Source organism: Aristolochia californica, unplaced genomic scaffold (assembly GCF_029961685.1).
Source record: "Aristolochia californica isolate CCGP_79_NKW_82.1479 unplaced genomic scaffold, dmAriCali1.0.hap1 SCAF_15, whole genome shotgun sequence".
Lineage (NCBI taxonomy): Eukaryota > Viridiplantae > Streptophyta > Magnoliopsida > Piperales > Aristolochiaceae > Aristolochia > Aristolochia californica.
In genome coordinates, this window is record NW_027181826.1 from 2,325,925 (window position 1) to 2,453,993 (window position 128,069).

At 36.5% G+C, this 128,069-nt stretch overlaps 13 protein-coding genes and 1 pseudogene across 17 annotated transcripts in view; 9 read left to right on the top strand and 5 right to left on the bottom strand.

Moving 5' to 3' along the window:
- Positions 1–1,817: 1,817 nt before the first annotated feature.
- On the bottom strand, positions 1,818–4,874 carry LOC137951908 (protein PHLOEM PROTEIN 2-LIKE A10-like). The gene is made up of 2 exons (XM_068798889.1): positions 3,335–4,874; positions 1,818–2,368 (listed from the first exon to the last, which is right to left on the bottom strand). Exon 1 carries the CDS (start codon positions 4,640–4,642, stop codon positions 3,362–3,364), a length of 1,281 nt encoding a protein of 426 aa, XP_068654990.1. The 5' UTR covers positions 4,643–4,874; the 3' UTR covers positions 1,818–2,368; positions 3,335–3,361.
- A 317-nt stretch (positions 4,875–5,191) lies between these two features.
- On the top strand, positions 5,192–9,723 carry LOC137951947 (uncharacterized). 3 transcript variants are annotated; one of them, XR_011112176.1, is made up of 10 exons: positions 5,192–5,368; positions 5,537–5,610; positions 6,788–6,927; positions 7,063–7,109; positions 7,217–7,325; positions 7,444–7,505; positions 7,900–8,014; positions 8,237–8,398; positions 9,322–9,437; positions 9,557–9,723. XR_011112176.1 is itself a non-coding variant. In XM_068798949.1 (9 exons), exons 1-8 carry the CDS (start codon positions 5,201–5,203, stop codon positions 8,368–8,370), a joined length of 849 nt encoding a protein of 282 aa, XP_068655050.1. In that variant the 5' UTR covers positions 5,192–5,200; the 3' UTR covers positions 8,371–8,398; positions 9,322–9,723. The 3 variants fall into 3 exon arrangements, 2 of the variants coding, with proteins under 2 accessions (XP_068655050.1, XP_068655051.1); XM_068798949.1 differs by having other exon boundaries at positions 9,322–9,723; XM_068798950.1 differs by having other exon boundaries at positions 5,285–5,368; positions 6,793–6,927; positions 9,322–9,723.
- Positions 9,724–19,666: 9,943 nt separating this feature from the next.
- Positions 19,667–21,968, top strand: LOC137951818 (anthocyanidin-3-O-glucoside rhamnosyltransferase-like; annotated as a pseudogene).
- A 4,281-nt stretch (positions 21,969–26,249) lies between these two features.
- Positions 26,250–27,893, top strand: LOC137952138 (secreted RxLR effector protein 161-like). The gene is made up of 3 exons (XM_068799206.1): positions 26,250–26,399; positions 26,716–27,116; positions 27,746–27,893. The coding sequence occupies exons 1-3, from the start codon at positions 26,250–26,252 to the stop codon at positions 27,891–27,893; spliced, it is 699 nt and encodes a 232-aa protein (XP_068655307.1).
- A 2,978-nt stretch (positions 27,894–30,871) lies between these two features.
- LOC137952174 (anthocyanidin-3-O-glucoside rhamnosyltransferase-like) lies at positions 30,872–32,566 on the top strand. The gene has a single exon (XM_068799244.1). The coding sequence runs from the start codon at positions 30,971–30,973 to the stop codon at positions 32,417–32,419; it is 1,449 nt and encodes a 482-aa protein (XP_068655345.1). The 5' UTR covers positions 30,872–30,970; the 3' UTR covers positions 32,420–32,566.
- A 24,119-nt stretch (positions 32,567–56,685) lies between these two features.
- LOC137952043 (anthocyanidin-3-O-glucoside rhamnosyltransferase-like) lies at positions 56,686–58,383 on the top strand. The gene has a single exon (XM_068799111.1). It carries the CDS (start codon positions 56,709–56,711, stop codon positions 58,236–58,238), a length of 1,530 nt encoding a protein of 509 aa, XP_068655212.1. The 5' UTR covers positions 56,686–56,708; the 3' UTR covers positions 58,239–58,383.
- An 8,148-nt stretch (positions 58,384–66,531) lies between these two features.
- LOC137951607 (large ribosomal subunit protein uL3m-like) lies at positions 66,532–70,324 on the bottom strand. Its single transcript, XM_068798386.1, has 5 exons — positions 69,834–70,324; positions 69,280–69,489; positions 67,511–67,615; positions 67,229–67,342; positions 66,532–67,097 (listed from the first exon to the last, which is right to left on the bottom strand). The coding sequence occupies exons 1-5, from the start codon at positions 70,143–70,145 to the stop codon at positions 66,849–66,851; spliced, it is 990 nt and encodes a 329-aa protein (XP_068654487.1). The 5' UTR covers positions 70,146–70,324; the 3' UTR covers positions 66,532–66,848.
- A 7,099-nt stretch (positions 70,325–77,423) lies between these two features.
- Positions 77,424–79,037, top strand: LOC137951963 (anthocyanidin-3-O-glucoside rhamnosyltransferase-like). The gene has a single exon (XM_068798965.1). The coding sequence runs from the start codon at positions 77,499–77,501 to the stop codon at positions 78,900–78,902; it is 1,404 nt and encodes a 467-aa protein (XP_068655066.1). The 5' UTR covers positions 77,424–77,498; the 3' UTR covers positions 78,903–79,037.
- An 8,438-nt stretch (positions 79,038–87,475) lies between these two features.
- On the top strand, positions 87,476–88,544 carry LOC137952307 (uncharacterized). Its single transcript, XM_068799436.1, has 2 exons — positions 87,476–87,854; positions 88,378–88,544. The coding sequence occupies exon 1, from the start codon at positions 87,643–87,645 to the stop codon at positions 87,835–87,837; it is 195 nt and encodes a 64-aa protein (XP_068655537.1). The 5' UTR covers positions 87,476–87,642; the 3' UTR covers positions 87,838–87,854; positions 88,378–88,544.
- A 4,834-nt stretch (positions 88,545–93,378) lies between these two features.
- Positions 93,379–96,621, top strand: LOC137951443 (ACT domain-containing protein ACR3-like). Its single transcript, XM_068798103.1, has 8 exons — positions 93,379–93,455; positions 94,222–94,293; positions 94,408–94,453; positions 94,765–94,879; positions 94,983–95,050; positions 95,150–95,800; positions 95,888–95,992; positions 96,066–96,621. The coding sequence occupies exons 2-8, from the start codon at positions 94,223–94,225 to the stop codon at positions 96,432–96,434; spliced, it is 1,425 nt and encodes a 474-aa protein (XP_068654204.1). The 5' UTR covers positions 93,379–93,455; position 94,222; the 3' UTR covers positions 96,435–96,621.
- Positions 96,595–104,941, bottom strand: LOC137951442 (uncharacterized). Its single transcript, XM_068798102.1, has 3 exons — positions 104,276–104,941; positions 101,897–102,084; positions 96,595–97,474 (listed from the first exon to the last, which is right to left on the bottom strand). Exons 1-3 carry the CDS (start codon positions 104,910–104,912, stop codon positions 96,866–96,868), a joined length of 1,434 nt encoding a protein of 477 aa, XP_068654203.1. The 5' UTR covers positions 104,913–104,941; the 3' UTR covers positions 96,595–96,865.
- A 1,255-nt stretch (positions 104,942–106,196) lies between these two features.
- On the bottom strand, positions 106,197–106,670 carry LOC137952140 (uncharacterized). The gene has a single exon (XM_068799209.1). The coding sequence runs from the start codon at positions 106,668–106,670 to the stop codon at positions 106,197–106,199; it is 474 nt and encodes a 157-aa protein (XP_068655310.1).
- A 14,077-nt stretch (positions 106,671–120,747) lies between these two features.
- LOC137952141 (uncharacterized) lies at positions 120,748–121,194 on the top strand. Its single transcript, XM_068799210.1, has one exon. It carries the CDS (start codon positions 120,748–120,750, stop codon positions 121,192–121,194), a length of 447 nt encoding a protein of 148 aa, XP_068655311.1.
- Positions 121,195–127,602: 6,408 nt separating this feature from the next.
- Positions 127,603–128,069, bottom strand: part of LOC137952028 (serine carboxypeptidase-like 18) — a 5,065-nt gene continuing 4,598 nt past the window's right edge. For all 3 annotated transcript variants that reach the window (XM_068799085.1, XM_068799086.1, XM_068799087.1), the window contains exon 13: positions 127,603–127,937. In XM_068799085.1, the coding sequence (XP_068655186.1) occupies positions 127,854–127,937 (84 nt within the window). In that variant the 3' untranslated portion in view covers positions 127,603–127,853. The remainder of the gene's footprint in view (positions 127,938–128,069) is intronic.

Consider the following 128,069-nt stretch of genomic DNA (forward strand, 5'->3'; position numbering starts at 1 on the left):
ACTAATGCCTCAACAATGCGGAAAAATTAGTGAAAGGAAAACAAAACTTTTCTCTGATTAAAATCCTAATTGACAACTAGATCAGGAAATAACCTGCAGACTAGCAAAAAGTGAAGCTACAGAACCCTACTATCAGTTAAGCGAGATTGAAGATGATGAAGCCATAGAACTAAATGCGACTCACCAACAATGGAATCCAGAATACTTAATAGAAGGCCAGATCAAGAGCCCCAGCATAAACGAGAACACACAAAAGTACAACTTCAGATTCGGAAAGGATAATCAAAATGAAGACGAGAAGGGTCTAAGAAAATTCTTATGCAAACAAAAAGTAGAAAATGATTGCCGTTAAAGAAACTTGATCACAGCAATTAGTAGGAGCAGAAAATGACATCGATTCGATCTTAAATGTCTCTTGAATTTTATACAACCAAGAAACCAAGTAAACGCTTAAAGAGGTCTTCCCAAGAGATAGGAAGGCTTCTGTGAGTACCAACAACCTCTGGCACAGGAAAGAAAGAAAGAAACACAAATATCGCTACTTTCAACAAAATACAAGCAGTCGAGCGAATCACTAGATACATTTACTACAACCCTTCACTTGTTAAGCAGCAACTGAACTAGAGAAAAAAAAATTAGAACACCTAAAATTGGGCACATTAGGTATCAACTTCAACTAACTTTCGTTTGACTAATTTTTGGTACTAAAATTGTTTTAATCCTCAAAACCATATTCGAGCAATATGGTCTAGTTCTTACAGAACTTTTCAAAACCCAAGCTTCGAACGAGTTGCTGAAATAAACTCCTGCAACCAAAGAAGTCGTTGTGAAGATCTAAACATGACGAAGAAGAATAAGATTAAAACCAAAGCCAATAATTCTTTTGAAATAGAAAACCAAAGCCAATAATTTTTTTGAAATAGAAAACCAAAGCCAATAATTTTTTTGAAATAGAAAACCAAAGCCAATAATGTTAACTTCATCCAAGAAAAATGCAGCAAAAGCATATTTTCATCTCGAAAGCAACAAATATGCAGAACATGAGGTTTAAGATAAGGGTATTTTCTACTTGAAAGCAACAATTAAACAGACAAGAAGTTTATGATAAATTCTGCTCTTAATTTCATCCATGGATTTTGGGAAACATGAACCAAAAAAAAACTGCGATAGAGAAACCAACAGGTTATCACACAAAATACAAAGAGACATTGAAATAAAAAAAAAAAAGTAAATCTAACTTCAATTTCAGGGTTTTATAAAGAAATTTGAGAGTTCAGTAATTCAAGGTCTAAGTTCAATAGATATGGGTAGAATGTCTAATTTAAATAGAGTTGAATTACACAAGAACTGTTCAAAATAAAGATAGAACAACATCCACTTTAATAAGTTGTGGTTTAAGTAATGACAAAAACAGCTTGAGGCTTCATTTCTTGAGATAGGGAATTCATCTAGACAGAAGGATCATGGGAAAAATTAAATTCAACATAAGAAAACAACATTCAGTTCCACATAAAGCACAAACATAACACATATACTAAACCTGATCTCACAATATGTTATTTTCGGCGCATCCAATCAAGTATCCTTTTTTCTAAAATCAGTAAGACCTACCTGATCTCCCTGTAAACATGATTGTCATGGTCCTTGATGGTTCCTCTTACTCTTAGAACCATAATAACTCAAAATTACAGCAACAATAGAAAAGTAGAAAGGTTAGCAGTGAATAACAAAAATGGTGCATAAACTTAAATGCCAAAAGGAAAGCTATACTCCAGGAAAAGCCAGAAAGGAGTTTCCAGATTTTGGATTTTCAGGAAAGGTATAAACTAGAAAGGCAGAAATGCATACTTAGAGAATAGCTGATTTTCAAGGCAGGGCTTTCCAGGTAAACAAGAAACGCTAGGACACTATATATAATCAACAGTGCATACAACAAGTATGTTGAAGAATTAATGTACATTTTAAATGTGTGCAAACTGTACATTTGATAAAAATAAGATAACAAAAAGTCTGGTTAAGATATTAATAACAGAATGAACATGAGATAAACATTGAGAACATTGTACCATCCTGCCAATCAATTAATATGGATATAACTATAAGAGATTTGATCAACTTTTACAAGGATCATCTGATTTTGAGCCAGACATAAACCCTTTCTGACATGGTACTAACAAGAACTGATTTTGCTCCTCTCCAGCAGCTTTGTATATGATCCCTGCTTCACATGATGGTCCAGAAGGGAGACTTTTTGAGAAATTTTAAATTGAGTACACTTTGGAGAACCAAAGGAACAGATTGTCGGACTTCAGTAAATAACACCACCGCACGCTGAAATCGCTGATTTGACCAGTCTACAGTTCCCCATCTGCCAGATCAAAGTTCCCAATATTAAAAATCTATTACCATTATTATTTGGTGCATTACCACTTGGATAGAAGTCTGCAATGAAACTTAAAACATCACTACCCACAATTGCTGGGTGCATTTCCAGTTGAAAAGAAGTCCATAACAAAACCTAATGAATCACAGAAACAATGATAGTTTAAAACAAAAGATCTACAATGAAACAAACATATTAAATTCCAGAGGACTTCATAACTTCAAATATGATATCAAAACAAACCAAAGTAAAATGAGAGAACCGATTTTCATGTATATCAGATAACTATGCTTTGTAGAAGACAAGAAAAAAAAAAAAAAAAAGACAAAGATGAGACAACTAAATAAATGTCCCTTCATAGGAAGATCTAACAAAAGGATGTATATTAATATCCAACCAAGATAAAATTATCTGTCACACAGTACCCTGATCTTAGAAGTACAAATTGCTTAGTTGATTCCTTGGTTAGAAGCAAACCTTCTACCGACAACCTTTGTGATAGTCTACTGGCCACCACCTGATCTGTCTTTTTTTCGTCAATTTGGTTAAATTTTTTCCTTTGTGGACCCTCCTCCTGGAGATCTTTTCTTAACAAAATCTTCCCATTCTTTTCTCAAAAAAATGAAAAAGGTAAAGTATCTTTCAGTAGGTTCATCATACAAGTAATAAATTCAGAAGAAACTCCTCTCCAATCAAACTTCAGAAACTATGCCAGTATACTGCTAGGCTCAAAAGAATCGTCTGTCATGCAATACAACCACTATTTTTAACCCCTACTTAACTCGCTTAACCAGAAGATCACAATAGTGGACCAGGTCAACCCATACCAACAAAAGTCAATCCGCTCATCTCAAAGTGATTATGTCCTTCTGACCAACTCTATTCAGATATAGAAAATCAGAAATCAAATGCATAGCTATTAAGCAAAAAGGATAAGATAAAGTTGCTTACAGATTTTAAACAACAGCTTCCCACAGCTTAAACTGGTACAAGAACCCGTGCACCCATCAATACATGCAAACACATTGCGAAGCAAATCGTTGCTATCACAACAGACTTTTCACTAATATATGTCAGAAGCTCCAGCGCTTTCTCTATTGCCTCCCTATGGACAAAATCCAAACTTTTCCAAAAACCGTCCGTAATTTTCCACAACATAAAATTGAGAAAGGATCGGATCGTTTCAAATGTAACTCTCCCTGTTAAATCAAGTACAAGTTTCCTATTGCTAGGAACTGCAAAAGTAGAAGAAACCTTGCTAACCCACCCAGTCTCTCTGATTTCATCCAAAGATCGTCTCCGAGGGACTAAAGTTAGACAACGTTCCAATGCCTCACTCCTACTTGGGCTTGTGTGACATGGTTTGGAACTAGATGAAGCAGGGCTTGGTTTGGAACTAGAAGAGGCAGGGCTTGAAGCAGTCAAGACTTGGTGGGAGGTCTTTACTAGAGTTTCTACAGCACCATTACAGACAGAAACTAAGACATCTGCAACTTTCTTTTCATGCTTTGGATTAGTCAAACCCGAGAACAGCTCGTCATATGTGTTGATTTCCATAGTTTTGTCAAGGTAAACAGCAACAGCTGTACTAACGAACAGCTGAATACAATCAGCAATGAGCTCCCGACACCTGCTGTCACAAAGGACGTTCACCCAAGTCGGCCCCTCCGGCGAGTCAAATCGTCGTGATATGCCTGATTGATTGCTAGAACTTGAATTTTCAGAAGTTGGATTGTCCGAGTAGAAAGCCAATACCAAATTTCTGGCAAAGCTACCAACCACTACGGAAGCAAAACCTGAACCGGCTGTGGAGAAAAACCTTTCCAGGACCTGATCAGTAAAGCTAGAACTGCCGCGGGATTCTTGAACCCCACTCGTTGCTGAAATACGATAACCCCTCAATATCCCAACAGTGAAAGCTTCAGTAACCCTAACCACAGACTCCGAAAACTCATTCGATCTCGCAATCTTAGAAATCTGCCTCAAACTATTGGGGATTTCGTCAGAATCCGATTGCAGAAACTGTTTCAAGTCTCTGGAGACAACACCAGCCGTCTCGGCAGAATCTGCAACAAGCTCGGCGACAGAAACCAAAGCTCCAACCAGGTTAAACAACCGTTGTCGCTTTCTTGCGACGGATGGGATGTGATATACCTTGTAAGCACCGTAGCCGGAGAGACCCGCTGCCGCGAGCAAAAGAAGCAACTTCTTCCGCTTCCTGGAGAAATTCAACAAGGGCTCGAAGAGTTGCAGGTCCATCGGATGAAAAGGCACCCTAGGCGACGGCGAATCGATAGCCTAGGGCTTCGTTTTTGTCATTCCACGTCGAAGCCTATGCTCCCCCGCATCGGGCCAACCGAAGGTTCTAAAGGTAGGGCTTCCTTATCCGATTTCAGAACAAACCCAGCTTCCCGCTCCTCGAGGCCTCGCGGAGGGATTAAAAAGAGAAGAAAACGGGAGAAGTCGAAGAAGACGAGGATTTGTGGAAGGAATGACGTTAAAGCGGTTGCAGGGAAAAATCTTGTGTTTTGACTGATTTAAAAGTGCACCGTGTGTTGAGAAATGCGCACCCGTGTTAATTTTAGACTCATCCGTTCTGGGCGCTCCCTACACGCGTCTGCTCCTCTCTCTGGCCATTAATTTTATCTTATTAACTGATTTTCTGTCCGTTATTTATGAATAAAAATAGAATAAAACAAAATTTTATTCATATATATAATTAGGTAATTTCATGTAGAGAAAAAATAGCCCTTATATTTCATTTATAGCAAAGGCAAGACGCTCTCCAGCTTCGTTGGTGCAGGCAAGTCGGCCGAAATGCGGAACCTGACTGTCCCGCCTTGTCTCCCAAAATCTTATTTTCTTCTATGTCACAAAAGAGCCAATATTCGGGTTTTCTCTTCGGCATCAGAAGCGTCAGCTGCACCAAATCAGTCACGCGGTGGTGTTCCTCGTTTCTATTCGCCTGTTCTACCCCCATCCAAAGTACGTGATAGTGTCATTTCTTTTTCCGTTTCTCTTCAACATTCATGCTGAAAATAATTTTTATTTTTATGATATGCTCTTGGTGATCATTTTCTTGCTTTGTAGGTGGGGCTACGTTTGCTCCAATTGTGTTTAATGCTCTATTAATTATGCTGTTCCATTTAATAGGGTAATATTGTCCGCGTACTAGGAGATGAGTTTTGGCACATGACAAAGGTCTTGCGCTTGAATGTGGATGACAGGTATTTCAATATCCGTTTTCATTGGACAACCTGGATTTGTTAGGGCTCTGTATCCCGTGTATGAGATTCGATCTGCCTTATGAAACTTATTAAGCAAGTGAAGAGTCAATCTTATAATTCTGTGAGCATTATGAACTGATGCTGCGATGTGAGTCTTTTAAAGAAGTTCTTGCGAAAATAGTTTTGCTCCATGAAATTTAACATTTCAGGGAAGAGAGGACGTACTTTAGAATATAGCACTAGCCTTTCATACTTAATGAACTTAGTCCTTACTGTGAGCTTTATTGCTTAATTTTGTTGTTCAGGCTTGTTTGAGAGAGACACCATGAATGGTGCATCAATCATTTTATCTCTAGGTTTGGTATTTTTCATGCATATACCTTATTGTAGGTTATTTTTTAGCCAATATGGAGAGTTAGGCGTTAAAATTGGCAGAATGGGAAACAGAACTTGGAAGCAGTCAACATATACATGTGTGCAAGGTGCAAGGAAAGTGATGGCAGCCTTAAGGAAACTACATGTCTTGTCGAGGGGAAGAAATAGGAAATCAATTATAAAATTGTCAAAAGCATCAAATAAAAAGAATGGTAAACATATAATAAACAAAAAAAAGGATAAGAAAACATTGACAACCTTCTATGAATCATCTAGAAAACTGTATCAAAACTTTCAGTAGAAAAATCCTTGATAGAAATTAATAATGACTGCATTATTAGTCAAGCTATCAACATTTTTCTCCAGTTGTGGTCCTTTGGAGTATCAGTTTGGGTATCTGTGGCTAAAGGTCAGTCCACCAATAGCTTAAATTAGGCCCAAAATAAACTTGAAAATGTCTAGGTTAAAGCGGTGACGGACTTCTGAATAAACAATGAATCTCAAATTTGCTCTAGTACCCAGGGAGTTGTGCTTAACTTAGTGTTTGAGTGGTTATGCTGCCATGGTTGATATGGTTTTTCTATTTTGTCTTATATATGTGGAATTCTAGTGGATTATGAGTCTGATTTGACATTTGTAAATTGAAGATATAATGTGGTTGTGGATTATGTTTTTTGTGCTTGAATTATTCTGTCTTCATGTGTGATTTTATTTTGCTTTGGCATCTCTAATATTATTATAAAAAATCAGATTTCTTTCATGATTTTATTGCATATCTGATGATTTTACATGATCATGTAAGAATAGAGCTCTTCAATGGGAGAGGAGGAGTAATAGAAGGCTGCATACAAAAGATAAATCACACTGGGCTAGATTTCATTGCTCTGGAAGATCCAAGAACATTTGTTCCAAAAAATAAATGGAATGTGTTTGCTGCATTTGGTCGGGTTCTCTCTCTCTCTCTCTCTCTCTCTCTCTCTCTCTCATGGTTACTGAACTGATTTCATTTTCATTTTCTGTGACTCATTTTTTGTTATATGTATTATTTAAAGAAATTTTCAAGTATTTTTTATTCAGGTACTCTAAAGGGGGGAAGGGCAGATTGGCTTATTGAGAAATGCACGGTACATTTTTTTCCTGCATTTGTTTCTGCATTACAGTATATGATTATTTGAGACAATGCTTTGAGTAAAGTAATAAACTTGTTTTCCTTTATGTTTTATAAATGTAGGAGCTGGGAGCTAGTAGTGTAACACCTCTACTTACTGATCGCTCTCCTATTATCACCGAAAATCGTGTAGAAAGATTGCGACGGGTTATTATAGCTGCAGCCAAACAATGTACGATACCTATGAGAAACTGGTTCTTGCAAGTTTTACAATGCAAATGCAATACCCTAATCCAATTCCTTGCTTACTAATTAAATTGTTTCCATTTAATTATTCTGTACTCCTGCAGGTCAACGGTTGGATGAAATGACCTTGAATCCTCCAATAAAGATTGCCAAGCTTTTACCTACTGTAAGTGAGCTTTCCGACCTAGATATTGTGAGGATGATAAGATATAACTTTGTTTGAAATAGATTGGATATATTGGCTCTAGTCTCTTGCTTGGAAATATCATATCTTTTGATCCATCCAACATTGAGCTTCAATTATCTTGGGGGCTTTTTGGCTATCAGTTTGGCATCTTTTATAATGTCAACACTCAACGTAGTTTTAGGTGATTGACATGTCCCAGCCTGCACATTTATTATGGAAGAGAAATTTTATCTTTACAAGAACCTGTATGAGAGTGATAAAAAAAAGAAAAAAAAAGAAAAAAAGGAAGTAATAGACAATGAAAGCAAATAATGCTCAAATAAGAGAATAGTCGTATCAAGTTGAATAAAGTGTTGCTTATATTTTTACACAGGTATCCCAGACAAAGTTATCATTGCTTGCAGCAGCGGAAGCGACTCCTCTTATTAGTACTTTGACAACCCTGGAGAAAAAGGATAGTGGGCTATTAATAATTGGTCCAGAAGGGGGTCAGAGTTCCTTTACTGTCCTTAGTTGTGAATCATTTAGTTCTGCTAAATCACCTCAACGGACTCTTGTATCTTCCTTTCTAAAATAAAATTTTGCTGTCGCTGTTGGTCTGTCTTCTCTAGTCATCTCTCTCTCTTTCTCTTTTTGCGTATCCACATGCATGGCATGTGTATAACAACTGCTGCAGTAATATTACTAATGACTTGATCTCGATGTTTCAGATTTCACGGAGAAGGAGCTGATTCTGATGATGGAAGCTGGAGCCATTCCCGTTGGTCTTGGGCCCTACCGACTAAGGGTTGAGACAGCAACAGTTGCTCTTCTGGCAACTCTTATGTTGTGGTCTGATTCTTGATCACCAGATACTTTGAAATACCCATCAGGTAAAGAGTAACTTCTGATAAACAATAGATTTATCTTTCGTAGCTCTATAAACAATCATTCAAAAGAAAAATGGAAAAAAAGAAAATTGTGGATTATTCCTGTGGCTCAATGGCCAGATGGGGGTTTTTAAGAGTGAGATCTGGGGTTCGATTCTCTCTTGGGCCTTGGTTGTAGAGTGTGTTTGTGTGCATTCAACATTTGAAAAAAAAACCTTGTACATAACAAAGACAAGTTGAAAATAAAACTGTCCAAATGGTAGGCGTCTTTCATTTTCTTTTGTTACATAATTACTGCATGAAAATGACTAAAAGCAATTGTTTATACTTTGTATCCTGCACTTTTCTTATAACAAAATTTCTCATTTCCCATACAAAATATTGAATGAAAAGAATTAACGGATCAGGATGCGGCTTTGTCTCTCACAAGCTACAAGAGATTATGGAAGTGGGTTTTACAAGTTACTTTGAAATTAAAGCACACAACGTACCTATAGAAAGCAAAATATGGCACAAACAGTTTTTTTTAATCTATTTTCAATCATCTATATTATTTCTATTATATGCTCTAGAAAACAATGCATTTTCTATTATACTTAAAAAACTCTGGGTGCCTTTCCTAGACTTGGGATGGGGTTCAGTGGTCTCAGGGAGATTTAATAGTATGTGGGCTTGCTTTCAAGCCTGCATTTGTCTGGGGGATATGGTATAAACCTTTTGTATTAAAAAAAAAAAAAAATTCACTCGGGGTGCTTCTTTGAGGTCTTGGTTTAAGGTCTAACTAGAGTAAGGGGGTGTCTCTGTGTAGTCAAAATTGGAGAAATTTCCATTTCCCAAGCTTATTATATACATGGTATCTTTTTAAGTTAGATTAAATATGGATTTTCACATGGATTTATGCCTTTCCACATTTGTTTCCTTGATAGGATCCCGGATGCCATTAAATTGTTACAAGATGGTTCATCCTTTGCTGACTTCTTTTTTACACTTCGCCAAAGGTTCCTTCCTGACTTCTGGACAACGGAAAAATTGATTTTGAAGGGTGGGTTCAACTATCGATAAAATTTTCTTTGTGAGGCATGTTTGGAAATGATAGGGTGAGTTCTAACCTAAACCCTTGATTCGTGCTGGTTCTGTAAATTTCTATAATGGCCTAAGCAGCTTTCAAATGTTGACGGGGATGTCGTCTAACTGATTTGACCAATTTTAAGTTGGATTTGGTTGGATAATGAGCAGCAGAATTGGATCAAAGGATCTGGGAAGACCTTACACTTCAAAATACTTCAGTCACCGATATATCAGGTAATTCCAGGTTTTGTTATGTTTTCTTGGCAGGATCAAATTTATCCATATATTAAGTATCTGTTTGGAACCCCTAGAAAAGAAAATAAAATGAAAATTTGACCATTATTTATTTTCTGTTTATAATAGATTTACACTTTATAATTATTTGAATCAATTATAGGTTATTGAATGGTTGCTATTAAATTAGTTATATGAATCATTTAAAAGTTATAATTTTTACTTTCTATTTATTAAGGGTTTATAATATTTTTAGTTAAAAATAAAATTATTAATTTTTTATTAATAAATTATTAAATAGCATATAATTTTTAATTAGGTTATCAATAGGTATTTAAAATTAATAGGTTACTAAGAGATAGTTCGAACTATATTTTTAAATTATAGTTGTTTACTTTCTGTTTATTTATGAGGATATTCCTATCTAGTTTGGAAAGATTGTATAATTTAATAAAATATTAATAAAATTAACATAAAAACGATTAATTATCTATGGGTTATGAAATAAGTATATAAAAGTTTTTTCTATTTATAGGTTAAGCTTATAAAAAATTTATTATTATTTAACAAATTTAATATTAACTATATATACTAATTTAATGAGTATACATAAAATAAGTATAAAATATTATTTTAATAAATAAAATAAACTAAAAATTATAAAAATTAAAAACTAATACATTTAAATAATTTAATATAATATTTATTTTATAGTATCATCTAAATTATTATAATTATGTAAATATTAAGTTATTTTTATTTCAAAAAGAGGACGGTTGCTCCTTTCTCGTTCCACCTCCTTGGTTGGTTACTTTTATAATTAATAATTTAATATAATATTAAAATTTATTAACATAACAAATAATAAAGTAGGCTATTTTATTAATAAATTAATATAGATTGTAGTTTAATCTAAATTAGTACAATAATTATGAGTTAAATTAAATTATTAATTTAATTAATAATAAAATATAGACTATTTGAACAAAATTATTTATTTTTATAATGTCTTAATATTCTATCAAATTCTTAGTTTAACAATATCTTAATTATCACTCTTTAATTAGTAATTTAATATAATATTTTAATATATTAACATAATAAATAAATATGTAGAATATTTTATTAATAAATTTAGATAGATTGTAGTTTAGTCTAAATTAGTACAATAATTATGAGTTAAAATTAAATTATTAAGTTATTAATTATAAAATATAGAATACTCAAACAAAAATGTTTACTTTTATAATGTCTAGATACTTGTATTAATAAAATGTTTAATTAATTATAAAATATAGAATACATACAAAAATATTTACTTTTATAATGTCTAGATATTTTATCAAATTCTTAGTTTAACAATATCTTAATTATCACTCTTAAATTAGTAATTTAATATAGTATTAATAGTAATGAATATAACAAATAAATAAATATGATATTTTATTACTAAGATATATTTTAGTGTAGTATAAATTAATAATATAATTACGAAGTAAAATAAAATTAACAGTTAAATTAATCATAACAAATAAAAAATAAAAAGACTTTCACACAAAAATTGATAACAAATAATGGATGGATTTTCAAGTTTAGTAAGATGTTTAGTGTTTTAATTGTAGAGTCCTAATCACCTACATTCTTTGTGTAATTTCATAAATAGTTTACACTTGATCAATAATAATTAAGGTAATATTATTCTTCATTCCTATATTCTACATGGTATCAGAGCTCTGATCGATTAATTAGAACACCTCCTCCCTCCCCTCTGATTAGACTTTCCTCTCGGAGTTCCATCTTGCAGGAGCATGATAAAGATAAAGATAATGATGAAGATAAAAATAATTAGTAATTGAATTAAAGATAAATTCAAATTGTAGAATTCTAATCATCTACCGTCTCTGTGTAATTCTATAATAGTTTATACTTAATCAATAATAATTACGATAATATTATTCTTCATTCCTATATTCTATATTTTTAAATATCTGTTATTTATAAAGGGTTTATGGATTAATCTAATATATAATAATAAAAAATCCTTGAGGATCCCATCATTCTTTCACAAAAGCATTTGGACGGCGAGAGGGGGAAGAAAGGGTTCAGTAGTGAGAGGAGGAAGAAAGAGAAGAGTTGAGACGGCAAGAGGGTTTGGCGATGACAAGATGGGGAAGAAAGAGACTAGCTGAGATGGCAAGAAGGTTTGGACAGTGAGAGGAGGTAGTACAACTAGGGGTGGCATTGAGCTGAGTCGAACTCGAACCTGCTTATGTTTGAGTTGAGTTTGATTTAAATATTTTGAGCCGAGGTTCGAGCTGAGCTTCATCTCGAACCTAAAATTGTTATCGAGCTTGAGCCCAATGAGTTCAAGCTGAGCTTCGAGTCTCAACATACATTTAAAACTTTTCAAAAAATATATATCGAATAAAATGTATATAAAATTATGCATACATTTTACATAAAATTGGGCATGACCTTACATAAAATTGGGCATAACCTCTACTTAAAATTGAACATAATATATATATATATATATATATATATATATATAATACCTGTATAAAATTTGGCATTTGGGCATAATCAATATACATAATAACTGCATAAACACTCCATAAAATTGTCTATATATTCCATAACATTCCATGAAATTGTTTATACACTCCATAAAATAGTTTAAACACTCCATACACTGCATAGCATTATAAATAAACTCCATACAATAATCAAACACAACAAAATTAAATGAAATATCATTATCAATTTATAATCACCGAAATAAAAACTATAAATCCTTTAAATAAAATCCTATTACTATTAGAGACTTACTAGAAAATTACAAGAAATATTTTAAATTTTTCTTAGGAAAGTTAAATGGACCTCTTATTGCCTTTTCTAAGGAAATAAATAAAAATTAATAATTAATCCAATATAGTAGTATACTTATCGATAAATTTTTAATCACATAAAATGTTAAACACAAAATAGCTATGAAAATTGCCTCATGTTCAAAGTATTATATTATCAACTATTAAATACTTATTCAAAATTTTTCTATACGGTTTTTTAACCCATCTTGGCAAGAAAATCTTACTTAGAAAATTATATGATTTTTTAAAAAGAATTTATAATTAGAAAAATATTTAGAAAAAAAATATGAGGCACTAATGGTCCCTATACTTCTACTAAAAATGTCTTTTTAACATTTATTGAAAAAACCACTAATAGTCTTTAGAAACGTATTTCTACTAAAATATTTTTTCAATTTTTTAAAGAGCCATGAGGAAGGGACAAAGAGTTTTTTTTCTCTTTGTTTATGATTTCGTACGTAGGGGTGGCTTTGAATAAATTATATATAAAATTATGCATATATTTTAAAAAAATATAATGATAGGGGAGGTTCAGGATTGAATTTCAATAATGGATTAAAATGTACCAATATTAATCTTTTTTACTCCAATTGTTGTCTAGTTTGTTTTGTAATTTTTGAATTTGGCCATAAATTTACTATGACCTCCTTAGTGCCCCTAGAGGGAATGTCAAGCAATGGGCGTAGAGAGCATGGAACAAATGAGTGAAAATGAATGAACTAAGATTTGAGTCGGAATTCATTTCCACTCAGTTTACGAGATAGTAAAAGTGTATCCAAAATATAAATTTATTATGGCCTCTTTATTGCCCCTGGAGGGTCAAGCAATGGGCGTAGAGAGCATGAACAAATGAGTGAACGAATGAACTAAGGGGGGGTTAGTCAACAAAATGAAAATTTAATCTTCATCTTCATCTTCATCTTATGTATCTACATGATATTCATCTTCGAAATGGGTGTTAGTCAAGACAACTTCATCTTCGAAATCTTTGAAATAGGGTGTTAGTCAAGACAACTTCATCTTCATCTTCATCTTATAGAAATTTAAAATTATTGATTTTAATAATTATAAAAATGAACTAATTAAACCAAAGTGTCTGAGTTAACAATATTTTAATTACCACTATTAAATCACTAATACAATAGAGTGAATAAAAAAATTCTGATTAATGAATAAAAAATATTATATTAATAACATAAGATAGATTTGTATTGTATTAATTAATAATATATTTTGACATAATTAATGATGATATATTAATCAAATGCATACTTTAATTATATTTTATTTACCAGAGACTTAAATATGAAGTTTAATATAGTAATAAAATAAAATAAAATAATAAATAAATACATATACAACTTTTAAAATAACCTAAAAAAAATTATTCAAATAATGAGTTTGTGCCTTTAATATTACAATCAACGAGTTACAAGTTTAGTACATATAAATTACGCATGTTCAAAAGTAATAAGAGTAAACTATCATTTATCGTTCCACATGGATGTCGATATGACATCTCGAAATTGTGCGGCTCTTGTGGATTCTAATGCACTCTGCCTCCGAATGCTTGTTACTTGGCTACCTACATCCTCAAGATCATCGCAATCGTCACTGTCTGTATCATCCATTGCACCTAATTGGACCGCATCACCTCCTCCACCGAGCTCGCCAAATCATCATCTTCATCTTCAAATATATCATCATAATCTTCTGCACGTATATAATTGTGCAATATGCAACAAGCATGTACAATTTTCACCTGGATCTTAAAAGAAAATGGAGGAGTGCCTTTTAATATTTGAAATCGAGCTTTTAAAGCACCAAAAGTTCGCTCAATAATATTCCGTAAAGATGAATGTCTTCGGTTGAATAATTCTTTTTCATTTCTAGGAATATTATCTCCAAATTCTTGCAGATGATATCGGGTTCCTCGATATGGAGCCAAAAATCCCGGAAGATTTGCATAACCAGCATCTGACTAGATAATATTTTCCTATAATAAAAATTATATACCACATAAAATAATTGAAGATAAAATAGATAAAAAAGTACTGCATAAAAATATATTACTTACCTTCAGGTACAAAGATTTTATCTTGACGAGTCAATGCATCCTTTAATACACGGGAATCGGCTGCTGACCCCTCCCATCCAGCAAGTACATAAGTGAATTGCATATCAAATGAACATGCAGCCATCACATTTTGTGAGAGATAACCTTTTCTATTCCAAAACCTTGGTTGAGCTTCAAGTGGAATGTTGGCTTTGATATGAGTTCCATCAATAGCTCCAATACAATCCTAATTATACATTTTCAATTAATATTTACTAACTTTGTATATTAATGCAAAATTATTTAGTTATAGGAAGTGATGTTACCTTGAAGTAGGGATAAAACATTGAATTTGTTAAAATCTTCGAGTGTGTGCGTTCCGAAGGCCGTTTGACGTAATCAGAATGAAGTTTGAGGATTGCATCCAACACCTTGTTGAAATACTTACTTATCGTCTAGTTTGATCTATCAAACATCTCTGCCACTATACACTTGTCCTTGACCAACAGTTAGGAGAAAATATGCAAGTTGTTCTTCAACTAAGATGGTCTTTGTGGCTGATAAAAACCCTTTACTAGAAAGTATATCTGCGAATTTGTGAAATACCAGTTGGTTCATCCTGTACACTTTACGAAATTTAACTGGAGATTTGTCTAGTGCCTTTTGCAAATACAATGGACCATTCATCCCACAAGAATGTGGTACACGTTTGTTGCAATGGTACATATAGTATCTTTCCATGGCGATCATCAAAGTTGTGAATGTAACCATAATTGCAACCTTTTCATCGTCTGTCATAGTATCCATGGAAATCCACAAATTCAATCGCCTAAAATTCATAAACACGAGTAAACATCAATCTTCAATCATAACCTATTTGCAATCACACCTATAAACAACCATATTCATCCACATTCCCACATCCTACATTCATCCACATTCACACATCCTACATTCAATCACATCCTACATTCATCCCCATTCCCACATCCTACATTCAATCACATCCTACATTCATCGACATTCCCACATCCTACATTCATCCACATCCCACATCCTACATTCAATCACATCATACATTCATCCCCATTCCCACATCTTACATTCATCCACATTCACACATCCTACATTCAATCACATCCTACATTCATCCACATTCCACATCCTACATTCAATCACATCATACATTCATCCACATCCTACATTCAATCACATCCACATCCTACATTCAATCACATTCCACATCAATACTCAAAACACCATATTTATCTATGCAATATATAAACACAACAACATATCAAATTTAAATACAACCATACTAATAAGTTTTGCAACGTCATAATTCAAATATCATGTCTACTACATAATAATATTCCAAAAAAATAGTGTATTTATAACGCATTACAATTAGTTTTCAAAACAAAATTTAAGCCACTCAACCCGCTCTTCCACTGTCATTTCCATAAACATGACTTTCTTAGTTGGTGTATCCAACCATGAAGGAGCACGATACTTCAATTCTGTAGGCAAGTCCGGGATTTCCCTGAGGGCGTTGACGCAACCTCTTACAATATCGTCTTTCATCATAAAATTCTGAAATGTCTGAGCAATTCGATCTATTGCATCAAAAATTCTGCTACTAGTGTCGTTATCGGGCATTTCGGTTCTCTTTCTACGACGAATTGAAAATGACCGTTTACTTCTTTCAGATTGATTACCTAGAGACTCATCCATGCTTAATAATGGTGATGGAGTATCCCTAACTATATCAACATCCGCTGGCTCATCCATCGGGACATGTTCCGATTCACGGATCACCTCATCGCCTTGATCTACAAAGGTTGCAACTCCTGACCCTACCGCTATTGTGTTTCCCACCACCACAGCTAATTTTTCGTATAGGGGGCAGCCTTCACGTCGGTACTTCTCAGCATCTTTATGCTCCTACAAGAATAAAACATCATTTAGACGTCTTGGAATAGAGTTATACTAACACGAAAAACATAAAAAATATTTTATAGTACATCATATAGTCGAGCCATACAGATTTACTGACCTTTATGTAAGCAAGCCATACAGAATTACATGCAGTAACTCGTTGTGTGGTTGCATCCCAACCAAACCCACTAGTGTTGATACAGCTTGTTACCGTTTGGTATGTTTTCTTCCATGCTCTTGTTCGATTCTTCACCTGCTCAACAGTTTTTTTCATGACTGTGTCTTCATTGAACTTATTTACACAGTCCATGTATACCTCATGCTTCCACACCCCGTTAGGCAACTTGTTCCCTAGATTGACCTGCTCGACCAAGAGATCGAGCATTTTGCTATCATCATCGAATGTCCAAATATCATATGTTCGACCACTTGGTTGTCTTCTTGCAGCCATATATAATCTAAATCCGATACGGTCCTTACGGAAAAAACTTTATCAGACAACCTTTACTCATCACGGAAACACAAACCATAAAAAAAAAATACCATGTGGTGGATATGTATAATACCCGACTCTCCTCACCACATGGCAAAAATATTTCATAGCACTTCAAAAATTCTCAACAACATTCTCACACATTTCAAAATTAATTAAATTATTTTCACTAATGCATATGCACTAAACAATGAAAACACACACATATCAAATCCAAATTCACCGAAGACCCCTGGTAGAGCCCCATATAACTTCGCAGTCACTATGAACTGTACCTCGTCAGTGATGGGGGTCGGGTTTCGTTGGCTAATGGACGCCCGTATAGGCGACTCAACCTTGTTTGAATTGGACTAAAAACCCCTAAACACTAATTCCAGAACTTAATACCTTAAAAGCCCAAAACACAAACCATAAAAAAAATACCATGTGGTGGATATGTATAATACCCGAATCTCCTTACCACATGGCAAAAATATTTCATAGTACTTCAAAAATTCTCAACAACATTCTCACACATTTCAAAATTAATTAAATTATTTTCACTAATGCATATGCTCTAAACAATGAAAACACACACACATCAAATCCAAATTCACCGAAGACCCCTGGTAGAGCCCCATATAACTTCGCAGTCACTATGAACTGTACCTCGTCAGTGATGGGGGTCGGGTTTCGTTGGCTAATGGACGCCCGTGTAGGCAACTCAACCTTGTTTGAATTGGACTAAAAATCCCTAAACACTAATTCCAGAACTTAATACCTTAAAAGCCCAAAACCCCAAACCCCAAACCCCCCCCCCCCCGAAAAAAAAAACCTAAAAAACCCTAGAGCTTAAAAACAATAAACCCCCTAAACCTTAAAAACCATAAACCCCCCTAAACCTTAAAAACCATAAACCCCCCTAAACCTTAAAAATTATAATCCCTAAAATACCATAAACCCCTAGCCTAAACCTTACCCGAAACACAAACCATAAAAAAAAAAAACTAAACCATCAAACCCTAAACCCTATCACCTACTAAACTCTAAACCCTAAACATTAATTCCAGGACTTAATACATTAAAAGCCCTAAACCCTACACCCTAATTCCAAACCCTAAACCCAAAAAACCTTATAGCTTAAAAACCCTAAACCCCCTAAACCTTTAAAACCCTAATCCCTAAAATACCCTTAACCATAAACCCTAATTACGCACTAAACCCTAAACCCTAATCCCTAAAATACCATAAACCCTAAACCGTAACCCTAAATCCCAAAATAATGCACAAATAACCCCCAATTACGCACTGAAAATAAATTTAAATCAAATAAAACACTAATTTAATGAAAAAAATTCGGGTTTAGGCATACCTTCTGAAATTTGGGGAAATCCGAAGCCGAAGGGTGAAATCGAAGGGGAAAATCCGAAGCCGAAGGGTGAAATCGATGCCTAATCGATGCCTAATCGAGACTAGCCAGAGAGATAAGAGAGTCGGAGGCTGAAAGGGAGAAGAGAGGGAGAAGACAGAGAAGAAAGGGAGGTCGGGAGGGGATAGAGAGAGAGAAGCGAGAGAGAGCTTGTCCGAGAGAAGACAGGGAGTCACGGAGACGAGAGAGGGGGTTCGACAGAGAGGGCGAGGCCGAGAGAAGACCGAGAGTTGAAGCCGGAGACGAGAGGGAACTAAGATAGTGGCCGAGATCAACGTCGGGGACGCAGGGAGACGAAGGCCGAGAACAATGTCGGGGGCACAGGGAGACGAGAGAGGGAAGGGAGTGCGGGAGAGAGGAAGAAAAAAGAAAAAACGACGCGCGATGGGGGGGGTGTGAGGAGAGAGAGCGAGGCCGAGGGCGTCGCCAGTCCTTCAATTCGAAGAAGATCAAAACGGGCTTTCTTCCACATGATTGAAATTAAATCGTGGAGATGAAGGGCCCCTTCATCCCCTGCATCGAGATGAAGCTTCATCTGCGCTCCACTAATGACTTCAAGTGGAGAAGGACGTTATGTAGTTGAAGATCATCTTGTCCTTCAAGTTGACTAACGCCCCCTAAGATTTGAGTCAAAATTCATTTCAACTCAGTTTACGAGCTAGTAAAAGTGTATAATCTCGATCAGTCACTTTCCTTTTAAATTTTGGATAAGCGAGAGGGTAATTAATTTCACTTCGATCGTTAGTGGAATGTCACATCGTTATGAAGTTGACGAATGTGATGTCACATCGTTATGATGTGACGAATGAGTGATGCCGATTCATCTACTATCCGACTATCTTGATGAAGGCTATGAGAGTGAAATGTTATCCTCGAAATTAATGTTAACCTCAACCTCAACCTCTTGTTCAGATCTCGGCAACTACCACATACGACAGCATTAACTGCATCTGGGGCCGATGTCTGTCGTGCATTGACCTTCTTTACTCACAGCCATGAAGGAGAATTGCATCCCTGTCGAGCAAGGATCAAATGGTACTCCAACCCCTGGTCTGACTTCAACAAGATTCACAAATGAGCATCTATGAGCAGGTCGTGTTTTATAATTTGGGTATCCAGAATCTAATACGAAGTAAAAAAATTTCAATGGATATCCTGGTGGAAGACAAGGCTCAGCATAGAAAGCTATAGGAGTCCAGAAAGAAAGACGGAGGCTGTCATTTTTTAGCTGTAAACCAAATGAGGTCTGAACGCCTGGTGATCGATACACTGTAAATTTTGTCCCATTGAGCGGCAATAAGGTCCTACGTTCGCGATAAGGAGACGGACCAGACGGCCATCTCAAGTCACGAGCGGCAAGCGACACGACTCCAGGTGATTCGTTGCAACGGAGAAGAAGAATGGCCTCGCAAGCGAACGGATCGCCGTTGCCGGAGACGACCATCCACGTTGCCATGTTCCCATGGTTCGCCTTCGGTCATATCAACCCCTTCGTACAACTCGCCAACAAGATCGCTGCCCATGGTGTTAGAGTCTCCATCTTTTCCGCTCCAGGTAACATCCCCCGTATCACCTCTGCTCTCAAGAGCGGACCTGGTTACAGCACCGCATTGGTCCCCGTCCATATTCCGCCCGTCGACGGCCTCCCCCCCGGCGTCGAGAGCACAGCCGAGATGACTCCGGCCATGGCTGAGCTCCTCAAGCTCGCCGTCGATCAGATGGGACCACAGATTGAAGCGCTCTTTGCCCAACTTCGTCCCGACATCATTGTCTTTGATTTCGCCATGCAGTGGCTCCCCCCTATCGCCCATAAACATGGCATCAAATCAGTTTTCTTTTCTATTTTTAAAGCGATCGCGATTGCTTACCTGGTGGTTCCTAGCCGGCTGAAAGACGGCCAGCCTCCTACTATCGAGGACCTCAAGAGACCCCCGGCGGGCCTTGAAATTGAGACTCTGCCGACCTTCAAAGAGTACGAATGCCGCGAGTTCCACTACGCGTACGAGAGATTCGGCGGGCCCTGTGCGTTCGATAGGTTTTTGGCCTGCGTGCAGGGCTGCGATGCCTTCCTGATGAAGACGTGTTTGGAGATGGAAGGTCCTTACGTCAAATACATTGAGAGCCAGTACAAGAAGCCTGTCTTATTAACCGGTCCAATCGTTCCAGATCCGCCGTCCGGCGAGTTGGAGGATAGGTGGGCCGACTGGCTCTCTCGCTTCCCGGAAAAAGCAGTCATTCTCTGTGCTTTCGGTAGCGAAGTGTTTCTTAAAGACGATCAGATCAAGGAACTTGCTTGGGGACTAGAGATGACGGGTGAGCCCTTCATTCTGGTCCTAAGGTTCACCGAAAATGAAGAGTGCAGGCTCAAGGAGGCTCTGCCGGAAGGGTTCCAGGAAAAGGTGAAGGAGAGGGGACGGTGCACACCGGTTGGATACCGCAGCAGCTGCTCCTGGCTCACCCTAATGTCGGATACTTCATCACCCACGCCGGGTCATGCTCCATCATCGAAGGCCGGATCAACGACTTGCAACTAATTTTCCTCCCGCAGAGACTTGACCAATTCTTAAACACGAAGCTCGTGGTTTGTAATCTCAAGTCCGGAGTGGAAGTGAAGAGGAACGAAGAGGACGGGTTTTTCACGAAAGATGATTTGTGCGAGGCCGTGAAGGTGGCAATGGCTTCCGAGAGAGGAGATGAATGGATAGATTTCCTTCGTCATAGAGAGAAACAGGAGGGATTTACCTGGGATTTAGTGGGAAAAATGAAGGAGATGGTGATTAAAGGGTCCGAATCCCGCGACTCTGTCTCTGCTGCAGTATGCGAAAGTCGGGATGGCGTCTCGGCGGCTGACTCCGGAGAGACAGGTATAAACTAGGGAATTTTACTAAAATACCTATTTAAAATAAATTATTTTTAAAAATACTGATGGTCATCGAAATATTTCTAAAACTACCTAACTTTAACCGGTCAAATGCCTATGTGTGCAGTCATAAGTGACACATAAGCTTTGATTGCTTATGTGTTGTCATGTCATCAGTACAGTAACATAGGTCGACATGTCGTCTGCCATGTCATTATTTTACCGTGTCATCTACCACATAATCTGCCACATCATTAAATAAAAAATTATTTTAAAAAAAAATTAAAAAATCTTATACATATCGTTCCATGTAAGCCCTCACTTGTATGTTTTTTTCTCAAAAATCTCTCTTCCTCAATCTTTCTCCTCGCGTCTCCTCTCGCCCCCTCTCCTCTCACCGCTGCCGCCGCTCTGCCTCAATCGCTCGCTCTCCTACTGCCGCCGCTCGCTCCCCTGCTACCGCCGCTTGGCCTTAGTCGCTCGCTCTCCTACTACTGCCGCCGCTCGGCCTCGGTCGCTCGCTCCTCTGCTGTCGTTTGCTCTCTTGTTGTCGCCGCTCAACCTGGCCCTCTCCTACTGCTGCTGCCGCTCGGCCTCGGTCGCTCGCTCCTCTGCTGTCGCTTGCTCTCTTGTTGTCGCCGCTCAATCTGGCCCTCGACGCGCACCCCACCCCCCCCCCCCCCCCCCCCCCCCCCCTGTTTTCTGATTCAACTAACCCAACTAGCCTAACTTGCAAATGTGATGAGATCAGTCATGGCAGTTCAAATGGATGAATAATATTTTATTGCATCGACGTTTTCCGATCCTTAAAAACGACGGAATCCGGTTTGTTGTTCTGTTCAATTTTTTAACCTTCATAGACTTTGCTAAACCTTTATCAATCTGCAGGCTCGATTCGCTAAGGGTGGTAATTATAACTAATTATTTATTTTACAATTTTATTCTGTTATAAAAAAGTAACATAAATAAAAATATTAATAATTTGTAAATATTTATTAATTTACCCTTTTATTATTTATCCAATAAATTTCGTTTTATAAATATTTTTTTCTCCGTATGCAAGTAAAAAAAGCCTCTCTTTATAAATAGTGATGATTTAGTTTAAAAATACTTGCTTGAAAATAATTTAATAATATATTAATTAATATGTTAACATGATTAATCATATTATTTTCATTTCAATAGGTTTTTATTAGATTTATCATGATTTTAAGTAGAATTTTAAAATTTTATCTGTCAATAGTTAATTTACAAACCAAATTACTTTTAAGTAATCAAAATTATTAATAATTTTGGTTTTTTCTATTTTTGGCTTCGAGACTTAAAATTTATTACTTTCCCCAAAGATAAATGTCCAATATTGTAGATATTAGGTAATAAAACATGTATCTTATTTTTTGAATTTTTTAAAAAAAATTATTCAATTTTTTTTTTTATTTAATGACGTGGCAGCTTATGTGGCAGATGACGTGGTAAAATAATGACGTGTCAGACGATGTGTCGATTTATGTTATTGCACTGATGATGTGTCGACACATAAGTAGTCAAAGCTTATGTGTCGCTTTTGACTGCGCACATAGGCATTTGACCGGTCAAAGTTGGGTAGTTTTAGAAATATTTTGATGACATCGGTGTTTCTGAAAATAATTGATTTTAAATGGGTATTTTAGTGAAATTCCTATATAAACTATCTGGGATCTCTTTTTAACGGGTTCCTGGTGTTGAAGATACTGTCTTAAGAGATTGATCCTCAATCAATTAAGGATCATTGCCCTGTTTAGGGTCTTCCATTACAGGAGCTAATTAAGCTCAATCATTCCTTGTCTGTACAAATCAAATATCTTTTAATCAATTATAAATCCCTATAATTGGGATATAACTCCTATAAATTAATGAAAGCATGACACCTCATTAGTGTGGTGAATTTTAAATCATTCTCATGGTATCAGAGCTATTCTGGATTAACATTCTGTGATCCTCTATAGCCTTTGAATCTTCTTCTGATATTCTCTCTTTTAACACCATGATTCACATGGTTGCCATCAAACTTTCATCTTCCCATTATATTCTATGGAAGAGTCAGTTCCTTCCGCTCCTCGATAGTCAAGGCTTGCTGGGTCATGTGGATGGTACCCTTGTGCCACTACCTCTTTTTGACCCTCCCACGTCTCAGACACCAAACCTCAAGCACTCATCGTGGAAAGCTACTGACCAGCGCCTTCTCAGTCTTCTTCTCTCTTCTCTGTCCGAAGAAGCTATGGCTGAAGTCGTCGGCTTCTCCACCTCTCGTGAAATATGGCTTGCTCTGAAAATTCCTTCAATCACAGGTCTAAAACCCATGAAATTCGTCTCAAAGACGACCTTCAATTGATGAAAAGAGGAGCTTGATCGGTGATGGTATACACCCGCGCATTCAAGGTCCTGTGCGACCAACTTCACGCCATCGGTCGTCCCGTTGATGACACCGACAAGGCTCACTGGTTCCTCCGTGGTCTTGGCCTGGAATTCTCTGAGTTTTCCTCCGCCCAAATGGCCCAAACCCCCTTACCCTATTTTTTCGACACTGCATCTCGCGCAGAAGGCTTCGAGATTTTTCAGAAATCTCTCGAGCCCACGACTCCCTCCACCGTGGCCTTCACTGCCAAGTGCGTCCCTTCTCGCCATTGACAGGGTCGCGGAAACAGCCACGACGGCCACTTCAGTTCCGAAAACAGAGGAGCCCCCATCTCCGGCCACGGTCACAGCCCGCACGGTGATTCCGGTCACAACCCAGGCCATCCCATCGCCACCAACGGTTGTCGTCCCCCACGGTGCCAGATCTGCCGCCAGGAAGGGCACTATGCCGATCGATGTCGGCAACGGTATTCACGAGAGGAATACTCTTTGGCGCATCTCGCCGAATCATTTAATCAAACCTGTTCTATGTCCGAAAATCAAAATTCGGACTGGTTCGTGGATACGGGGGCCTCGGCCCACATGACTCTGGCCCACTCCTTGTTGGATCAATCGGTTATCTACACAGGTAAGGATCGTGTAATTGTGGGGAATGACGCGTCCCTACCTATTACCCATACCGGTTACTTTTCTCCCTCCCCAGATATTCAATTATTAGATGTTTTGGTTGTTCCCCATCTTACTAAAAATCTTTTGTTTATTAGTAAATTAACAAATGATTTTCCTTTCTCCGTTACGTTTACTAATAATTTTTTCACTATTCAGATTCGCCAAATGGGAAAGGTGGTGGCAACCAGTCGGCGTGATGGAGGCCTATATGTGCTAGAGTGTGGAAATTTCACATTTATTTCCGTTTTGAAAAATAAATCTCTTCATGCCTCCTATGATTTATGACATGCACGATTAGGCCATGTGCATCATTATGTTATTTCCTTATTAAATAAAAATGGACATCTTCATCTTACTTCCTTATTGCCCTCTCCGCATTTATGTGTTACATGTCAACTTTCCAAAAGTCATCGTTTGCCTTATCTTCGCAATGCAAAAAGGTCGTCTAATTTGTTAGATTTAATTCATTGCAATATATGGGGTCCTTCACCAGTACCATCGAATTTGGGTTTTATTTACTATGTTTTATTTATTGATGATTATTCTCGCTTTACTTGGCTTTATCCATTGAAATTGAAGTATGATTTCTATGATACCTTTCTTCAATTTCAAAAATTTGTTGAAAACCAACATTCTGCTTGTTTCAAAAAATTTCAAAGCGATGGTGGTGCAGAATTTACTAGCACTCGTTTTAAACACCATCTCCGCTCTTCGGGAATTCATCATCAATTGTCTTGTCCCTACACTCCTGACCAAAATGGCCGCGCAGAACGAAAACACTGTCATTTGACTGAAACTGGTTTGGCCCTACTCTTCCATTCCCACATTTCTCCTCGCTACTGGGTTGACGCTTTTAGCACTGTTGCCCACACCACTTCTCAGAGGTAAGTCCCCCTTTGAAATTATTTATGGTATTTCTCCAAATTATGACAATTTTCATCCCTTTGGTTGTCGTGTCTACCCATGTTTACGTGATTATATGCCCAATAAATTCTCGCTGCGTAGTATTCCTTGCATCTTTATGGGCTATAGCTTATCGTACAAAGGGTTTTGCTATCTTAATCCTGTCACCTCTAGACTTTATATCACTCATCATGCTCAATTTGATGAGACTTATTTCCCATCCCAAGACTCTTCCCAGGCTCAACCTTTATCCTCTCTCCATTTCTCCAACTCTCTGGAACCCAGTTTCTCTTCTACTGTCATGCCCCTATCCCTTCCGGCGCCCCATTCCCGACATATTACTCAATCTGACTCTCGTCCTTGTGTTATTTGCACTAATCCCGTGGATGAGTCTTTGCAGGCCCCTCATTCTCTTACAGGACCTACCATGCCACACACTGATTCCACTGCTCCTGTTGCTACTATTCCGGTGGGTTCTCATCCTATGGTCACACGCGCCAAAGCTGGCATTTTCAAACCCCGTCACTCGGCTGATCTGGCGTACTCTGGCTCCTTTGGTCTATTTTATGCTCTCCTAACATCCACTGAGCCTAAAGGGTTCAAATCTGCTGCCAAGAATCCTGCCTGGCTTGCCGCTATGGATGAATAAATTCAAGCTCTTCAAAATAATCATACCTGGATTTTGGTACCTCGACCAGCTCATACCAATATTGTGGGTTCTAAATGGGTCTTTTGAACCAAATATTTGCTTGATGGTTCTATTGAGCGGTTCAAAGCTCGTCTCGTCGCAAAGGGGTTTACACAAGTACCAGGTCTCGACTACACCGACACCTTCAGTCCTGTCATCAAAGCTACCACTATTCGGGTTGTGTTCTCTATTGCTATTACTCATCGTTGGTCTCTCCGCTAATTGGATGTCAAGAATGTTTTCCTCAATGGTCATCTCAATGAACGCGTCTATATGGAACAACCGCCTGGGTATATTGATCCTCGCTTTTCTGATCATGTTTGCAAGCTTCAGAAAGATCTCTATGGTTTCAAGCAAGCCCCTCGAGCTTGGTTCCAGCGGTTCAGCTCTTTCCTTACACATCTTGGCTTCCACTGCAGTCGGGTTGATCCTTCGCTCTTCGTCTTTCATCTGCACTCTAACATCCTTTATCGGCTCTTATATGTTAATGATATTATTATTACGGGAACAACCCTTCTATGCTTGATAGCTTTGCCAGCAAGCTTCATTCTGAGTTCGCTACAAATGACATGGTTCTCTCAGCTACTTCCTTGGTCTTGAAGTCACACCCATCGCTGATGGGCTATTTCTTAGTCGGCTGAAATATGCGCGCAACATTCTTGCCCGGGCTCAATTACTTGACAGCAAGCCTGTGCACACTCCTATGGTGGTTTCTTAATATCTATCCTCTGTTGGTCAGTTATTTTTGGATCCCACTCTTTACCGATCTCTTGTTGGTGCTCTTCAATATTTGACCATCACGCGTCCCGACATTGCTCATATTGTCAACTCGGTCAGTCAGTTTCTGCACTCTCCCATTGCTAACCACTTCCTTGCTGTTAAGTGTATTCTTCGGTATGTCAAAGGCACTCTTCATTATGGTCTATCATTTCACCCGTCTGCTTCTCCTGGCTCTTTAGTTGCTTATTCTAATGCTGACTGGGCCGGCTGTCCTGACACTCGCTACTCCACCTCGGGTTACTCTATTTACCTTGGTGACAACGTAGTCTCCTGGAGTGCCAAGAAGCAACCTACAGTTTCTCGTTCCAACTGTGAGTTTGAATATCGTGCTCTTGCTCTCACGACCGCCGAACTTCTCTGGTTAACCCATCTTCTTCATAACGACAAAGTATCCATTCCCAAGCGGCCACTTCTCTTATACGATAACAAAAGAGGCTCTTTTCTTGAGCTATAACCCTGTTATTCACAAGCGGGCCAAAAAATGTTGAGCTAGACATTCACTTTCTGTGAGAACTTGTTGTTGCTGGAAAGATTCGCACTCAATATGTGCCCCCTCACTTACAGGTTGCGGATATCTTCACCAAAAGCGTCTCTCGCCCTCTATTTTAGTTTTTTCGGTTCAAGCTACACGTCTGTCCTAATCCGACGCTGCTTGTGGGGGGCTGTTGAAGATACTGCCTTAAGAGATTGATCCTCAATCAATTAAGGATCATAGAATTGATTCTCAATAAATTAAGGATCATTGCCCTGTTTAGGACCTTCCGTTACATGAGTTAATTAAGCTCAATCATTCCTTGTCTGTACAAATCAAATATCTTGTAATCAATTGTAAATCCATGTAATTGGGATATCACTCCTATAAATTAATGAAAACATAACACCCCATTAGTGTGGTGAATTTTAAATCATTCTCATATGGAAAAACATGTAGCTCTAATAGATTAACAACAGGTGAGCTCTCAAGCTACTGTTTTTTATTCCTCTGATAGGTGTGGAGATTCATTGAAACCAAATAGTTTCTTGACTCTTAAACAAGAAGCAACCTTGGATCTTTCGAATAAGGTTCAGCCGGGTGGGGATTCCCTGAGCGCAGATAATTGTGGTTGTTCATGGTTTTCCGTAGTTGATCACCCGTGAAAATGGGATACGGGGTAGAAGCCTGATTTTCACACCTCCACTTCTTTGCTAGTTTGATGCGTCTGTTTGCACCGGATCTCGCCTCACCGAACCCATCGGTACTAAGAAAAACAACAAGTACCCCTTGGGGTTGGTATTAGCTGAAATGGTCCGACCGGTTTATGGGTTTGTTTTGAACTCCATGAAAAAAAATACGAATTTAACTATTATTAATTCAGAAAATAGTTAAAAAATAATAATTTGAGCATTATCTCATTTCACTAATTATTTGTGGAAATAATAATGGTCAAATTCTTGTTTTTTTTTGTTTTCTAGAAGTTCCAAACAAACCCTAAAGGTATCTAATTGGTTTTTAAACCTATACCAACCTAGGATATAATGCAACATTGTAACAATCAAATAGGAGATATCACATAAAAAAAAACTATAAGCAATTCTTTTAGGCGATGACTTTTTCCATAAACACTGCAAATATATTTTTAGTAGAAATATATTTCTAGGGACCATTAGTGTCTCATGTTCTTTATAAACACTTTTCTAGTTGGAAATTCTTACTAGGATAATCATATAATTGTTTAGATAAAAAAAATTTAATCAAGATGGCCAAAAAATCAGATAAAATTTTTTTGAATAAATATTTGATAATTGATGTTGTAATACTTTCATCACAAGTTAATTTTTCATACAATTTTGTTTTTGATATTTTATTTTACTAAAAATTGTTTGGATAAGTATGGTAATATTTGAGATTGATTATTAATTTTTATTTATTTCCATGGAAAAAGGCACTAACAGATCCTTTTAATTTTCCTTGAAAATTTCTAAATTTTTCATGTAATTTCCTTGTAAGTCACTAATAGGATCTTATCGGAAGGTTTCTTGGAATATCCTAAGAAAAATATTTCTAGCTTTTCCTAGGATATAAACTTCCATCCACGAACATTAACAGGGCCTTAGTATCAGAAGGTTTCTTGAAATATCCTAACTGAAAATGAATATGACGAAGGTAAAATTGAAATTTGGTGTTTGACATAGTTAAATTGAATTTGGATGTAAGTACCGTAGTTTCAAAAAATATCACAATTTTAATAGAAAATACCATAGTTGGAAATATAGACCTCAATTTTAAACTAGAGGTATGTATTAAATTTATAGTGATGCTGAAATTTTTTATTACTTTTTTGTATCTAATAAAATACATGATCCTTTGCAGCATTCAAATGTTGACAATGATGTCGTCCAATTGCTTTGACCAATTTTAAGTTGGATTTGGTTGGATAATGAGCAGCAGAATTTGATCAAAGGATCTGGGAAGACCTTACACTTCAAAATACTTTTGTCACAAGTATATCAAGTAATTCCAGGTTTTGTTATGTTTTCATGGTAGGATCAAATATATCCATATATTAAGTATTTGTTTGGAACCCCTAGAAAAGAAAAGAAAATGAGAATTTGATCCTTATTATTTTTAAAAATAGTTAGTGAAAATGAGACAATGAACAAAAAAAAAATTTACTAACTATTTTTAAGATTAATAATTATCAAATTATTTTTTTTTTCTTTTGCATGGGGTTTCAAACAGATCCAAACGGAATGGTATCTTTGCAGATTCAAATTGGAGATTACGACCTTTGGAGTAATTAGCTTGGAAATAAAAAATAATAGAAAAAGGGTGAGGAGAAATTAGACAAATTGAAAGAGAGAAAACAAATAGTTTCTTCCTATCAGCAAAGAGAATATCCAAATTGAAATATCAAAGAAAATAAGGAGGGAGAGGGTCGTCTTTGCTTTCAGTCTTCCTTGCCCACCTTTTTTTTTGGCTGGGGAGGCTCATGGGGAGACTCATTATAGGCATTAAATGAATTATGATATCACAATTTTATTGGTAATAATTTTTAATTATGGGTTATTATATAAATAACAAAATTATTTATTTCCTTTTATAATAGATTTACACTTTATAATTTTCTGACTCAATTATAGGTTATTGAATGGATGCTATTAAATTACTTATATGAACCATTTAAAAGTCATAATTTTTAATTTCTATTTATTAAGGGTAAATAATATCTTTAGTTAAAAATAAAATTATTAATTTTTATTATTAGATTATTAAATAGCATATAATTTTTAATTAGGTTATCAATTGGTATTTAAAATTAATAGGTTACTAAGAGATACTTAGAACTATATTTTTAAATTATAGTTGTTTACTTTCTATTTATTTATGAGGATATTCCAATCTAGTTTGGAAAGATTGTATAATTTAATAAAATTAACATAAAAACGATTAATTATCTATGGGTTATGAAATAAGTATATAAAACTTTTTCTATTTATGGGTTAAACTTATAAAAAAATTATTATTTAACAAATTTAATATTAACTATATATACTAATTTAATGAGTGTACATAAAATAAGTATAAAATATTATTTTAACATTATAATTATAATTACTAGATACTATTAATTTAAATGAGTGTGCATTAATAAATAAAATAAATTATTTTTTTAAAAATTTATAAACTAATACATTTAAATAATTTAATATAATATTTATTTTATATTATTAGTTAAAAGAGCGTCGAGATGAAGTTCCAATAGTCGACAGAGAGCGAGTGGAAAGAGGGGAAATAGAGAGGGCTAAGAGAGAAAGGTTTAGTGAGGGAAGGTTGAGGATGGAGAAGGAAGGTCAAACAATGGGACAGAGACCGTCGAACAAAACAAAAATTTGAGTCCGAATTCACTTCCCACTCATTTTACCCAGCAGCTAGTTACAGTGAATGATCTTTATCATTCACTTTCCCTTTCAGTTTACTTTTACTGTCCTCCTCCGAGTGCGCAAATTAAGATCAGTGAAAGTGTCATTACTTTGATGGTGAGATGTCACATCGTTATGAAGTGAGGAATAGTGTCGAGTCTGTCGTGTTTTTTGCTGTAAACCAAATGATACACTCTAAATTGTGTCCCCCTCAGCGGCAATAAAGTCCATAAGGAGACGGACCAGACGGGCATTTCAAGTCACGAGCAGCACGCGACCCGACTCCAGGTGATTCGTTGCAAAGGAGAAGAAGAATGGCCTCGCAAGCAAACGGATCGCCGGTGCCGGAGACGACCATCCACGTTGCCATGTTCCCATGGTTCGCCTTCGGTCATATCAACCCCTTCGTACAACTCGCCAACAAGATCGCTGCCCATGGTGTTAGAGTCTCCATCTTTTCCGCACCAGGTAACATCCCCCGTATCACCTCTGCTCTCAAGAGCGGACCTGGTTACAGCACCGCGTTGGTCCCCGTCCATATTCCGCCCGTTGACGGCCTCCCCCCCGGTGTCGAGAGCACAGCCGAGATGACTCCGGCCATGGGTGAGCTCCTCAAGCTCGCCGTCGATCAGATGGGACCACAGATTGAAGCCCTCTTTGCCCAACTTCGTCCCGACATCATTGTCTTTGATTTCGTCATGCAGTGGCTCCCCCCTATCGCCCATAAACATGGCATCAAATCAGTTTTCTTTTCTATTTTTAACGCGATCGGGATTGCTTACCTGGTGGTTCCTAGCCGGCTGAAAGACGGCCAGCATCCTACTATCGAGGACCTCAAGAGACCCCCGGCGGGCCTTGAAATTGAGACTCTGCCGACCTTCAAAGAGTACGAATGCCGCGAGTTCCACTACGCATACGAGAGCTTCGGTGGGCCCCGTGCGTTCGATAGGTTTTTGGCCTGCGTGCAGGGCTGCGATGCCTTCCTGATGAAAACGTGTTTGGAGATGGAGGGTCCTTACGTCAAATACATCGAGAGCCAGTACAAAAGGCCTGTCTTATTAACCGGTCCAATCGTTCCGGATCCGCCGTCCGGCGAGTTGGAGGAGAGGTGGGCTGACTGGCTCTCTCGCTTCCCGGAAAAATCAGTCATTCTCTGCGTTTTCGGTAGCGAAGTGTTTCTCAAAGACGATCAGATCAAGGAGCTTGCTTGGGGACTAGAGATGACGGGTGCGCCCTTCATTCTGGTCCTAAGGTTCACCGAAAATGAAGAGTCCAGGCTCAAGGAGGCTTTGCCGGAAGGGTTCCAGGAGAAGGTGAAGGAGAGGGGGACGGTGCACACCGGTTGGATACCGCAGCAGCTGCTCCTGGCTCACCCTAACGTCGGATACTTCATCACCCACGCCGGGTCAAGCTCCATAATCGAAGGCCCGATCAACGACTCGCAACTAATTTTCCTCCCGCAGAGACTTGACCAATTCTTAATCACGAAGCTCGTGGTTTGTAATCTGAAGGCCGGAGTGGAAGTGAAGAGGAACGAGGAGGACGGGGTTTTCACGAAAGATGATTTGTGCGAGGCCGTGAAGGCGGCAATGGCTTCCGAGAAGGGAGGTGAATGGAGAGATTTCCTTCGTCATAGAGAGAAACAGGAGGGATTTATCGTGGATTTAGTGGGAAAAATGAAGGAGATGGTGATTGAAGGGTCCGAATCCCGCGACTCTGTTTCTGCTGCAGTACATAATCCCGTGGAAGCACTTGAAACATAATCCTGGAGAGACAGGTATAAACTATCTGGGATCTCCTTTTCATGGCGCCATTTATGAATGTAAGAAGCGCGTAAAGGGTTCCTGGAAGAACATGTAGCTCTAATAGATTAACAGCAGGTGAGCTCTAAAGCTACTGTTTTTTATTCATCTGATAGGTATGGAGATTCACTGAAACCAAATAGTTTCATGACTCTTAAACAAGAAGCAAGCATGGATCTTTCGACTATGGTTCAGCAGGGTCGGGATTCCCTGTGCGCAGATAATTGTGGCAGTTCAAGGTTTTCCGTAGTTGATCACGCGTGAAAATGGGATACAGGGAAGAAGCCTGATTTTCAAACCTCCGCTTCTCTGCTGGTTCTCTGCTAGTTTGATGCGTCTGTCTCACCGAACCCATCGCCTTCGAACCGAGCCGGCTAGCGAGCGGCTCGAGTTCGGCTCTTGTGGCAGTTCAAGGTGTTCCGTAATATCACGCGTGAAAATGGGATACGGGAAAGAAGCCTGATTTTCAGGGGATGGCTTCGAACCGAGCCGGCTCGTGGGATCGGGATCGGGAGCGAGAGGGGGGGCTCCGTCACAGACGACAGGACCTCGCCGGTGCCACACCTTCGCTCTGCGTCGTCTCGGCGGAAAACCAGAGTGAGAGTCGACGACAAAGAAATAATTTCGCTCCTCGACCTAAGTTGGGAGAAATAATTTTTCTCCCCTCCCACCAAATGATTTCGCACATGTGAGATCTAAACCGACGATTTCGCATATGTGACATCATAAACAAGTAAAAAAAAAAATCTTTTGTCCCTGCCCAGTCGTTCTTCAAAAAAATTAAAAAAATACGTTTTAGTAAAAATACATTCCAAGAGATTATTAGTGGTTTTTTCAATAAATATTAAAAAGACATTTTTAGTAAAAATATAGGGACCATAAGTGCCTACTGTTTTTTTGAAATATTTTTTTAATTAGAAATTTTTATTAAAAAATCATATAATTTTCTAAGTAAATTGTTTTGCCAAGATAGGCTAGAAAACTGTATAGAAAAATTTTGAATAAGTATTTGACAGTTGATGCTATAATACTTTTAGCATGAAGCAATTTTCATAGCAATTTTATATTTGACATTTTATTTGATTAAAAATTTATCAATAAGTATAGTAATATATTAGATTGATTATTAATTTTTATTTATTTCCCTAAAAGTGGCAATAAGAGGTCCATTTAATTTTCCTAAGAAAATTTTAAAATATTTCTAGTAATTTTCTAGTAAGTCTCTAATAGTAATAGGATTTTATTTAAAGGTTTTTTTTTTTAATGTGTATCCTAGGAAAAATATTTCTAGTTTTTCCTATAATATAAATTTTCAATCAGGGCACCAAGGAGGCCATAGTAAATTTTTTGCCATATTCAAAAATTACAAAATAAGCTAGATAACATTTGGGGTAAAAAAGATTAATATTGGTGGGTTCTAATCTATTATCGAGATTCAATCCCAAACCTCCCCTATCATTTTTTTTAAAAAAATATATGCCTAATTTTAAAGATAATTTATTTGACATATATTTTATGTAGAGTATTAAATGTAGGTTAACCTCGAACTCGGTTAAAATTATTAGGCTCAAGCTTGATTACAATTTTATAGTTTGTAAATTTATAATAGATTTATAGTTTTTATTTGGGTGATTGTAAATTGAAATTGATATTTCATTTAATTTAGTTGTGTTAGATTATTGTATGGAGTTTATTCATAATGTTATGCAATGTATGGAGTGTTTAGACTATTTTAAGGAGTGTATAAACAATTTCATAGAGTGTATATGGAATGTTTATGCAAGTATTATGTATATAGATTATGCCCAATTTTAAGTAGAGGTCATGCTGAATTTTATATAGGTATTATATACATAGATTATTCTCGATTTTAAGTAGAGGTCATGCCCAATCTTATACTTGTATTATATATATAGGTTATGCCCAATTTTATGTAAAATGTATGCATAATTTTACATAGAATTTATTTGATATATAATTTTTGAAGAATTTTAAATATATGTTGAAGCTCGAGCTCGGCTCGAACTCGGTTAAAATTTTTGGGCTCGAACTCGATAACAATTTTAGGCTCGAGACGAGGTTCGGCTCGAAATATTTAAATCAAGCTCGACTCGAACATAGGCAGGTTTGGGTTCGGCTCGACTCAATGCCACCCCTACCCATCAGTTCTAAGAAAAAACCAAGTACTCTGTGGGGTTGGTATTAGCTGAAATGGTCCGATTGGATTAAGGGTTTGTTTAGAACTCCATGACCAAAAAAAAGAAAATAATAATTTAACTATTATTATTTTAAAAAATAGTTAATGAAAGAAGAATATGAGCATTATCTCATTTTCATGTCAAATTCTTGTTTTTATTCTTTTATTTTCTAGGGGTTCCAAACATTCCCTGAAGGTATCTAATTGATCTTTAAACCAATACCAATTTGCGCAAGGTGGTGCTAGAATGTAATGCAACACTGTAACAATCAATTAGGAGTAATCACATAAAAAAAATCTATAAGCAAATCTTTTAGGCGGTGACATTTCCCATAAACATCGAAAAAATATTTTTAGTAGAAATATAATTTTAGGGACCATTAGTGTCTCATATTATTTGGAAACATTTTTCTACTTGAAAATTCTTACCAGGATAATCATATAATTGTTTAGATAAAAAATATCACAATTTTAACAGAAAATACCATAGTTGGAAATATAGACCTCAATTTTAAACTAGAGGTATGCATTAAATTTATAGTGATGCTGAAAATTTTTATTAATTTTTTGTGTCTAATAAAATACACGATCCTTTGCAACATTCAAATGTTGACAGGGATGTCGTCCAACTGCTTTGACCAACATAATTGGATCAAAGGATTAGGGAAAGGGTAAGGAGAAATTAGACAAATTGGAGGAAAGAAAACAAATATTAGATAAAATAATGTGGGAGGGTACCATTTTCCTTTGGTCTTCCTTGCCCACTTATTTATTGGCTGGGGAGGTTCATTATTGATATTAAATGAATTATGGTATTACAATTTTATTGGTAATAATAATATTTAATTATGGGTTATTATATAAATAACTAAAAATTATTTTTTTCTATTTAAAATAGATTTATACTTTATAATTTTCTAAAAAAATTATAGGTATGGTTGCTATTAAATTAGTTATATGAATCATTTAAAACTTTAATTTTTACTTTCTAGTTATTAAGGGTTTATTATTAGATTATTAAATAGAATATAATTTTTAATGGCTTATCAATTGGTATTTAAAATTAATAGTTTTATTTATGAGGATATCCCAATCTAGTTTGGAAAGATTGTATCTTTAGTTAAAAATAAAATTATTAATTTTTTATTTTAGATTATTAAATAGAATTTAATTTTTAATAGGTTATCAATAGGTATTTAAAATTAATAGTTTTATTTTAATAGGATATCCCAATCTAGTTTGGAAAGATTGTATAATTTAATAAAATTAACATAGGAAGAATTAATTATCTATGGGTTATTAAATAAGTATATAAAAGTTTTTCTATTTATGGGTTAAACTTATAAAAAATTTATCATTATTTAGCAAATTTAATATTAACTATATATACTAATGTAATGAGTCTACATAAAATAAGTTTAAATAGTATTTTAACATTATAATTGTAATTATTAGATAATATTAATTAAATGAGGGTGTTAATATAAATAAAATAAAATAAAATAAAATTTTAAATAGTTTAAACTAATAATTTTAAATAATTTAATATAATATTTATTTTATATTATCCATATGTTCGAACCTGCCTATATTCAAGCTGGGTTTTATTTAAATATTTCGAACTCGAGTTCGAGCGAAGCCCAGCCTCGAGCCTAATATTGTAATCAAGCTCGAGCCCAATAATTTTAACCGACTTCGAACTAGAGCTCGAGTCGAGTCCGAGCTCCAACCTACATTTAAAACTTTGCATAAAATAGATGTCAAATAAACTGTATATAAAACTATGTATAAATTTTACTTAAATTTGGGCTTGACCTCTATATAAAATTGGATATGACCTTTATATAAATTTGGGCATGACCTCTGTATATAAACTCTACAAAAAATTATTCATACACTCTGCATTTTCAGCACTCCTTGAAGGTTTTTCCTAGATTTCTGGATTGGTAAGGTAAAAATTCCATTTTTTTCCTTTTTCTACCTATCTTTGCCTATTGGTCAATTATAACTTTTTCTATTTGATTGATTGTTGCGATTTAGAAGTGTTTGATGATTCCAATTTGAAGAAATTTCTCACATCTACCTGTGTCATCAACCCAATGCTTGATGATCCATAGAGTCAACGTCATCATCGTTCTTGCAATTAGGTCATGATTTCATCGATTAATGGTCTCAATTGCTAGAATTGATCACTATTGGTTCGAAAATTGAATGAATTGGTTGTGAATTGCCTTAATTGAATTTGGTGTCGGGCCCACTTGACTACATAAGCATAGAAATTTTGGGAAAGTGCTTCCCTTTGGTAAATTGACACTCTGGTGTACTAAATTGTGGTGTTTGGTGATATTTAATGGCTGATTCCAATACATGAGTTGTTGTCCAATGGATTGTTGAGAGCTAAGATGTGAAATTCTCTCAGTCTATTCAGATAACTACAATTCGGTTGAATGGTTCGAATTATGTAAACTGGTCTAGATCAGTTTTGATCTATTTGAGGGGTAAAAGAATGACAAAATATATAAATGATGATCCCCTTGTACCTGTTATTGAAGATAAGGTAGCTAGTCACTTTCGGGTAGGCCTTGGACCCAATTTTGGAAAATGTCACTGTTGGAAGTTAGGGCCCAAGCTCACAAGACCAAGGAATACCCACATATCCAAGTGTATTAGAAGATGGGCCCAAGCCCATAAGACCAACAACGACCTATGCATCCAAGAGTTATAGAAGACGGGCTCAAGGCCTACAAAACAAAGATAAGGCTCATAGGCCCACATACAATGATGGCAGGATGGTAAATAAAGAGTTATCTCATAGAGATGACATTGATGTAATTAGATTAAAGTTCCAGGGTTAAAATCCTAAACCCTAAACTCTAAGTTCAGGGGTATTATTGTAATATAATATTTTCATTAATCTATAAATAGAGCTTAAAGGGGTGAATTAGAATAATCAAGTCCATAACCTCTTCTTCTTCGGTTTTCTCCCAATGGGTTTCTCTCCCTTTTTTTCTATGAGCTAAATTCATGGAGTCCTGAAAATCAACATGGTATCAGAGCTTTAATTTTCCGGGACTGGTAGTATGGTTTTTCTGGTTCCAAAAAAAACATATTTTTTCTTTCTTTGTTTGTATTTTTTTTATCTCGTTATTGTCTTTCCCAAACTACAACTCTTGATTTTTCAAGTAAAGTTTCATTTTTCTTTGTTCTATCGTTGCTTAGTTTTTCGTCAATCTTTTTATTAGTTTCTTCGTTATAATTGAAACCATGTTTGTCATCGTCGTTTACATCTACCAAAATTCTCAGTTTGTCCGAAACGGTCATTAACGACCGCCGGCCCAGCACCGGCCTCGTTCGATCTTGGTCAGCAAAACCAGTGTTGTTGCCAATGAATCTGCTGGATTGAATGTTATTAGGAATGTTTCCTCTAGTTTTCCACTGTTCGGTCGGGGAAGAAGGCATTGTTGCCTTATTCAAGTTTCCTAACTTTTAGGAAACTTGAATTAAATCAGCACCAAGCCGGCCCGCTCATGTTCTACTGGGACTCGGACTCGCCTGGGTCAAGCCAACGAACCAGCCAACTTACCGACCCGAGGTGTTCCCTTATGTTCTACCGAGTCAACCCAAGTCAACCTGATGGACCACTTATTTTTTGCCTCGTTATACATGTCTAGATCAAAGCTAATTCATATTTCTACAATGACTCGGATATATTGGTCTACTATTTGACACGGTGCGACTTGGTAATTTTTTTCTTTGGCTGAATTATTATTTTTGAAGAATAGACAGATTATTCTTTGGTCAACATATTATTTGGTAAAGATATGTGCATTAGATCATTTCAAGGGTCAATTTTACAAAGATAATTTTGGTTTGTGTTATATGGGCCCAAACCCATTTTAGATCCAACTATTGTCTCTCTTTTGATGAAACATTATTCTTGAAGAAAATGTAGCCTCATACCATTATTTATTTTCCCCCGTAAAAAATATAAAAAATATTTGTAGTTGGGATTCCATGACAGAGGAACTTAATACCCCGTAAAAAATATTTGCGGTTGGGATTCCATGACGGAGAAACTTCATACCCTATCAAAAATATCAAAATTATTTGCGGTTTGGTTTCCATGACAGAGGAACTTAATACCCCGTCAAAAATATCAAAAATATTTGCAGTTGGGATTCCATAACGAAAGAACTTAAAACCCCGTAAAAAATATAAAAAATATTTGCGATTGGGATTCCATGAAGAAGGAGCTTATTATTACATTTATGTTACTTCCCCCCATTCAAGAACTTGGTGTTGTTGTCCTGTGGAGGGGCACGGTGGTGAAGGTGGACACTTCAGAGCAATGCTGATAGACACACTACCTACAAAAAACGGAGTGTGCCCTACATCCAGCATGATTTAAGACTGGAGTATGAAGTAATATCTTAGCGGCTAGAAGTGAATTACTCTCACTGATATTATGCCACCTGGGCCTCATGAACGAGAGCACCAATGTGAGGGGGAGTGTTGGAAGATGAAGGCATATTGGAAGATGTGTCATTTTATACATCATTTGCAGCAAGCTGGGAGTTCAGGTTGTTCTCTCACCCCCAGCTTGAGGGGAGTGTTGGAAGATAGGGCCCAAGCCCACACGACCAAGGAAGGCCCACATACCAAGTGTATTAGAATATGGGCCTAAGCCCAGAATACTAAGGAAGACCCATGCATCCAAGAGATATAGAAGACGGGCTCAAGGCCCACATATTAAAGAGAAGGCCCATAGGCCCACATGCAATGATGGCAGTATGGTAAATAAAGGGTCATCTCATAGAGATGGCATTGATGTAATTAGATTAAAGTTCCAGGGTTAAAACCCTAAACCCTAAGTTCAGGGTATTATTATAATACAATAGTTTCATTAATCTATAAATAGAGCTTAGGAGGAGTGTTTGGATAATCAAGTCCATAACCTTTTTTTCCTCCAGTTTTCTCCCAATGGGTTTCTCTCTATTTTTCTCCATGAGTTAAATTCATGGAGTCCTGAAAATCAACAGTCACCAATTTCACATGTCCCATTGGGAGGAGGGTAGCCACCTCCTTGGTCTTTATGAAGGAAGCACCACTCTTGCATCCACAAGGAGGTTAGTCCTCCTCTTGTTTCAACCACAAGGAGGGTAAGCGTCCTTCTTATTTTCAAAAGTTCTATAACCCACAACATTTTTTTTTCATTGACTTATTCCCAATATGTTAGTATAGACATGAAAATTTGATTGCCAAAATTGGATGTCTTTGATCATCGACATCAATTAATGGTTAAGATTGAAGAGACTTGATTGTCAATTGATCTATGGTCAAATTCGAACTTCTCAAAGGTCAGAGCATGGAGATTTAGTCAAGGTGTAAAACATTAGTCAAAATCAATTTTTTTTGGAAAAAAAATGGAGTTGATTATCGAGATCAAGACCAATTGATTATAAAGATGGAGGGGGTTGTGCGGGCCCACAACCAATATCAAATAAAAAGAGAATACCACTTAAGCATCACTTAAGTGCCACCTAAGTACTCCATAAACAATGATGTAGCATATTGGTGACATTTGGCATTGCAAGGGAATTCCACACTAGAACATGGTAGCACAAAAAGTGACATAATGTCAAAGCCAAAAAGATGACACATGGCATCGTATGAAAGATCTGCTTTATTAAGGTAGCACAAAAAGTGACATCATGTCAAAGCAAAAGAGATAACACATGGCATCCTATAAAAGCTCTACCTTATAGCAAATGTGGCAAAGGATGAAGGATGGAAGGAAAAGTTAAAGTAAAATTGAAACCGAAGAAACTAGTGAAAGTGAAATTGAATGAACTAGTGAAAGCGAATTCCTTTTTCCTGTTAGGGTACTCAATGTAAAGTGTACTGGAAAGTACTTTCTTATGTTAGTGCCCAAAATGGAAAATGTCCTGGAAACAAGAGAATGAGTCTTAAACAAATAATATATTTAAACTAATAATAAACCTAAACAAACACGAACTTTTATAATTAGTTTTTTAATATAATATTAAATTAATTAACATAACAAATAAAAGAGTAGGGTATTTTATTAATAAATTAAGATATATTGTAGTTTAGTCTAAATTAATACAATAATTATGATTTAAATTAAAATATTAATTTAATTAATAAAATATAGAATACTCAAACAAAAATATTTACTTTTATAATGTCTAGATACTTTATCAAATTCTTAGTTTAACAATATCTTAATTATCACTCTTAAATTGGTAATTTAATATGATATTTTAAAATTATTACTCTTGTTGGAAGATGGGCCCAAGCCTACACGACCAATGAAGGCTCACACATCCAAGTGTGTTAGCAGATGGGTTTAAGCCCATCAGACCAATGAAGGTCTATACATCTAAGAGATATAGAAGATGGGCTCAAGGCCCATAGACCAATGAAGGTCTATACATCTAAGAGATATAGAAGATGGGCTCAAGGCCCATAGACCAAGGAGAAAGCCTAGAGGCCCACAGAGTGATGTCTGGATGGTAAATAAAAAGTCATCTCATAGAAATGGAATTGATATAATGTAATATTATAGTTTTATTAATCTATAATTGAGCTTCAGGGGGGAGGGGGTAAGACAATAAGTCCATAACTTCTTCTTCCTCCTGTTTTTTGCCAATGGTCTTCTTTCTTTTTATCCATGAGCTAAATCCATGGAGTCTTGAAAATCAACATGGTATCAAAGCATTGATTTTCAAGAATGAAAGTATGGTTTTTTCTAGAACTTTTATCTTGGTGCATTCAGAGTTGGCCTACCCATATTATTATTTTTTATTTCTTCCAATTACCAATATTTTTTATATTAGATTCTCATTGGTAACCTTATCGAGATAATGGTCTTTACAACATCCTTGACGTCCATCAATTTCATTCTTGCAACAACTTTCCTGATTATAATGAGTTTCTTCTTCACTTGATTGGCCATGGAAGTCTGTGCAAGTGTATCTGTCTAGTGTCTAGTAGGCAATCTTACGTTCTTCTTTCTAAAGAGCCACGAGCAGGTGGACAAGCTTGTTTGTGCCAACAGAACAAAGCTAGAGAAGAAGGTAATTACATTTTCAGATATGGTGGCTCCAGTCCATCACTGACCACCAGATTTCCGACTTTGCCGCAACAGCCACCTTAAGATGATATTCTGGCAACTCTGCACCAGAAGACTAAAAAAATTCAGTTATTCCTGGGACAAGATTCAACTTCGTTATGTTCTTCAGAATCTTTGTTTCCTCTACTTAAATTAAAAGCTCGACCTTCATCAATCTCGTCGGACTAGTATTGTCGTTTTTTTTTTGCATCTCTGGTTGATACTTCTCCTTCTGGGAAGTGCAGTTGGCGGAGTCTACAGGCACTGAAACAAAAGCAAAGAGAATATGTATATGAAAATGACAGAAGAAGAAGAAGAACGGGGACGACTCCATTATTGCGAGAGAGAGATTTTAGAGGTGACTTGACGAGCTTTAAGGTGGGAATGATTTAACTGTTTGCTGATTCAAAAGAGAGTGTGGCTCAATCTAGCACAAAAGGCCAAATTTGCTTTTTCAACTTTTTCACCAAGTTTTGCTGTATTTTAAACCAGCAATTCATTTCATTTTCTTATCAATTAGACAGTATGCCATAAACTTATTAAAAAAAAAAAAAGTAGTCATCAGTCACAAGGCAATTCTGTGTCCAGATATTTCAAGTGATATAGTTCTTACAGGAGAGAGATAGAACATCCTAATGATACATAGTTTTATGGGATATGCATCCTAAGCATCACATCTAACTTAGCTCCAATAACTCTGTATTCTTTCTCCATAAAATAATTTTTTCAAGTCCCGAAATCAAATTTTCTCCAACCAGATTCTACTATTATGCAGGATCTTTAGAAACATCTATCAAATTCAGTGAGACAGAGAAACTAATGTGATGCTCAAATAATGGAATACATCATCCCTCCTACAGCCATTCCAGATACTGTAGCAAGAGCCTCAATTATAGCATAAGTGAAAGAATTGAGTAGTAAACTACCACATACCTGGGAAAAGAAACAATAAGTCAAACAAATAGGTGAACTGAAAATACACAATATGTATTGAGCCATAATCTATGTGCTCCATCCTAAAACAAACGGTTCCTTTTATTTGTTTTACAGAACAATCTAGTGTTTTTTCTGTTTGGCTGCTATCCTGTGAGGAGTTTCTGTACATCCTTCATGGACAGCCTATCGGATGGAAAACTCCTTGTGCACATCAGAGCTACTTGCAGGACTAGTTTTATCTCCTCTGTTTTTCTGCATCGGTGCAGCCGCCTGCGTTCTCATTTTACATTTCTGGGCAGAAAAGAAGTATTCGTAATCTGTTTAATCTATTCTTTAATTTCATTTTTCAATGATTTTCCAACTTTCTATTTCCTTTCTGTGCTCCTTTTCTCTGTCAAGAGAAACAAAAGAAGAACAATCCAGAATGAAGACACGGTGAATTGAGCAATTCAATGTAATTCACATAATTTTGCACAACAAAAGAAGCAGGAAGGAGGAAGAAGGAGCCGGACTGAAAGATGAAATTTAAAGTGGATTCCACTTGGGGGAGGTGTTTTAATCAAAATTATCGGTTTGATTGCGAAAGATTTTTACGACATGACGTTGGATCGACTCTATCTAGACATGACCGCTGCTACTAAGACTGTTTTGTTCATATCGAAAACCAGAGACCTCTATATTCTAATCTATTCTAACCTGTTCATTTTCTTTTTCTTATTCGTTTCCGAGAGTTACACAAATTTCCAAGATCCTAACTAAAACTGTCCATACAGGAAAGCCTCTTTTCGGGGGATTAAGGGGTTAGTGTATAATGAATTACACTTTCAAGTGAATCACGTCAATTCATTTTCTCAGGTAAAAATTGGACCCCCCCCCCCCTCTCCAACGCCCAAGGTAGTAGCCTCTGTAGTTGCTCTGCTCGCTCCGATGATTCTACATACTACTGGAAAGAGAGAGCTGTGTGATTGGCTCTATAATTGAAATAATGGAAATGCTCTGTCGTAGTGTAGAGCTTCGCTAGCAGTGTCGATCGAAGCTCGCGATTCAACTAGAACGACGGACCAAAATTGAATTTCAGAGCCCGCGTTCGCCTTCCTCCTCTCCCTGTCGACCTCCGTCGCAGAGCATGGGAGGCCGAGCCTTTGTCGTAGAGCCTCTCGGCCTCCCGACCTCCCTCTCTTCTCCCTCTTGGCGTACCGTCAGAGTGCCGCCTCCGTCGCTGTTGGTCGCTGGTCCGCCGCCTCCGTTGCCGTAGTCTCCCACCGCTAAGGAATTCGACACGTGCCGTGAGGAAGATGAAGTTTAATTTTTCCTAAGTTAGGAAAAATTAAACCAACGTCATAAAAAAATAATCTATATTTTTTTATAAAATAATTATTTTTATTTATTCAATATATTTATTTTATAATTACTGTATTAAAGTAGAGATTTAATAGTCATAATTAAAATTTTGTTAAAATAAATATTTTATAAATTGTTTTGGTTTAATTATCCCATTACCATAATTAATTAAATCAATGGTTTTAAATTTTGTGATAATATATTATTAATTAATAATACATAAAAATATATATTATATTATGGATAAAATAATATATATATATATTTATTATATTTTTTATTACTATATTAAATTATTAGTTTTTAATGTTAAAATATATCTTATGTTATTAAAAAATAATTTATTTATTTATTATATTCGCTTATGTTATTTTTTAGTTATTTATTTATTTATAATAATTTATTCTAGTCACATGTAATTATTGTATTAATTTATAATAAACTATAATCATTAAGTGATATAATATAGTTTTTTCATTAATTAGGATATTAATATATTTTAATATTTCACTTTAAATCACTTATAAGTGTAGTAACTATGTTTATTTTAGTTAATTATCTGTTTAGGTATATGTTCTATTTAGGTATATTATAAAAGGTTACTCATTCTCTTGTTTATATCATACTTTTCATTTGGGGGCACTAACATTAGAATTTGTTTTCCAGTGCACTTGAACTTGTCTACATTAAGACCCAAGGATGAGTTGAAGTTGAATCAATTCATTTAAGTTCAATTCAATTCTTCACTTCAATTCAAATTTTTTTGTGGACTAACAAGCGAAAGTGAAAATGATTTCACTCTGACTTACCCAAAATCGTTTTCGTACACCCAAAGGAAAGTGAAAGTGAATTAAGAATAATTTTCTTGTTGATGTTAGGACAACCTTACGCGACAACACACATTAGCCACTTCATCATAAGGATGTGGCATCCCACCTTAGGCCCTGTCAGTACACCTGGAGGGTAAGTAGGGGGGGGGGGGGGGGGGGGGGGGGGGGGGGTTAGTCCATAATGAAGTGGAATAAATTCCCCCCGCATTACCTAGTTCATCCCACTTATGGTGTAAGTGTAGAATGACATGAATTGAAGTAAGATTACACCACTTCATTCAATCAGGGAAAAACAGGGGAAAGTTGTTTCCCCCCTATTTTGTGATTCATTCGCTTCCCACATGCGACGACGTCTCTTCTTAACCCCAACCCCCCCTCGCCTGAAACAAAAAAATTCTCCTCATTCGCTCTTCTCCTCTCCCTCTCCCTTGGCCTTCGTCTCCCGACAATTTCTTTGCCCCATCTACTTCCTCTCGTCTTCGCTCTCTCTGTTCCCTCTGCTTTCTCTTGTCATCGCTCGGTTTTTTCACACCATCTTCTTCTTCTTCTCTTCTACGCATCTCCATTCTTTTTCTCTCTCGGCCCCACTCTTCCTTCTCCCTCTCTCTTTTCCCTCTCTCTTTTCCCTCTCGGCCTCCCTCTCTTCTCACTTTCGACGTCCCTCTCCCTTCTCGTTATTGCTCTTCCCTTTCCTCCTCCCCCGATTTCCTTCGATTTTACCTATTCCGGTTGCGATATCCTTCGATTTTCTTCGATTTTTGACAGTTAGGTGTCGATTTCTTCGATTGGGCTTAGATTTCCCCATTCGGCGGTGGTTTTCCCCAAATTTCAGAAGGTAAGCCAAAACCCTAGTTTTTTTTTTTAACTAATTCAGTGTTCTATTTGATTTAATTTAAATTTCTGTGCATAATTTATGTTGATTGTGGCCTAATTGTGGATTTAGGGTTAGGGTTTATGAGATTTAGGGTTCAATTTCGTCTTTACAGGGTTTAATTTCGGGATTACAGTTAGGGTTTGGGAATTTTAGGGTTTTAAGGTCTAGGGTTTGGTCTTTATGTCTGGAATTAGGGTTTTTTTTTTTTAAATAGGGTTTAGTGTTTGGGGCTTTTAGGGGTTTTAAGGTCTTGGGTATATGGTTTGGGGCTTTTAGGGGTTTTAAGGTCTAGGGTTTAGGGTTTAGGGTTTGGGAATTTTAGGATTTTTAGGACTAGCGTTTAAGGTTTGGGGCTAGGGGTTTTAAGGACTAGGGTTTAGGGTATATTTTAATTTTCTTAGGGTTTAGAGTTTAGGGTTTAGTGTTTAGGGTATATTTTAATTGATTAAGGGTTTAGGGTTTGTTTTTTGCCTTGTTCTAGTCATCTGCAGTGAAATTAGTTCGATTAATTTTGAAATGTTTTACAATGTTGGTTAATATGTTTGAAGTGCTATGGAATGCTCTTGTCATGTGGTGAGGAGATTTTGGAGTTATAATTATCCATCACATGGTCCAGTTCAAACAAGGCTGAGTCACCTACACAGGCGTCCATTAGCCAACGAAACCCGACCCCCATCACTGACAATGTATGGTTCGTAGTGACTGCGAAGTCATATGGGGCTCTACCAGGGGTGTTTGGTGAATTTGGACTTATGAGTTTGTTTTTGCATTGTTCTAGTTATCTGCAATGAAATTAGTTCGATTAATTTTGAAAATGTTTTAGAATGTTGTTGAATATGTTTGAAGTGCTATGGAATGCTCTTGCCATGTGGTAAAGAGATTTTGGAGTTATAAATATCCACCACATGGTATTTTGTTATTTGTTGGTTGTGTTTAATTGTGTCCCTAGTGACTACGACGGGTAACGGTTGTTTGATAAAAAAAATTTCCATGAGATCCTTCTCTAATTTAGATTATAAATGGCTGAAAGAAGACAACAAACTCCTCGATCGTATGACATTTGGACCTTGGATGATGACAACAAAATGTTCGATCTCTTGGAAACACACCCGTCGCTAAAGGAGACAAGTTTAGTCTCAAACAGTGCCCTAAAAATGATCTTGAAAGAACAAAGATGCAGAAAATTCGCTATGCATCAGTAGTATGGAGTTTAATGTACGTTCAAGTTTGTACTCGTCCCGACATAGCATTTATAGTAGGAATTCTGGGCAGGTATTTGAGTAATCCGGGTATGCAACATTGGAAGGTAGCCAAACGCGTGATGCGTTATTTAATTAGAACAAAATACTACATACTTACTTAACAGAGATCAGACAGTTTAGATATCATTGGGTTCGCTGACTCCAACTTTACCGGATGCCAAGATAGCAGTCGCTCCACATCAGGCTACATCTTTATGTTGGGTGAAGGAGTTATTTCATGGAAGTCTGCTAAGCAGACTCTCATAGCTTCTCCAACCATGGTTGCGGAGTTCATTACTTGTTTTGAGGCATCCAACCACGGAATATGGTTGTGAAACTTTGTCATTGGGCTAAGAGTGGTAGATGGCATTGACAGGCCATTAAAGATTTATTGTGACAATAACTCGGCAATACTTTATTCCAACCACTATAGGAGCTCGACGAAGTTTATTGACATCAAGTTTCTAGTTGTTAAGGAGAGAGTTCAGGATAAGCAGATTTTTATAGCACATATATGGACAAACTCTATGCTAGCAGATCCATTAACCAAGGGTTTAACGCCTAAGGTATTTCATGAGCACATTGCTCATATAGGCATCATTTCTGAGGATACCTTGGTTTAGTGGGAGTCCTTATTTTGCACTATATGTTTGCTTAAGACATTGAGTTATTCGATTTCTTAGTAATAAAATTGATTGCTTATTATTCTATTTTTGAACTTGCTTATGTTTTTCTATGTGCAATGTTTACATTGCATTAAGGACTTTGGAAAGATCTCACTAAAGACTAAAGAAGAACCAGTTGGAAATAGGCATGTTTGAGATCACATTGCATGTAATTTCCATGCTACTCATCCATATTTTATTTATGTCATTGAATGTATTAGTATGGTGATCATCGTGGTTTAGCCACGACTGTAATGTGATGAAAGTCGCAGTGGTTCCATTATTAATACATACGATGGTTCCATTATTAATAGTATACAGATGCGCGCCTCAAGAATTTGTGATATAATTGTTTCAGGAATGATATGTAACCCAAATGGGAGATTGTTAGGAAATTCACATTTCCTATTCTAATTTGGGTAACATATTTATTATGCAATTATATTTTCTATTTTTATTGGAATGGGTTGAAATTAAGTGATCTAATTTTGTTAAGCCCATTAAGGAATGGGCCATGGATATGGGCTAATTGAGTAGATAGCATAGGGAATTATGGGAACCCTATATAAGGAAACACAACATGGTTATGGTCCCCAAGATACTAAATCACACACAGTTTCCCTTCTCCCCATTCGGAAGAGAGACGAAGGTTCCATTGAGGAATAAGGTGATTTAGTTGAAGAAGACCACAACATCAATATCCGTTCTTACAATTCATCACAGTAAATTCCGCATCAGAAGACGAAATTCACGGAATGGATCCAAGTAAGTTTTCAATCCTAATATTCTAGCATGTTGTAAATTCTGGACTAAAATTTACTATTATGGATTCTAACAGTTTTTTGACTCTTAAACAAGAAGCAACCTTGGATCTTTCGAATAAGGTTCAGCCGGGTGGGGATTCCCTGCGTGCAGATAATTGTGGCAGTTCATGGTTTTCCGTAGTTGATCACGCGTGAAAATGGGATATGGGGTAGAAGCCTGATTTTCACACCTCCACTTCTCTGCTAGTTCGATGCGTCTGTTTGCACCGGATCTTGCCTCACCGAACCCATCGGTAATAGGAAAAAAACAAGTACCCCTTGGGGTTGGTATTAGCTGAAATGGTCCGACTGGGTTATGGGTTTGTTTGGAACTCCATGAAAAAAAATAAAAATTTAACTATTATTATTTCAAAAAATAGTTAATAAAAAAAAGAATTTGAGCATTATCTTATTTTCACTAATTATTTGTGGAAATAATAATGGTCAAATTCTTGTTTTTTTTTGTTTTCTAGAAGTTCCAAACTTACCCTAAAGGTATCTAATTGGTCTTTAAACCAATACCAATTTGCGCAACGGGTGCTAGGATGTAATGCAACATTGTAACAACCAATTAGGAGATATCACATAAAAAAAATCTATAAGCAATTCTTTTAGGCAATGACTTTTCCCATAAACTCTGGAAATATATTTTTAGTAGAAATATATTTCTAGGGACCATTAGTGTCTCATGTTTCTTATAAACACTTTTCTAGTTGGAAATTCTTACTAGGATAATCATATAATTGTTTAGATAAAAAATTTCAATCAAGATGGCTGAAAAATCTGATAATTTTGTTTTTGAATAAGTATTTGATTATTGATGTTGTAATACTTTCAGCACAAGTTAATTTTTCATACAATTTTTTATTTGATATTTTATTTTACTAAAATATTATTGGATAAGTATGGTAATATTTGAGATTGATTATTAATTTTTATTTATTTCCATGGAAAAAGGCACTAACAACTCCTTTTAATTTTCCTTGAAAATTTCTAAATTTTTCATGTAATATTTCCTTGTAAGTCACTAATAGGATTTTATCGGAAGTTTTCTTGGAATATCCTAAGAAAAATATTTCTAGCTTTTGCTAGGATATAAACTTCCATCCACGGGCATTAACAGGGCCTTATGCTTTTAGGTATAAAAATGTAGCAAAAAAATATATTCTAACTGAAAATGAATATGACGAAGGTAAAATTGAAATTTGGTGTTTGACATAGTTAAATTGAATTTGGATGTAAGTACCATATTTTCAAAAAATATCACAATTTTAACAGAAAATACCATAGTTGGAAATATAGACCTCAATTTTAAACTAGAGGTATGTATTAAATTTATAGTGATGCTGAAATTTTTTATTACTTTTTTGTATCTAATAAAATACATGATCCTTTGCAGCATTCAAATGTTGACAGGGATGTCGTCCAACTGCTTTGACCAATTTTAAGTTGGATTTGGTTGGATAATGAGCAGCAGAATTGGATCATAGGATCTGGGAAGACCTTACACTTCAAAATACTTCTGTCACCAGTATATCAAGTAATTCCAGGTTTTGTTATGTTTTCATGGCAGGATCAAATTTATCCATATATTAAGTATTTGTTTGGAACCCTTAGAAAAGAAAAGAAAATGAGAATTTGATCCTTATAATTTTTAAAAATAGTTAGTGAAAATGAGACAATGAATAGAAAAAAAATTTACTAAGTATTTTCAAGATTAATAATTGTCAAATTCTTTTTTTTTCTTTTGCATGGGGTTTCAAACAGATCCAAAAGGAATGGTATCTTTGCAGATTCAAATTGGAGATTACAACCTTTGGAGTAATTAGCTTGGAAATAAAAAATAATAGAAAAAGGGTGAGGAGAAATTAGACAAATTGAAAGAGTGAAAACAGATAGTTTCTTCCTATCAACAAAGAGAATATCCTAATTAAAATATCAGAGAAAATCAGGAGGGAGGGTCGTCTTTGCTTTCAGTCTTCCTTGCCCACCTTTTTTTTGGCTGGGGAGGCTCATGGGGAGACTCATTATAGGTATTAAATGAATTATGATATCACAATTTTATTGGTAATAATTTTTAATTATGGGTTATTATATAAATAACAAAATTATTTATTTCCGTTTATAACAGATTTACACTTTATAATTTTCTGACTCAATTATAGTTTATTGAATGGATGCTATTAAATTAGTTATATGAATCATTTAAAAGTCATAATTTTTTATTTCTATTTATTAAGGGTAAATAATATATTTAGTTAAAAATAATTTTTTTATTATATTATTATTAAGTAGCATATAATTTTTAATTAGGTTATCAATTGGTATTTAAAATTAATAGGTTACTAAGAGATACTTTGAACTATATTTTTAAATTATAGTTGTTTACTTTCTGTTTATTTATGAGGATATTCCCATCTAGTTTGGAAGGATTGTTTAATTTAATAAAATTGACATAAAAACTATTAATTATCTATGGGTTAAGAAATAAGTATATAAAAGTTTTTCTATTTATGGGTTAAACTTATAAATTTTTTTTAATTATTTAACAAATTTAATATTAACTATATGTACTAATTTAATGAGTATACATAAAATAAGTATAAAATATTATTTTAACATTATAATTATAATTACTAGATACTATTAATTTAAATGAGTGTGCATTAATAAATAAAATAAACTAATTTTTTTAAAAATTTATAAACTAATACATTTAAATAATTTAATATAATATTTATTTTATATTATTATCTAAAGAGTGTCGAGATGAAGTTCCAATAGCCGACAGAGAGCGAGGGGAAAGAGAGGGGAAATAGAGAGGGCCAAGAGAGAAAGGTTTAGTGAGGGAAGGTTGAGGATGGAGAAGGAAGGTCAAACAATGGGTCAGAGACCGTCGAACAAAACTAAAATTTGAGTCTGAATTCACTTCCCACTCATTTTACCCAAGAGCTAGTTACAGTGAATGATCTCTATCATTCACTTTCCCTTTTGAGTTTACTTTTGAGGGGGTTAGTGCACATGACTCAAGACATGATCTTCATGCGCATTACACAGTTCATGTCCTGATGTCATTAGGGGCGGCCGAAATTCATGTCATGTACATGAATATACATGAATCAAGAGTTCATGTCTCAATAGTAACGGGCGAAAAGTGTTTTCCGCCCGATTTTGAGAATCATCCACTTGACTCTCTCTTTCGCGGGCTCTCTCTGGCTCGACCGTCTCGCTCTTTTTTTTTTCATTTTGCTCGTTTCGTTCCCGCACAGACACTCTCGTTCCCGCAGCCCTCTGTCGTCTTCGTGAAGCCCGAGCTCTCTACTCCCTCTCTCGTCTCCGCCGTCCCTCTCCAGTCTCCTTCTCTGCTACCTCTGTCTCTCGTTGCAAGCGTCCTTCTCCATCACGAACTCGTTCTCCCTCTGAACCTCTCGCTCGTTTCTCCCTCTCTCTTATCCCTCTCGGCCTCCCTCTCTTCTCTCTGTCTCTTCTCCCTCTTTTCTCCCTTGCGGCATCTCACTCCCTTCTCCCTCTCTCATATCTTTTCCCCCAAAATTCCCTCCGATTTCCTGCGATTTCCCCTAATTCATTTTTGGTTTTCTTCAATTTTGACATTGGGCTTTGATTTCTAAATTTCTACTTCGATTCAGCATCGATTTTCCCATTTCGGCTTTGATTTCAGCTGTCGGCTTCGGTTTTCCCCAAATTTCAGAAGGTATGACTAAACCCTAATTTTTTTCTGATTAAATAAGTGTTGTATTTGATTTAATTTTAGTTCCAGTGTCTAATTTGGGGTTATTTGTGCATAATTGCGGGATTTAGTGTTACGGATTAGGGTCTAAAATTTTTATTAGGGTTAGGGTTTAGTGTTTTTAGGGTTTGGTGCTTTGTATTTAGGGGTTAAGTTTTTAGGGTTAAGGATTTATGGTATTGTTAGGGTTTAGGTTTTGGAATTAGGGTTTAGGTTTTTTTTTCAATTTTTTTCAGCTAAGGTTTAATGGGTGATAGGGTTTAGGGTTTAGGGTTTGGGGCTTTTAGGGTTGTTAAGATCTAGGGTTTTTTGTTTAACTTCTGGAATTAGGGTTTGGGATATAGGGTTTAGGAGGTTTTGGAGTTATGGGGTCTAGGGTTAGGCTTTAGGAGGTTTGTGAGGTATGGGGTCTAGGGTTAGGGTTTAGGAGGTTTAGGAGGTTTTGGAGGTATGGGGTCTAGGGTTAGGGTTTAGGGTCTAGGGTTTTTAAGGTTCTTAATTACAGTTTACGATGTTTAGTCCAATTCAAACAAGGTTGCGTCGCCTACACGGGCGTCCATTAGCCAATGAAACCCGACCCCCATCACTGACGAGGTACAGTTCGTAGTGATTGTGAAGTCATATGGGGCTCTACCAGGGGTGTTCGGTGAATTTGGACTTGATGTGTGTGTGTGTGTGTGTGTGTTTGCATTGTTTTGCATCTCCAATGGTAATAGTTGATTAGTTTTGGAATGTTGTTTAAAAATTTTGAAGTGCTATGGAATGTTTTTGCCATGTGGTGAGGAGATTCGGGTGTTATAAATATCCACCACATGGTATTTTCTTATTTGTGGTTTTTGTTTCGTGACAGGTAATGGTTGTTTGATAAAGTTTTTTTCATGAGGACAATCTCGGATTTAGATTGAAAATGGCTGCAAGAAAACAACCAAGTGGTCGACCATATGACTTTTGGAGCTTTGAAGAAGACAACAAAATGCTCGATCTTTTAGTCGAGCAGGTATATGTGGGGAACAAGTTGCCCAATGGTGTTTGGAAGCACGAGGTATATACGGAATGTGTCAGTAAGTTCAATGAAGACGTTGTCAATAAAAAAACTATTGTGCAGCTTAAGAATCGAACAAGATCATGGAAGAAAACATACCAAACGGTAATGAGCTGTCTCAACACTAGTGGGTTCGGTTGGGATCCAACCACACAACGAGTTACTGCATGTCATTCTGTATGGCAAGACTACATTAAGGTCAGTAAATCATGATATATTTTAAAACAGTTTGTATTGTTTCGCATTACTAAGAATGATGTTTTATTCTTGTAGGAGCATAAAGAGGCTGAGAAGTATAGACAACAAGGTTGCCCCCTTTACGACAAATTGGCTATTGTAGTTGGAAACACAATAGCCGTAGGGAATGGTAGGACAACTCCTATAAATCTGTGTGATGAAATTATCCATGATGAGTCGGCTTCTATCCCGATGGATGAGCTCGACAATGTTGACATAGTTATGGGAACTCCACCGCACTTCAATAGTGGAAATGATTCGACAGCGGATCAATCTTGTGGAAGTAAAGGGCCATCTTCACGTCGTCGTAGAAAGAGAAGCGAATTGCCCACTAAAGACAATAGACAATTAATTGATGTAGTTGGCCAGATAGTTGAAGCTATGAAATGTGTTATGAAGTATAAGGAACGCGATGTCGAAGAACCTTGGGTCAATGCCCTCATGGAAATTCCGGACCTGTCAGATGCACTGAAGTATGACGCTCCTGAATGGATAAATACGCCAAGTAAGAAGACCCTGTTTTTAAAAATGACAGTGGCGGAGCGGGTTCAGTGGCGTAATTATTGTGCAAACAAGTAATTGTAATGCGTTTTAAGTACAATATCTTTTTTGAGAAGATTGTTATGTATTAAAGACGATGTTTGAATTATAACGTTGCTAGACTTATCAGTATGGTTAAGGTTTCTATTTTATATGTTTGTTGTCTTAATATATTATGTGGAAAATATGGTGGATGAGTATTGATGTGAATATGATTATTGAGTTTGGATGAATAGGTTATGATTAAAGATTAGCTATTATTTTTGTTTATGACTATTTAGAAGTTTAAATTTGCAGATTCTCATGGAAATTATGACAGAAGAAGATATGGATGTAATTATGATTGGATTGGCATGTATTATTGTTGTCCTAGTAAAATACTATCTATGCCCTAGCAACAGAGGTGTACCACGTTCTTATGGGATGAATGGTCTGTTGTATTTGCAAAAGCCCTTAGACAAATCTCCTGTTAAATTTCAAAAAGTTTACAGGATGAATCAAATTGTATTTCACAAATTGCAACAATACTTAATACCAGAGGGTTTTTATCAGCGACAAAGACCATCTCAGTGGAAGAACAACTTGCTTATTTCCTCCTAACTGTTGGTCAACAACAAGCCTATAGTGTCACAGCAGAGATGTTTGATAGATCAAACTGGTCCATAAGTAAATATTTCAACAAGGTGTTGGATGATATTCTCAAACTTCACTCTGATTATATCAAACAGCCTTCAGAACGCACACACTCGAGGATTTTAAACAATTCAATGTTTTATCCATACTCAAGGTAACATCACTTGCCCTCTATTTAGATTACTATACAAATTTAGTCAATACTAATTGATATTATATAATTAGGATTGTATTGGGGCTATTGATGGAACACATATCAAAGCGAACATCCCGCTTGAAGAACAACCAAGGTTCTGGAACAGAAAGGGTTATCTCTCACAAAATGTGATGGCAGCATGTACATTCGACATGCAATTCACTTATGTACTAGCTGGATGGGAGGGATCAACAGTTGATTCTCGTGTACTGAAGGACGCATTGACTCGCCGAAATAGACTATTTGTACCTGAAGGTAAATAATATATTTTATGTAGTAATATTTTATCTATTTTATCTTTAATTATTTAATGTAAAAAATATTTGGTATTGTAGGTAAATATTATCTAGTCGATGCTAGTTACGCAAATCTACGAGGATTTTTGGCTCCATATCGAGGAACTCGATATCATTTGCAAGAATTTGGAGATAATATTCCTAAGAATGAAAAAGAATTATTCAATCGAAGACACTCATCTTTGCGGAATACTATTGAGAGAACTTTTGGTCCTTTAAAAGCTCGATTTCAAATATTGAAAGGCACTCCTCCATTTTCTTTTAAGGTGCAGAAAAAAATTATCATTGCTTGTTGCATATTGCACAATTATATACGTACAGAGGATTACAATGATATATTTGATTTGGAAGATGATGATTCGGATGATGAGTTTGGTGGAGGAGGTGATGGGGTTCAATTACGTGCAACGGACGATACAGACAGCGATGATAGCGATGGTCTTGTGGAAGAGGATACCCAAGTAACAAGCTTTCAGAGGCAGCGTGCATTAGAATCCACAAGAGCCGCACAATTTCGAGATGACATAGCGACTTGCATGTGGAATGATAACTGATGATTGTATCTTTTATTGTATTTGAACATATGTTGTTCTTATGTACTAAACTTGTAATTTGATGATTTTAATGCTAATCACGAACTGGTTATTACAATAAAACTCTATTACATTAGTAATAAAGTTGTATATTTATTTATATATTATATTTATTAAATTTTATTACTATATTAAACTAGATATTTAAGTCTGATAAATAAAATATAGTAACAATATGTATTTGATCAATTGATTAATTTTAATTTTTTGGAAATATATTATCAATTAATACTACGCATATTACGTTTTTAATAAAATAATTCTTTATTTACTCATTATATTTATTTTTTATTTTTTATATTATATTAGTGATTTAATAGTGGTAATATTACATACATATATATAGTGTATTAAAGTTATGATTAAATCAATTTTTCCTCTTAAAACATTCATTTTTAGGCTATATTATAATTAATCATGTGCGTATTTCATTGCCTCATATAATTACTGTATTAATGCACAATAACATATCTAATTTAATTAATAAATATATTAATATATTTTAATTATACATTAAATAAGTTACTCGTGTAGTAATAATGATGGTTTTACCTAATTTGGGGTTGGAGGATTATGTTGTAATTATAAGTATACTGTACAGGTTTAGGGATTCTCTTGTTTTTTATGTTTTTCTAATTAGTGGGTACTATTCACTGGAAATTGTTTTACTGTACACGAAGGTGTCAACACTAACACTAAATGCGAAGATGATCTTTGTGTATATGACATGACATGATCTTCATGTTGATCTTCAATAATTCACTTGTGGCAAATTAAGATAGTGTAAGTGTAATTACTTTCATGGTGAGATGTCACATCGTTATGAAGTGAGGAATGAGTGTTGAGGCTGTCGTGCTTTTTGCTGTAAACCAAATGAGGTCTGGACGTCTGGTGATCGATACACTCTAAATTGTGTCCCCTTCAGCGGCAATAAAGTCCAACGATGAGGAGACGGGCCAGACGGGCATTCAAGTCACGCGCAGCACTCGACACGACTCCGGGTGATTCCTTGCAAAGGAGAAGAAGAATGGCCTCGCAAGCGAACGGATCGCCGGTGCCGGAGACCACCATCCACGTTGCCATGTTCCCATGGTTCGCCTTCGGTCATATCAACCCCTTCGTACAACTCGCCAACAAGATCGCTGCCTATGGTGTTAGAGTCTCCATCTTTTCCGCACCAGGTAACATCCCCCGTATCACCTCTGCTCTCAAGAGCGGACCTGGTTACAGCACCGCGTTGGTCCCCGTCCATATTCCGCCCGTTGACGGCCTCCCCCCCGGTGTCGAGAGCACAGCCGAGATGACTCCGGCCATGGCTGAGCTCCTCAAGCTCGCCGTCGATCAGATGGGACCACAGATTGAAGCGCTCTTTGCCCAACTTCGTCCCGACATCATTGTCTTTGATTTCGCCATGCAGTGGCTCCCCCCTATCGCCCATAAACATGGCATCAAATCAGTTTTCTTTTCTATTTTTAACGCGATCGGAATTGCTTACCTGGTGGTTCCTAGCCGGCTGAAAGACGGCCAGCCTCCTACTATCGAGGACCTCAAGAGACCCCCGGCGGGCCTTGAAATTGAGACTCTGCCGACCTTCAAAGAGTACGAATGCCGCGAGTTCCACTACGTGTACGAGAGCTTCGGCGGGCCCTGTGCCTTCGATAGGTTTTTGGCCTGCGTGCAGGGCTGTGATGCCTTCCTGATGAAGACGTGTTTGGAGATGGAGGGTCCCTACGTCAAATACATTGAGAGCCAGTACAAAAAGCCTGTCTTATTAACCGGTCCTATCGTTCCAGATCCGCCGTCCGGCGAGTTGGAGGAGAGGTGGGCTGACTGGCTCTCTCGCTTCCCAGAAAAATCAGTCATTCTCTGCGCTTTCGGTGGCGAAGTGTTTCTTAAAGACGATCAGATCAAGGAGCTTGCTTGGGGACTAGAGATGACGGGTGAGCCCTTCATTCTGGTCCTAAAGTTCACCGAAAATGAAGAGTCCAGGCTCAAGGAGGCTCTGCCGGAAGGGTTCCAGGACAAGATGAAGGAGAGGGGGACGGTGCACACCGATTGGATACCGCAGCAGCTGCTCCTGGCTCACCCTAACGTCGGATACTTCATCACCCACGCCGGGTCAAGCTCTATCATCGAAGGCCCGATCAACGACTTGCAACTAATTTTGCTCCCGCAGAGAGTTATCCAATTCTTGATCACGAAGCTCCTGGTTTTCAATCTGAATGCCGGAGTGGAAGTGAAGAGGAACGAGGACGGGCTTTTCTCGAAAGATGATTTGTGCGAGGCCGTGAAGGCGGCAATGGCTTCCGAGAGGGGAGGTGAATGGAGAGATTTCCTTCGTCATAGAGAGAAACAGGAGGGATTTATCATGGATTTAGTGGGAAAAATGAAGGAGATGGTGATTAAAGGGTTCGAATCCCGCGATTCTGTCTCTGCTGTAGTACATAATCCTGTGGAAGCACTTGAAACATAAACCTGGAGAGACAGGCATAAACTATCTGGGATCTCTTTTTCATGGCGCCATTAATGAATGTAAGAAGCGCGTAAAGGGTTCCTGGAAGACCATGTAGCTCTAATAGATTAACAGCAGGTGAGCTGTAAAGCTACTATTTTTATTCTTCTGAGAGGTGTGGAGATTCACTGAAACCAAATAGTTTCTTGACTATTAAACAAGAAGCAACCTTGAATCTTTTGAATAAGGTTCAGCCGGGTCGGGATTCCCTGCGCGCAGATAATTGTGGCAGTTCATGGTTTCCCGTAGTTGATCACGCGTGAAAATGGGAATACGGTGAAGAAGCCTGATTTTAACACCTCCACTTCTCTACTAGCTTGATGCGTCTGTTTGCACCGGATCTCGCCTCACCGACCCATTCGTACCAAGGGCCGAAGGGAAAATGAAAGTGGAAGTGATTTCACTCATCTCTCGACCCTTTCTACTTCGCAACCCTCATCTCTCTCGTCTATTGCTCTCTTTCAGCTCGCCGTCTCACCCTTTCTTCCCCCTCTCCTCATCCGAGCCCTCTTCCCTCTATCAGTTATTTTTTTTTAGTAATTAATTAAAATAATTATTTTATTTTACTTCATAATTATATTACTAATTTATACTACCCTAAAATCTATCTTATGTTATTAATAAAATATCGTATTTATTTATTTATTATTTTCATTATTAATACTATATTAAATTACTAATTTAAAAGTGATAATTAAGATATTATTAAACTTAGAATTTGATCAAGTATCTAGAGATTATAAAAGTAAATATTTTTGTTTGAGTATTCTATATTTTAATAATTAATTAAACTAATATTTAATTTTAACTCGTAATTATTGTGTTAATTTAGACTAAACTACGATATATCTTAATTTGTTAATAAAATATCCTACTTAATTATTTATTATGTTAATACACTTTAATATTATATTAAATTAATAATTTAAGAGTGATAATTAAGATATTGTTAAATTAAAATTTGATCAAGTATCTAGACACTATAAAAGTAGACATTTTAGTTTGAGTATTTTATATTTTATAATTAATTAAATTGATAATTATTATATTATTACATTTTAGTTTTAAATCGTAATTATTATATTAATTTAGACTACACTAAAATCTATCTTAAATTATTAATAAAATACCTACTTAATTATTTATTGTGTTAATATATTTTAATATTCTATTAAATTATTAATTATAAAAGTAACCATATTTGTTGAAGTATATTATAAAAAGTAACTCATTCTATTGTTTCTAGTACATTTTCCATTTTGGGTACTTACACAAGAAAGTACTTTCTAGTACACTTTGCATCTAACACACTAACACGAAAATATAATTCACTTTCACTTTCCCTTCCCCTCTTTAAGTGCACTAACCTCCAAAAAAAAAAAAAAAAACGACAAGTACCTTGCGGGTTGGTATGAGCTGAAATGGTGAATTCTTTAATACCCATTTGCCTAACAAATGCTAGGATGCAATGCAACACTATAACAATCAATTAGGAGTTCTCATCATTTAGGCAGTGACTTTTCGAAGATACGCGGGAAATAGAAATCACATCGAGCCAAGCAACCTTGAACCACGCATATGTTCGAGCTTAGCTTGATCTGAATACTTTGAACTTGAGCTCAGCCTTGAGCCTAAAAAATTCTAGTTTGAATCCGACCTCGAACCGGGTTCGAGTCAACCTACATTTAATTTTTTTTAAAATTATAATAATAAATAAAAATAATATTGTGATAACTTTGGTATCATTGAACTGCAAAGTATCACAGAGGAATTCAAAACTTTTCAATAAAGCATATTAACGTATAATAACCAGTTGAATAGAGCTAAAAGACACAACAAACACCTCCATCAATAGTGTTTATTCCATTGGCAAACAACAATATTAGATGTTGAGGAACCCCAAAAGGGCTAAAAGATCGATCGTCTTTGAGGTTTGAGGTAAATAAAAATAATTATCAACCAGCTAAAGTGGGAATTCATGAGTGCAATTAGAATAAAGGATATTTTCTTTTAAAAAATTATGTTAATGAGACTCACAAGTACACAAGTCGTGCTTGAAAAATCTCGAGTTTAGCTTGTTATACTTAACGAGTCTGATTTCAAGTTTGAACTCGAGCAGAGAACAAGTAAAAACTTATCTGAGTAGAGCTTAAGGGTTTGCGAGCCAGTTTGGCTTGGTGCCACCTCTAGTCGGAAATATATTTTCAGTAGAAATACATTTCTAAGGACCATTAGCGTTTCATGTTTCTTGGAAATATTTTTCTAGCTAGAAATTCTTACCAAGAAAATCATATAATTTTTAGATAAAATTTTCCAGCCAAGATGGTCAAAAAACCAGATGAAATTTTTTTGAATAAGTATTTGACAATTGATGTTGTAATACTTTCATTACAAATTAATTTTTCATTCAATTTTGTATTTGATATTTTATTTTACTACAAATTTATCGGATAAGTATGGTAATATATGAGATTGATTATTAATTTTTATTTAATTTCTTGGAAAAAGCTCTAATAGGTCCTTTTAATTTTCCTTGAAAATTCTAATATTTTCATATAATTTCCTTGTAAGTTTCTAATAGGATTTTATCAAATGGTTTCTTCGAATATCCTAAGAAAAGTATTTCTAGCTTTTCCTGGGATATAAATTTTCTACCATGGGCATTACCGGGTGTAAGGCTTTTAGGTATAAAAAATGTACCAGAAAAAATCTATCTTCACTACAAAAATTTTAAACTATCTACTAATCCACATGATCCTTTGACATATTTTTTTTAGATGACAAACAGTTATTAGTTGTTGTAATATAGTGTTTGTCAACATACCAAGTGATTCAGTCTAGAAAGTGGCACGATTATAAGTACAACAATAAGGAAAATTACAAAATTTCAGGCCACATTAGGTCCGATCTTTAACGAGTTCTCTTATTCAAGCTCCATGGATGAACTTGATCCAAACCTCACTTATTAGAAACTAAGGGGGGGTTAGTCCACAAAGAATTTGAATTGAAGTGAAGAATTGAATTAAACTTAAATGAATTGATTCAACTTCAACTCATCTTTGGGTGTTAGTGTCGATGAGTTCAAGTGCACTAGAAAACAAATTCCAGTGTTAGTACCCCCAAATGAAAAGTATGATATAAAAAAATAATGAGTAACCTTATATAATATACTTAAATAGAATATATACCTAAACAGATAATTAACCAAAATAAACATGGTTACTACACTTATAAGTGATTTAACGTGTAGTATTAGAATATATTAATATCCTAATTAATGAAAAACTATATTACATTACTTAATGATTATAATTTATTATAAATTAAAACAATAATTACATGTTACTAAAATAAATTATTTAAAATAATTAAATGAGTTAAAAATAACATAAGTGAATATAATAAATAAATAAATTATTTTTTAATAACATAAGATATAGTTTAACATTAAAACTCACTATTTTAATTCAAAATAAAAAAATACATAATAAATATATATATATTTAAATTATCAATAACATAATATATATTTTACATATTATTAATTAATAATATATTTAAAAAATGAAATACTAATGGTTTAATTAATTGGATAAGTAAACCAATTATGACGATGGTTTAATTTTTCCTAACTTAAGAAAAATTAAACATCGTCTTCCTTGGCGCGCGTCGTCTTCCTCAGCGGCGGGCCAGCTGGCAACGGCGACGGAGGCGACGCTCCGAATGTATGGCAAGAGGGATAAAAGAGGGAGGTCGAGAGAGAAGAGAAGCTAGGAGGCCGAGATGCTCAGCCTCTTGTGCTCTGCGACGGAGGTCGAGAGGGAGAGGAGGGAGGAAGGCCGACAGGGGGTTTGGGGGGGGCTCTGTGACAGAGGTTGAGAGGGAGAGGCAGGAAGGCCGACGGGGGTGGGGGAAGAGGGAGGAGAAGAAAAACTTTGTTGAAGGATCGCGGGGGAAGAGGGGAAGGAGCAACGCGCGTCGTGCACTTTAATATAATTCATTCTACACTAACGCCATTATTTAATGAACTATGTAGGGGGGGTTAGTCCACAATGAAGTGGAAATAAAGTGGAAAATTGAATTGAAGTGAGATGAATTACTTCCACTTCAATTCATGTTTGGGTGTTAGTATAGACGAGTTCAAGTGGCTGGAAAACAGATTCCAGTGTTAGTGCCCCCAAATGAAAAATATGATATAAAAAAGAGAATAAGTAACATTTTATAATATACTTAAATAGAACATATACCTAAACATATAATTAACAAAAATAAGTGTGGTTACTACACTTACAAGTGATTTAACGTGTAGTATTAGAATATATTAATATCTTAATTAATAAAAAATTATATTATATTACTTAATGATTATAATTTATTATAAATTAAAACAATAATTATGGTTTAATTAATTATAAAAATTGGATAATTAAATCAATTAATGATTATAGTTTATTATAAATTAATATACTAATTACGTGTGACTAGAATAAATTATTTAAAATAAATAAAAAAATTACAAATAACATAAGTGAATATAATAAATAAATAAATTATTCTGTAATAACATAAGATATAGTTTAACACTAAAACTCATTATTTTAATAAAAATAAATAATAAATAAATAAATAAATAAATATATTAATTTATCAATAACATAATATACATTTTAAATATTATTAATTAATAATATATTAACAAAAAATGAAAAACTAATGGTTTAATTAATTGGATAATTAAACCAATTATGACGATGTTTAATTTTTCCTTAGTTAGGAAAAATTAAATATCGTCTTCGTCTTCCTCTGCGGGGATCTTGGCAACGGCGACGGCAGCAGGCAACGGCGACGGAGGCGACGCTCCGACGGTGCGCCGAGAGGGAGAAAATAGGGAGGCCGAGAGAGAAGAGAAGCCAAGAGGCCGAGGGGCTCTAGCCTTCCGTGCTCTGCGACGGAGGTCGAGAGAGGGAGGAAGGAAGGCCGACGGGGGGGCGGAAAGAGAGTGAGGCCGAGGGGCTCTGCGACAGAGCCTCCCGTGCTTTGCGACAGAGGTGGGGGAAGAGGGAGGACGGCCGATGGAGGTGGGGGCAGAGGGAGGACGGCTGACGGGGGTGGGGGCAGAGGGAGTAAAATCGCGGAAGGGGGGAAGAGAGGGAGGCCAAGGGGGCTCTGCGTCTGGAGAGGCTGACGAGAGGGAGAACAGAATAGCGAAGGGGGGGGAGAGGAAGAAGCAACGCTCGTTGCGCGTGGAAAGCTGATGATTCGCAAAATAGGTAGGAAACAACTTTCCCCCGTTTTTACCTGAGCGAATGAAATGGTGTTATCTCACTTCAATTCAAGTCATTCTGGACTAACGCCATAAATGGGATGAACTAAGTAATGCGAGGGGAATTCATTCCACTTCATTGTGGACTAACCCCCCGTAATGCAAAGAGAATTCATTCCACTTCATTGTGGACTAAGCCCCCCTTAATCTAATAATGTACCGGAGAGAAATACATGTGGCAAGACTTATTCTTCTTACCATGAGATTGTAACACTTCATTTTATTTATTTAAAACAATGTCACGTTTTACTTTTAAGTGGAGATTGGATTTTGATCTCAATAATGGATCCCAATTTTGATCGGAACTCTAATTTTGACAATTGGTGGACTGTCTCCATGCTTTAATTGGCAAGAGCTTTGACTTTAAACTTAAGCCAATTCATGATCAAATTCCTGTAATCTTTGCCATTGACCATCATTTGAGAGAGGGAGGAAGGAAGGCCGAGGGGCTCTGCGCCAGAGCCTCCCGTGCTTTGCGACGGAGGTGGGGGAAGAGGGAGGACGGCCGACGGAGGTGGGGGACAGAGGGAGGACGGCTGACGGGGGTGGGGGCAGAGGGAGGAAAATCGCGGAGGTGGGGAAGAGAGGGAGGACGAGGGGGCTCTGCGTCTGGAGAGGCTGACGAGAGGGAGAACAGAATAGCGGAGGGGGGGGGGGGGGGGGGGAGGAAGAAGCAACGCTCGTTGCGCGTGGAAAGCTGATGATTCGCAAAATAGGTAGGAAACAACTTTCCCCCGTTTTTACCTGAGCGAATGAAATAGTGTTATCTCACTTCAATTCAAGTCATTCTGGACTAACGCCATAAATGGGATGAACTAAGTAATGCGGGAAAAATGCCGAGAGAGAAGAGAAGAGAAGCCAAGAGGCCCAGGGGCTCTAGCCTCCCGTGCTCTGCGACGGAGGTCGAGAGAGGGAGGAAGGAAGGCCGACGGGGGGCGGAAAGAGAGGGAGGCCGAGGGGCTCTGCGACAGAGCCTCCCGTGCTTTGCGACGGAGGTGGGGGCAGAGGGAGGAAAATCGCGGAGGGGGGGAAGAGAGGGAGACCGAGGGGGCTCTGCGTCTGGAGAGGTTGACGAGAGGGAGAACAGAATAACGGGGGGGGGGGGGGGGGGGGAAGAAGAAGCAACGCTCGTTGCGCGTGGAAAGCTGATGATTCGCAAAATAGGTAGAAAACAACTTTCCCCCGTTTTTACCTAAGCGAATGAAATGGTGTTATCTCACTTCAATTCAAGTCATTCTGGACTAACGCCATAAATGGGATGAACTAAGTAATGCGGGGGGAATTCATTCCACTTCATTGTAGACTAACCCCCCGTAATGCAAAGAGAATTCATTCCACTTCATTGTGGACTAAGCCCCCCTTAATCTAATAATGTACCGGAGAGAAATACATGTGGCAAGACTTATTCTTCTTACCATGAGATTGTAACACTTCATTTTATTTATTTAAAACAATGTCACGTTTTACTTTTAAGTGGAGATTGGATTTTGATCTCAATAATGGATCCCAATTTTGATCGGAACTCTAATTTTGACAATTGGTGGACTGTCTCCATGCTTTAATTGGCAAGAGCTTTGACTTTAAACTTAAGCCAATTCATGATCAAATTCTTGTAATCTTTGCCATTGACCATCATTTGAGAGAGGGAGGAAGGAAGGCCGAGGGGCTCTGCGACAGAGCCTCCCGTGCTTTGCGACGGAGGTGGGGGAAGAGGGAGGACGGCCGACGGAGGTGGGGGGCAGAGGGAGGACGGCTGACGGGGGTGGGGGCAGAGGGAGGAAAATCGCGGAGGTGGGGAAGAGAGGGAGGACGAGGGGGCTCTGCGTCTGGAGAGGCTGACGAGAGGGAGAACAGAATAGCGGAGGGGGGGGGGAGGAAGAAGCAACGCTCGTTGCGCGTGGAAAGCTGATGATTCGCAAAATAGGTAGGAAACAACTTTTCCCCGTTTTTACCTGAGCGAATGAAATAGTGTTATCTCACTTCAATTCAAGTCATTCTGGACTAACGCCATAAATGGGATGAACTAAGTAATGCGGGGAAAATGCCGAGAGAGAAGAGAAGCCAAGAGGCCCAGGGGCTCTAGCCTCCCGTGCTCTGCGACGGAGGTCGAGAGAGGGAGGAAGGAAGGCCGACGGGGGGCGGAAAGAGAGGGAGGCCGAGGGGCTATACGACAGAGCCTCTCGTGCTTTGCGACGGAGGTGGGGGAAGAGGGAGGACGGCCGAAGGAGGTGGGGGCAGAGGGAGGAAAATCGCGGAGGGGGGGAAGAGAGGGAGGCCGAGGGGGCTCTGGGTCTGGAGAGGCTGACGAGAGGGAGAACAGAATAGCGGAGAGGGGGAGGAAGAAGCAACGCTCGTTGCGCGTGGAAAGCTGATGATTCGCAAAATAGGTAGGAAACAATTTTCCCCCGTTTTTACCTGAGCGAATGAAATGGTGTTATCTCACTTCAATTCAAGTCATTCTGGACTAATGCCATAAATGGGATGAACTAAGTAATGCGGGGGGAATTCATTCCACTTCATTGTAGACTAACCCCCCGTAATGCAAAGAGAATTCATTCCACTTCATTGTGGACTAAGCCCCCCTTAATCTAATAATGTACTAGAGATAAATACATGTGGCAAGACTTATTCTTCTTACCATGAGATTGTAACACTTCATTTTATTTATTTAAAACAATGTCACGTTTTACTTTTAAGTGGAGATTGGATTTTGATCTCAATAATAGATCCCAATTTTGATCGGAACTCTAATTTTGACAATTGGTGGACTGTCTCCATGCTTTAATTGGCAAGCGCTTTGACTTTAAACTTAAGCCAATTCATGATCAAATTCCTGTAATCTTTGCCATTGACCATCATTTGAGATTGTAATTCTTCCTGTCTTGATCAGAGTTCTAAAATTACATTCTACTTTTGAGAACATTCCACTACTTGAACATTTCCAAAACTTCGGGATGGTTATATTCTTGTCATTATTCTTTTCTCCAAAAATCCCATAAGAGAAACCACACATAAGCACAGGTCAAAAGAAACCCCAGATAAACCCCACATAAGCACATGCCAGGCCTTCCTCATAGGTCAAAAGAAACCCCACATAAACAACCCCTCCTCAATGACCTTCCTTAATGCTGCCCTCTGACAATAAACAAAAGAGCCCTTCAAACATTGATCTCTACCTGTAATTCAAAGTAAAATTGTGTGCCAGCTGCTCTTCAGCGAAAAGCAAGAACAAGATCCATTCACAATTGTTAGTCTGCAGGCATGAAAGGATCTGCATCCCCGATATCAGCAACAAGAGGTTCTAATTGTGATGAATCTTCATCAGGTGAAGTAAAATGGGTTGGAAATGGAAGCAAAGAAATGTCGAATTTCTTGTAAACCAGAAGCTTTTTCTCGAGCGATATGTCTTCGTATTTTTTATTTTTGTACTTATCCCGAGAAGGAACCATGTAAGCGGCATCCTTTACGAATACAAAGTTCCCTTCTGCACCTGGAACCTGAGCAAATCAAAGTAGCAGATTAGTGCTTAAGTGGCGATTATAGAATGGACCTCCAACTATGCCAATTTATCTGTTATAAATAAAAACAAAAAAATGAATCTGACAGTTTTCAAGTAGTAGACACTTACTTGGCCCTTGACATACATCAAATTCCTTTGCGGATCTATCTTATAGACCCAGACATTCTTGACCGTGGATTGCTTTCCGCCCATTCGACCAGGCATTTTCTTGCCCTTGAACACCTATACAAAATTGATCCAGAACCAAGTAATTTCCTTTCAGTTTTGCTTCCAGGATGATCTACAACCCTCTTAAGCACCAATAGAGAATACCCATGCACTATTGAAGCTAAATATTGTATTTTTGGAATATATGCAAAACTTTCAGCTAGTATCCACCAGATGTCATACCCTGCCTGGAGTGTCTCGCTGACCAGTAGAACCAATGTGACGATGCGTTAGTGATACACCATGAGATGCAGGCATTCCCTTGAAACCCCATCTTTTCATACCACCCTGTCCATGATGAATACAAATTTAAGTAAAATATAAAAGAGTGATCAGACTACAACAATAACTGAAATTCGTCACTTATGTCAGTGTTGAAGAGAGATTCTTTGGTGCAAACTTAACTTTATTTTTAGAGCAAAAACAAACCCCACACTGGATAATATTAAGGCTTCCCAATGTCCTAGTTGATTATTAACCCATGTATAGATCTGCGCAAGAACGAGGTTTTGTCTGAAATAGCAGTACGCTGGCTTTCAACTTAAAACATACAAAGGATTATGTGTGCAGAAATCCCTAGAAACTAGCATTATTACATATTCATTCCAACACCCTTTTGGACCTGGATCACCCTTTTGGAGGAGGAAACCGTGACATGAGGGACTAACACATCATATACAACTTCCATATAGCAAGCATAAATAGTTGAGAGGCAAAAAGTTAAGGTTAACAGAAAAGAAATCTGAAAAAATAAAATCTCTGCTAGGTTTGTCAATGATTGTGCATGCATTTTACGATTGCCACCATCATCTACTTCAGAAACTCACCACTAAGAGTGATTGTCGATAATTTCAACACATGAACTCCATGGAAAACAAAACAATTCCCAGAAAAATGGCTTAACTTTGAAAGATGTAATGAATACAGAATGATAAGGGTCAAACTGCAAGATCTCAAGGATTGAACAAGAAACCCTTGCACATTTTAACCAACTTAAGACATGATAATACTGCAATAGTTGCATGCCACAAAAACTTCAAGCTATATAGGCATTCTGGTAAATTCTGCTTGCCAAGTGCGTATTTCCTGTTTAAGAAATGGCCATGCATTTTGATACTTCACAACATTTCTTACTACAATGCATGGATTGCATGATATGACAATAAGTTTGTCTTTCAGTAAAAGAGTCTACCAGAATTTTATAACAGTAACAATTTCAAATGTTTGTCAGCTTTTTTTTTTTTTTTTTTTTGAGAAGAGTGTATTTGAATTAAAAGACCAAAGATAAAGCTACACAACCAAATGAACAATGAATGATTGGCAGGAAGTCCCCTCTTTAGCAAAAGAGTCAGCCAAACAATTTGCTGATCTCAAGACACGATTCCAGCAAGATACACTGTCAGCCAAATCTATAGCTTCATTAAAAGCCCTCTTAATCTCCATGAAGGATTTTTTTTTTTTTAGTTGCCATTTGTACAAGAAAGATCTTTAAGGAATATCGCCAAAATGAAGAAATATCTATATGCATTGATATTGATATTCGTAAGCAGACAGACAGTGTTAAGAAAAAGTTGTTCTGCATGCTCTAATAGTGGCCCTAAAGGCCCAATTGAGCTTTCAGATAATCTGATCTTTCCTTGTGAAACTGCCCTACCAGTAACGGTACAGCTGTCAGTCAGAAAATATAGGTCAAACATAATGGTTTCTTCTAACTGCCAAACCCTATTTAATGATTCCTTCTAACTGCCAAAACCCACTTGTTGAAAGCTCAATGTTGAAATGTATAGAATATGATAAAGGAAATAACTTTTAAAAAATAAACAGAGTAAAAATGTTCAACCATATATCTAGTCATCAGCAGCAATCCTAAAAAAAAAAAAAAAAATCAAATTAAATCCTTCTTATGCTTCAATTATAGTCACAGAAACAGCAGAAACATCAATGTTAGGTACCTGGAAACCCTTTCCCCGTGTTATTCCAGTTACATCAACATATTGACCAGGAACAAAATGGCGAACAGTGATTGAAGTACCAACAGGTAGAAGTGCATCCTCAGTAACAGGGAATTCCCTCAACTTCCTCTTCAAAGGAACGCCTTGAGCCCTAAAATGACCCATCTCCGGCTTCGTTAAGTGCTTCTCCTTTTTCTGCCCAGCTCCAATCTAACTAACGCCATAGACCAAATAATCACAGTCAATTCTCTTCTAAATCCAGTAAGAAGACGTTTATTCTAATCAAATAAATACCGCCAACTGCAAGCAATTAGTCCAACAAAAACTCCAAGCTGCTAGGGACGAGAATGATAATTGAGCTCAATAAATACCATGACAGCCCAAAGAAGAACCGAAATCTTAAAAAAGATGCAAAGACATGTTCCATAAAATGAACTAACAAGCTTAGAAATCACAACACAGCAGTGTTCGATCAGTCTGAGACTCCGAATCCAATAAAGAAACAACATAAATAAATAAATAAATAATCCACTTCAGCACGAACGAGATGGTACCTGCAAGGAGGCGATCCCCTCCTTCTCCATTGTCTTCACCTGCGAGACAATGTTATCATCCACCCACAGGACCGTAATGGGAATCCTGGCTCCCCATTTATCCCAGAGAGCTGACATACCACATTTAACCGCGATAACTCCTGTGCGCTTCGAGAAGGGCTTCATCACCCTGGAACCCTGATCGACAGCAACTCCGTCAGATTCATCTTCCAAGGCAACTACCTCCGCACTGAAGCCCCTAAAGCTGTACGTTCTTGGGCCGATGGAGAGCAGCCGGAAGCGAGATATGAGACCTCTAGACGCCACCGACATGCTTACAGCACGAAGATTTTAAAGCCAAGAGATCCAAGAGAAGGGCATGCTGCAAGCGCGATAGAGCAACTTGTGATCAGGGGATGAGGTGAGAAACCGCAGCAGGGAAAGACTGCGGTAACGGGAGAAGGGTTTTGGAGGACCTTCCCGTAATTTTCGGTCTGTAGGGTTTTAGGAGGACTTGCTGGTTTCGAACAGAAATGAGCCTTGAGGTGCTTTCTCCAAATGGGCAGTCGAGTCGGGGTGAATTTCAAAATTCCCACAACGGGAGCGTTGAGTTGAGAACTCGTGGTCGCGTCAGCGAGTCTCATTTCAACAACGGCGTCGAGATGAATTTCCAAATTATCACCCACTTGACCAGGAGACCATCAAGCCTTTCCATATCCCATGTCATTTCCTATAGTTTTTAACTCCTGTATCTTCTCTTCCGGGTTCTTCCATCAAAATAGAGATGAGATAACATAAAAAACGCAGGAAAAAAGTACTCAAAAGAACGAGAGAAAAACAAAGTAGTTATTTGTAGTTTTACAACCAAGATAGAAGGTTTTAATATTATTCTCGGAGAGTATTAAGGAATAATCTCAGATGAATTAGTAAGTACAAATATCTTAAATTTATTAGTTGGGAAAAACATATTTAAAGTGCCTAGTCATTTTGGGAATAAGACAGAAGGCCTTATCATTGCCGTTGGAGAGAAGAATCAGAAACATTGTCTACCTGATCTAGATGAGTATGTTTAATGTTCAATACAACAAAATGATGTACCTACAATTAATCAAATCAATTTGATGCCTTTAATTAACTGAAATTCCTTTTTTACAAAAAAATTAATTTTTTTCTTAAGAGAATCAAATCAAACTTCATCCCAGTTAGAAAAACTCCACTTCCCCAAACTTTTGCAGCTAGATTGGATACATTGCCTGTAGAGGTGACAATGCATGACTTAAGGGTTTGTTTGTAACCTCGTGGAAAAGAAAAAAAAAGAAAAAATGAGAATTTGATCATTATTATTCCCAAAAATAATTAGTGAAATAGAGAATTTTATCATTATCTCATTTTCACTAACTATTTTTGGGAATAATAATGATTAAATTCTCATTTTTTTTCTTTTCTAGGGGTTCCAAACAATGGGTGGAGAGGCTACTATCCTCAAGAGAATTTTATAGGCAAGGCAAGAGAGGTTTGAACGGGGTGTGTGGGCCAAAGGGTTCGAATTTGAACAGTCATGTTATAAACTATTGATCAAATTTAGCTTCTTTTTTTTCTAGTATAGGTGGTGAGTGATGATAAAGAGCACCATGATAATATGTTTTTAAGCCCTTTTGTCCGTGGTTAGTGCCCTTAACCTTAATACTGGCCTTCAAGGAATACTTTTCTCCTTAAATTCCTACTCTTCACATCCTCCGATCTAATTGAAATCATTTTATTAAATCCCTACCCATTTTATTAACCTTAATGTTTTTATGTCTATTGAGAATATCATCATGAATACCATAGTCATTTTTTCATGAATCAATTAGTGTTATTAAAATGATTAAGTTGATGCTTTAAACTAGGGTTTAGCTCCTTTTTGTCTAATCTTCAATAAGATCAAATAAGTAATCCATCCAACAGTTGGGATGACCATCTAAGAGTATCATGATAAATACCCACCTCAAATACTATGAATTTTCTTCTCTTTGACATATTGTTTCCTCATATCAAGGGCATCAAATACATAATCCCATAATGGGCAATGAAAAACAAACTGTGAATTTAAAAACCCATTTTTAATCACTTACTAATGAATTCAAGCATATTTTATACTTGAATTGAGATTTTGGAGTACTAATCATTTGTGTTTTTGTTAAGCATTCTTTAAATTGCAGCTTAGTTATGTCTAACATTTGATAAATTGGGTAATTAATTGAATGACTTGAATCATCTAATGCCTTTATATGCATGCATCAGAATTTGATCACCACAGTTAGAACCCTAATCGAAGGTCCAAATTGTCAACATTAATCAACAACCAAGGCTGAGGAACTTGATCGTCAGTCGACCAATGGTCAAAATCAAAATTCTCAACAATCAAACTATGAAGGTTTTATATATAGTATGTCAATTATCAAAATCGGAGTTTTGGTCAAAATTTGTATCAATTATTAAGATCATAACTTATAATCGATAGTTAAGATGAAGCGGATTGTAATGAGGCTAATACCAAAATCAAGTAAGAGAATAAGGTCGCGTAAAAACCAAATAAACAAAGATGGTGACATAAGACATTACAAGATACTTCCACCAAGCTAAGGAGGTGACACATGAGTAACACATCTGTTACAGGAAAGCTCCATATAACGTGAAGATGTGACACTATTTCAAATGGATAAGATGAGGTGTATACTCTCGTAGAAAGATAAAAGGTTTTCAGAAGTATTTTGTTCCCCTTGCATGTCTAACTAAACAAGGGGAAGAGAAAAAAGATGGGACGGTTCACACCCCCCCCCCCCCCCCCCCCCCCCCCCCCCCCCCCTCCCTCTTGGAGAGGAGAGTACTTTTTGGAGGGGAGAAAGCATTGGAAAAATCTTTTAGAGCTAAGTTTTCCTGAAATCCTCACAAAAATAGCAACAAGTAAAATTTTTGTCGCAACTCTATCAAATTTTCTTGAAGTCATTATGGAATTTACACCAAGTAGACATCTACTGCAACTTCATAATCCTAATCTTAATCCTTCCCAATGCCTCAAACATGAACTTAACATGAAGCCCTGTTGGAATTATGTAGTAAAAGTAGCAATAGACAGTCATCCTTGTTGCTACTTTGCAACCATCTTTGAACCCCATCGTGATAATACAAGGCCAAATGTCCTCGTCAAACACCAAGTGCAGAATCAGAGGACATAATTGGTTGTAAGATCTAACATCATTTGAAATGTTGCTTCTTTCGTTACTGTACTTACAATAGTGTCACTTTGGGGACTAAATCCTTTTATACATTGACGATTATAAACTATTAATGACTAAATGACTATGTCATAATTTATTAATAATAACTAATTAATGTATATGCATTAATATTAATCAAACTTAAAAATTAATTAATCATAATTAGTGAATTATGAATAACTAATAGTTGATGATCGAATACTTAGTTTATAATTAATCATTACTATTTAATATATAAGTAACACTATTTAATTAGTAAATGAATAATTAATGTATAATTAGTTGTTGGTGTTATTATGTGACTAAGTAGACAATTAAGTAAGAAACTATGAATTAATCACATTTTAATTTTGTATAAATTAATTGGTTTTGGTGTATGATTTTTTGTTACATGAAAGAAGTGTTAATGCATGTTTATGTCAACAAGGATTCCCGATGGTGAGGCAAGACCACAAAGTAGCAACGGCCAGAGTTCACGCTCTGGTTTCTCGGGAGCGAAGACGGCGTTCGTCAAGCAGCAGGCTGACGGTACAACAAGAGCTCTTAGCTCTTATGGCGGTGTACAGAACCAGCTCCACCTCACGGGACTGATTATAATATGATATTAATTTAATACAATTATAATATAAAACTAAGAGTGGAGTATAATATGAAACTAGTATCAACTAAATATGAAACTAATATTAAAGATAATATGATATTTTTTTTCCGCATAATATGTAAGTAATAAACAACATATTACCAAACTAATTTGAAGCATAATATGAAAGTAATTTTGGGCAAAATATGGATCTAAGTTCCAATTTAATAAGAAAATAATGTTGTACTAATATGAATGTTTAACGAAAGTGTAGTTACAACAAATAATAATTCATAACATTAGGCATAAAATATTAACTGTTTGGCGGAACTTCAACTTAAATGATCAGGAGCTATGATAAAGAGTCATGTTAGTATAAGGAGATAGGGTTGATTCAACACACCCTTAATCTCACCAACTTAACATAAGTATGGGTTTTTCGTTCCTCATAATCTAATAAATTTTCGTTGGTGAAATTCTATTTCTGATTTATTTAGAAGGCATGACAAGTTTGAGCCAACTAGATCTCTTATTCAAATCATGAAAATTGTTATTATAGAAATTGGTCCAACATATTACTCTGCAATTGGAAATTACTCCTATAAATTACATAGTAGATGGAAGGAGTTCTTTTACTCTGAATCCTTACCTTTTAATATTATTTAAGTGGTTATCTTAGTTCATTATCAAAGTTTTTGGTACTTCAACTATTTTCAGTGCAACTGCAAATATAGAGGTGGAAAAAATATCTAAAAAAAGGTACTTTATCACCTTGAGTTATCAGTTATTTTATCTTATTGTTCATGGATACGTTGTGATCTTTAGAACTACCTAATTTTTGTGAGTATGACAAATCTTGTGAAAATTTTAAATATAATCTTTTTTGTAGAATTGGAAAACAATGAGAGAGAATAAAGGTCAGTAAGTCTTCATGTATAGTATCAAAAGTAAGAGAGAAAGAGAGATAAAAGAAAGGTTTATCCGTCTCTTAACTACATATTTATGTTTATACATATGGAGGAGGAGTTGTTGTAGACTAAAGAGGTGTTAACCCAAACTCAAGTGTAGCTAAGAAATGTATAGTGTAAAACTGAGGTGCTTGAGCGTCGTGCAGAGGAGTCTAAGCATTTTGCCAAAGAACGATTGGATAATTGATGAAATGACTAAAAAAATAAGATGAAGGTGTTCAAAGATAAGATGCATTGGTTCTTTCAACAGATGCAAACTCAAAGTCATCCTCCTCCAGATCCTCTAACAAACGGTTTATAGTTTTTTATTATTTTTATATAATTTGTAAACTTTTTATATCATTTATAAAAGGGCTTTTTACCAAATTACCCAATTTCAAAAACATATTTCGATAAATGACGACACTTTGAACTTATTTTAAAAAATACCCAACTTTGACTGGCTCACTGTACATGTGTACAATCAAAGGTGACATGTAAGCTTTGACTGATTACGTGTCACCACGTCATCAATATAGTGTGAGTAGATGGATACATTGACTGCCATGTCACTATTCTGACACGTCATTTGCCAGGTAAGATGCCACGTCATTATCTATTAACCCTCTCTTTGCCCTGTCATCTCGCGCCACATAAGCCCTCACTTCTTATTTTTTCATTCTATCTCTCTCCACTTGATCTTTCTCCTCTCCTCTCCTCTCGGCCCCCTCTCTCAGTGCCTACTGTCGCCACTCGTCCTCGACCTCCTCTCCTCTCCTCTCTCCCTCTATCTCTCGCCCTCTCGTAGTCCCTGCTACCACCGCTCCCCCACTGCTCCCCTACTACAGCCGCTCGGCCTCGGCCTCCTCTCCTCTCCTCTCGCCCCCTCTCCTCTCACCCTCTCGTAGTCCCTGCTACCACCGCTCCCCACTGCTCCCCTACTACAGCCGCTCGGCCTCGGCCTCCTCTCCTCTCCTCTCCTCTCGCCCCCTCTCGCAGTGCCCGTTGTCGTCGTTCCCTACTACCGCCGCTCCCCACTGCTTCCTTGCTGCCGCCGCTCCCCACTGCTCCCTTGTTACCGCCGCTCTGTCTCGCCCTCAACGCCCCCCTCTCAATTAAAAAATTAAAAATTATTTTAAATCAATAATAAAATGTGTTAAATAAGTAAGAGTAAGATTTTTTAATTAATTAGTATATTTATTTTATTTTTAATTATTTTAAATATAAGGTAATAAAAAGTGTAAAGATAAATTTGAAAAAAATGTATTGATAAATTTGATTTTTAAACTCAAAACTAAAATTTTCAAAAAAAATCATTAAAATATTTTTTAAATCGATAATAAAAAGGTGTTAAATAGGTAAGGGTAAGATTTTTTTATAACTTATTATTTTAAATATAAGGTAATAAAAAGAGTACCGATACATTTATTTTTTAAAATCAAATAAAATTTTCATATTTTTTCAGTTAATAAATATTTTAAATCAATAATAAAAGGTGTTGTAAGATTTTTAATTAATTAATTAATTTTTTAATCATTTATTATTTTGTAAATAATGTGATAAAAAGTATACAAATAAATTGTATTTTAAACTCCAAAATAACTTTTTTGTATAATGTTTTCAATTTATACATATTTTAAATCTATAATCAATGGGTAAGACTTAAGAGTAAGATTTTTTCAATTTATAAATATTTTGAATCCATAATAAATGGGTAAGAGTAAGATTTTTTATATTTATAAATATTTTAAATCGATAATATGTTAGTAATTTTTTTAATTAATTAGTATACTTATTTTATTTTTTATTTTTTAAAATATAAAGTAATAAAAGTGTAACATTAAATTTTATTTTTAATTAATAAGTATTTTAATAGATAACAAATAGTGTTAAATAAGTAAGAGTTATTTTTTTAATTATTTATTATATGTTTTAATAATTTATTATTTTATATATAAGGTATAAAAAGTGTATTCATAAATTTGATTTTTAAATTAAAAAAATATTCAAATTTTTATCATTTAATGACATGGCTTCTTATTTGGTTGCTGACGGGTCAGAATTGTGACGTGGCTGTCGATGTGTTTATCTACTCACACAGTGCTGATTACGTGACATGTGACACGTAATCAGTCAATGTTTACGTATCACTTTTGACTGTACATATATAGTGGACCGATCAAAGTTGGTTATTTTTCAAAATAAGTTCATAGTGTAGTCATTTATCGAAATATGTTTTTGAAATTGGGTAATTTGGTAAAAAGACCTTTATAAAAAGTGGGATTTTATTGTATGTATTTTCTTGTTATTTTTATTTTACTTTATAACTTAATTAATTATTTTAATTTTTAATATTTTTACTGTATTCAAATTAAACATGGAAAAATCAATTTTAATAAAAATTAAATTTTTTTTTTTTTTTTATGTTTTCCCTGTGAAGTTCAAATTTTCGGTGGAAAGCAGCATTGCTATAAAAACATTAATAAAATACTCTCTACCCAAGAATTATCAAAATTTTCGGTAGAGAATAGACTCTCGCCAGCTATTCATTGCTACCGTCTTTGTTCTTTGGCTTCCATTTCAGGAGCATTTGGTGGTAGGGGTGGGCTTCTTCCTTTCCTCTCCACAACCACCACCTAACTCAACAGTCAGCTTTTGGTTTCACGTGGAGCTGCTTCTGCAACTACCCCTCCACTCGTCCAGAAAGAAAAAATTAAAGCTTATAGATCAAAACATACAATTTAATGCTAATACAAATTTTCAGAAGCCAATTTCCAGTTTCTGGGAGCTTTGGGTTGGTTTTGGTTCAAGTGGAAAGGGCGTATAAGAACTACGCATTGTCGCTCCCAGTAACATCAAACATAACAAACTCAATAGAGAAGAATCAACTGAGGAAGAAATGGTCGCCGTCGCAAGGGATGGATCAGCTGCATCGGAGGTCTCCCTCCACGTCGCGATGTTCCCATGGTTCGCCTTCGGTCACATCGGTCCCTTTGTGCAGCTGGCCAACAAGATCGCCGCCCATGGCGTCAGGGTCTCCTTCTTTTCCGCCCCCGGCAACATACCCCGCATCAGCTCTGCGCTTGAGAGCAGTCCTTGCCACCCGATAGCCATGGTGCCTGTCCAGATTCCAGCGGTCGATGGCCTTCCTCCGGGGGCCGAGAGCACGGCCGAGGTGACTCCCGCCATGGCTGAGCTCCTCAAGCTCGCCACCGACAAGATGGCACCCCAGATTGAAACCCTCCTCGTCAATCTGCGTCCAGACGTCATTTTGTTCGACTTTGGTATGCAGTGGCTTCCTCCCATCGCTCATAGACTCGGCGTTAAATCCCTCTTTTTCTCGGTTTTCAGCGCCATCTCTAGTGCTTATTTGACGGTTCCGAGCCGCTTAATCGACGGCCATCCCCCCACCGCCGAGGACCTCAAAGGGCCCCCGCCGGGGCTAGAAAACACGACCTTTCCGACATTGAAAACCTACGAATCCCGCGACTTCCTTTACCTGTTCAAGAGCTTCTCCGGGCCCTGTGTGTTCGACAGGGTCACGGCCTGCATGGAAGTCTGCGACGCCATATTGTCGAAGACGTGTATGGAGATGGAAGGTCCCTACGTCAAATACGTCCAGAGCCAGTACAAGAAACCAATTCTGTTAACAGGTCCAGTCGTCCCCGAACCGCCGTTCGGCGAGTTGGACAATCAGTTGGCCGAGTGGCTGTCCCGCTTCCCGGAGAAATCCGTCATTTTCTGCTCGTTCGGGAGCGAAACGTTTCTGAAAGACGACCAGATTAAGGAGCTGGCCTGGGGACTGGAGATGACGGGCTCGCCCTTCATTCTGGTCCTAAATTTTCCCGAAAACGGGGAGTCTATGCTGAAGGAGGTTCTCCCGGAAGGGTTCCAGGAGAAGGTGAAGGAGAAGGGGATCGTGAAGACCGGTTGGGTGCAGCAGCAGCTGATCATGGCCCACCCCAGCGTCGGATACTTTGTCTGCCATGCGGGGTTAAGCTCCATCATCGAGGGGCTGATCAGCGACCTGCAGCTCGTTCTCCTCCCGCAGAAGGGTGATCAGTTCTTGAACTCGAAGCTCGTAGTCTGGGATCTGAAGGCCGGAGTGGAGGTGAATCGGAAAGACGAGGACGGGTTTTTCACCCAAAATGATCTGTGCGAGGCCGTGAAGTCGGCAATGGCGTCTGCGAGAGGAAAATACTGGAGGGATTTTCTCTCCAACAAAGAGATACAGGACGGATTTACGAAGGATTTAGTGAAGAAAATGAAGGAGATGGTGATGGGGTTTTGTGGAAGGGAATAAACATTAGGGAGGGGGGTTAACGCACTTTGAAAGTGAATTACCCCAAAAAGTGCAGTGGAAAGTACTGTTTTTGGGTTAGTGTGCTGAATGAAAAATTTGGTAGAAAGTAGAGAATGAGTTTAATAAAATATTATTTATTAAGATAGTTTTATTTAAAATTTTAATTAATAAAATAAGAAAATTAATATAAAAATTTTAAATACAAATATTAAATTAATTAAATATAAAAAATAATATACCTAGAGAAAGATGCTTACTTTTATAATGTCTAGATACTTAATCTAATTCTTACTTTTACAATATCTAAATTCTCACTCTTAAATTACTAATTTAATATACTATTAAACGTTATTAATATAATATATATTGTATTTTATTAATAAAATAAAAAATATTTTTTCTTAATCTAAATTAATACAATAATTACAAATTAAAATAAATATATTAATTTAATTATTTATAAAATAGAATGCTTAAACAAAAAATATTTACTCTAGATACTTTCAAAATCTTACTTTCACGATATCTTAATTATCACTCATATATTATTAATTTAATATAATATTAAAAGTCATGAATATAATAAATAAATAATATATTTTAATAATAATATAATATGAGTATTTCCATTAAAATCCAATTGAATTAGTTTAATCTCAACATCAAGCGTCGAGTGAAAGTGAATTCACTAGTCTCATGGAAGAAATTCATTTTCTCTCGTATTTTCAGTTAAACGAGTGATTCACTTTCTCTCTCCACTTACACAATGCACTAATGCTTTTGGAGCCACTTTCCCTAGTGAAAGTGAATCACAATGCACTAACAGGCCCATGTTGAGATTCCGTTCAAAATTTGCTGCTCATGACCAGATTGGATTATCTGTGGATAAAAAGTAAAATCAATGGAAAGAAGATAATATTAACTTTGAGAAAGTGAATAGTTATAGTGAGAAAACACTAAAAAAAAAACTTACTTGTAATCATCTTTAAAAATTATAATTACTTTATATTAAGAAAATAAAAAAAATGAAAACGTAAAATTTCATTTGTTACATAATATTATAAAAGTTACATTTGTTATTTAATTTTAAATATTTTTAAATAATAAAAAATAAATATTTGTCTAAATTGATATATAGTTTCAACTTATTAGTTTAATATAGTATTTGATCATATAACAATAAAATCTAAAATTAAATAATTATTTGTTTTGAAATTAGAGTTAAATATAAGTAACTTAAAAAATGACAAATCATTATAAAAATCATTATCCCTATTCTTCTTCAAACTCATCACGCTAGTGAAACGTAGGTTAAAAAAATATTAAAGAAGATAAAAATAATAATTTATTAACACTATATGCATATTTGTAGAAGTTATGATGGCAATAAGTTGGGTGACGCTAGGGTTGGGGTCAGGGTTAGGTATGAGAAAACCCAATCAATAACAACCCAATCCACTTATCTAGTAACAAAATAAGGTTGAAAGATCATGCAAAAGTGGAGAGTTTGACCAATTCAAGAACTTTGAATATTCCACATTTACCAAATTAAATTTTTTATTTCAATTTTTTTTAAATGTCCCTTGTTCCTAATATCATGCTCGATACATGATACAAGGAATCGTCCATGACTTTTGGAAACCGTTCAAGCCAATAGTGCATCTCCAGAATGTTCGGGTGGCTCCGCTCCTTCCTTTCCCTCTCTCTTAATTATGGGGCTTATTTTATTGCATTCTCCCCAGTTCATGCAAACAAATTTCCCGTCTGAGAGTTATGGCAATTGGAACGGAAAGCGAAGAGCAGGCGGATTCTTCCTTCGAGTGTGGCAACATGGCAAGCCGAAGATGACTAATGGCGTTAAGATTGTGAAGAAGATCGCAGAAGACGACTTAAAGGAGGGAGGTTCACTGCCTCAAAGTTGGTTTGGCCTTTACTCTGGTTTCCTTCCTCTTACTATTTCAGTCTGCTCTCCATTGGTTGGGGAGTGGAAGCTACAATGGCCATTGGAAGCTTCATCTTTGCGTTCGTCACAATCTTTATTTCACGAACCATCACCTAGACGGTTCACGCTCCGTCACTTAAGTGACCCATCCGTCGGATGGTTTTCCATTGATGGTGGTCACCGGTTACAACCTTACAGTTTTTCCTCAGTTTTGTGGTCTCCTTTGATGGAGAGGATGCTATAAAAGGAGGTCTGGTCTAGTAGAGGTATGCCTGAACGTTGCCATCGACGAGACATTCTGTTCGCTGGAGACGAATGCCCAGAAGCTCTGTTAGCCGGAAGTTGACGCCATGTCAGGAGGTACGATTTTGGTTTATGAATTTCATATATGCTTTTAGAAATTCATTAAAATGATCCTACATGAGCACCCCTCTCTGATATGGAGTCATTTTCGTGGAGAGAATCTCTCTGCGTACGCTGCGAGCGTCGGTGTTGTGGAGCCAATCGTCATCTCGCTGTGCGTCACCGTCGAACGACGGCGTCCGATGTTCAACGGGAGAAGACGTCCGACAGAGGGCCGCATGTGGTCGTTGAGCGTTCTCTTTGCACGTGGCTGGAGGTTGAAGACGACCTCCAACGCACGTATATAAAAAAATTGAAACTTAGGTATGAAAGTTTTATTTCAATTACTAGTTGGCTCGGCTGAGCCGTACTGGTTGCGCAAGATCGGTCTAAATGAAATGACTCAGACGAGTTGACGCGACTCGGACTTTAACGAGTCAATTGGGTTGGCTCAGACGGGCTGAGTCGTGGTGCAGACGGGTTGAATCTTTTCAGCTTGCCTGTTCCAACTCGCTGACTCGAACAACCCACGAGCTGGCCGACCCGACTCGATCGACAGATTAAAAAAACCCTCCTCTTGCGGGGATTCGAACCCGTGTGCTAAACACAAGTTAAGCATCTGTGACCAAAAGACTAGTTGGATTTTTGTGTTATCGTTGGATACACATAAAATATATATTAAAATTGCAGTAATTTATTTTTATGTAATTTCAATAATTGTGCAAAATTTATCTAGGTTTTATGCATACATCAATTTTTTATGCATATTTTATGTTGACTTAAATATAAAGATTATTAATTGACATTCATTTTAGTCAATTATTTTTATGTCATATTTATGGTATATGTTTGAATAATTGAGTAATTGCCACATCATTCTTAATTATGCAAATGTCTAGTGACATTAAGTTTAGTCACATAAAGTAATGACATAAAAAATGTGATTTATCATGGAGATATAATAATTTAACCCCACAGAATAAATATTATATTTAAATGATTAATCAGGATGGGACAAAAATATTTAAAAAAAAAAAAACTTCTAGTTGCCAACAGGCCAAGAGAAGGTACACTAAAAGAGGACATGGTATTGTACCACAATACACAATGCCTGGCTCACCATCTCAAAATGGTGTAGCTGAAAGAAGAAACCAAATATTAATAGACATGGTAAGGAGTATGATTAGTAACTCCGATCTCCCATTGCCTTTGTGGAGTGAAGCTCTCAAAACTGTAGTCTATGTACTCAATAGGGTTCCAACCAAGGCGGTTCATAAAACGCCATTCAAGTTATGGAAAGGTTGGAAACCTAGTTTAAGGCATGTACATGTTTGGGATTGTCCAGTTGAAGTTCGGCTTTACAATCCACATGAGACAAAGTTAAACTTTAGAACATTCAGTGGACATTTCATTTCCAAGGGATACAAATTTTATTGTCCATCTCGTTCGACAAGAATTGTCGAATCTAAGAATGTAAGGTTCTTTGAGAATGATGAGATTAGTGGGAATAGCCAACTTCGAAACTTAGTTTTTGAGGAGCATACAAGTACTCCACTTGCTTCTACAACTTCACATAGATTGGTTGTTGTTCATGATAATCATCAGGATTCGATTATTCAAGTACAACCAATAGTTGAAGAACCATCTCATCATGAGGATATTCCTATAAATCAGGTTTCTCAACATTCTCAACCTGAAAATGTTGAAGTACCATTAAGAAGATCTTAAAGAGTTAAGAAACTTGCAATCTCTTTAGAATATGAAGTGTACTTTCAAGAATCTAACATGGACATTTGTGCTGAAGATGATTCTATTACATTTTTACAGGTTATGAGTGGATAAAAATCTACATTATGGAATGATGCCATGAAAGAAGAGTTGGATTCAATGACTAAAAACCAAGTATGGTATCTTGTTGAATTGCCTAAAGAGGGGATGTCCATTGCCTGTAAATGGGTTTTTAAAACCAAAAGAAACTCTTTAGGCAATATTAGAAGATATAAGGCAAAACTTGTAGCCAAAGGATTTACTCAACAATAAGGAATTGATTATCATGAAACTTTCTCTCCTGTTTCACAGGATTCATTTCGGATAATTATGGCATTAGTAGCTTATTTTGATATGGAGTTACATCAAATAGATGTGAAAATGGTTTTCCTCAATGGAGACCTAGAATAAGAGGTTTACATGAAACAACCAGAAGGTTTCATTTCAGAAGGGAATGATCACTTGGTTTGAAGACTTAACAAATCTATATATGAATTAAAACAAACCTCCCGTCACTGGTATTTAAAATTTCATGATATTATTTCTTCATTTGGTTTTACGAAAAATATCATGGATCAATGTATATACCATAAGGTCAGTGGGAGCAAAATAATTTTCTTAGTCCTATATGTAGATGATATTCTACTTGCTCCAAGTGATTTAGGATTAATTCATGAGGTCAAACAATTTATCTCGATGAAATTTGGTATGAAGGATATGGGCGAAGCTGCTTATGTCATAGGCATAAAGATTTATAGAGACAGATCCCAAGGGACATTAGGATTGCCTCAAGAATCCTATATCAACAAAATTCTAGAGAGATATTGTATGAATAATTGCTCATCTGTGTTACATCTAATGTCAAATGTGACAAATTAAGTTTGGAACAAGGTCCACAAAATAATTTAGAGAGGGAACAAATGAAAAATATTCCATAAGCTTCCGCAGTTGAGAGTTTAATGTATGCTCAGGTTGACACAAGACTTGACATAGCATATGCAGTGGGAATGTTGGGCAGATATCAAAGTAATCCCGATTTGGACCATTGGAAAACTGCAAAGAAAGTCATGCAATACCTTCAAGGGACTAAAGACTACAAGCTTATGTACAAACGATCTGATCATCTGGAAGTGATTGGATATTTAGACTCTGATTTTGCTGGCTGCCTTGATTCGAGAAAGTCGACATCGGGATACGTTTTCTTATTAGTTGGAGGGGCCATTTCTTGGAAAAGTGTAAAACAATCTTTGATTCCTACTTCTACCATAGAAGCAGAGTTTGTAGCATATTTTAAAGCGTCATCACAGGCTATATGGTTGAGGAGTTTTATTTTAGGGCTTAAAATTGTTTACACTATTTCTAAGCCATTACGTCAATTCCGCAACAGTTTTTTTGGCCAAGAACAATAAGAGCGGAAGTCGTAGTAAGCATATTGACATAAAGTTTTAGCTATTCGAGAACATGTCAAAGCAAACAAGGTGGTTGTGGAATACATCAGCACCGGATTAGTGATCGTTGATCCATTCACAAAAGGTCTACCACCTGCTATTTATAAGGGACATGTTGAACATGTGGGACTCAGTCTATTAAGTAATTTCTATAATTGAGATTCCCTTTACATTTGTATCGCAATTTTGTCAATGAAAAACTCCATTAAGTTCATTTGTGTCTTCTCTTATTTAGTTGTATACATAAAGTTTAGAGAATGATAATATAAGACGATCCCGAATGAGCATTATGCAAGTTCATTCATAAATAAATGTGCCACATAAGGTTCTCATTCAAAAGAGACAGTTGCATTATAATACGTGGAAGGTAATACTTGCTCTAAAGGACTTACCGCCATGATTCATGTAATTTAATCTTCTTTTTTTAGTATAAGGATATTATATATATGGAAAATATTCTTGAAGATGTATCAATAATCAATGATACATATTAAGTAGGCGTATGGGTCAAGTGGGAGAATTTAAGACGGTTCACGATCCGTCACTTAAGTGACCCATCCGTCGAATGATTTTTCATTGATGGTGGTCGCCGGTTACAACCTTACAGTTTCTTATCGGTTTGGTGGTCTGATCTAGCAAAGGTATGCCTGAACGTTGCCATCGACGAACCTCTGTGATAGATGAGACATTCTGTTCGTCAGAGACGAAAGCCCAGAAGCTCTGTTCGCCGAAAGTTGAGCCATGTCAGGAGGTACGATTTTGGTCAAAAGCCCAAAAACTTTTTTTTCTTCTTCAAGTAGCCACTGGGACAACAAGTGGAGAGAGAGGAGGAAGAACAATAGCTCACAGGATTCAGTACCATCGCCGATGGAAGCAGTGATAGCACTACAGCAGTAAGGTGAAATTGTTCTTTGGCCATCTCTGTTATTTGATTGAGTTATGGGTTGTGATTTGAGAGTGTTGTAAATTGAAAGTACAAGGGTATGTAGATGCAGATTTTGAGGAGAAATTGATCACCAGAGAAGCACCATTGGTTATGTGTTTACCGTGGGCACAACAGATGTTACTTGGATGTCGCAAATACAAAAGATTGTTGCATTATCCACCATTAAGGCTGAATATATAGCAATAATAGAAGCTAGTAAAGAGATGATATGGCTTCAAAGATTGTTAACCGAATTGGGATTCAAACAAAAGTTGAATGCTTTGTTCAGTGACAATCAAAGTGCAATACATATGACAAAGAATTTTGCATTTCATTCTAAAACCAAACATATTGGATTACATTATCATTTCATCAGATCTCTATTAGAGGATGAGGAGCTAACACTGAAGAAGATCCATGGTAACAGAAATCTTAAAGATATGCTAACAAAGACGATGATTATTGATAAACTGAAGTTATGTTCAATTTCAGTTGGCCTGCAAGAATGATGAGACCAAGAAAGAGTTGTTGCATTGATATGTGTGAAGACAGATTGAAATCAGTCTTCAACTGGGAGATTGTAAAAAAAGGCATGGGCACCTAGGTAAGCATGATGAACAATGATAGGCACAAGGCTCAAGGTTAAGTCCCGAAACAGTGGCAATGAAATAAAATTTTCTCAGGACTCGATCGTAACAAAGAAAAAGAAAAAAAAAACTTGGTTTCCTCCTTACCGTTGTGAGAAGCTTCTCGACGCTGCTCATTTTTTTCTGTTGGGGGTCTTCAACCTAAGCGTAGAAGGAGAGAGCAGAGAAGAGAAAGAGGGAAAGAAACACCTCGGTGTATCCTCAATGCAGAGGGAGAGAGCAAAGAAGGAAAACGGGAGGAGGAAGAACAACAGCTCACAAGACTCAGTATCGTCGCCGACAGCAGTAGTGACAGCACTACAGCAGTAAGGTGAAATTGTTCTCCGACCATCTCTGTTATTGGATTAAGTTATGGGTTGTGATTTGAGAGTGTCGTAAACGCCTTCTGTATTTTTTTCTCTCTATAATAATATATTTGTAGTAGCCTGTGAATGTAACCAAATTTTGGCGAACCACGTTAAAACAGTGTATTGTTAATTTTGTTTCCTAGTTAAATCTAGTTATAATTTTCTTAACATATCTTAGTCTTCCGATCCTGATAAGATGGTTAAAATAACCGATTTACGTGTTTCTCATCAAATAGTTTTACGATTTATGTGGGGGCAGTGCCTTTTGGATTTAATGAAACTTTTGAAATGGGTTGCTGAACGAACTGTGATGCAAGTAAAACAAATGGGAATTTTAAACAGGAAGGGCGTCTGGTGGAGGCTTTGAAACCCAACAGGGCTTTTTATAATCTTTGGTAGGAGAGGCTGTGGCTGCGTTGCTAAATATCTGGACCATTGCTTCCGTTTGAGGGAGACTATTCGCTCACCGGAGATAATTAGGTGTTTAAAAAACATTGTTTTCACTTTCGGTCCAAGGAGGTAGGCGCCGGCTTTACTCTCCGGCGTCCGATCTGAAGCTACAGAAACTCAGAGCTTATCTCTTTTCAAAATGGAAGAAGAGAAATTTGCAAACGGGATTGATCAAGAATCAAAACCATGCTATTTTTTCAAACTTCCGGTCTTTCTGTCTTTTTCCTCCGGTTCAATCGTTCATCTATTAAAGTCAAAGGATTCATGGCTTTGATGGGAACTCAATGAGGAGCAGCAGGAGCCACCGATCGGTTTTTCAACGATAGTTTGCAGTGTCGACAGGGCTATGTAATTTTCTTCTGCGTGGGCAATTTAGATTTGACTACTTTTATATATTGGGATATGTTAGTCCCCGCAGACTTACCAGATAGGTGGTCCAGCCTATATTTTTTTTTTATTATAAAAAAATCATTTTATGTGAAACATGGAAAACGTTACCGTTACCATGATCGAATGACTGAGCGAACCATCATCAGTGTTTTCCTTCTCTCGTTGGCAAGTGGACTTGGATTTCGAAGTCCGCTAACGAATATCTGGTGAAATCGTAAATATTTGAAACTAGAGGGCTGAATTGTTCAACTGCAACATTAAAAAGGCGCAGGCGTACAGGTGGAAAAAGACCATCTGCTTGAAGGAGAAAGCCAAACAAATGTGATATTCAGGATCCGTTTTTTTTTTTTTTTTTCCCGTAAAGTGGAAACAAGGAAAACGCCGTCGAAGAAAAGCTTAAAACGCTCGAAAGAGCGAAGTTTCTTCCTCAGCGTCTGTTAGAAAGCCGGTAGAGAAGAACGAGAAAGGAGGAGAGTAAAATAATGGCGAATCAACTGGGGAGCTTGATGCAGTCGATCAAATCTAAGGTGAGATCACTGAAGAAATCGAGGAAACCGTACGTGAAGATGGACAAGAGCTCGAGTATCAAGGTCGAGATTCGGAGCCGGCAGGCGCGGAAGCTCATCGACAAGACGCTCAAAGTCGCCGATCGCCCGGGGGAGAGAAGCGTTGCTTGAATCATGATTTCTCGGAGGTTGTCTTCTCTTCTTTTTCAAATCTGTAAATGTCAATTGAAGTGTTTTTTATTTCACTTTTTTTTTTTTTGTTCACACAGTTCTAGTTTTAGTTTTGTTTTTCCTTTACATCCATCCAGTCGGATCTGTCTTGTCCGGTGACGGCATGATTTGAAGTTGACGGTGAGGAGATGCTGGACTAATATTGAATCACAGATTCACATGTCGCCTTTTTTGCTTTATTTTAGACGAGAGTTACGCAGTATTCAACACTGATTGCCTTTTCTAGTAATTTTCACATTTTTTGCAAGCTTCGACCTTCCGGCAGGCTTCGCGTCGGACAAACTGAAACCGAACTCAGCGGAAAGCTCCGAAAATTTGTAGCACAAGGAAAACAGTTTATCCTTTCTTCTTCTAATTGTCGTCATTTTCTTCTTCAGCTTTCAGTTTTCATTCTTCAACTCTTCGTAATTTTTTAACGATTTCCGTATTCCATGAGATTAAATGCAAAGTGATCCTCACTCTGACTCCAAATTCATTCAGTTTTTTATCCGATCAATGGGAATACTTCTCACCGTCCAAGAAAAAGTCAGAGATCGGCTGCGAAGGAGCCGACCAATTAAGTGTACAGGTATTGGTTATCTTCTCCCATTTTAATGATATGAACAGAATTAACATGCGGACGTGGTTGAGTTTCCATTGTCCAATATTTTTTCGCAAATTTCCATTTATCAATCAATACACGATAGCGATTCTAAGAAAGAATTAATGTGCAGAGTGGTTGAGTTTCTATGTCCAATGTTTTTTCGCAAATTTCCATCTATCAATCAATACACAACAGCGATTCTAGAAAAAAATTAGTGTTGTGATGTACCCAATGGACACATGTCATTGTCGATCGAGTCGGTGCCCCCCATTTCCTATTTTAAGTCGATGTACGCCATTATCTCTCTGGCTCCTCCGGGTTTCTTAGATGAGCTTCGTGGGAGCCCGACCGATTCCACTGAAAAAATTTTGGGTCCAGATTTTAGTTATGACAAAAGGGGGACGGTTAGTCCAAAATGATCACCTCTTCATTTGAATCACGCCTGGTAATTTTCTCAGGGAAAAATGGGAGAATCATATTTTATACCTATTTTGTAAATCATCCACATGAATTATACGCAGGACGTGTTTTTCCTTCCCCCAAACAATTTAATTTTCCCTCATTTCGCTCATTTCTCCCTGTTTCTCGGCCTTCCTATCTCGAAATTTTTTTCTCCTGCTCAGCTTTTCTCCCTTCTCAGCCTTCCTCCCCCTATTTTTTTCCCACTATCTTCTCCCTCTCGGCCTTTGTAATAGAGCCGCCATCGCAGAGCATAGGAGGTTGATCCTCTGCAACATAGCCTCTCGGCCTCCCTCTCGGTGTTTCATCAAAGCGCCGCCTCCATCGCCATTGCCTGTTGGCCCGCCATTGTCTCCCGCCATTATTGGTGTTGTGAGAAAGACGACGCATCAGTGCCGTGAGGAAGACGACGCTGGTTTAATTTTTCCTAAGTTAGGAATATTAAACCAGCGTCATAACTTCATTATATTTATTTTATAAAGTAATCCATATTTTTTATTTATAAAATAATTTTATTTATTTATTCTGTATTTTTATTTTGTATTTAGTGAATATTAGTGAGTTCATAGTCATAATTATAATATTGTTAAAATAAACATTTGATAAATTGTTTTGGTTTAATTATCCTATTGCTATAATTAATTAAACCAATGGTTTTAAAATTTGTGGCAAAATATTATTAATTAATAATAAGTAAAAATATATATGATGTTATTGATAAAATAATTTATTTATTTATTTACTATTTTTTTTATTACTGTATTAAATTAGATATTTTTAATGTTAAAATATATCTTATGTTATTAAAAAAATAATTTATTTATTTATTATATTTGCTTCTGTTATTTTTTACTTTATTTATTTATTTATTATAATTTATTATAGTCATGCGTAATTATTATATTAATTTATAATAAACTGTAATCATTAAGTAATATAATATAGTCTTTCATTAATTAGTTTATTAATATATTTTAATACTACACATTAAATCACTTATAAGTGTAGTAGCCATGTTTATTTTGGTTAATTATTTGTTTAGGTATATATTCTATTTAAATATATTATAAAAAGTTACTCATTCTCTTGTTTATATCATATTTTTTATTTTGGGGCACTAAACACTGGAATCTGTCTTCCAATACACTTGAACTCGTTTATACTAACACCCAAATGAAAACTCGTCTATATTAACACTCAAACGAGGATGGAACGAAGAACAAAAACAGTTTTCTCGTACCTTTGTAATAAGATAGCAGGGGATTTATCCCCTTCATTTCCATTCCATTTGCTTGTCTGGGAGGGTAGACACTATCACGCCCACTCATGAATAAGAGAGGAAAGTTCTCTTCTGATTGTTTTTTTATTCTAATAAAAATTACAATATCAGATGAAGTCACCACCAAACCACCCAATTGTCAAACCGAATTAGATATTGGCAGCCAAACTAGGCCACCTAAGGTTGGTGACCAGGTCAAGTTTGTTAACATTATTATCGATTAGCTTCCTCTTTCCTTTACGTATCCTCCTTCAGTTAGCTTTCTGCTTCGTCTCACTTCTTGCTTTCATCTAGTAATCCATCCAATGCAGCTTTTCAAAATGAGTGGTTGTGGAGTAGAAGATAGCCATTTCCTATTTAGTTTAGTGGATTGTAAGACAGTAAAATGAATTGATCCCATATCCTTTTGCTTCGTGCAAAATTTCCCATGTTAGAGTGACTCAACTATCTGGGAACAAGAAACCCATTACCATTCTAAATATAGGTTAAGATTGATGTGCTTGATTTTTTGGCAATCATGCAACGCGGCTATAGTTTAGTCCTTAATGGGGGTAATTTTCCAACTTTGAAGCAATCTTGCTGGCGATTTTGGGTTTGACCCTCTTGGTCTAGGAGAGGATCCTGAATGACTAAGATGGTATGTACAGGCAGAGCTCATACATGGCCGGTTTGCAATGGCCGGAGTGATCGGAATTCTTTGAACTGTTGCGAGTATTTATTTCTTCTGTTTTAAGCTCGTACATTGTACAAGCTCCAGTCACCCCAATCCTATTGACAACATCAGCGAGCACCTCTCTAATCCATGGCACAAACCATAATTTAGACACTAGCTGGTTCAATTGCCTGTGCTGTATAGTGGAAAGAATATGAGCGATTTGGCTTAATTAATTGTAGACATGAAATTCAAAAAGGTTACCTGGTTTGGCGAAGAAACTAATGTTGGGCATTGGAATATCAGAAAACAAAAAGTCTTTGATAGTAGCCGAGTTGGAGCCTTCAAGATTTGCATGGAGAGGGAGGTGTCATTCCTGAAGAAGGTGCCAATGTACCTACAACTTTGCAAGGTAATAGAGGAAGTTGATCGTGTTTGGTAGATTAAAAAACAATCCTATGTAAACTCTAAGAAAAAAGGATAGGTACTTGCTCTGTAAAAATTAATTTACATGAGACTTAGCTAGTCTTGCGTAAGAATAAAACTCTTCTGAATCACCCTTCTATTTAGGTGATTCATATTGTAAATCTCTATATAAATATGACTCTAAATCAATACAAAATCGTGGTTCAGTTCAATCAACAACAGTCTTTTATAAATCTCTAGTAGAAAATGAAAGTTGTTGAACTTACAAATATTGCCAAGCCATTTTTGTACCATTTTTAGGTATTTAATGGTAATAAAAGCATAAGAATCGACAAGATAGTTAAGATTTGGTCAAGCAAACAAGTGAAATTATCGATAAACAGACAGAAAAAGACTTGTTAATCATCTCTCTCTTGTGTACTTGTTGCAGACAGTCTCCCTCTTTTAAAGTGACAAATTTAGATTTTAGATTTTTTTATTTTTTTACATATTTTGTCTTATTTCTATTGTAATATTCTGAATGGATCTTTAAACTCAAAATTGGAAGAGTGCTCAAAGTTTACCTAAGAGGATGGTGGTTTAAATCCATCAAAATCCCTTATTAGAGTGATGCAAATATTTTCAGAAATTTTAGTTCTTGTGCTTATTTATTTTTTAAATTAATTAGAACAAATACATGTGCATTTATAATAAATATAAATGAGTTTATAGTTGGTCTTAGTTTTTATTTTTTTAAAAAAAAATCAAATATTAGTAATTTTTATTTTATTTTCTATTTTCACATTCTTCGAAATAAGAGCAATCATGTTTGTCTTCTATCTCTCTTATTTCTAGTACCCAAGTATTCGATAACTGTGGTAAGTCGGTATTGCATATTTGAGTACATGAGTACCCATTTATATTAGGGTAGTATTCTAATATCGTTTTAATTTCTAATAATATTATTAATTATTTAGACAGAATAATATAGCCCATATTTTATTTTTAAAAAAAATATGATTTTTCCCCTAATTTTAATTTATTAAGAAAAAACAGTCGTCCTCACTCTATGGATGTTTCAGAGAAAATCAAACTATGGGTGACGTTCACCAATTGGATTGTCGGATTGAGGAAGAGGAGAATTTGAGTTCCTCTGCTGGAGGCACTACAATCATTAACGGTAAGCAGGTGCAGAAAAGAAGAGTTGGATCGGGACTCACCAGACATGAAGGAATTCGGTTGGAACAGAAGGACCCAGTCCCTTTCTACAACTCGATTTGCCCACTTTTAAAATCTGATCCTATTCGCTTTTGTAGACCTTTCGTGTCCTTATCGCTCTAACTGAGCCAACTCGATGAGTTGCAAACTCTGTCGGGCTAAATTTGTCTCATTGAGGGTTTATTAGATTGACGAATCAAATTTGAGTTTCGCCTAAACTTTGGAAAAAGAAAGAAGAGGTTATTTACACCACGTTTACCTGATTTGTTTGGGTTGGACTGGGTTGACTCGAGAAAGCCGAACCGACTCGGGCAACCAACTGGGATTTCAGGAAGGACTGAGTCAGAGGGCCATAATTTACACTGGGAAGCACATGAGCGTGACATAATACTCACGGGAATATCCCAACTTGTGGGCCCGGGAGGAGACGCGAGCGAGCCTCCGCGTCCAGACAAGAGCCCCAACAAAAGAAACATGCCACCTGGACTCTGCATATCTTACGTGGCTGCAATTGTGAGATCCCCGGCGCCGGACGGGGACCGAGTCACTCCTTCTCCGAGTTGGACTCTTCGATTCGATGACATAAAAAGGGGGTGAGAGATTTGGCGCTTTTCAGCACTCCTTGTTTACAGAGGAGTTTTTAGAGAGGAAGGAGTCGAAGACAGAAAGGGAAATTGGGAGGAGAATCGCATCTGCGGTCGTTCGAGAAAAGGTTAATTTTCTCTATTTTAGGAATGAAATCTGTTATTTGACCAAGACGACCTTTTCGAGCCGTCCGATTCGATTTTGCTTTTCGCTAAACATCCATTACTGGAACGCTCGTTAGCTCTCCGTTTCGTTTCTTAGAGTTTTCCTCTTTTTTTTTTTTTAGGTTTTACTGCTTTATTTGTCGATTCGGAGCTGTCGTAGAGAAAGGAGGAGGTTGTGTGAATTTGGAGCTTTGATTTTGCTGTCTCGAAAAGGTGAATTTCTGCGTTTTCGTTTTGAAGATTCTAGATGAATATCTTGTGTAGATAGTAAGTTAGGATAGACGACGGAATGGCTTTTGTACAAGTTTCGTTAGAAGTTGATGTTCGACGCTGTCTGGAGGAATGCGTTGCCGTCTTTGGCAGGAAAAGACGTCGACATCTATGGATAGGCTAATCATTCATTATATTTTTATTCAAGGTCGACGAGCCAGATCTCTGATTTCGCTATTTTAAATAGTTTCTGAGGTCTTAAATTCATGAAGAATGATAAAGAAGTGACCATTGTTCTGAATTCTGATGTTATTTCTTATTGCGATGCATTTTCTCAACTTCTTCTCTTTGTTCTATTAACGGTCAAATTCCTCTGAATCTGACAATTGAAGAAACAACTCTTCCTCATCCCTGTTCATGCGAAGGATGACATTTTCAATATTGATTTTTTTACTCAAGCTTCCCCTTAATTATTAGGAAACTTCTTAGTCAAAATTAAAAAACGTGTGAAAATATAATTGCCAGGTTTCGACCTAGTTCAAACCCGAGAAGTTAGCGTTTTCTGCTTCCCGTTTCCATCATAGAGAAAACTCTAGTTTGAAGTATGGCTGCTCTTCTAAGTCGTAGCAATCTCTTGCAAGAGAAACAAGCTATAATATGCACTCGGCTTTATCCTTTCCTAACCTGTTTTTCGAAACTGTTGTCCTGTGTTTCTGTATAAAAAAAGCTCTCCTTCTTCTTTATGTTGAAAGATTTCCTTCTCTTGTAGGATGCAGAACTTTTATAGGCCTTATTTCGACCCCGAGTTGGAAACACTGATTGAAAGGATACATCCTCCTTGGTGAGTCTCTCTCTCTCTCTCTCTCTCTCTCTCTCTCTCTCTCTCTCTCTCTCTCTCTATCTATATATATATTTCTGCATCTCTTTTTTATGTATTTCTGTTTGGCGTTTTCAGGGTATGCATTGATAATGATTCATGTGGAGACTCTACTCTTGTGAAGGTAAGGTTCTTCGCTAACTCCACTGTGTGATATAAAAAGAAGCAACTGTTTGATGCCTGCAGCCTCTCTGAGAATTTTATTTTTCGTAAACCTCCTTTATGGCCTTACTTCTTAGATCCTTTTTTCCGCTATGAACTTTTAAGCTATAATTTTTAGATTTTTTTTTTCCTTTGGGAAAGCTCTAGACCCTGAATTTCCTCTGGTTGTGCGTGCCTGGTTTTTACGTTTCTCTCTCCCTCCATAATTGCAATATTTAACCTCTGTATCTCACGAGAGAAGTTAAGGAAAAGGGGCGCGGATTTATTTGACAGGTTGACAGTGCCAACAAGCCAGGCATTCTGCTAGATATGGTCCAGGTTCTCACGGATCTTGACCTTCTCATCTCAAAATCTTACATCTCTTCTGACGGTGGATGGTTTATGGATGGTAATCTCGAACCCTTCTCTTTCTTTCACTCTGGTCTATGGCAAAGTCAATAAATTCAGGAGGACAATAATGAAAGAAGTTCATGGGTCGTTTGTATGTGCAGTATTTCACGTAACGGACCGGCGAGGGAACAAAATAACCGAGCAGAGTGTTATCCAATACATACAGCAGGTCCGTATCCGCAACTCAGAGACGAACCTCATCGTACTACCAGAGAAAGAAGATGACTTCTTTGTCTAACAGAAAGATATTCCCCTGCTTCTTCTGCAGGTACTCTGTGCAGGAAGGAAAAGATCAAGTGGGAGGAGTGGTCCAGAAGAAGAAAACACAGGCCAGAGCAGCTTGGTCGGGCCAAGCCAAGTCTCGGCGGAGAATACGGCCTTGGAAATGACTGCTATAGATCGACCAGGCCTCTTATCAGAGATGTCGGCCGTGCTGGCGGAGCTGAAATGCGACATTATTGTGATGGAGGCGTGGACGCACAACAAGCGGGCAGCCTGCATCATGTACCTGAGGGATCAGACAACCGGGAAGCCCATTTCGGACCGCGAGCGGCTCGCCGGGATTGAGGAGCAACTGGTAAACGTAGTCGGCGCGCACTACCAGTGCGGTGACGTGAGTTCCAGGATGAGAGTGAGGCTGTCGGGGCCTACGCCGGGGCGTCCACATACGGAACGCCGTCTTCACCAACTGATGATGGCAGACCGAGACTACGAAGAGGATGAGGAAGAGGGTATCAAGAGAAGAAGCAGTGGGGCCCGTGTGTCGATAGAGAACTGCAAGGAGAAAGGATACTCGATCGTGAACGTGAGAAGCAAAGATCGACCCAAGTTGTTATTCGACACGGTATGCACTCTTACAGATATGGATTATGTCGTCTTCCACGCGGCCATTAGCTCTCATGCCTCCGTCGCAGCCCAGGTGTGAACTTCTTCGTCCTTTCTATACCCTTTATCGCAAGGGAGAGATTACTGTCGTTTTGACTGATAGTCTGGTCGTTGATTGCAGGAGTATTATATCAGACAGACAGATGGATGCACCTTGGACAGTGAAAACGAACGCCGGAGAATCTCGCAGTGCCTCATTGCCGCCGTAGAGAGAAGGGTCTCACACGTCAGTATTCCCCCTCCTGTGATTTTACTGTTTTTGATTGTGCGTCATCCCTAACTGTTTACTCCCGACGCAGGATCTGAGGCTGGACGTGTGCACGGGCAACAGAGTGGGCCTGCTGTCGGACGTCACACGTGTGTTCCGGGAGAACGGGTTATCGATATCTCGCGCGGAGCTCTCGGTCCGCGGGGAGAAGGCGATTGGGACGTTCTACGTCACGGACGCGTCGGGGAACGAAGTGGACGTGAAAACAGTTGAAACGGTTCGGAAGGAGATCGGGGGGACGAGTTTGGAGGTGAACAACGCCCCAGTTTGGGGAGTCCCGGTTAGAGGTAACACCGCCCAGACGAACTCTCAGGAAGACAAACCCAGATCATCTTTAGGAAGCCTCTTGCGAGCCAAGTTGGAGCAAATCTCTAGTAATTTTACTTCCATACGATCGTGAGCAGAAACACAACTGGGATTGCTCGAACGGACTGTCATTAACCAAACAAAGTTTGGCATTTAGTTTCTAGCAGCCTGTAGTCTCTGTCTCAATTCCTTTTTCTTTATACGTCCATTCATATTCCTCTTACAACACCACATAGATAAAAGCTCTTTGTGAATACGTTGTAAATACAAACTAAATTTATATTGATGCTCAATTAGATTATTCTTCCATTACACCAAGCTCATTTCCTGTTGGTCACCATAAAAGGGTTAAAAAGCACAAATTGAAGACATTTGGATGAGAGCAAAGAGAGTTATAAATAGTGATATTTACACAAAAGCATCGTCACTGCAAGAAACGTAACAAAATATAAAAATAATGATAAACGGAGAGCGTGACAAAGTAGCACAAACAACAACAGATTTGAAAAGCTTTACACTTATTGATCATACCACATCTACATCATCGACACTTAGCCAGTCGTTGGACTCCTTGGTGCCAGAATGACCGTCCTTCGCAGTCTCACGAGAGTTCTTGCTTAACTGGATCCAATCTCTTGAACCTTTGGAAGAATCAGAGGCGTCAGTAATCGTCCTGGCACTTGTAGGGGCGCTCCCATCATCATCATCCTCCAGATCACTGAATGACACATCTTCCTCGTTCCCCAGTGAAACTGGTTCTCCCCCCACCTCCCCATTGTCGTCCTGTAACCAATCATCTCCATCGTCGTCATCTTTCTGGTTCAACAAGCTGGATGTTGCATCCACATAATCGCGTCCAGTGTGGCTGCTTGGCCCTTCTTCTACAACTGACTTGTCGATGATTCTCATTTCTGCAGACTCAACTGGATGCTTTTCAGTTTCAAAGTCTATGGTAGATGATGTAGACTCAAATGCAGTAGACCGGATTGGTAAGATTTCACTTATTGGCCGTGGCTCTTCGGGCACATCTTTCGCATAAGGACTGCTTACTCCACTTGCACTTTCAGCATTAGTGACTTTAGGCCTTGTTCGTTTCTGTAGCTCCTGCAACAACATTGCCCTGGCTTCCACAATCTGCAAATAACAAACAGATGAATCTATAGAAATCAATGTCCGTAGCAGCAATGTAGATGCACGCATCCAAAAGATAAAAGAAAGATGTAATTCAAACAAAAGAGAGATCCAATAAAATCTTAAGGAAACAGATTAACAGTCCCCAAACAATCACAGATTTTATATAACTCTATAACCATAGAAAAGAAAGGTAGTCTAGTACAAATGGTAGTGCCTAATAGTTTTATTTATTTATTTATTTTTACTGTCATAAAAAAGCTTGAGAATGTGAAAGCATTGCTGCGGGTATCTCTATAACCACATCTTTATAACATTTCTTTTTTTCTTTCCCTCTTGTATCCCAAAGCTTCTCCCTTCCCCCTCGTATTTGAAGGATGTAGAATTTGCAAATAACCAATGGAGAAAAGATTACACAATACAGCTATATAACCATGTTACACATAAAAGAAACACAGCAGCAAAATACCTCTCAGGGACCAGAGCAAATGTTACAACAAGAAATGACACATGGCTAGAATCTCATGGATTCATATATCTTAGTTGGATAATAACCCAAAACATACATTCATATAATGTTATGGACATCTGATTATGGCCAGGAATGCAAAACTTCAAATGGGTAGAAGTAAACTCTTGTTAAAATGGACTCTCTGTGTGTGTGTGTGTGTGTGTGACAGAGAGAAGGCGCCCTCTAAGATGAGATAGCTTGAGACCAAATAACAGTCTCAAATTTCCAAAACACACCACATAATATTTTTGAAAGCACTTTTATTTCAAATTTTGAGATGTCTTTCTTTGCAAATTTGGGTTTTGATTCTGCTTACCCTCTCCATTCTTCCACCAGCACAATGTTAAAAAAGTTGTAGATTCTTTTTGTTGGTGCTACTACATTTGGAAGGAAAGAAATAGGGCCTTTGACAAACTGAGTTTGCTTTGAGAAAATCACTGGTCACTCTTTTGAGCAAATTTCACAAGCTGGAAACTTTGCCAGCTATGTCAAGTTAGATAGCAAGAGAATGGAGGCCTCTTTTTTCCGATTCATATTGTCAATCCTCTAAGTAGTCAACCCCATGAATGGGTGGTTCAAACCTTTCTTTTGTTTTCTTGAACGATGAATTTCATCAAAGAGAAAAGAGAGTAACAAGAAGAGGAGACCAAAAATGAGGAGCTCTAAACCAAACAAGACTCTTAAAGCTTAAGATTAATATGTCAGCTCTAGATGCAACCCTGGTTCAATTGGGGGTAAACATGTTATTCATCACTCCTGAGGGTTGCAATCATCTAGTCCTCTTTGCCGCTTTCAAACACTGTGACTTAAAAGATTTAAAACCTTCTACAAAGTTTTCCACCAATCCTGTTCAGGTAGAAGGGCAATATCACCCATATATATGAACGAAGAAAAAAGAAATTATAATAGGGAAGTCTCTAAGTGGGAAGCTAACCAGAAGTCCTGAGCTAAAAGAAAACTTGCCGTTTTGTGGAAAACATCCCTTAAATAAAAACTGGCTCTTTTAGTTAAAACTTTCGTGTTAGAAAGTCTCTTTTAACTTAGTAGTTTCCTGTTTAAGATTGAATCATTATTTCTATATTAGTGAAGCCTCAGGCCCTAAGTTAGCAAGTCTACAAGTAGAAATTGTTTCCTATTTTAACCTTCTTTTTCCAATAAGTAAAACTAGATTTAGTGATAGACTTCAATTCGTAGAATGGAACAACACATAAGTTTCCAATTTTTGTTGAATGCCTATGCCTTGAAAAGACCTTCATTTGCAACAAAGAAATTATCCCCTGCTTATTGAATGAAATTCTGGTTTTTGTTGACTGTTGGATAAACTTATCCTCTTGTGTTACTCTCTGTTTGTTAATTTCTTAATAGCTGAAAAATCTATACTTTCTATCCTACAAGTTTTACCTATCAAACTTGAAATAGTTTTTTTTTCTAATTTGCTGTCAAAATCTAGGTTGGCCATGTTGAATTCTATGGAAAAGATAAATACTTCATTGACTTTATGTAATCAGAGTACATAAACCCTTATTTATAATAGAAGAAAGTAGTAGAGTCCAATTACAATTAAACTACCCTTGTCCCAATTACACCCAAACTCTAACACCTAAAGATAAGTCCTAGTATAATTAAATAACCCAATATAAATAGAAGACTAACACAACTAAAACACCTTTAAACTGAAACTCTTCTGTGAAACCTCCTTCCATAATAATTTTAGCTTTGTAAGACTTTTTTTTGTGAGAGTCATGTAAGACTTTTCCATGTTTGCTCTTCAACTAGCCATACTCTGGAGGAAGATTTTAACTTCATTATTCCTGGAATCAAAATAACTACACAACATCAATTTCTTGACTGCCATCAACAGGTCGTTAGGGAAATCCTCTCCCCTTGCATTTGTTTGACATTAAGACAATCTTTACAAGTTAAAAAAATCATCAGTTTCCCTTGCTAGGAATGGTCTCTTAACAAAATCTTGTCACAGGCAACAACTTACAAATTGAACAAACATGTTTCTTGTAATTTTTTTCACCTTAGTCGTGATACGTATCTAATTCTTCCATTTGAAAACCCTATATGCTCTTCTTTGCCTCAATGAATCTGTTTTCCGTCGTACTCCGAAAAAGAAATCTTTCATTCAGTCTAGTTCTCTATGAATTTTTTGAAAGCCCTATATGCTCCTTGTCAATTGGCAAATAGAGGCAACCCAGTTCCTAATGTAAGTTTGACTATTATCATTTGGACCTTGAGAAGATTCTCTCCCTCTGGTCGATTCTGCATTTGTTTGACGAGATTAAGGACAATGCAATCACACTTGACAACATGTAAGAAAAATGCAGCGAAAATGAGAATTGGTCGCTCTTTCCAAGCAAGGGATGGTGTCTCTCAACAAAATATTGTCATGGACAGCATCTTTACAAATAGACCAAATGTGATTCTTGTAAACTTTCCTACCATTCTTGTGACATGTAACTGACTCTTCCATTTTGAAGCAAATATGCTCTTATTTTCCTGAATGAATTTTTTTTCTTTGTATTTGAACAATGAAAATTTTCATTTGGTCTGCTCCCGATGGATTAGCAAATAGAAGATGTCCAGTTGCAATATAGCTGCTTTCTTTTCCTTTCCACAGAATTTCCATGAGGATGTCCAGTTGAACATTCCTGGTGTAAATTTTGTGGAAAGGAAAAGAAAGCAGCTATATTGCTGAACTAGAAATGCAGCTTCAATATCTGGACTGGTGTCGTTAGAAAATTCAGCATAAACCTATGCCTCCCAGCCACTTTCTTCAGCCTCATCAGTTTCTGGCTGCTTTGTCCACCGCCAAAGATAGCAAAATCTCTATGGAAGCTCTCAATAGCAGCAGTAGTTTTGGTATTATGACTGAAAGGAAGAAAAGCACTTTCCAAAACCTTTTTTTTTTTAAAGTAAGCACTTTCCAAAACCTAGCCAAATTCATTGGGTTCGTTTCAGTCATCTTTCTCTTGGTATTTGTGTAAGCAAATTCTTTCAAAAAATTTCCTCCCTTTCCAAGCTTCAGAAGATACTGATTCATAGTAGCTAAACATAAAGTCAACACCCCTAGGAAACACCCTCCTAAGAGCTGGTTGAAGTTAAATTTTGATGGCAGCTCAAATGGAACTCATCACAGCAGGTCATAGCAGTCTTATTGAGGATTTTACTGGATCGATGCTCAACTGTCTTTTCTGAGCCAATGGGCTTATGTTCAAGCTGAGATCCAGGCTTGTATACAAGGCGTAAAATTGCTCTCCCTGCAGTTCTCGAGCCATCGTAATTTAAGGAGACTCTTCTATTGCATCTCTTAAAAATTTAGAAGTCGCACTCCATCTCTTAAAGGACTAGAAACCGCACTCTTCATCTCTTAAATTTCTAAAAGTTGCACTCCTCTAGGGATGTTAAAGTATTTACAATTATGTCAAGGTACTATGCTCCCTAAAAGCCATCTTTTTTTGAATGTAGATTACATTACACCCCAGCCTGGTGAAACTTAAATCCAAGACTTCAGACTAGAAACCCCTCCCCCCAAACCCCAGATGTGGCCATTGAGCCAAAGACTAATCCATATTACTCATTACAATCTTGTACAATTTGTCATTATATTATCAATCATAAAACAAAAAACAACATGCCACTTAAGTTATTGCTACAATAATTCTGCATCAGACAAAAGTAACTATACGAGACCTACCTGACAAAAATAAAAAAGAGAAGTGTTCGCACTTATTTCACACACCTAATAATTACAAACTGTAGAAGGAAATAAAAAGTTCACAAAAGTTTTCAACTATAACTAGATTGTGGATTTCTTGAATTTATTATTCACTAGGAAAGAATTATGTATATGAGTTCCAACTTCCATGATAGGTACAGAGATTAGGTAATAAAGCAAAGGAACTTACTTGAGGAGTTGATAACAGTTCAGCATCATGCTTATTGAGTCTAGGGTGCAGGAGAACAAAATAGATTTTCCAAAAGCAACCTTCCCTCATGTGTCTCGGACAAAGCTCAATCCTTAGAGCAGCTAACCTGGGTGCAAGACGTTCAACAGCCAAAGCATGCTCTTGTTGTGCATCAGACATATCAAAATCTGGGAGGTAAAGTAAAACATGTAAGCAAAGCTATGTAGACGAAGAGTAAGTTTCCAACTTCTCTCTAGTGACTGCTAATCTTTCAAAGTACTCATGCCTTAATGACAAAATATAAATTTAAACAAAATATAAATGAGGGTTTTCAACATGTGCAATTCACAGAATTGGACTCTCAAGTAAAAAGAAAGTGTATCAGCAACAACAACTTAAGTTATTAAATCTATAAATTTCCACAGGCACTCCATGCAATAGTTCCAATGTGAATCACAGTTAGGTGGTACAAAAGTCATGGATGTATAGTGCAAGATATTATCAGATTAGACTTTGAAGAAAGAATTCACAAGAAAACACAAAATACAAACAAACAGATTGCCATTAATATTTACAGGTTCTTTAAACTTAAAATGCATATTCCAAAAACCAATAAAGCAGATGATATCTTGCATAGTTAAGGAACATCCCCAAAGAAACAACGAATGACTAAAAAGTTTCAAAATGCCTCCATAATATAATTCCGTGTGGCATTGGCTTTAACATATAAGCAGAAAGCTGAAGGAAAAAAAAATTGTCCCCGTGGTTAACAGGGCTGATCTTTTCTTGGAATGCAGTTAACAAGGATGATAAACTCTTGATGTAATTTATGAGCTCGGATGCCAACTCCTATAAGGACTACTAAGTCAGCACAAAAAAGATAACCTACACAAATGTACACATGCAGTTAAGTGCCAACTAAAAATTTTCCACAAAAACTGATTTGCCAACTTCAATACAGCAAGTCTGTAAAAGATTCTGATCACAATAACCTCATAGCAGGTCAATTCTTGCCAAATTCCAATGACCACAGCAACTGCTAACAAGAGAACACACATCTTCAATGCAAAATACATTACTGCTGTCTTCTATTCTCTATGCATTTTTTTACTATTCATAGTATTGTAGAAATTTGTGAGTGACCTCATCAAAATCAGTTCTACCAAGAATAAATAGTTATAAAATAACAACAGAGATTTTTGCAGGTTTATAAACAACACCTTGATGTTAAAGACCTTATTCCCATTTTGCTGGATTAGCTCTTTGGCTTGATATGCTCTATTTGTGGTCTTGATTGTTTCTTTTTCTTTTTCTTGTTTTATAAATTCATGTATTTTTATTTGTGTATGTGCCTTTTCGTCTTTTTTCCCCATTTGCCAGGACCCCTGTACCTTGCCCCCTCTCCTAGAAACAGTTTACATTCTGTCTTCACAAAAAAAAAAAATAATAATAAATAAAATAAAAGACAAATAAAAACACCAATCTGGTGTTTACATTATGCTAACATTGCAAAATAGTTTGCTTGTAATCTATGAAACCATGAAGAACTTGTAAGGAATTATGAGTGTCCCAGCCATTAACATTTCTTAGTACTTAAACTACTCATTTTCTTTCCTATTTGACTATTTTTCAAGCAATCCTTTAGCCCTCTCCGATAATGCAAGAATGTGGTCTCTTTATTAATGCAGCTTTTTATTGCCTTTATCCCTTCATATAATTGCAGCAGTAATTTTAATTCAAAATTTGTAAGAGGCATCGTGGAGAGGACCTTCTTCCACCAGTACATTCAACAAAGTCTGGATATGTCGATCATCAGGTTGCTCCTATGCAAGCCACCAAACTCTCATTCCCAGTCATCACTTTCACAGTTAATCAACTTCGTCCTCTCAAACATCACAATTGGCATTAGCCTCAGACATCGTGGCATAATGATGAAGATTTCATCACTCAAAATTTGCAAAAAGCATCCAAACGGGTTATACTTGCCGAGTCGATTCTTACTTCTTAAAATTAGGCCAGTTGTCATATAAAACCCGAGATTTTACAATAATGGCAGATAACATTGCGTGTGCATAACTACGACGGTCAAAGCGAACGACATGGTCCCAAGTAAGAGGCCTGGGGTCACGTAGAGAATAGTACTGCATTGAATATTAGAACCTGAAGAAACATGAATAATCCTGCCTACAGTGTAATCGAGATTCAAAATGCCCCAGTTGTTCCGGAGCATATGAATAGAAAAATCATAACAAAGGCAGGAAAGTTTACCCATAAAGTGACAACTTGAATATGTCTCTCATACCATTGCAACACGAGTCATAGTGGACAAAACAATAAACACATTGGAATCGTCATGCTTACAGTGTCAGATAAACTTACCATCCGAGTCTTCATCATCGACAAACAGCGGAAAGTCCAGCCAGGTCTCCGGATGCATAGAGATATTCTTCGCAAACGCCAGGACCTCTTCTGTCACCCCCACCGCACCTCGGTCTAGATCCGCATCATCCGAATCCTCAGATCCGAACGGAAGAAAACTCGAAGCAATCTTTGAAATTTCAGTGACAGCCATATTACCGGAAAACTTCGAAATTCCGGTCCTGAACTTTCCCCCGATCTCGGCGAAATCACTCCGAATTCCAAATACCTTCGGAGAGGAACCGGCAGATTCCGAATCATCCGATTGCTTAGAGACAGAGGGATCGAGCCTCTCGGTAATCGACGCATTGACGGACGGAGGCGAAACCAAGGAAGGAGAATGCGAGGACGCCGACGCAGGCGGGGCCAGGAAAGACGCAACGCCCCAGAATTGACGAGTTAGGGTTTTGGTGAGCTCCGAGAGGTCCTCTTTGACGCCTCGCGGCGATTCGGTGGAGATTTGATGGTGATCATCTCCTTCCTCTCTAGGGTTAATTCCACTAACTTTCTCGCCGGCGGCGTCGACATAGACATCGTCGTCGTCATCGTCGTTGTCTAGCTTCAGAGAGTTGGCGATAGATTTTGCCAGCCATGACATTGCGCTACCGAAGAGAGGAGGAAGACAGAAATGCTGTGATCGGTATCAGCTTGGGAACGACCGGAGAAGAATTTATACGGTTCTGTTGAAATGACAATAATACCCTTGGTCTTTTTCTCTGTGAAGTTGCCGAGTTTTTTATGTGACTCGTCGCGCTCATCTGGACCGCACTGTTCTTTGGTGGCCCGGCTCAGCTATTCGCGGATAAGACATAATTCGACGTTCGACCGGAACGTCTGAACCACGGACTCTGTTACAGCGAGTGTAGGTGTACCGTGTACTGTTTCGAGAAAACATACAATTTTATTATATAAAGTTACCAAAATAACCCTAAGCAGAAATTCTAATTTAATGTTAATTTAACATTTACATATTATCTTTAAAATATTTTAATATAATATAAAAATAAAAACATATATTTGTAAAAGAGTACAATTCATATAAACATTACCTTGATCACTTCTCTCTTTGAGTAATTTCTGGCAGCTACTGAAAGAAAATTGACTACGAACCCTCAACTTAATTTCATCAAATGGGAGCTTTACACAAGATGAGAGACGAATGAGAAGTTTAGCGACGAGCAACGAGTGCGAGGTTTTAGAGAGGGTTTCAGAGGATTTTAGTGAGTTTCATAGCGACGAACGGGAGAACTGAAACGGGACTATTCTACTTCCTCCGCCGCTGCTTCTGAAGCCGGAAAGTTTGCGAAAACGTTTCTGTTTGTGCCTCCAGGGGTCGAGAGAGATGAAGTTACGGAAGATATGATTCTTCCTGGGTCGAACATCGTTGTAGGACCCTATGCTGGTCACTCCCAGATAAAACAGGTAGAATTCGTGAAGAGCAGCACGAAGCCAAGAGATTGCCCAAAGGACGACCGTCCTGAATTTGCGATCGCTGGGCGGTTCAATGTTGGGAAATCGTCCTCGAGTTTGACTTGGCCTGGTCGCCTTACTGGGTTGAAAAAGGGGTACGATGTTCATGCTGATGCATCAAAGTCATACTTGAACAGGTTTTTTGGGCCAAGATAAAAAGCTTCTACTTCATGGAAGTTGCGAGCGGGTGCTCCTTTAAACAAATCAAATTGAAGAATAAAACAGATTTCATTAACAAAATGAACACCTGAAATAAAAAAAGAACAATTTTCTCTGTTGATCTCGTCTGGTACGAGCCCAAAACTACCAAAGATTGAGTAGGAAGAGAATAGTTGGCCCTGCACTTGACTAAATGAATCATACTAGAAAAAAGAAAATACGCGGGCTCGGCATCGATGACCCGAAGAGTTGACTACAGAGAAGCGTCGTACTTCAAGGACGCCATTGTTCCCGGACTGAGCAGCAGCCAGGGCGCGTGCGAGGAAGGCGACAAGAACCTCGAGAATGTGCTCTCGAGGGGATTTTCGGACAACTTTTGTTTCGGCAAAGCTGGAAGAAAATTCAACCAGGACGAGGACTTCTCTTGCAGACCCTTCTGCAATGGCTCCGTCGGTGGTGGATACTGACGTCTATCGACTGGCAGCGCCGGCGGCGCCATTCTCCTCAGCTGCTGGCGTCGCGGGGAAGGCGCTCCAGTGAGTCTGTGAACCAGGGGGCGAAACTCCCTGGGGTGCACCGTGTACACCTTGGGCGGCACCTTGTTGTTCCGGTATCTCACCATCGGCGGCAGAGGCTTCTGTAAACTGTGGAGAGAGAAGCTTGCGCTTCTCCATTGCTCGTCTGCAGGTGCGTTCAGGGAAGAGTTCTCGCTCGTCTGCTTCACCATCTTTGCATGACCTGTCCGCGCTTTCAGTGTCTTGTATTTTGTAAGGGCGAGGAAAGAGATTTTGGCATCACGTGGCGGCGGGCTGACGTTGATTCAATGCGAGGAAGATCTGAGCCCAGTGTGGGGTCAAAGATGAATCGCGTTATTTTGTTGACCCAAGCGAGTTTGGTGGGAACCAAGAGGAACCCTGACTATAACAGTATAAGGTATTAATATAAAACTTAGGTTGGAGCTAAATTTAATTTAGAATAATTTATAATTAATGACGTATCATCTTACAATGAGAGTTTGGAAATTGGAATAGCTGAGGGTGAGGGGTGGGGGGAGTAGCAAGCATAGGGGAAGGCACCATGGTGAAGCCTTTCTCTCTCCTAGACAAAGAGAGAAATATTATAAATATTTAAATATTAATTAAATTAAAATAAATTTTAATGGAGGAATTGATTTTGGTTATGGATATTTTTTAGCGTAATAAATTTCGTGAAATTAAAATTGAAGAGTTCCTTGAAAGAAAATTATAATATCTTTTAGTGTATAAATTCGGTGAAAGTAAATCTAAAGAGTTCCTTTAAAGAAAAATCTAATGTTTAATTTTTTCAAAATTAAGTGAACTGAAAACTTCTAGATACTTTATTTGTAAATATGGGATGATCAGTTGCACTGATTCTTGTGTGTGCTTAATTTCCGCTCGTCCCGCCCTCAACCCTTGAATCGTCATAAATGTTGGCCGAAGTGGCTTATCAAGAGGGGGATAAATTGAGTATTTCAAATGAAAATTTATGTAAGGCATGTAAATAAAATATCATACAAATTTGATGGAAAATAAACATCCACATACTATAATACAAGAAGAATTTTTGTTATCGATATTACCCTAATGGTATTCACCTAATTGATATTCCATTATTTTAAAGTTCTAATAGATGGAATTCACACAAAGAGATTTTGACTCTCTTTAAGCCACATATAATTCAATACATGTTTTTACGATCACAATCTCATCATGAGAATGATGATAGATTCTAACTCTAGTTGGTTTTTTCTATCTATATTGAATAGGTTCTAGATGAATCTTTAACAAATTATAAACCAAAAAAGGAAAACTTAATGCAAAGAACTCTAGTTGGTTTACTTGGAGTGTTTTTTTCTTTGAGAGATCCGAGTTTTCACTTCTTTAGCACCACAATATGGAGTAAGGGAGTTCGTTTAAAATGTAATGCAAAGAAATGAATGGAAAAACTAAAGGATTTTGCAAAGTTAAGACTCTCACTTTCACTATAGAGCTCTTTTGATAAGTTTTGCAAGATTGAGAGCAAATACTCAAATGATTTGTTAATAAATACTCATTAACTTATCTATGTGTGGTTTGCTGGGATATTTATAATTTTTCCAAGTTAAACTAGCTTTTTTTTGCCAGTTTGTAAAACTTAGTACATGACTGATCGATCATTGTTGGTGGACGATCGTTCAATCAGAATTCCCTTTGGTTGTGCAATGCAAGTATGATCGATCATGTTTTTATATCACTGATTGACAATATTTTATCTGATCAATCAATTGTGGGATGATTGATCATTTGTATAAAATTTACTTGCCTAAACAATATTGATCGATCAATCCAAATGGGATAATTGATCATACTTTATAGCATGAAATGACCATATTCAGGATAATTGATCATGCTTTATAAGTTTTAGCCTATAATTTTTGGATGATCGATTATTGGCAAAGGCTGATCGATCGTTACAGTTCAACTAAGTTGACTTTAAAAGCATATGAATGATTTTATCTAAGTGTTCTAACATGTTATAAGGGATGTGTATGATGTTCTAAATATATTTGCATGCAATGACCTAAAGCTCTATATACACTATTATACTCAAATAAAGGAGTTTAAGAATTATCTTTTATATTTGTGACTGAGTTTTAAATTATGACTTGAAATTGAAGCTTTAGCCATCCAGATAAATTAACTCTTGAAAGTTCGGTATCTGAAATAATTAGTTTACAAATTATAATTTCTATTATGCGTTTTGTTATCATAAAAAAACAAGAAAGGAATTAATTGTAAACAACAAACACCATGAAACGGAGTTTCAGATGGTGACAAGGGATTTCAGCTGCTGATGGGAGCGGAGAACTTGCCGCCGCCCATCGCACCCAGCCGTCGCTCCTCCTACGCCGACGTCCTCCCGTATGCCCAGCACAATCTGTCGCTTTGCCTTCCGTCGACGACTTCGAACGAGGCATGCACCTATTCCCTATTCTCTTTTTTTTTTTTTTGTTCTTTTTCTTTTCTATGCTCTTATCTGCTACCCTTTTGTCCGACCTCCTCATTGCTCCTCCTTTTCCTCTTTTCTTCCTTTTTGTGACTGCGTTAGATTTAGGGCAGCTTAATCGAAAAAGTGTTTTTTTTTTTGTCTCTTTTCGATTTCTAATTGGGCTAACACATCATTGTGGAGTTGGATGTGTTTTGAAGAAAGGAGTGGTGATTTAATCGAGGGAGATTATTAGTACTGATAGCAAGCAGTTATATGAAAGTGATAGTGAGATTCTGTCAGTGTTTAGTATCTCTTTATAGAATTATTAGTGGTTTTTTATTCATCTTATTTTTGTATTATCGTTACTTTGATTGCATTTTTTGTCTATTTTTCGCTAATTCATCTTATATTCTATTTTTTTTGTTTTCTTTTTCTATTTTTTTAGAGATGTCTGTAAATTTAATAATGGAGGTGGCTCTTGAATGCTTAAAATTTTTGTGTCCTGCCTAGTTGTCACTCTAAAGGTTCACTCTTTTTCATGCCATCAAAATTTGTTTTTGAAAGAGTTACAGTGTTCATGTTCTATATTTTAAAGAATTGAACCAGTCTTTTAAGGGTGTAGTTATGGGTTTCGCTACAATAGGGTAAATCTCACACAGCTGACCACAAGCATAAGTAGATTGTTGCAGTTGAGATAATAATATGCTTGGGCGAGATGTGTATATGCTGTACTTCAAGTAGTGATTGAACAAATTTTTGTTTTTTAAAAACACATATTGCCTATGTTGACTCTTGTTAAAATTGATTCAGAAAAAATAAATTGATAAGTGCACAAACCAGTCTATCTAGTCAATTAGTTCCACTAGGAAAGTAGAAATTTGTTGACCTTGGCAACTAGTGAGTTCATATCACCAATTATATTAAAGAAAAAATTGGCTTATTAAGGACATATGGCTCCATCAACTATGTTGTGTGAATAAGTTATGCACTTCTGGTAAGTTTCTTATCCTTTTATGTATGAAGGCTTTAACTTTGTATATTAACTGTTTGCTTGTGACTTCATTCCCACGTGGACTTTGTAGGTCTTTGGGGAGTTTGGACATTAGAAAATAAAAATAACAAGGTAATGGAAATTGTTACTGATGTGTATGGCTTAGCATTGTTTTATTTTCTTCAAAATAAGTTCCACTGAGCACATAACTGTTAGGGTTCAGAGATCTTGACATGATCTTTCCTATCTATTGAGTTTATTACAAGCGCGATCCTCACTATGGAGTTTATTGCTATACCAGAATGTCTAATTTTATGCAGGATATTTACCCTTCTAATTTTATGCTAGATGATTACCCTAATAGTTGAGGACTGAAAGTAATGTCTTATTTGCATGAAGAGTTTAAATAGCATGAAAGTTGGTATATTCTTTATCAAATTGTATTATGAGATTTAGCTTCTCCTATAAGAAAGAAGACTCTGTGGCCTAATGGATAAGGCACCATTCTAGTCGGAGATTTGGGTTCAAGTCGTAGCAGAGTTACTTCATCACATTTTCTTTCTTTCAAACAGCTATGTCAAGCATTTAATGAAAGAGTGCATATGCATGTTGTTGGGATTTATTTTTCATTGTTTGTCAAAGGTTATGTGGCCTTATGGATAAGGCTCTAATGTTTATGAACCCACTCTTACTTCACTAAAACTTATTTTGACTTGATATTTAAGCTATGCACTTCTAGTGTAGATAGGCAGCAGGACAAATAGCTCGTGGAACCTAATGGTCTATAAGGCTTACAGCAACAAAGGAAGAACTTTTGATATACAAAAAAAGGAGCAGATTAAATAACAAAAACGATTTGGTTAAGCAAAATCCGAAATGGATGATGTAACTCTGTTGGGATTTGAACCCAGAATCTCCACTTATAGTGGTGCCTTACCATTAGGCCACAGAGTCACTCCTTTTACCAAGTCCTGAAAGCTATAACTGAACAATGATTTAATCTACCTTAAATTTTTTTTCTTCCACACTGATGTTGAAGAAAGCTGACAGGTGTTGTTTATCATGCTTTCTAAATACAGTTCTGGATCCTTGATATCCCCAAAAAACTCTACCTCGTCAGGTTCTTTTTATTCCCTTAAAGTATATGTGCACCTAGTTTCTCCAACAACTTATTCAATATATGACACATGCAAGATCTATGGTAAGTTTGTGGGAGAGCTAAGGCAATGACTTTTTCAATGGCAAGATCATGATATGTAATAACGGCTTTAGGTGGACACCCTAACATTGCTTCTAACTTTTAAAATATCAATTCAAGGGTATTTTGGTTATTTTATATATTATATTTTTATCTTATATGATGTTTGCCAATGTCTTAATATGCCTATGGTTCAATTTTCATTTATTTTAGAGGTGTATTTTAGGAGAAATGTTAGTTTATGTTTTGGGGGGGTATTTTTGTCTTCCATGTAAAAATCTCATAAAACCTTTGATTAAAAAAAAGCGGGCATCCGTTTTTAGGCACACACTCCAAGGCAACAACAATTGCTCTTCTCCAAGCTCTTCTTCTCTTATTTCTCTTTTTGTTTTTTTCACCCAAATAATAAAAAATTTCATGGTATCAAAGCATGGTTAAGCACTTCTTGGGCATATTTCTCTCCATTTTGTGGTTGTTCTCTCAATCTTTAGCAACCCTTTTGAAGGATCTTCCCAAAATTTTGGACTGGTAGTGGAAAATTTTCATTTTTTCCCTTTTTTCCCTGCCATAGCCTCTTGACTCATGGACACTACTTCTAATAAAAAGATTATTGGGGTTTTGAGTCATTTAATGATCTCAATTTGAGGAATTTTTTCAATACTGCCCTTGTCGCCCTCCACCTTGCTTGCAGCATCATCAATTTTGCATGTGTCACCCAAATTTCATGCAATTGAGTTGTTTGTTCTTGAATTCCTGGTCTTGATTGCTGAGATTGTTTGTTCTTTATTGGAAATTGATTGAGATTATTGCTTAATTGCCCTAATCGGTTCAATTGTGGAGCTAACTTCACTGCACATGCATAGAATTTTGGGGAAAAAGGTTCTCATTTGATTGGTTGACGCATTGTTGCATTGAATTGTGGTAGTTTATGGTATTTAATGGCTGAATCCAACACACAAGTTGTTGTCCAGAGGACCAATTAGGGTGCCAATGTGAATTTCTCTTTATCCTATTCAGATAACTATGATCTGGTTGAATGGATCGAATTATGTCACTGTTCCTAGTTAGTTTTCACATATTTGAGGGCTGAAAGGATGACCAAATACATAACAGATGATCCTCCTATCTATTATTGAGAATTGAGTGGCTGAAGATAATTTAGTGATGACTTAGTTGGTCAACAATATGGAGTCACGATTTGTGACCATATTTTGAGTTGTAGTTTTGGTAAGGCAATGTGGATTACCTTAGCATTTATTTTATCGTAAGAAAGTAACTTGTCGAGGATCTATGAGTTGTATGTGATATACTTTAACATGAAGCGTGGCAATAGATCGGTGCAAATTACTTCACTAAGCAAATTACTTCACTAAGATGAGAGGGGTATTAAAGGAAATCAACACATTATGTAAGAATGAAAATCTGATTCAAGTGGATCGATTTCTAGATGGTTTGGGCTTTGAGTATTATGTTATTCAAGCTCAGTTGTTGGCTAATAAGGATGGGATGACCCTAGAGTAGGCATTTAATAGGGTTCTTCTGGTTGAAGGTGCAGTACTGAGTAAAAATGACTCAGGTGGAAGTCTCTCAGATGCAATAGGTTTTAACCTCTAGCTCTCTACTAGCAGATTTGATGGTCAATTTCATAGTGGTAATAATAAATGTAGAGGTCGCTCCTTCTCTTTTCATGGTCATGGTCAAAATGATAGGGGGATTGCAAATGTGTTCATTGTGGTAGGTCAAACCATATATTTGAAAAATATTGGGAGAAATTTGGTAAACTTGTTTAGGCCAACTCTATAGTTAGAGAACAAGACGACTTTTCTCACACTGACTCTTATGAAGAAATTTAACAATTAGAATATTGACTGCATCATCTGCTACTTCTCCAAATGTAGACACTCATCCTTCATCCTCAGTGAGTGATGCAATGGCGAGTATATGTATAACTGTATTGAATGTGTCCCACTCTCTCTCCTGGATAATTGATTTAGGAGCCTCAACTTACATGTTAGTTATGTCTCTCTTGTTTTAGTCCATTAATCTGTTTTGTTCATATCCTAGAGTTATGTTAGCTAATGGGTCCACTTGTCTTATTCAGGGGGAGGGTACTGTTCACACTACTCCACAAATTTGCTTGTACACAGTTCTATTTGTTCCCAATTTTTTCGTTAATCACTTGTCTGTGAGTTACATTACTAAATGTTTAAACTGTTCTATAACTTTTATCGTATTACCTATGTTTTTCGGGACTTGCAGACGAAGAAGACGATTAGTTTCACACATGAGAAATCCAAAGTCTTTGATGTATTCTTGAATTTTTTTTAGTGAAATAAAAAATCAATTGAGTGGTTGTGTTCATGTGCTTCGTAATGATAATGGTTTGGAATATCTTAATATTAAGTTTTGGACTTTTTGTGCCTCCCATGGTATTATTATCCATGAGACATTTTAAGATTGATGTAGTTGTTTTTTGGGTTCCATCGGAGTCATTGTGACTTCTATGTTTATACTTTATAGGAAGACTAGTGTAGTTTTTTTGGTGGTCTATGTAGATGGTATTGTATTGTTTGGTGATGATCTTGGCCACATATTTTTGGACGAAAGATTTGGGCCTCCTCAAGTATTTTTTTGGCATTGAAGTTTTTTGCAACAAAAAAATGTATTGTTCTCTTTGAGAGAAAATATATATTAGATATGTGGGAGTATGGTTTGTTGGGTGCTAAACCAGTAGATACTCGCATAGAAAACCATAATCTTCATGGCACACAAGGTCCTACTCTCAAAGATAGAACTCAATACCGATACTTGGTAGGTAAATTAATTTATGCTATAGTTACTAGGCCAAATATTTCATTTGCTACGAGAATTGTGAGTTAGTTCATGGAAAATCCGCAAAAAACACATTTAGAAGCTGCTTAACGGATCTTAAAGTATTTGAAGGGTACACCTGGAAAAAGGTTTGTTGTATACACAGAGCGAACAAATTGATATACTTGGATATTTTGATACTAATTATGCTGGGTGTAAGATGGATAGACGGTTTACATCAAACTCCTGTTGTTTTGTTGGAAGTAACATGGTAAACTGGAAAAGTAAAAAATAGACAGTTGTCGCTAGATATAGTGCAAAGGCTGAATATTGAGCCATGAATCACAAGGTTAGTGAATTTATGTGGATTAAATTTGTTCTTCTTGAATTTGGTTTCCAGTTACTAGGTCCTATGGTCATGAAGTATGGTAATCAGGCGACAATTTTTATTGTAAGCAACCTCGTATTACATAAAAAAACTAAACATATAGATGATGATTGCCATTTTATTAGAGAAGTAGTTATGCAAGGAAGGTGGTAACTCCATATGTGAAAAATTTAAACTAATTGGGGGATGCGTTTACAAAGCCATTGGGAAGACATGAACATGTATAATTCTATGACAAGTTGGGTTATTTGATATCTACTCTCCAACTCGAGGGAAAATGTTAAAATATCAACTCAGGGGTATTTTGGTTATTTTATATATTATGTTTTGATCTTATATGATGTCTGTTAGGTAGACAATGTCTTCATATGCTTATGGTAGATGTATATTTTAGGAGATACGTATGTTTATGTTTTGATGGGTATGTTAGTTTTTTATGCAAAAATCACTTAAAACGCCTGATTAAAAGAAAATGTTGCATCCTTTTTTAGGCACACACTCCAGGCAGCAATTACTACTCCTCTCCAAGCTCCTCTTCGTTTTTCACCCAAAATATCAGATTTTTCACTAATCATTTCTCCGATAACCCATACAAAGGACTTGGTTTTTTTCATCTCTTAAAAAATGAACACCAAAATTCAGTGTAAATATAAGACAATATTTGTTGGTATTATAATTTGGATCAAACACCAACAATTATGACCAAAATGATAATATTCTTTCTTTGCCCATCCATCTACCACAAACAATATGTAAGCTTTTGGTTTTTATCTTCCTCATTTCAATAATAAAAACAAAAGGATAGATGGATTTCTTGTGATTACTTAAAATGTTCAAGAAACAATTCAACATTATAATCCTTGATATCCTCCTGGCAATGTGCAACCAACATTTTGATACCCTGCAGGCCTAAGAGCAAGAATAAACAACATCGAGCACTCAAAGGGCAAGTACCTAGAGAGATACAACAATTATGGACAATAAGATGAAATAAAGCCACAAATAATTCTCACAACCTTATTCCCAGAACTCCTTAAACTCATATTTTGACAGCCTAAACACTAAGCTTCTAAACCACCAACCTACCATCTACTCAACTCCCTAAATTACCTAACCATAGCCTCAAATGTGCTACAACCTCTCTATCTTGTCCCTCACCCTAAAAGGGGAAACCCTAGTTCTTGTCTTCAACAGTTTTTGTAGGCCTAGGGGGTTTCTCAAGAGGGAGTGAATTGAGATTCAAAGTTAAAATTTAGTGTTTGTATGTAAAAATTAGAATAATACAAATAAATCTTTCCCTAATATTTTACAATTAGTTTGCAACTCAAGTAAGCTTGACTTTCTTAGATTTCAGGTTCTAGAATACTTTTGAGAAAACAAATAAAAATACATAGAGAAAAAGGAAACTTACGCCCTTTTTTGAATGGAGAGACAATCTTCTCCTAGTGATTTCCAAGCCTCCAATTCTTTGATGCACAAGAGAAAAAATAGTCGAGGTCGAACGGTAGGATACAAAGTGATTTTGAGAGAGAAAAAGAGTTTTTGTAAGATGTACAACTCTATTTCTCTCAAAATGGATTTGTGAACGATTTTAAAATGAAAGGTGGTTGTTGAATACTATAAATTCCTAATAAATGTTAACATAACACTTCCTATTGAGTTTGGAGGGGTTTTTATAACTTTTCCATGTAAACTAGCCCTTTTTGCTCGAGTATGTTTTAGGTTCCCCAAGCTTTGATTAGGGCATCAATCAACGAGTAATTTTGTGTGATCAATCAAGCCAAAGTGTATGACCGATCATTCTATATGCCAGAGTATAGTTTTGAGTTTTAAGCATGACGAAAATAAGTCTTGAGGGTTTAGCAAATTTAAAGTAGTTACATGCATCATTTAAACATGTATTTGAAAAATGTTTATACCTTGGAGCTCTAATGCTTTTGTGTACCTTAAAAAACAAATTGACGATTGCCCTCTTATATTGCTAGAGTTTTTGAGATATTTTCAAGTGATTGTAGCTTTAATCTTCAACTCTCCGATCTTTGCTAGTGGGTGTTTCTTCAAGATGACTTAGAACGAAGATAAAAATTTTCCAATTTCTCAATGGCAAAGACAAGGCTTCTTGTCTGAATATGACATCAGCAGTTCGTCATTGATTTTTTCTTCATTTTTACAGGCGGCTTTTGATTCGCTCTCTTTTGTCCGCCATGGCCGACTGCGGCTTTTGTTACTGCAGGCCAATGCAGGCCTCGGCTGAATTATTCCAAAACAAACAAACCAGTCTTTTCTGACGTTCGATTTTTCAAATTTCGACAGAAAATTCAATAATGGACCTCGGAAAGAGATTGAAACTGCAGAGAGGTTGGTCCTCCTCGACGATTCTCTCGACAACAGACACCGCAGCGGCGACGCCGACGGCTGAAGAGAAGGCCAGACTCTCATTTTCACTTTCGGGCTCGTCTGTCCCACACGGTTACCTTGCGAAGAGACCAAAAACAAAACTACACGACTTTCATCTTCATTCTGTGATGACTGTCTCACTCCAACCTTTTAGAATCATCCAGTTTCCGATTTTATTGTCCAGAAGCTATTGCCCGATGGCTCTGTGGTAGTTAGGGTTGATTGGTGATTAAGTTTTTCTCGAAACCGATGAGTTCGGAATCTGCTACTATTGTTCGTGGTTGATGTGATCACTGTCTCCACGGAAAACAAGTCTTCTTACTGAAAATAACCCAAAAACGGCACTCACACTTATTCTTAAGAACGTTCACTCGCACTCTCACTCTCTCTGATTATTGTTTTGTTCATTCTGATTTCTCACCCTTGCATTTGGATATTGTAAAATTAAGTATTTATCTACGTATTTTTTTATTAATTTAAATAAATTAAAATTTTATTTGTTTATTAACAAAATAATTAAATAAAATTAATTTTAAAATTAAATCAATCGTAGTAATTTTATATTATAATATACCCTTTTTTATTTATATAAATTCATGATTTTAATATTATTTTTAATTTTTTATTTAAGAGTGAAAATTTAGATATTACAAAAGTAATAATTTGATTAAGTATTTGGATATTATAAAATTAAGTATTTTTTAATAATCAATATAAATAATTTAAAACAAGTAAAGAGTATCTAGAATAAAATTTAAATCTATTGATTTTCTAATATTATATTTAATGACTATTTTAAGAGCGAGAATATAGATATTGTAAAAATAATAATTTGATTAACATTTGGATATTATAAATAAAGGATTTGTTTAATAATTTTATTTTATTTTTTTAAATAAAACTATTTTATAAAATTAAATCAATAAAACTATTTTTTATAATAAAATACCCACTTTTTTATTTACATAAATTTATGATTTTTAATATTATATTTAATTAATATTTTAAGAGTGAGAATTTACATATTAAAAAGTAATAATTTTATTAGGTATTTGGATATTATAAAAGTATATTTAATTTAATTTTTAATTATTTATTAATTCAGACAATTTAAAATATGTTAGAGTATTTTATTAAGAAATTTCTTATGCACTTTCCACTATATTTTTTACTATACACTAACACAAAAAATTACTTTCCACTATATTTTCCAAATAGTTTATTCTGATCTTGCTGCAAACTAAGTTCTGAAAATTATTCCATTCGTTCTGATTGATCTATTTCTTCTTTTACATTCATTCTCGAGCTTGAATTCCTCGTCAATGGCGGATTGTTTTATGATTGTTACCCACCACCACTATCCAACTACTACTCAATCAACAAATCAGTGGCCTGCACTTCCCACTCGTTTCAGTCAAGTCCGTCAGCACAGATGCTCCATGGACTCTTCTGCCACAAACAACACAAACTCCAACGCTGTCAATTCAACAACAGTTACAGGCGGGCATGCAAACGCCAAAGTAATTTCCAGTCACAGAAACTGGACAATCAGAACTTTGGAAGCTTTTCCAGAAGCCAAGAGCCTCCAGAAGGTTTACGATACTCCGTCATCCTTCAACTGGATGGACTCTTATCTCTCTTCTCAGTCACCTACTTCCGGTCTCTTCTGTTTCAACTCTCCGCTGCTGTCTTCTCCGTTTGTCTTTTACAGGTTAAAACCCTTTCAGTCACTGCCATTCCCTATTCGATTTCCTCTCTTGTCGACCCAAGGGGAGGTGGGTATGGGTGTTGGAAGCTAGGGATGTGCAAGTAGTGTCATGTAAATAAAAAAATCTTTTTTAACAAGCTAATCTTTCTCTCTCTTACGTCGCTAGGAAAGGAGAAGGAAAGAGAATGATTCTTTGTGCTCAATAATTAGAGGACTGCACAGCAGTCAATAATTGCACACGGACCTTATAAATTATAATTCAGAGTTCAAACTTGACCCTTATATGTGACCTAAAAACCACATTTTTGGTATGTTTTTTATAAGAATATAAAAATAATCCTATAACTAAATATTCAAACCAGTTTGAATGGCTTCAAAGTGGGTGGATCCTCATGTGCCAATTGAGGATTCATGCACAAACATGTGATGATCCTTTTGACCATTAGCAAATGGGTCTAATGAAGTCGGTTTAATCATAATTATAGTTTAGAATGAATTAAGAAGGGATCTAATTGGTTTCAATTTTTGACCTAATCAACACACTTAATTTTATGTTGACTTAGGTTAAATTGATTCGAACCCATTTAGATCCCTTCTTAATTCATTTAAAACTATAATTAGGGTTTAAGGTTTAGGGTTTAGGACCTAATCAACACACTTAACTTTATGCTGACTTAGGTTGAATTGGTTCGAACCCATTCAGATCCCTTTTTAATTCATTTTAAATTGTAATTAGGGTTTAAGGTTTAGGGTTTAGGACCTAATCAACACATTAACTTTATGTTGAGTTAGGTTTAGTTCATATGAAAAAAAAAAACGCTCGTGAAGTGCGGCCGAAAACTATGTTTATGAACGGATTTTGAAGGAATCTAAAATTAGGAATTTTTTTACTGTGTCAAGCAATAATTAGTGGGTATTATAATTATAGTTGTTCACAGTCAAGTAGGGACATGTTAGTGGATGAGTCCTTACATTAAAAAGTTGTTAAGCATGTGTTTGGATACCACTATGGTGACCACTTTGAACATCCATAATGACATAATACTATTAAAAAATCCACAAATAGTCTACCCTAATAAGATAATTTCCTGTATCACTTAATTTTTTTTTTTTTTTTTTGTGGTGGTAGGATTTAGGGTTTAGGGTTTAGGGTTTATGACAGTAAATAATTGTTTATGCCATAAAAAAGACAATAAGAGTGAAGCACGAAAAAACAAGCCTCTTATGCCCCTTGAGATTTCAGACTAAAAGGATTTTCTTCAGTAGAATCCTATGCACGAAATCAACTCTCAGCATGACCCAGTTTTAGGGATTAGTTGATGAAGCAAATCCCACCACCCTCTTTGATCTGATAAAAACTCCCCGGAAGAAGAATCAAATTTGAGCCTTTAGTTTAATCAATTGTCGATGACTTCTTATTTGTAATTTGTCCATCAACTTCTGAGCATGATATCTGTATATTCCTTCCTTGATCAGAAAAAAAAAAAACAAAAAATCCAGGCGGAAATGCGTAGTGGGAACGCTATGAGCTGGGTTTTACTTCAAGACCAAACCAATTCAGCTGACTTTGGGGTTTTGTTTATTCTTTATAAAATGGTTGAACGATGAGCTGCTGCCAAATGGACCAAACTAATTCAACTTGGAATTCTGTATTTCTGAACTGTTCCTTTAATGGCAGTTAATCATCATGCACAAGAAACCTGATTTCGGAAGTTACGAACGTGAAAGGATTCTTTTACAGTCGATAATCGACTTTACAGTGGATTCAGCTAAATGAAAGTGGATTTGTCTCTGTTCAAATTTCAGGTAGATTGTCTGTTTCGAAAATGGTAGGACCCAGAAAGAATTTTTTTCCCATTTATCCTCCTCCTTAAGCGGGTAAAATGGAATCGATCACCCGGACGAGGAAATGACGAGGAATTGATGGGGGGAGGGAGGGAGGCAGTTTGTCTTTTCAGGTTGCGGTAGTAGGTGCCTGGCCTTATCCAATTTTTTTTTTTTTATAAATTCGCCATTAGAAAAGGTCCACACGTACAAATCTGCCAGAGTTTATTGGCTTTCGATGATCACTACATAAACCAAACAGACAATCGCCCCAGAACACACGCCAATTCTTCTTCTTCTCTTTGTTCGCTTTGTCTCTGCTGCCGACCCTTCTCTTCTTCCTCTCTCTGCGTCTTCCAACAAATTACAGTTCAAAATCACAAACCTCTTCGACCCCTTTTAACGAAACTCCCTCTCTGCCATCTCCTGCGAATTCCTCTCTTTCCGTCTTCTGGGGTTGCTTCTTCTGACAGTACTTTGCATCGAATTAAGAAAGGAAATGGGCGCCAAGGATGGTAAATCCGTTTCTGGGAATAAGTTCACTCGATGTATCAAGGCGCCCATTCGAGTCCTCTGCAAGGCCCGGGATTTCTACGTGAGAAGCATGACGAATTGTGCTGGGAACATGAATTACAGCATGTACCCGTCGACTCTCCCCAAGAGCTTCAGCGTGGCTTCTTCCAGAGCCAGCGACGAGGAGGATCTCCGTGAGGTGATGAGAATGGTGTCTCAGAGAAGCCAGAGGGAAACGTCTGGGACTCTCTCGCAGCCTAGTGTCATGGGCGCCCAGGGATTGCCCAAGAGTTTCAGTGTTGGAATCGGCCGAATCGATGAAGATAAACCATGCTACTTTCAGGAGGATTTCAAGATGAACACGGATATATTGTATCCTCGCAGCAGAAGCTATGCTGTAACGAAGAGAAGAACTGGGATGTTGATTGCCTAGTAAGGGAATGTCTTCTCTCTCTCTCGATCTCTCTTCATCTCTCCCAGAACCCATTTTTCTGCTTGTTTTGTTCAAGTATTTGTAAAAATCTTTGAAAGTTTTCGGATTGATGTCAATTAATTACAGATCTTTCTTAAGAATACATCGTATCAGTTTCTGCAACGCTTTTCAAGTTTCATTTGAGGATGATTGAAATGGGAAAGAAGGATTGGTTGAATCAGCAATGGTTTCTGAATTCTGCGCTTTCATTCTTCTACTTTCTACTTCTGCGCTCATCTCTTTCTTCTTCTATTCTCATCCTCTCCAAGAACATCGTTGCTTTGTTTAAGCCAAGTGGCCGATTCTGGGTTTTCTTTAGTTAATACTTGGAATAAAGATTGATCGTTTAGAAAAGGGGATCCCCTGGACTAGCGACATAATCATCTCACAAACACTTCCAGAATAATATATTGAACAACAAAAGTAGTTCGAACATATACATCCATTCAGCTTAATCCAAAGTTTGATCATGTAATCATCCACGAGGTGCTCACTCCAGACCGAGAGTGGAAGCTGTTACAGAATAAATTTACTTCAATTGCTGCTAGTGAGGGATTTAACAGCAGTAGATGGAGGAGGGATCAGTGGCAATTGGTTATGACAAATATTGTGAGAATAATCTATTCAGTCCAGGCGCCAAACCTGTCAGCAGCACTTGTTTTCTCTGTAGAATTGCCATCATGAAGAAACAACTTTCTTTCAATATCAAAGACTTGCAGATAACAGACGTGACATCTCAATTTATTCTTCTGGCATTTATCATCTGTAGAAGATCAAACTCCAGTTCCAGTTTGTCACCAACACTTCCTCTAAGAGTCAACATAACGATCATACAGAACAAACCAAAATGACTACTTGTTGAAATTTAGAGACCTTTCCGTAACTAATAATCAATCTACCTGGAGCAATTCATATGTTTAATTTTTTTTTCTCTGCCACTCTTTGTTTTTCTGTTCTTGAAGTTCTTGGTTTCTAAGGGATCAGGAAGTTTAGTGGTTTATTTATGATAAAAGCCATAGTACCCCATTCTTGATCAGAAAGGAGGAGAAAAAAAAGTTGCAGCGGCTGCTACAAGAGAGAGGTACCCCATTGCATAAAGTCACCTCTCTCCTCCTCGCTTCATTCAATCAATGATGAAAGTGTCCCACTTCCACCTCTTCTGAAACGACAACTTCTTGAATATTTTGTGTTGATCAGACGAGACAGTAGATTTGATACTCTATTATTGGAGCGATGGCGGTTTTATGATTACGAAGCCTTTGCTTGTGCCAATTGTAAAGGCTGGAGAGGAAAAAGTTTGGTGAGGATAAGCATCAAACCACTTTCGAGGTTGGATTGTTGAGGTAAAATATCCGGCGAGAGAGAGGTGGAGTCGACTCGGCGGCAAACGGTGAATCGAAGGGCGGCCGGGAACAGGGTGGGGCAGCCTAGTCACTTTGTTGACCGTACTTTTTCCCGGTTCGGGTGTGAGACCGTGACAAGCCCACGTGCTTTTGAGTCCTCACCTCGCTCCCAAGTTAGTAAATTTTAGGGTCAAACTTCAAGCCAATAGAACTGATGTTGATGAAATGTTACATAGTTTGAATGTATGTTAATTGGTCTTCTCAATTTGATTATTAGGGTTCTATGATAGGTTAAGAGTTGGAATCATTAGGGATAAATTCCCCAAGATCAACCCCTAACTCAGTCGTTACCATGAGGATTAAAATAACTACTAACTAGGCAGGTCAGATTTTTTTTTTGCTTGTACCAAACCCTTACATTCCATCCCTACCTTTAAACTAATCTGGTCATGGACCTCCAGTTTTTTAAAATCGTCGCATGGTATAAACTTGAGTTTTTCTTCTTCTCTTAGTTTAATTAATGGTCGATGGAATGACACGTTAGATGGGAGCGAAAATCTTTTAAGTGTTGTTGTTGGGTATAGAATAATAGAAGAATTTAGACCGACAGGAGGTTAGATTCAAGTTGCACCTAACTCTTTCTTCTTAATATAATTTATCTTATTTAAGAATACCATTATCTCAATTTTATCATTAAAAACTGATGAGAATAAGGATCAAAGAAATTGATTTTTAAAATAGATTTAGAACAAAAAATATTTCCTAAATTTATCAAAAGGCGAGTGTTAGTTCATATATCTTTTTGGTAAGCTTTTCACATAAGGTAGTATTATAGTAAAATAAAATAATTTTAATATAAACTTGAGTTTTTCTTCTTCTCTTAGTTTAATTAATGGTCGATGGAATGACACGTTAGATGGGAGTGAAAATCTTTTAAGTGTTGTTGTTGGGTATAGAATAATAGAAGAATTTAGACCGACAGGAGGTTAGATTCAAGTTGCACCTAACTCTTTCTTCTTAATATAATTTATCCTATTTAAGAATACCATTATCTCAATTTTATCATTAAAAACTGATGAGAATAAGGATCAAAGAAATTGATTTTTAAAATAGATTTAGAACAAAAAATATTTCCTAAATTTATCAAAAGGCGAGTGTTAGTTCATATATCTTTTTGGTAAGCTTTTCACATAAGGTAGTATTATAGTAAAATAAAATAATTTTAATATAAACTTGAGTTTTTCTTCTTCTCTTAGTTTAATTAATGGTCGATGGAATGACACGTTAGATGGGAGCGAAAATCTTTAAGTGTTGTTGTTGGGTATAGAATAATAGAAGAATTTAGACCGACAGGAGGTTAGATTCAAGTTGCACCTAACTCTTTCTTCTTAATATAATTTATCCTATTTAAGAATACCATTATCTCAATTTTATCATTAAAAACTGATGAGAATAAGGATCAAAGAAATTGATTTTTAAAATAGATTTAGAACAAAAAATATTTCCTAAATTTATCAAAAGGCGAGTGTTAGTTCATATATCTTTTTGGTAAGCTTTTCACATAAGGTAGTATTATAGTAAAATAAAATAATTTTAATATAAATTTGCCTTTTACAATAGCATGAAAAACATTTATAGATGCAAAAAAGATGAAGTCATTGAAATGATATACATATCATGCAAATGATAAATTGGACAAAAAGATGGAAAAAATAAATCTTTCAAATGATACATATCATTTGAATGACATTTGAAATAGAAGTTTGTTTAGAAGAGTTGTATCCAAACTGTACAAGGTCATTTGAATGAGATATAACCCAAAAAATCTTCATAAAATATTTTTGAGTCTTGATCTAGCCTAGTTAGGTCTCCAAAATTGTCATTTGAATGATATAACCCAAAAAATCTTCATAAAATATTTTTGAGTCTTGATCTAGCCTAGTTAGGTCTCCAAAATTTTGTAGACCTTTATTGTCATCAATAGATCAAACCAAGAATTTTAATTATTTATTTGTAATCTTTTTCTGTTTTTTTTTATCAAGGATCGAGCTGATTTTACAAAACGACAAATCTCTTATAATCCTAACAATTTTGTTTGAGAATGTTAGAGTTTGGTAATGTATTCCGCAAGATTTTATTAGAGCGGATGTCACAATGACCACAAAACCATTTCAAAGTGCTCTTATATTTTCAAATCATCTTTGGAGATTAATTTGAGGTTTACAAACTTTATCAATTAGGTTCTACACTACAGCTCTTATTTTCAAATCTTCTATTTATCAAAGCTTAGATTCCTATTTTTAAAATTCCTATTATTTATGTGTCTAAACCTATTTACACCCTCTAGTTTTTTACTTTTGGTACCTAACAAATAATGTGGTTTATTTTCACTTGACTTGCACACAATGCATGGCCACCCCTAGTCACATAGATAATTAGATAGGAATATTAACAGAGACCAACACAAACTCACATTTAGCTTCGTTAATTGAATGTGAAGCTAAAAGGGGAGTCTTATTAAATGCACAATACCCTTTCAAGCTAGTGGGATATAAATGGATGTAAAAGTAGAGACATATAGTTATCTCCATAAAGTAAGGGCCGTTGGGTATACGTTCCTGAACTTGATTAAAAAATAGGTTTGGTTTGGATAACTTGGTTTATTTTTACTTCACTTACACTCGATGCATTGTCACCCCAAGTCACATAGATATTGATATAGAAATTTTAACAAAGACCAACACAAACTCACATTTAGATCAATTAATTGAATGTGGGGTTAAATGGGCATTCCAAGTAAATGCATGATCCCACTTTAAGTGAGTGAGCTATAAAAAGATATAAATTAAAGGAGAGACACAAAACTCTCTCTATAATGGTAGGGTGCACGGTAGCTAGTCACATAGATAATCACATGGGAACTTTAACAAAGGCCAACACAAATTTAGATTTAAGTCCATTAATTGAATGTTGGGCAATTTGGGTAGTCTCAGTTTGGCTTTATGCTCTTCATTATTACACAATGTTATCAACCTCTACAAATGCACAAGTACACATTACATTATCGTACAAAGTTTGGTTGCTTTTCGGCATATATTATTAAGATAAAAAAATTTAGTTCTAGTGATTAAGATTATTTTTACTCAGATTGTGAATGAGTCCATAAGTACTAAAAATTTACATGATTCTTTAAAAAAAGTGTCAATAATCTCGTAACTAGGACACCAACTCACATTATAACTTGTAGTTATGCTCTCAATCAAATATTACTTTGTCACAATCTCAACTCCCATTTTTCTTGAGCAATTTCCAAATATTGCCTCCATAAGTGTCGAGTCAAATATGATTATTTAGATGTTGTATTTGCCTATATGGTCTAATTCATGATTCATAAATGAATCATTTTATAGATTAATAATTAAACATTAGCGAAAGTTGTGAAGACCATAAGTAAGGGAGAGAAGGCTGCATTAATTGTTCAACCTCAGTGTATGTGTCATTGTTCTAGTTGTATTTCATTTTTTTTTTGCAAGCTCTGGTATTTATTACCATGAATAATGTTAATATTGGGTCCAGGTGTATCCCAAATGGTTAGCTGAAGTTAGGAAAACTTTTCTTTACCGAAAACCACAAGATTTCTCGGGTATTAACTCATGTGAGATTATTCCCTCTAATACTCTCCTTCATGTCCAGACCTAAACCAGGGATTCATATGGGGCAGGATTTCAAAACCCTGACCTGATCCTACAAGGCTAACTTTGAAATTTGTCCTTACAAAAGCCTGTGAAGAAGGATGGAAATCCAAACCCCTTGAAACTGTTCATAAATTCCTTGGTCCATTCCTTGCTTTGATACCATGTTAATGTTATGTTTATGTCTATCCCAAAATGACTAATTGAAGTTAGAATTTCTTTTGAAGATGGAACCCCCTTTCAGTTTGTCATTGATGAAGGTCAGAGACACCATCATTATTTTGGAGTACTGACTTAGCATTTTTCAATGGAGCTCCTTTTAAGTTTGTCATAGATAGAGGTCATAGACATCATCATTATTTTGGAGTACTGATTTAGTATTTTTCAGTTTATTGTGCATAAACACTCAAATTTACAACCTCAAAGAAAAATGAATTAGAGCTTTGTGCCTTGGCTTAAATTATCTTAGTCAATAGTTGACTTGATTATTTTTTTCTCTCTTGAGCTTCTTGTTTTATTCATTCTTTGACTTGTGCATGCATTTATTTGGTTTAATGAAATCCATGCCTTTGCCCGTGATTTGTGTGTTATCTTGACACTTTTTCAGGTCAATAATGGTGAAAATTAAGACAACTCAGTTAGACCTTTGTATGTTAACCGACTGCATCTAGGATATTGGGTATAGGACCAGCACTAACGAGATATCTTATCGCCATACAATATTTTGTGAGTACAACACCTAGAACGATGACGACTTGATTAGATCATTGACCCTTGAGCCCTTGAACCCAATAGCCTCCAGCCTTATTTTGACATTAGAAATTGACTCGAGATGGAAAAATTATAATTCGAGAAAAACAATAAATATGAAAAATTATTGATTATACTCAAAATTCTAAATATTTTAATTCCCATAAATGTTTATATACAGTTGGTTAAAATTACTTTCTGAAAATAGTTTTTTTTTAAATAATATTTTTATTAAATATATTGAAATAAAATTTAACAAATTGTTGGTCATTCAATAATTTTTTTCATATTTTTATATTTTTTAAAAATAAGAAACTTAAAAAATAAAAAATATTTAATAAATAAATGTTTTTAACGATGAAATATTTTGTCACATAGACCTATGGTGGTGGCATTATATTGTCCCAAAAACTCTTAATTTTTCTAGTGCATTTACATAAATTAAAATTATTAAGAATTACTGTAAGTTTAAACAGGTCGAATCAGAGTGAATTCATCCCTAAATGGAATGGCCCCTAACCACGAAGAGGTATCAAGCTACTCAAGAACTTATATAAACCTTGAGGTTTGGAAACACTGCATAAAATCTTTTCATATACATAAAAGACAAATTTTGAAGCTCTATGTGATATTGTACATGGATGGTACCATTTTGCAATAAATATAATTCAGGGGCACCTGATCAAGTTTCATTTTATGTTCATAAATCACTTGAAAGGGGTACCATGGACAAGATTCAATGACTCAAAGCTACATAGTGAGAAGGAGGTCAATGGAACATCTTAAAGCCAATCTCTGAGCTTTACTGATATTCTTCATTTGTATTGGTCGATTGCTACAGAGGATAGCCAAATGCCCATCTCTGGATCATCTCAAAGCATTCTTTAGGCTTGTATTCTGGAGCTGTATGTCCTCCTCCCTGCATAAAAAGTATCAGGATAGCCTAAATTTAGTTCCCATGGAACTCTGTATTTTACTATGAAAAGGTTGCACTGGTTTTTTTCCACACAAACAACAAATGAGTAGAAAAATCTCCCTGCATAAAAAGTAT

Coding starts and splice junctions, on each gene's coding strand:
- LOC137951908 (XM_068798889.1), bottom strand. CDS start 4,642: ATGGACCTGCAACTCTTCGAGCCCTTGTTGAATTTCTCCAGGAAGCGG.
- LOC137951947 (XM_068798949.1), top strand. CDS start 5,201: ATGCGGAACCTGACTGTCCCGCCTTGTCTCCCAAAATCTTATTTTCTT. Junction 7,110..7,216: donor GGCTTATTGAGAAATGCACG/GTACATTTTTTT, acceptor TTATAAATGTAG/GAGCTGGGAGCTAGTAGTGT. Junction 7,326..7,443: donor TATAGCTGCAGCCAAACAAT/GTACGATACCTA, acceptor GTACTCCTGCAG/GTCAACGGTTGGATGAAATG.
- LOC137952138 (XM_068799206.1), top strand. CDS start 26,250: ATGGAACAACCGCCTGGGTATATTGATCCTCGCTTTTCTGATCATGTT. Junction 26,400..26,715: donor TTGGCTTCCACTGCAGTCGG/GTTGATCCTTCG, acceptor TCTGTTGGTCAG/TTATTTTTGGATCCCACTCT. Junction 27,117..27,745: donor ACGACCGCCGAACTTCTCTG/GTTAACCCATCT, acceptor TTCCTCTGATAG/GTGTGGAGATTCATTGAAAC.
- LOC137952174 (XM_068799244.1), top strand. CDS start 30,971: ATGGCCTCGCAAGCAAACGGATCGCCGGTGCCGGAGACGACCATCCAC.
- LOC137952043 (XM_068799111.1), top strand. CDS start 56,709: ATGAGGAGACGGGCCAGACGGGCATTCAAGTCACGCGCAGCACTCGAC.
- LOC137951607 (XM_068798386.1), bottom strand. CDS start 70,145: ATGTCGGTGGCGTCTAGAGGTCTCATATCTCGCTTCCGGCTGCTCTCC. Junction 69,490..69,833: donor AGGGGATCGCCTCCTTGCAG/GTACCATCTCGT, acceptor GGCGTTAGTTAG/ATTGGAGCTGGGCAGAAAAA. Junction 67,616..69,279: donor CACGGGGAAAGGGTTTCCAG/GTACCTAACATT, acceptor CATCATGGACAG/GGTGGTATGAAAAGATGGGG.
- LOC137951963 (XM_068798965.1), top strand. CDS start 77,499: ATGGTCGCCGTCGCAAGGGATGGATCAGCTGCATCGGAGGTCTCCCTC.
- LOC137952307 (XM_068799436.1), top strand. CDS start 87,643: ATGGCGAATCAACTGGGGAGCTTGATGCAGTCGATCAAATCTAAGGTG.
- LOC137951443 (XM_068798103.1), top strand. CDS start 94,223: ATGCAGAACTTTTATAGGCCTTATTTCGACCCCGAGTTGGAAACACTG. Junction 94,454..94,764: donor GAGACTCTACTCTTGTGAAG/GTAAGGTTCTTC, acceptor TTTATTTGACAG/GTTGACAGTGCCAACAAGCC. Junction 95,993..96,065: donor TAGAGAGAAGGGTCTCACAC/GTCAGTATTCCC, acceptor CTCCCGACGCAG/GATCTGAGGCTGGACGTGTG.
- LOC137951442 (XM_068798102.1), bottom strand. CDS start 104,912: ATGTCATGGCTGGCAAAATCTATCGCCAACTCTCTGAAGCTAGACAAC. Junction 102,085..104,275: donor CGATGATGAAGACTCGGATG/GTAAGTTTATCT, acceptor TTTACCTCCCAG/ATTTTGATATGTCTGATGCA. Junction 97,475..101,896: donor AACTGTTATCAACTCCTCAA/GTAAGTTCCTTT, acceptor TGTTATTTGCAG/ATTGTGGAAGCCAGGGCAAT.
- LOC137952140 (XM_068799209.1), bottom strand. CDS start 106,670: ATGGTGAAGCAGACGAGCGAGAACTCTTCCCTGAACGCACCTGCAGAC.
- LOC137952141 (XM_068799210.1), top strand. CDS start 120,748: ATGGGCGCCAAGGATGGTAAATCCGTTTCTGGGAATAAGTTCACTCGA.